The sequence below is a fragment of the Salminus brasiliensis genome, chromosome 4, assembly GCF_030463535.1.
Source record: "Salminus brasiliensis chromosome 4, fSalBra1.hap2, whole genome shotgun sequence".
NCBI classification, from domain to species: Eukaryota; Metazoa; Chordata; class Actinopteri; order Characiformes; family Bryconidae; genus Salminus; species Salminus brasiliensis.
The window spans coordinates 36,692,654-36,836,832 of record NC_132881.1 but is presented as its reverse complement, the minus strand read 5'-3'; the positions used below and the strand labels follow the sequence as shown (position 1 = coordinate 36,836,832).

At 39.7% G+C, this 144,179-nt stretch overlaps 2 protein-coding genes, 1 long non-coding RNA gene and 1 other non-coding gene across 8 annotated transcripts in view; 2 read left to right on the top strand and 2 right to left on the bottom strand.

Annotated features, from left to right (window-relative positions):
• Nucleotides 1-38,262: 38,262 nt before the first annotated feature.
• cfap46 (cilia and flagella associated protein 46) lies at nucleotides 38,263-101,688 on the top strand. Of its 5 annotated transcripts, none has more exons than XM_072678270.1 (59): nucleotides 38,263-38,567; nucleotides 38,962-39,083; nucleotides 41,133-41,264; nucleotides 41,522-41,583; nucleotides 42,565-42,729; nucleotides 43,458-43,581; nucleotides 43,714-43,802; nucleotides 44,417-44,566; nucleotides 45,519-45,618; nucleotides 45,726-45,824; nucleotides 46,080-46,270; nucleotides 47,106-47,334; nucleotides 47,479-47,599; nucleotides 48,768-48,894; nucleotides 49,334-49,449; nucleotides 50,201-50,322; nucleotides 51,290-51,402; nucleotides 52,953-53,165; nucleotides 53,258-53,489; nucleotides 54,714-54,857; nucleotides 55,239-55,349; nucleotides 56,246-56,427; nucleotides 56,876-57,007; nucleotides 57,268-57,433; nucleotides 58,379-58,451; nucleotides 59,388-59,529; nucleotides 59,673-59,856; nucleotides 60,764-60,917; nucleotides 61,228-61,409; nucleotides 62,851-62,991; nucleotides 64,016-64,156; nucleotides 64,896-65,044; nucleotides 67,939-68,037; nucleotides 68,309-68,384; nucleotides 68,525-68,695; nucleotides 68,862-69,062; nucleotides 70,119-70,225; nucleotides 70,329-70,502; nucleotides 70,755-70,890; nucleotides 73,593-73,790; nucleotides 75,070-75,258; nucleotides 75,752-75,874; nucleotides 77,171-77,350; nucleotides 78,783-78,956; nucleotides 79,410-79,507; nucleotides 79,951-80,018; nucleotides 80,325-80,488; nucleotides 80,690-80,796; nucleotides 82,306-82,391; nucleotides 84,015-84,182; nucleotides 88,836-88,915; nucleotides 89,618-89,678; nucleotides 92,380-92,415; nucleotides 95,898-96,003; nucleotides 96,112-96,224; nucleotides 99,186-99,264; nucleotides 99,478-99,614; nucleotides 100,954-101,031; nucleotides 101,183-101,688. In XM_072678270.1, exons 1-59 carry the CDS (start codon nucleotides 38,519-38,521, stop codon nucleotides 101,281-101,283), a joined length of 7,767 nt encoding a protein of 2,588 aa, XP_072534371.1. In that variant the 5' UTR covers nucleotides 38,263-38,518; the 3' UTR covers nucleotides 101,284-101,688. The 5 variants fall into 5 exon arrangements, with proteins under 5 accessions (XP_072534371.1, XP_072534370.1, XP_072534372.1 ...); XM_072678269.1 differs by having other exon boundaries at nucleotides 41,519-41,583; nucleotides 44,420-44,566; XM_072678271.1 differs by having other exon boundaries at nucleotides 41,519-41,583; nucleotides 84,018-84,182.
• On the bottom strand, nucleotides 58,676-58,746 carry trnag-gcc (transfer RNA glycine (anticodon GCC)). Its single transcript has one exon. It is a non-coding gene; the product is annotated as a tRNA-Gly (tRNA).
• A 23,558-nt stretch (nucleotides 101,689-125,246) lies between the features above and the next one.
• LOC140554180 (uncharacterized) lies at nucleotides 125,247-128,512 on the top strand. Its single transcript, XR_011979598.1, has 3 exons — nucleotides 125,247-125,343; nucleotides 127,000-127,082; nucleotides 128,384-128,512. It is a non-coding gene; the product is annotated as an uncharacterized lncRNA (long non-coding RNA).
• Nucleotides 128,513-143,899: 15,387 nt separating this feature from the next.
• Nucleotides 143,900-144,179, bottom strand: part of valopa (vertebrate ancient long opsin a) — a 14,313-nt gene continuing 14,033 nt past the window's right edge. The window contains exon 5 of the mRNA XM_072678267.1: nucleotides 143,900-144,179. This exon is cut by the window's right edge and continues 409 nt beyond it. The gene's annotated coding sequence lies outside the window, so the exon portion shown is untranslated.

Genomic DNA, 144,179 nt, shown 5'->3' with positions numbered 1-144,179 from the left:
ACAAATATAAATGTCTAATCTAAGTGTGTTTGGTTAACTAGCTAGGTTAGTTTAATAATTCAGCTGGTAGGCTAATGTTAGCCACCTATAACTTGTTACACAGTGACCCTCCATTAAGACAAACATGGAAGTGTAAACAAACATGGAAATAACCAACATTTAGCTAATCCTATCAGTTACACATGAACAACCCAGGAAAACTTGAAATAAAACAAACATTATTTGTTATTTTCACTTAGTTGGATATAATAAAGTGTATACATTTTATGGAAGTTTATTTATGGATTCCTATCAGTTGTGATTCCACACTGCTGCCTGAAGAAAAGCAGTTTAACCGACTCTGTTCTAATCAGTGTCCTAGGGTGCTGTTAATTATTCTAACTGACTTCTTCAGGTGCTGATAATTAACACAATGGCTGGGTTGTTACTTTGGCATAGTCAGTAGCCCAACTGCTGGGCTTCACAAATACTACTTAGCACTGTGGATATAACCCAACAGTCCTTGAAAAATAAAAGGTGCCAAAAATAGATCTTTGGATGCCATAAAGGAATCATTTTGGCAACCTTTATGTTTAGTGTCATTTATTATGAAATAATACTTAATATTTCAAATAATAATTATTGAAATCAGAAATAATCTATCTTGCCAAATTGGCCATTTTAGGTTATTTGCAATATGAAAGAGAGAAAGAGAGATCATATCTGATCATATCACATCAAAGTTCAAAGGGTTCCACAATGTCCTAAAAATACCAGTTTATCAGTCTCTGACTTCCTCTCAGCTCCCGGTCTCTCCTTCTCATGCTGTTTCCTCCTCCTCTTCTCTCTTCTCATTTTGTTGTTTCTTTTTTCTGTCTTCCTTTCGCTACCCTTCTCTCTCTCTTTCGCTCTCCCTCTCTCCAGACACATACGCTGCATGATCTGTTTTCCATATGGCTTCCCCAGCACCATGTCTCAGCTGTGTTTTAACACAAGACAGACTTGCTACTGCATGCCTTACATAAGCCCAGCCATTTCAAAGCTCTTTTGAGCCTCATTAGAGGGGAAACCTGGAGCATGGCTTCCACATCTTCTCTGATGTTCCATGGTAAAGGAAAGGCGCCTTCCGTCTGCTTAAACCACAAGAAAGGAGAAGTGCGGTGCTGGAGTGCCTGCTGATATAAGGCATTTTATACTGGAGACACTTGCTCATCTTGCATTGTTCAGAGATGACAACTACAGTCCGCAGTAGAGCCGAGTCTTACCATGTAGATTCCAGCAGTTCTTAATGAGTCTACTAGATTTTTTTTTTTTTTGGTGATTCTAAAAATGTTTGTCAGTGAGCCAGTTGACCTGATAGCGTCATGCAAACTGCATGCCTGATTGATCAAACCCTTACCACTGTTTATCTGTTAGGGAATCTCAAATAGACTGCTCATGTGGTTTCGGACACTGGGACATACCACAGTGTTCAAAATACAGGCTTCAGGATGGCTGCAACTAATTACTGTTTCTAGCAACGCATCATACATTGGCCAAGAAGTCCTATTAGCAGTGTCAAAAATCATATTAGCAAGTATATTTGTGTGTACTTAAAAACTTGGCATAGTCTGAGGCAACCATAGCGTACATATGATTCCTTATTTACCATTATTTATTAAATAGTTACATTAGCCTTGTAGTTCTAAACTGAAGCAAACCTGAAGAAATAAACAACAGACATTAAGCATGTTTTGTCTGATGCTAATTTGTGGGTTAAACGGTCCTTTTTATATTTCATAGATAATTACATTAGCCTTGTAGATCTAAACTGAAGCGCAAATGTAAATCTGAAGATATCAGATGCTAAACACGTCTTGGCTGATGCTAATTTTCTGTATTTGTTAGCTACATTAGCCTCGTAGCTATACAACGATGCTCTAGTGCCAACCTAAAGAAATAGACATCAGACACTACATGTCTTGGATGATTATAATCTATATTTAGTTACAATAGCCACATAGCTTTAAACTGAAGATTTAGTCAAGTCAAGTCAAGTCAGATTTATTTGTATAGCGCTTTTTACAACTGTTGTCGTCACAAAGCAGCTTTACATAATTAGTACTTAATAAAGGACAGAGACAGAGAAGAAAAAAAGAAATAACATGAAGGACCCCCCGTGAGCAAGCCAAACGGCGACAGTGGCAAGGAAAAACTCCCTCAAAGCTGGAGGAAGAAACCTTGGGAGGAACCAAGACTCACTGATCATCCTCCTCTGGTCAGAACTATTTAAACATTAATGATAAAAATGACTAAACCAGATACAACAGAAAGTTAATAGTGGTGATATTAATAGTGGCAACACGGCCACCAAACAGGCAGCAGCGGCAGGCGGGAGAGCCGCCAGTCCGCCATGGGTGGTGGCGGTGGGGGGGCCCGCTGGCCGGACTGGTAGGTGGCAGCTGGTTTGACGCAGGTAGAGGGGACCTCAGCGGGCAGTCTTCCAGCAGGTCGGGCTTGGTGGCCATTTACTCTGAGAAGGTAAAAAGAGAAAGAGAAAGTTAGTTCTGAGAGGAATTTTATGGAGGGCGGAGAATGTTGAGCATCAGCATCAGAGTATGTCTGACGACTCCGGCAGGTCTGATTATAACAGCCTAATTAAAAGGAGAGAGCCAGAAGGTAACACGGACACGGGTGCACCCTGAAAACACCAGCATCTATCTGCTCCACCGTCAAGAAACCTGAGTGATCGCGTGTAGGCAGCGAGACGACAGCTCCAGCATCTCAGTGTACTACAATTCCCTGGGTCCGCGAACCCCTGGACCTTCAACCTTTATCTAAGAAACATTAATTACCAAAAGCTAAACTAAACAGATGAGTTTTCAGCTTAGATTTAAAGATTGAGACTGTGTCTGAGTCCCAAACATTATCTGGAAGGTTATTCCAGAGTTGGGTGGCTTTATAAGAAAAGGCTCTTCCCCCTGCTGAGGTTTTCTGAATTTTGGGCACGAGTAAGAGGCCAGCACCCTGAGATCTAAGTAGTCTTGATGGTTCGTAGTATACAATAAGATCCCGCAGGTACTCAGGAGCGAGGCCATGTAGAGCCTTATAAGTTAATAGAAGAATTTTGTATTCGATGCGGAATTCAACTGGGAGCCAATGAAGTGCTGATAGAACTGGACTGATATGGTCAAATTTTCTAGTTTTAGTAAGGACCCTGGCTGCAGCATTTTGCACCAGCTGAAGTTTATTGAGGTTCCTGCTGGAACAACCTGACAGTAGTGCATTACAGTAATCTAGCCTTGAGGTAATAAAAGCGTGTACTAGCTTTTCTGCGTCTTGTAGTGATAAGGAGTTTCTTAGTTTGGAGATGTTCCTAAGCTGCATAAAGGCTGTTCTACTAATATTAGCTATATGTTGCTCAAATGATAAATCTGAATCAAATGTGACACCAAGATTTTTAGCTGCTAAACTAGGAATGATGGAAGCATCGGCCAAGTCTAACATTAAGTCGGACAGTTTATTTCTAGTGTCTTTTGGACCTAAAAGGAGAACCTCGGTTTTGTCACTGTTAAGAAGAAGGAAGTTATGTGACATCCAGAGTTTTATATCCTTTACACAGTCCTCCATGTTCTGTAGTCTAAATTTATCATCAGGTTTGGCTGAAATATAGAGCTGTGTGTCATCTGCATAATATAGAGCTGTGTGTCATCTGCATTTAGTGCAAGCTTTAGAAGTAAACATCACTAAACATGTCTTGGTTGATGATAATTTGTGGATTAAAACTATTTTTGTTAGCTACATTAGTATTGTAACTTCAATCTGAAGTTCCAGTGCAAAGTAAAGGAAGTAGCTAAACATCAGACACCAAATATTTCTGGTCTGATGCTATTTTATTCCATTGTTAGCCCTGTCTTGGCTGATCAACTATATTTACTTATAATTAAATACTCATCCTAGCCTGACATCGTCCCTGAATGTCTTCCAGAGTTTTGGTCCAGAGAGACACAATAATATTCCAAAATTGAGTGTTAGCAACTTCAGAAAAACTGTTCTGGTAAATTTGGCATCCCCAGGGTACAAATAATCTATATTCTTAAACATACAACACAGTCCTTAAAAGTAATTCCCAGAGAAAGTGTGTATTCGAACCTATTTCTATGGAGTAAACAAATGTAATTGCAAATAATGCAATAAAAAAAACAACAAAACAAACTTAAAAAAACACTTAACTGCAACAGGATATGGTACAGCTATGTTCCCGAACTGAAGATACTGAAGATTTACCCTTGAGGTTAACATCTCAGCGAAACCTTCTGTAGTTTTCTTCATTTTGACATGTTCATCATAGCACGATGTAGTATATGAACATCTTCACACATCCCAAAAAAAAGTACAACAGGGAGGTTGACAATGACAACACATTGTCATGACTTGTCATATCCATCAATATGAGTGCTGATGGGAGAGTTTTGCCTGACAGTGGGAGATCTGATTGACAATTCCTGTGACTTGTAAGCTTTGGAAACAGTTCTCCACTTACACAGAGTCTACTGGCTTACATTAGGATTGTAAGGATATAGGATACAGACCAGAGGGAGAGAAGCGGGACATTTTCTCCATCAGATTGACGCTTTTAACAATACTGGCTGGGTGCGGGAATGGAGGTGGGGGAGAGGGCCTGGGGTGGGGGGTGTACTGGCAGAGAAAGAGAGGCTTCTTTGATTTAATTATTGTGTGTCTGTCAGTTAACGAAGAAAGATCATTACTAACGTCTCTGTGTTATAATAAACTACATTACTGCATATAGTTCTCAGACATGTTTTACTGTATACAAAGACTAAACATATTTGACACTTTAATCCCATTGTACATGAGGGGTGATACTGCAGACGTATCTGTAGGAAAAACACATCACTCAACATTACATGACACACGCACTCCACAAATATAGAAATACATGTTTTAGTAATTAGATGTGTGTGTGTGTGTGTGTGTGTGTGTGTGCGCTCATGACAGACATAGTGTGCAGTTATTTGTGTTCGGTAGGAGTAATGAATACTGAATGCACTGTTCTAAATGTATTCCATAATGTATTTTATTACAATATATACAGACAAGTAACCACTTCATCATTTACATTTACAATACATGTGGAAAACATCTGGATAAGACACATGGAGAACTGTGCTGAAAACGTTTCACTTCATTTTCCACTGTTGCTGTTTCCTAAATTTTTGCTCATTATTTGAGTAGTTTTATAATAATAATAGGCAATATTGCAAAGAAATATTATACATATGTTTTAGAATATTTTGACAATTTCTCAAAACAAAATATTTCCTACAATAATTAAAGTTTCTGTGGTTTGAAAGGTTGGAACTCAAATGAATTAACTGTGTTACAAAAATACAGTTCCTTTCTTTACGTTCACTTTTTTTGAGAATCGTAATAACTGTAAAATGTAACAGTTTTTTGCAATCAATTGAAACATTCAAAGCATGTACAATCAAAGTACATTTTTTAGTGCAAAATATATTTGTTTTTAGTGCCACTGCACATCCTCAGAATGACATAGTAGTCGGTCAATGATTTTTAAGCTCTGAAACTTGTGATCTTATTTTATTATTGCTCTGGGGTGTTTTACCCCTCTAGCCCATGTCTGGCATTAGGCATGGTCCCAACAGGTTCATGTTCATGATGTGGCACAACAGATAACACCCCTACCTTCCAGTGAGCTACCGCACCATGTGGAAGACTGGGGTTCGATTCCAGGTCTGGGTGACTATGCTGCGCTACACCAATAAGAGTCCTTGGTCAAAACTCCTAACACTACATTGGCCCACCTCTGTAATACAAGTAACCTTGTAAGTCACTCTGGATAAGAGCGTATTCTACTTCTCTACAGGGACAATCTGTGTTAATGGGTGTAACTTAAAAGTACATTAAACTTAAAGTAGTGTATTCATAAGCAGGAGTCGACAAACATTTGTACATATAGCATAAATACCTAATCACTTGTAAATTCATGTGCCATACTATTAGCATTTGTCCCAAGCAGCATACAATCCCTGCAGGACGAAATTTCTGAAGCTGCGGACTAGCTGTTAGCCAGGTGTACCTCTTGTAGTTCATATAAAAAAAAGCTATGGACATAACCTTTCCCTTTTGGCTAAGATGTATGGATAAACTTGGCAGATCTGGCTTAATTATTGAGTCCGTTTTACTTTTAGTCGCCATCTGAAGTTAAAGGAGTTTGAAGCTAAAGGAGTATGTGCCTGCACAAGCCCCTTCTTCAGAATGCTAACAAAGGCCACACAATCATACATTTGATTGTAGTTCTCAGAAAGAAATTCAGTAAGTCATTCAGTAACAGAACATACAAAGTATCCTATACGAACATAATCGGCCATAGCATAAGTATCTATATTCGGTAGGTGCCCCTTGTGGCGCCATAACAGAAATGACCATTGAAACCTCTGAATACATTCTGCAGTACCTGGCACCAAGACGTTAGCAGCAGATCCTTTAAGTCCTGTAAGCTGTGAAGCGAGGACTTACCGAACATCAATGAGCCTTGGGCACCCATGATCCTTTCACCAGTTCATTGGTTCTTCTTCTTTGGAGCACTTTTTGTAGGTACTGACCATTGCAAACTGAGAACAACATACAATACTTATCTGATGTTTTGGAAATGTTTTGACTTGTCGTCTAGCCATCACAACATGCCGTCATATCAAGTGGCTCAGATTAACTTCACCGGTCAGTGCTAATGTTATGACTGATGGGTGTACATTTGTGAAATATGATTTTACATTCAGTTTTTGCAAAGCGTTCTCCACTGATGGATGATCCCAATTATATGAAAACACCGCTTTGTGTTAAGAAAAACTGTATGCGTGTGTTAGTGTGTACTTCTGGTGGAGGCTATAATCTGTTTACAGAGCGTGATTGTTCGCCATTTCCGTATGGGAAAGTAATGTCACCAGCACTCTACTGCAGAGCTATTACAGATAGTCTGTTCGTTGTCATCTCTATTCACTCTTGAATAATGGACTAGTCACCGTCTTTCCCTTCCTTATAGAAAAAAAAGCACACCATTAATGTATAATTAATACATCCACCAACATACTTTCACACTTTACTGGTATAAGCTCACTCATACCAGTTCATTTACCACTAATGACAAAGAAGCTCGGATGAATATGATTACTGGAGGTAGAACTTTGCACCAGTAGCCCGCGCAGTGAAACTGATGATATTATGCCTGTGATCTTTATCAAATGAATGAACTCTGCTTTCTCTCCTTCTATAATAATGAGCCACTTGATACGCAGAGTGACTTCAGTGTTCCTCACACGACAAATTAGATTATCTCTCCTTCACCCGGCAAACCGTGCACAGGATAGCATTGATATTCTGGACGTACTCTGGTACAGAATTTCAAACCACCTAGATTAAATCATCTGCTTTTCACATTGGGCCTCTGTCTGATTTCACTACGCTCCTGAAAACTACATTAAACAAACAATGTGAAATAAAAGTTAAATAAAAGAAAAAAATTAATTAAAATAAATAAATAAATAAATAAAGTGCACCAATTTATTTTAAAGCATAACTTTCATTTGAAAGACACAGAGCTGTATCATGCTCTCTAAGGCCTGCTTGTCCAGCTCTAGTGATCAATAAAGGTGATGAACTAACAGCAACAGCAGGCCAGTGTATTGAATTTTTGGGAGAAAATACAGTAAGACTTCCTTCCCCCTATAGCTCTCATCCATGCTCTAGGATTGTTTCTCTGGGGCTTTGACAGCCTGATCAGGTTCCTCATTTGTTCTTGGTTTGGATGTACAGAATTTTAATAAAGCATTTCCACTGTTGTACCTGGGATTCAAATAAAAAAGGTAGTGTATTATTCACAGCATGCCAAATATTTATAATTACATGGGTGTGGAAATGATCAAATTATAAAGCCTACAAACTGTTAATAAGTCTCCCTATTTGTCTTTACAGATGGAGTGTTTTATATTGTCACTTGAATTCTTAAGCTTAGCATGTTGTAAATATTTTAGCAAAATACCCACAACTTTATGAATGTGATGGTAATTAAGCAGCAAGAGAAAGAAATGTAATATCTGCTGTGGCCTAAATCAACAAAGGATCATCTCGTCACTTTCACACAAAAACTTGTATCTCTGATTTTGCTGTTTTTCACCTTTTTTCATAATTTGAATCTGGCTTCTTTACATTTTACAATTTCATAATAAATGGACTAATGCTTCAAAATGACGAACGGAATAATTTAAAATTTCATATAATTCATATAATTTATATATATACACACGTCATATTTTTAAGCTTCTCTCAATTTTGCAATTTAAAGTAGCAGAATGCATTCATAAAAAGAAGTGTCCACAAACATTTGGACAGTGCATGATATAATAAAGAATGAGAGCCACATGGTGCAATGGCTAGTTCTTATATATCTCATGTTTGAGACCATTATAAACTGCTCACTAATCATGAATTTGCAAGATTTTTCTGTACTCTTTATTAAATGAGAATAACAATGAGTTGGCATATGCTCCTTGTTGCTCTTTGAGAGAGGGAAAGAGAAATAGAGCGAGTGGGAGAGATTTTAAATAGGTCATAACTGACTGAAAATGTCATTTTATATAATGACCCGTTCTCAGTAGTTCATCAGTCATTAAGATAATTTTCAAACAAATAAGAATCACATACTGAAGATAAGGGATGTGGTATGAGTTTCCCTTCTTCAATCTGTAGTCTACTGTTTGTGTTATGTAATGATTAGATATCCCTACAAAGATAAGACCTGCCCAGGCTTTGCTTGCCTCTACTCCTTTTAAACAGCAGGTCACTCAGGAATATGTTCATTAGATGCACCCAATCTATAGCTGCGTCCCATAAGCTGTTGCACATTTCATGGACAAAAGTAAGATATAAATCAATAAAGTTTTCACACCACTGTTGACTATTTAGTCAGATGCGAGTTGACTATACCAGAGTCTTGTATGAGTTATGTTAAAAATGATGAGCCTGTTTTGCTTTCTCTGTGGGTAGGCTGGTGCCTACGGGTTGACTGCAGTTCAGAGGGAGAATAGGTTTAGAGGGAGAACAGGTTTATTTTGACTGAGACAGTTTTAATTTTCTGCTCTTCACATTATGTATGACAGAGGCCAAATTCAGATGCATTGCCCCAAAAGCTTTAGCTCAATAGCTATATTTGTAAACAACTGAGCAGCCAGCAGTCCAATTATTCATGGTCTCCTAAAATGAGAGGCTGTGTATAAAAAGGACTTTCATCCCTTTGTGATTCATCCAGCATAGTTGTAAATACCCTTAACAGAAATCTGACTTTCTGAACTTCTGAACCTCATGGATACCTGGTTCAAAGTTCTCAGCCAGCACAACAAAAACAATGGTGGGGCTATCTAGTTATTTGCAACTGCAAATATATACATGTACATAAATGCATTTATAAACATGACCTATTCGATTCTAATCTGTTTACCATCTTCATGTGTATAAAAATTGAATACATCAACAGTTATTGCCAAAAATAAGTAAACTGGACAAAATCACTATGCAAGTGTGCAATTTTTAACTGATGTTGGAAAAAAACAAAACAAAACAAAAAAACCCCAAAACCAGACATCTCCAAAATGGCAAGGCTCGCATAGTCCTCCTGGTAAGCATTAATACATAGTGGTGTGAGCAAAAAAAATCAAGCCAAGGGGTGCCAAGGATTATCGATGTGCAAGGTAATGATGTGGGCCGAAGTTACAGAAGTACCATGGCTACTGGTTATGAGAAGAATGTGTCACATTACACAGTGCAATGCACCCTGCCGTGTATGGTGTATGTGGCTGTATAGCCTCAGACAGGTCAGAGTGCCCACGCTAAACCCTGCCCTCTGTCAAAAGTGCTTACAATGGGCAGAACTGGACCTTGGAGCAATGGAAGAAAATTGTCTGGTCCAATGAGTCTTATTTTCTTTTACATCACATGGACAGCCAGGTACATGTGTGCGATGTACCTGTGGGACATGATGCAACATTTGCAGCAGCGCAATTGCTGCAAATGTCTTGGTAGCAGATACCACAAGTCACTGTCGGAGGGAGAGAATGAGACTTCGTTAGTATTTGGTGTCCTCCTCTTGCTGTAATGACAATGTGCACTCAGGCTGGCATGGACTCTCCAAGTTTGTGAAAAAGACACTGATCAGAACCTCCTATGCAGCTCCATACACAACAGGGTGGGATGTACAGTTGTTCCACGAGGGCGTAGAGGATGGTGATCTTGGTTTAGAGCTCCTTAGTGTTTTGTGTGAGTGTGGTCTCATGTGAACCAATCAAGATAACAGTCCAGAAGATTTGTTGAATATCAGGCAGTCTGTAGCAAAATGGACAAGCTGCAACTGTTAAACAGCAGAAAATACATTCTCACTGCTAACCTGTGCTTTTATAAAACTTGGCTCTGCAAGTCCATCCCAGACAGCACTCCTCTACTACCACGGCTTTAATCTCTACTGAATGAAGCGCACCGCAGAGTCGCCAGGGAAGAAGAGAGGTGGCGAAACCCGTTTATTATTAAACCAAGATTGGTGTACTGATGCCACAGTGTTACCTAAACCATGCAGTCTAAAGCCTCAAATCCCTTTCCAGAAACTGTCCTTCACCCTTCTGTTTGGAAGTTATATTCCACCTCAAGTGACAGACACTAATTGTACCCCCGAACTGACCAAATAGTTAAGTTACCTGCCTCACCAGGGAGAGCAACACACTAGAGCACTGCTACACTGTTTTACAGAATGCATGCCATTCTGTTCTTCATGCAGCCTTTGGCCTCATTGATCAACTTCTCCAACCTAAAGACAAAATCTGCTGCACCTGTGGTAAAGTACTGTAAAGAAGTGGGAAAAAATGAGGCAAAGAGCAGAAGACACTGAAATCAGCAGATCGGAGTGTGTTTGAGTGTGCAGATAACCACTAGGATGAATATATTGACACTGTGACCTCCTACTTCAGCTTCTGTAAAGACACCCTGACTCAAATTAAACAAGCCATGATTCAATGCCAAACTTGCCAAAAAGGCAAGAAACAAAACAAAACCACAAAGCAGGCAAAACAATCTGCTCCAGCAAGCCTGCAGGACAACATCAGTGAGAAGAAACCATCCCCCCAAAAATGAAGACAAGCTGAACTCTTGCTACTGCAGGTTTGAAAAGTCCAGCACCACACCACACACCTTTCCAGCTCCAATTCACACCTCATTCAAACCTATAGCACCTCTCCCTCCAACTCTGACTGCCACCCAGCCAGACATCCGGCCTGTCTTGAAGATCTGTGAACAGGATGTGAGTCGACTCTTAATTAGACAGAAAGTGGCCAGCTTGCACCGGTTTTCACACAGATCTTCAACAAACCACTGGAGCTCTGTACTCTTTAGGGATTCTTTACTACCCCAATCAGTCAAGGAACCCCACCAGAATAATTTTCCATGATTACAGCTTAGCATTTAACACAGTCATTCCAAAATTCCCACACCATAAACCCTCCCAGCTCAGCATTCCAGTGGATCACCAGCTTCCTCACAGGCGCAGAGCCACAGGTTAAGCTGGGAAAATTCTGCACAGATGCTCGAACAGTCAGTACTGGCACCCAACAAGCATGCATGTACAGACCCCTCTTGTCAAAATCCTGAAATTTGCAGATGACACTACAGTAATTGGTTTTATCCAAGACAATGACACATCAGCTTACAGATGGGTTGTTGAACAGCTGGCGCTCTGGAGCAAGCACGCTCCAAACATTGGCACTGATGGTTAAGTTCAGGAGAAGCTCCTCAACCTTTCTCTGCCCTCACCATCCCTGACAACACAGTGATGGCTGCAAAAGAAAGCTCAGGAGTGGATGTACACCCTGCCTCAGGAACTACAGTGCTACACAGCCATCAAAGAGTCAGCCATCACCACCTCCATCACATTCACAAACTGCAGCACATCCTCAGCTATGCAGAAAAGACAATCAGTGTTTACCTGCCCACCTTGCTCGACCTTCAGAGCCCAGAAGCATACTAAGAAAATGACCTACTGAACCCTGACCATAACCCCTTTCAGCTTCTCCCCTCAAGCCAGTGCTTCAGTCAAATGAGGAGCCAGAAAATCTTTCTCCACACATTCACACTTATGAACAGTTGATGCACACAAGCATTCTTATACTTAAAGGCAATGTACACGATTCTGGAGAACAATGGTGGATATTTGAACTCAACAGCAAAACAAAAACTACCCTCCTTTCAGAGTTCCTTCAGAAGCTCCACCCCTCCAATTCAAGCCCATGCATGGCCAAGGCAATGACACTGGGCCTGCGGACCAAAAGACAGTAAACACAAACACAGCAACCAAAACACAACAGAGCAAAACCTAGCCAGTATCAGCACATCAGCTGACGACCTTGTCCAACTGCAACGTTCACCTGTACTTTGCATGCCACTTACTGGTGTCAGCCAACATAGCACCAACAACATTCACATGCACCAGTCACCGCACCACTCACATGCCAGTCACTGGCTTCGTATAACATCCCTACCATGCAATTAGCATGCCAGCTAACGTCACCTTGCTAATGTTATGTAGCATAGCATTTCAGATGATTCATGAATCTACATAATCCCACTGTACTAGCAAACCTCTTTGCTGGCCATAAAACCCTTTGCAAATGTACATTATGATCAAATACCATAACAAAGCTAGAGAGCACAACAACATGGCAAGTAATTAACTTTAGCTAGATAAGCATTAGCAAACTGTTGCTACAATTGCTGCTGTTAAGCAATCCAGCTGTGATTATCACAAACATTCCCAAATGGCTCAAAAACAACACTTTGTTTAAGATTGTCTGATTGTGGTCTTAGGTTTATGGACCTCACTGTATATATCTTTTTTTTCTACTTCAATCAATACTATCAAATACTATCAATTTGGTTTGTAGTTACAGAATCTTCCTTTCAACTGTTTGTTCATTTTAATCTTTAAATATAATATGTTGTGTATATTTTTAATTCCGGTTTTATTTAAGTCACTTTAATTATTATTATTTATTAATTTCTTATTAAGTTCCATTTCATTTTAACAGATTTTTCTCTTTTAACAATTAAATCTGAAAAAAAAAACAATTTGTTTATTCATCATTTATCATCAATCTTCTATAATCTTCATAGTTTTCTTTTTAATGTTCTCAATTTGTTACATTTCCTTTTTTGATTTTAGTTTTGCTTGCTTTTTATTTTTATTTTCTTATTTATTTACTGTAAATGCTCAGCTACATTGAAAATGAGGGTCATCTCCAATGTACATCTGCTTAAAATAACATTTAAAAAAGTTGATTGATATTCCCAAAACATTACAGACAGCACCTGTTTTCATGTTAGACTCATGACACAACTGTGTATAGTAAATTACAACTTACTACCAATCAACAAAATATGGGGATTACTGATCGAGTGTAAAAAGGTGTAACAGCACTATAGTATATAATAAACAGCTAGGTGTATCTATGAACGTGACTGCTGAGTGCACTTTAGTGAAGAATACCTGCTTCGAAGCATTGCCAGGTCATATTACACAAAGCCCTGCTATGTGGATGAAACCGTGTGTGTGTGTGGAGGAGTGTCTGTTTATCTCTGAGAATAAATTCTGCTTCAGGGATCCAGCATCTGTTTTGCACTATGCCCGTGAGAGAGAGAGAGAGCGCGCAAGAGTGCAAAAGAGAGAGAAAGAGAGAGTGAGCAAGAGAGAAAGAAAGAGCATGAAAGAGAACAGAAATGAGAACGAGAAAGAAAAGACGAGTTGCCCTTTCAGCATTGTAAAAGATATCGAAAGTGGCCCATGTCCCCTGTCCCTGCAGCATGCTGAAATAGTGGAATTTGCTGAATAGGATTGCATAGCCCCTTTGTGTCGCTAATACCTCACACAGTGATGCCAAAAGGGGAAAAAAGAGCTTCACTCCCGCGCTACTCCAACTCACCTGGCCACTGTCTGCTTTTCTCTGCTCAGCCTGGTAAGATTAAGAGCCTGACTGCAGTCACAGTGTCTATGCCTCTAATGTAATATAACAGAAAGGAGATTAAAGGCATGTTCCAGAATATCTGTCTTTTCTTACTTTAAGATAAGGCATGGCCAACATCCTGTTTCTGTACTGAACCTCCTGAGAACATCATGGAGGTAGCAAACTGGCAGTAGAAAAATAAGTCCTTTGGGTTTTCTGAAATGATGGTGCTCCATCCAATGAGGTGGGGTGGAAAGACCTATTGGATTTAATGACAGCAGTATGTGTCTGTCATGCCTAACACCCTTTAATCATGAAAGAAGCATTGCAACATCTCATGGTAAATTGATTTTAAGGGGTCCGGCATGACCAAGAGGTTAGAAAAGCAAGCTTGGGACCGGAAGGTTGTCAGTTTGATCCCCAGACCGACAGGGGTTCGCTTTTATTAGCGTGTGCGTTCACTAATCACAGATAGGTTAAATGCAAAGACTGTATTTCTTACTGCTCTGGAATGGTCGTAAAGTGTGTTTCCTGTCTCTTATGAAATGGGAATCAAAAATGACAAACGAAAAAGTGCATTTCCTGAAGGAAACGCAGAATGATTGTGCAGCTAATGTGGTTCACACTGGTTGTTAAGGTATCCTGGGTGGTTGCTATGGTTATGCTAAGTACTTTCTATGGTGTCACAGGTGGTTACTATGGTGTTGCAAAGTTGTTGCTAGGTAGTTGCCATGGTATTCGAGGAGGTTTCTATGGTTTTCTTAGGTGGTTACTAAGTGGCTGCTAAGGTATATCAAGTGGCTGCTATGCTGCTGTTAATTTATTTAGGCATTAGTCAATTGCACAATCTTCTGCCAAGTACAGCATTCTGTCAACCTAAATATTCATTGTAATTACTATGCAAAATTTCACTGATATGCTTAGTTATGTGTGTTAACTATTTTACAAGAGCTTCAAACATGGTTTCACAGATTTCAGAAGCCCCCCTATCAATTTAACAAAGCTAAATTTTGTGCTAGTTGTGGTTATGTGAGTCACTATATAGGCTCAATGTATTATAGGAGAACATGGCATCATTTAAATGTATAGAGCTATTACAAGACACATGATAAAAACCCTATATACAAACTATCCTGATGCAATATCTCTTTATCACTAGGTGGGCTTTCTAGCTTGTCTCTGTGGATGGTTCAATACTCCAATAGCGACAGCAGGAGACACCATATCAGTAGCCTGTTAGAATGTCTGGCTCACTGCCAAAATAAAAGGAGAAACAGCGGTGCCCTACTAGTATGAATGATGGGGTGCTGTCTGGACGCTTTTTCAGTACCATGGACAGTATTTCAGCATACATATTGTCTCCGGAGGACAGGAAAGGTCCCTGTGGGGCATTAATCCTGTGAGTCTGGCATAAAATTAAAGAGAATGAGTGTTCACAGTCATAGTGGCTCAGGCATCATCACAGCAGCCAAGTACAATAGTCTGACCAACCCTCATCCTGGTGATCTGGTCTCGCTTAAAGATCTGTATTAACCCTTAACTGCCTCACGTGATTGGATCAGCTGAATCAACTGTGTTATATTCTCCTGCAAGAAAGTTGCACTCTCTTTCAGCAATTCCTCAGCAGGAGTCCATGATCGCAGGAATACAGTCATTAGTAAAGATAGTAGTCATTAGCCAAGTCCACAGAGGTGTTTCTTCACTACTGGTTTTACAGGGTGGACAAGTGCTCACATAACTTGCATTCACACCCATTCAAAAGACCTAGACTGGTATTTAGATTTGACTAAAAAGGCAGGGTTTCCAGATTCAGCTTCAGATTCAGATTTCCAAGCTAACTAACAAACTAAACACAAACATCAGTAGCCACAAATTGGTGGAACATAGAGTTGAATTCATTGGTTCACGTAAATGTACACCACATGGACAAAATTATTGGGACGCCTGCTCATTTATGAACCTTTCCGAAATCAAAGGTATCAATAAAGAGTTTATCCTGCTTCTGTTGGACTAACTATTTCAAATGTCCAGAGAAGGCTTTCTACAAGATTTAGGAGCATTGCTGTCAGGATTTGATTGCATTCAGCGACAAGAGTATTAGATCAACACCCCACCTGATCCCCAACTCCCCAACTAAAAAAAGTACTGGATGGAGATCTATCATTCCAGAGAGCACAGTTTCACTGCTCCTCAGCTCAATGCTGGGGGACTTTGTACTCCTCTAGCCCTTGCCTGGCATGGTGTCAATAGGTTCCTTGCTCTCAGTGTGAGGGAGTTTTTTCCAGGACACTGTTGCATTTGGCTTGCTCAAAAAGCTGCTTTGTGACACACTTTGTTGTTAAGTGCTATATAAATAAATCTGAATAAAACTGAATTGAATGTTTATCTGCCCCCGATAGCTTGATTATATTGGCAATACATCTCTACAGGGCCTAGACAAGCTCTGTGTACATTTGCATCTGTGTCAGCAACGGGTGCAACTTAGAGTAGCTGAATGCATCCATTAGAAGGGGTGTCCACAAACATTTGTGTAAACAGAACATTTAACAACATTCTTCTGGAAGGAACAGCTCAAAAAAACCCAGTTGGCTGACTACATGCCGCTCCCAGGCTGGTATCTTGTGTATAGAATGTAGAAGATCAAGTCAGCAATGGAATCACACGGAAGAAACCGGTGTGTGCTTCTGATATCTTACAATTCATACACTCATCCTTTTTAGTGTAACTACAGACACTCATGCTGAGATAAGGGAGCAGCTGGAACAGCAGTGATCTATTCCACACCACTCCAACTCTAGATGACAGAACAACCCAGTCTTCTGGATATCCTACTCTTTCATTCTTCCCTCCATACTTACAGCAGTAAAGAAACCCCCACATGCATAACTGCCTCTTTCTGTCAAACAACGTATGATGTCCCACAAGGCATATTTCTCCCACACCACAGGGCGCTGACCCTCGGAGCTTCAAAAGCCCACAAGCTGATTCCTCAAAGCTCCACCAGTGCCCTACTTCCACCCCTCATCTAATGTTCTGACTCTCAATTGCACTGCCTAAGTGGGTCAGGAAGGAGTGGTGGGGAGGAGTGGAGAAGAAAGCGCAACAGTATTGTCTCTCTGATGATTAATGGATGGCAAGAGTGAGGACGGATTGAGAAACATCAGCCCCCAACAGACAGTTCTGACACCTCTCACTAGCACTGTTTGTTCTCCTACAGCGAAACACAGTCATGTTACGATGAAGCATCAAGAGCCAATGCATCATTGAAGGTTTTTCCACTTGAGGAAAAAGGTCAAAGACCTGAAAAAGTGATACAACTACAGATACATCTTCAGTACAACTGGGGAGAGCAGTTTGCAGGGATCTCAGGCAACTTAATGACTCCCAAACCTGCCAATTACACCAATTCTACAAATTAGCCCTGAAATGGTCCTTTGCTTGATCTTGCCTCCCCTGCGCAAAAAGAACCCAGCCATACATTTCTGAAGGGCATGAAAAAAACAACATAAGTGCCTCCTTTTCATTAGCACGGATGAAGATATTAGACCATGTGCACAAACCATGTCATTAGTTGGAGACGTTCGCTCTGACTCGTCAGGTTCTTGCATCATGTAATTAAAAGAACAGGATGAACTCCCAGAATGGCCCTTATATAGATATCACAGCAGGCATGATATAAGGCACACTGGTGGTTCTGCTCTAGCTGGCTCTCAGTGGACTTATGCCAACACGAAAAGGCTGGGCAAGGAAAATATCTGCTAATTATCTGAACGCAGAAAATGTATGGCAGCAAAAGGCTGCCAGCCTTAATTACATTGGCTTCTCATTCTCTCTTACACTCAGAAAGCTGAGAGAACACTGGACTACTCATGCACATAGCAAAAGAACATGACCACATTCAAGATACCTACCTGAATGACTTGTAGCATGCTTGGAGTAATGGCCTCCATCCTCTGTGACAACTTGTTTGTACTTTATGTTATTAAGGTTTCATACATCATGTGTACCGGAGTAAAAAGGACTTCAAGGAATCTTTGGAAATTGTACATGTCAGAAGCAATGTTGTATGTTTTATGCTGAGAAACAATGACAACAAATGCAGCTGCCTTTTCTGACAACAAAGGGGGGGGGGGGATAGAGAATGCTTGCAGAAATGCCTATTAGCATAGAAGGCTGGGGCTAATCTGTGCTTAAGATCCATTATTTTCTGTAAGAGAATAGACTTAATATACAGGGTGGGGTGAATTTCACACCCCTTTAATCTTTCTAAATCACTGCGGAGAAGAATGGAAAGCTGACAGTTCTTGTCATAACACAGAAAGGTGCTGGCATAAGGCCGTGGCATACATTTCCATCATCCATTTCTACACATATCACCCCCCTCCCTCCAACACACATGCACAGACACACTGTGTTTTATTACATTTATACTTACCTGTGAATTCACTCCCATTAGCAGTATATGTCTTGTTTTAATGCACATATACATACATATTGCATCCAAGTCTCTTTCTTATTCTGGGTAGGGTATGAGCCGTCCTTTTTCATTATGGTTCCATCACATGCCTCTCTCTTGCTCGCTCTCTCTCTCTCTCTCTAGTCCATCTCTCTTACTGTTGGCTGGGAAATGGCTGTAATGACTTGGCTGCCTGTGCAGAATGGAGAATGTTGGTGCTGAGGCCGGTCTCTACTCGGACACAGCTGCATAGGAAGTGTGTTATGAGGCGAGGCGATGGGCTGGGAGACAGGAGACGGCAGCTGCTCACCCTTCATTCTCCCAGAGGAGCAGCATGCTGTGTAATACCACCCTGCATGCTAGAGAGCAAAAGCAAGCAAAGAGCACTCTAGGAAACTTCTGGTTAAACCTGGAATGCTCTTTTGATGTACAGTATGTGAGTGTTGGGGTGTCAGTCTAGTAGTCAGAATTTCATTTCTGGGGGGCAAAATGACAAACCTGGGTTTTGTAACATTTAGACTACTAATACAGAACATGTTTCTGTGTATTAGTATTACAGTAATCAAGGAATCTGATAACTCACAAATTAATTTATAAAGAAGAACTGTTTACCTACTTATTAATGCAATTAACTAATTTGCCAATCACATGGCAGCATTTCAATAAAACCACAGAGGGAAAAATGTGATAGAGTGTAGCATGCAGGCTGAGGCATGCAGATAGTAGGGTCAGAATTTAAAGTCAACAGCATGAATCCATTGACCCAACCTACCTTGTGTTGATGCAAAATGGTGGATGTTGGGCACATGGAAATTCTGCGGGAATTGCATGAAGAATGCATGGACCACATGCATGGACAACAATCACAAAGAAATGGGTCCAATTGGGGTTGTTTTGAGAGCAAATGGAAACCCTACCCAGTAATATTGTCCTTTCAAAGCTCTTTTCCACTCAGTTTGATTGATCTGCATCTAATGGGGAGTGAGGGAGAGAAAGAGAGAGACAGACAGACAGATACCTGGATGCCTTCCTAGAGCACTATAGCTTGCCACTTGTTTCTATTCTTGGAAACAAATACGGATGAAAAGTGATGAAAGTGAGAGGTGAGGGAACAGAGAGATAAGGTCTTGAGCACAGATACAGAAATGCAGTTAGAACTTGTAAAGAAATGGAAATCACAAGGAAGAAAACGAGGTAGGCCCATTACAAACAAGCTTTATCTTATCCATGTCTGAAGAATTGAAGTTGCAAGAGGTGAAAAGAATTCCTTAAATACAATTTTATGTCAGAATATGCTATATTTGCTCACAACGATGATTTAAAAAGAAAGAAAGCCAAGGGAAAATGAAGAGCTGAATGGCAGCATTGCCGACTACAACATAAATAACCAAGTTTTTTATCCTTCATTGTTTCCACACAATTGCAGGGCTGTGACCTTAGTTCAATTTTCTAGTTTCTGTTGAAAGGGTCTGTTGAGCTGGCAGCCGAGTTTCCAGCTCATTCTGTTTTGCTTTCACATGCCATTGGAGCTCCACGGCCTTGTGGAATGTGTCATACACTAAGCATCATCACAGGTGATTTCAAGAGCACTCACACAAAGTGCAGTAATCCTACTTACACAGGAAAAGCCTTTGAACCAGCCTGGTCCTTTGTGACTACAGCCAGTAATTCACTGCTTTCACTGCCATTTCCTGCTAGTGCCTCTCTAGCAGCACATGCAGGGATGTGTGTAGAAAATGCAATGCATATTGTGCTTCACAATTCAGGATAAATAAGATCATGGAATGTGGTGCAAGCATTCTTTAAAAAATATGAATTACAGATGTTTTGCAGCACTAGATAAAATTCTTTGTCAGCTTAGAGGAAAAAAGTGGTGCAGATAAATAAGCCTCCAACCCTCCAAGCCTGTAACCCCCTCAGCTCTTTAGCTTAAACACCTTGTAGCTATTCAGCTCTCCAGGTCTTATTAAATATATACAGCAAACTGACCCCAAATCTGAAATCTGTAGTCCATGGAGAACAAGAACCCTCATGGTTCATTCAGTGTCTGACATGCTGCAGTGTTCAATGAGAATTGAAGGTATTCTGGGGCACTGGACTAGCTCTCTCTATAGGGCCCAAATCACAACCCTATTGAGACAGGACGGGACAGGCGAAAGACCATTTTTACCACACATTGTGTATACTTAAGCAAAACACCAGGACAAACTAAGTGGTTGTTTCTTAAGGTACTTGTGGAGATAACTGCTGATATTACAAGGCTCCCCTTTCATGGTACGGATAGAGCTTTAGAACTGGTGAATTATTATCAAGTTCAACCAGAGACGTTATAAATGAGACTGCAGTCACTGCTGGAAATATCTCTTATCTATTTTTTTGTAAAGTGTCTTGCTATCCATTTGCTGCTGTGACCCTGAATTTCCCCACTGTGAGACTAATAAAGGATTGTCTTATCTAAATCTGAGTAATGCTCAACATGATGTCTGTGAGTCTCACCTTTCAACTGGACCTGGGGATCTGGACATGTGCAGTAGTCAGTATTGTGTGCATCATTGATCCAAAAGCTACAAACTATTCATAAGGTTTTGGTCAGATTTGAAATGAGCCAGATTTGAAATGTAATTTAAAATGTTTAAAACAGTCATTTGACCTTAAATCACTCCCCATTCAAAAAGATGGGAGTCTGGTCTTGTGTGACTGGAAAAATCTGCCCGGCAGCATTGCAAAGATGGCTGCCAAGTAAACAGACTTAACTATAAGGACTTTGGTTCAGCTCAGCTCAACTTGTTAATATGTCAGCAGATGCATACAGTTTTATGTAAAAACTGTAAAAAAACTTTACAACCATTTGAAATATGAACAAACCAAATGACTAGCATATTGCAGCAGGTCCTGATACCTGATTCTTTTCATTAACCTGTATAAAATATAACTACAGTGTTTGCCTCAGCACACTGTCAATGCGACAGGCTACAGAGGCTTATTTGATGACATATTGCCCAATGAGTCAGTGGTACTTAACATTCAACAAGCAGAGAGATTACTTTTCTATTATAATCTTTAATTGTCTGTTCGGTGTATCTAAAAACAATGCTACTTCCACCATGTTTCAAAAACGCACTAAACACAAAAAAAAGCTTTGAATTTACACAATCACGCAAACTCATAGCAACCCACTGTTCAGTGTAGTGCTATGCTTTAAATTATTAGAAACGTTCTCTTTTCCAACAACACTTAAACTTCCTGTGACTTTGGGGAGACCACTTGTACACAGAACTCTGGATCAACTTATGACTTATGCCTGAAAATCTATTTAGAACAAAATGTGTAGATATGTATTCTGAAACAGACTTGTTTGTTTAATACTAGACTGTGCAAGGCACCACAACAGCAGCAGCGGTGAGTGACAAGAGGTCGATTGCCGAACCTTGAGATGGCGACAACAGCTGCAGAAAACGCAGGAATTCATGCCAGCGATCTCCACTTGTTCTGCGACTTTGCAGCGAGGCCACAAAGCTATGCCTGACATTTGACCTTGGCGTGCTACAGTTCTGGCCATGCTACACTTCTGAATACTAATCATTTTAAAGTAGGTTACTGCTATGGCTTATAATTTGTCTGCCAATTTTTAGTGACTTTCTGGGCAAGTTCTGCTGCCAAAGTCATGTTTACTTCTGTTCACTCGATCCCTTGCCTCTCCGAGGGCTCATTTAACCACTCACCTCAGCTAATAAGTAATGATATCTGGCATGAGGGATGCCCTTCAGGGGATGTTAAGACTTCTAGTGTGTCAATAGCTATCTTTACCTCAGACAGCCAAATAAGATAGAGAAAAAAATAAGTTAGAGATATGCAAAATCCAGCTTGATAGAACATGTTGTACAGTAATGTATAAGTAACAGGGCTAATGTATTGTGTACTTGTCATAGTTGATACTACTCATGAGCATGCAAGAGTATTGTGAGGAGTACTGCGTAAGAAGTCTAAATGCATGAGATGAGGACATTAAGAGCGAGCGAGTGGAAAAAAAAATCTGAGTAAAGAATTTTGTGCATTCTGTATAACTAGTCATTAAAGCAAAATTATGTATCAACCGTACCTTCAAATAACAGTTTGGGAGGCATAAAGCGCAAATTGTATTGTGATCATTTTTTTTTTTTAATCCAAGATATCAGTGCTTAAAGGACACTGATCAACTGCATGTTACATTACAAACAATGTAGTTAGTCTGGTGTAAGTGGATGAAGTGTAGCTGATTTGAAATATAAGTCATTGTATGCTATACAGGAGAGTATCTGAACAGCAGTTTTTAAGAATCTGTCGCTATTGATGCATTTTGTGTGAGCTCACCATATCGTCCACCCCAATTTATGGCAATGGTGTAAATATGAATTATACTCAAAATTATTATACGCAAAAAAATACTCACATAATGCTTCCTAAACATTTTCTTGTTCTCTGCAAAGTCACCCACCAAAAATAATTTGTTCAATTTAACAGCTGTACAGAAACCCTAAATTGCTAACTTTCTGAGCAATGGTTCAGTTTTTTCAGCATACCAATGTCATAACAATGTCTTGTTAAAGGTGATGTTGTAACTTTACTTTTACTTAAGGTAATGTCCGAAGCTTTTCAATCTCCAATTCGTAAGAGTTGCCAACTTACCATTTCAGTGCCACATTTTTTTTTTAAGTTGATTTGCATTAAGGAGATGGTAATTTTCCCAAATGTAAGACTCTTCCACCCATAAAAAAAGAAGCAATCTTACTCCCAATCCACACACTAAACATTATTTCTGAGAACTTTAATACATACAAACCCAAGGGCATTTAGAAGAGCAGCTAGGGGAAAATATACTGAGGCCTAAGGCACTTTGAAGAGAAGCTGGGTGGAGAGAGAGACAGAAGCAGCCACAAGTGCATAGAAGACCCGAAAGCATGGGGTGCGTTAAGATTCAAGGGACCAGGGCCAAACACACAGTGCTCTGCAACCCAGCTGGAGGCAAGTAGCTGAAAGTGAGAAGTGGAGGAGGGGAAGGATAAAGCATGGGGAAGGATGAGAAAGTAGGTGAGGAAGCAGAAGAGAGAAATGGGAAGAGGAAAGAGCAGAACTCTGAAGGAGAAAAATAAAAAAACAGAGCAAATAAGAATAGAAAAGATTGTAGCACACATTGATAGGACGGTTAGATAAATGCAATATGTCTAGCAAAATATAGTAATTTGCTTGTGCTTCTGTTTCTTCTAAACACAGGGTTAGTTATTAACTAAATATCTAGTTCTTATAAAAAAAAGATAGAATAACCCATGGTTGAGAGGTTAAACAGGCTTGGTGTGAAATTGCACAGACATGTTACACAGCCATTTTATTTACTACCCAAAACACCAGTAAACCTGCACAGTTATATGCTGGCAATGTTTATATGTTTTGCACCTTTTTATGAATGTATTATCAAAAAGCTTGGAAAACCATAGGAAAAAACTATGGGAAAACCATATCTGACAGGCAGTGCATTTGTAACCACTGAATGCTGTAGCTGAGGGCCTCATTGATGCTGACTGACCTCACCACTACCAACTGAGTGCTTTCTGGAACACACATTAAGCCACTTTTAAGGACTTTTACATCAAATCTAATTTATTTGTATAGCACACTTTTTACAACTGGTGTTGTCACAAGGCAGCTTTACCCAATCGTTAATTAGTGAATACAAGAAAACAACATAAAACATGAAAACCTAAGACCCCCAGTGAGCAAGCTAAAAGGCAACAGTGGCAAGGAAAAACTCCTTCAGAGCTGGAGGAAGAAATCTTGGGAGGAACCAAGACTCATCTTCCTCTGGTCAGAACTATTATTATTATATAAATTATAACTATATATAAATTATTGATAAAAGTCACTGAACCATAAAGACTGTTAACAGCAGGCAGTCTTCCAGCAGGTCAGGCTGGATGAGTGGGCGACCACTTAATGATTTCATTTTCATATTTGAAAAAAATCAGTAAAAAAAATCGTCCCTTCTTTGCTACAGTAACAGCATCTACTTTTCTAAAGGCTTAAACAAGCTGTTGGAACATTGCTGTGAGGATTTTACAGTATTCAACCACAAGACCAAGTTGTGAGATTTGGCATGCCATTGATCTTTCCAGAGAACAGCTGTACTGCTCCATATGCCACAGCTGGAGGATTTAATCTTTCTTGTAGGCACTAGGCTCATTGTTACAACCCCACCTTTAGTCTAGGATCAATGTGTGGCAGTTTAAAGTGTTTGACTTAATAAAGACATACAATAAAACTGCTGTGTGAGCCATTACCACACCGGGAGAACCAAATTATGGGTAGTAGGATGGAAAGAACAGAACAAAACTACATTATTCAGGAGTTTAAAGGTACTTGGCTACAAATCAAACTAAACAAGCGAATCCTGACCAGCTTCCCTGGGAGGCCAAATAATCTAAAGTCAGGTGGTGCCCTGCCTCTAGCTTGCAGAACTAATCAGAACGGAATCCTACATGGTGTGTGAAATGTTTGGTGCCTGGTGCGCCTGTTACCGGCTTGAAACCCAAATGACAATCAAGCCTCATCTGTAAGTCAGAGTTGCACCACATTGCTTCGAAGTCCGTATCACAATGAAAGTCATGTGACCATCCCCAAAAAAGTTTTTTTTTGATGGAGATTAAATACTATATAAATACTAACAGACAGACTGACATATAGATACAGATATTTTGCGGCAGTAGAGAAGACCCTATCAGAAGCCAAATGGTCCATCTGTGGCCTTACATAAAGGGTTTTACTTAAGTGGGGTTTAGGAATGTGAAAAAAGTGCTGTAAACTGCTGCTCTCAGTCCAGCAGGAACAAGGGTACATGAACCATAAAACGATGGAATGTTTACTGTGTCTTTATCCTCCCACCCTCCTCATTTGTTCCCTTCATCTTTTCTACTTATAACTATGCACTCTCAATTCACTGGGAAAATGATTAAATAATTGGCCTGCCCAATTCATTTGTAATGGCAAGGCTTGTGCAGTAGAATACAAAAGAGAAGTACACAAAGAGCTTAGCATTTAAATTTCTTTCCATACATTGTTTGTAGAAAATCAACACAACTGATGAAACGAGCACTTTTTGTCGATAAGCCACTCATTTCCTATCCCTTCCAACACACAGTATAATGAAAAGAATGGTCAGTTATAGTCAATCTCTCCTTTCACTTTCGATTCCACTTGCTTTAACCTTAGAATACAAATAGGACTTTTAATACGACAAAGAAAAAGACTAAGTAAATGTGATTCATCAGTAATGAACCAATGAGAAACTGGATGTATAGTTATCAAGTTATGGGTTATTAAGTTAGTTATTAAGACAATGGGTTTATGCAACATTAATGTCTGTAGTATGTTTGTATGTGTAGTATTTTGACAGTGTTTGAACTACCAGTCTCATCAAAACATAATTAAAGCAGCATTATACAAGAACGTATATTTTCTGCCTTTAGGCTCCCTCTATCAGTCAGGAAGTGCAATTCAGACTTTGAGCCTCCACTAAAGGATATGTCCAGACCTCAAGCTGACAGATAAAACAAGTGATAAAGAATAATTGAAAATGAAAGAAGCATATGACTTTACACAAATAGGACTGAGGTTAAAGCAGCATTACGCAGTTCTAGTGAGTGTTGTACTAGCTAACATTGTGCCAAGCCCAGGGTAGCAACGATAAAGACACTATTATTCCTATTATACATCAGTGGAGCATCACAATGTTTTTGAAGCAGTTATTTTAAGGTAAAATGCTACATAACGCTGCATAACGTAATTGCATGTGAAATTAGTGTCCATAGCTGTAAGGTTTGTGTATTTTAGGCGAAATGAAAGTAGAAACATTACCAAATGCCGACTGCCAACTGACCCGAATATTTTAGAGACCTAGTCATGTGCTAGAGCATACCTAATCCAACAAAACTCCCCTTACAAGTGGTTTCCCCCAGTCAGAAAATGTGAAAAGTATTCTGTATATATACAGTATACAGTATAACTGTAGCTCTGGGACTTGCTGAATTCAGTGAGGTGTAATATTACATTATAAGCTTCTGTCTTGATACATTTATGAAGGACATATTTAATCATGTCATCGATCTCACCATAAAACATGTTTAATTTCACTTCTGATTTTCAGACTTTGGCAGTTGTTGACATAACCATTAAAAATGCAGCTTTCAGACTCATCAAAGGAAACAGAAACAAGAGAGCAGGGAAGCAGGTGAGAATTTACTTTGATAATGTGACCGTTGGGTGAACTTCTATTTCATGCCTTTTGGATGCTGTCAAGAGGGTGTGTTATTTTTCCTCCCCAATTAGTGTGGGAAGATGAAGCAGGGTTGGCCTGCCTGACATGTAGCTCTGGATAATTATGTTGGCTTGCCACACTCCTCCTACAGCTTTCAAGTCAGAACTACTACACTTGGCATGAAGCTGCAGGCCATGGTCCCCAATACATGCACCTCTCCCTTTTTTCTCTCACAGGCTTCTATTCATTTTATCTTTCAGCACCTACAAGATCTAAAGTAGCCTGCTGTAGGTTCAATATGCATATCAAATGCAAAGAAATTAAAACTGTTTTTGCAGCACAATTTCATATTACATATATCATAGATATAGAATTTCATGAGGAATGGAACCAATGGAAATACTCCAGAATTACACTGAATGTTAATTAAGAAGGTTTCTCTCTCCTGCAAAGTTGCCACTTTGGAGAAGGAGTTTTTGCGACCATGACAACATATGGACTGTATGGACATGAAAAGCCTATTTAAATGAATAAAATACTGTATAAAGGACATATGTGCAATTACTATGGCTGCGAGAGTGGAATGAATTACCTTAGAGCTTGATAACCTTAGTGACTGCCGTTGTATTATTTATATAGAGTTTGTGATCTGTGACACAGAGGGAGGAGGTATAGGAACAACAGGAGAACAGCTACAGGAGAACTCTGCAAAGGAGAAAGCAATCCTGAGAGACCATTGCTAAATTGAACAGCCAATTAAAGTGTTGCAATGCCAGTATTATAGCTCACATTCCTGACAGTGTCTTACAGTGAACAGGTCATTACTGAGAACATTCTTTCCTTAAGGTTACAAACATAGAAAGGCTGAGGGCAAATTCCATGGTAGCCTAAGGCAGATGCTGAAACTGGTAAACTAGAGATCTGCAGAGTCTAACCCAACAACATTTAAGAAATGCTGCATCTGCCTAAATACTCAGAAATAAACAGCATTAAAGCATCTCAACACAGCTGCCAAAATAAAACCTTTTCAAAAACACTGTATTTGATGATTAATTCACAGCTGCAGGTACAAACACAAATGTTTTTGACTTTATTAAATATATTTTTTTTTCCTCTCTGTCTCTGATCAGAAATCTCTACGGGAAGACCCTTTTACATTTTAAGGAGCACTGAGGTAATTAACGAATGTTTATTTTTGGCGACTTTTGGATCTTAAACTCCTCTGAGAATTAATTACTCCACAGTCTATTTGTAATACATCTTCACATTTTCAGAGATATGATTCAGACAATATCTGTTCCAAATTAAAATCTTACCAAAAGAAACCCTCACAAATTAGCACTGCGTCCTTAGACACAGTATTTTTAGCAATATGGGCCAGAAGTGAACAGGAAGACTTTTCAGCAGCATGTCTCTTTAGTCACACGTAGAACTCTTATAATACTTCAGAAAAAGACTGAGTCAGTCTGCTGAAGTCACCTTTTAAGGTGTAAGGTCATGAGTCAGTCAGCTTGAAACCAGAATTTATCTGGAGCATCTCTGCCTACATACAACATCTCCACACCATGCTACTTTTATAAGGTAAGATACTTCGGATGTGTGGTTTAAGCACAGTGGTAGAGCATCGGAAGAAGATCATTTTATAAAAGAGAAAGGAAAGGCTGAGTATGCTGGACCTTAACAGGGTAATGATATAATCAATGAAATGATTCTCATCATTGGAACAATGAGCTAATCCCATTTACCTCCCCTTGTCTAACAGCATCACAGATATGAACAAAATATGCATACTATGGAGACCGACTACCCTTAGCAAGCCCCTGCTCCTGCATCATTACAAGATATATTGAGTGATCAAGTGGTAAATTCAATAAAACAAGGCATTACAATCCAATAATGTAATATGAAGACTATAAACAAAACTAACCCTGGACTGTGGATTTTAGTTCAATCTTTTCTGACCAGTGTCCCCTTTTTGTACCAAAGGGTCTAGCTGTAAGGTCCCTGCTGTCAAGCCTTGATCACAGAAGACAATGAGAATCAGCATCTGGAAATGTAGCTGCCTGAAGACTTATTTTACGTCCTCAGTATTATTCAGTAATCGGTGTATAATTTCTTGGGCATTTTTGGGCAGGCTGAAACAAGCATGATCACATGTGATTTGAACACTGTTTCCAAACGCCTGCTTATCTTCTCTAACAAACATAACTCTAGCATTTACATTATCTAGTACATTTAGCATAGCACCCAGTATAGAATTGGGACTATAAGACTTAAACCTTCAGTTCAGGCCAAACAAAAATCCCACCTGTAATTATGCTATCTTAATTATCTTGGTCATTTTAGATTAAATATTAAAAGCTTGATTTAAAGTTGGTAACAGCCAATCCCATATATTCAATCTTGTCTGTTTTAGTACAAAGCTCCATCACAGAGAGGCAGCTGCTGCTGCTTTCCATTTCTAACAGCTTCCTGAATCCTGGTTAAATTACAGTTCATAGACTAACATGTACTTGCATAGTTTAAAAACAAGCATAATTCCATTAATAAATAAAAACAACAAAAAAATAATAAATTAGAGATTAGCATTTTTTCCTTTCTCAGAAATGATTGGGCCTTCCTCACTGGTAGTACTTTAAGCTGTGCATCTTTCCTGCACTGACTGCAGTTAAGAGTAGAACTTCTGCCTGTGTTTTAGTGGACTGCTTTAAGCAAGGCCCTTCACTGCCTCTCCCCTCAGGCTGAGCTTGTTAATATGGTTTCAATGCTTTTCACCCAAATAACAGTTCTCAATATGCAGCCAAGACCCAACAAACAAAAGACACAACATGTGAACTGCCTGGACCCTACTTCAGGGCAAAGCCTCTGGGCGAAAGCTCATACTGACATACTGAGTGGTGCATTTTTGATGTGTTCCAAATGCCCCATGTGATAAAAACGCCCCTGATGATCTACTTAACTCCAGACTTTCAATGAGCTAAGTGATTTACTGCGTAGTTAGTTAGGTTTCATGAGCTGCTCAGACTGTCATCATGTTTGATGTGCCTCTGCTGACCTAATTAACTAGTCAATCAAAACTCCAGGGAGTGTGAGATATGCTAGAATGTGATGTGGGGAGAGTTATCCCGCCTCCTCAGTGTGGTTTAATCAAGCAGGGTATATCAAAAAGTGTTCAGAATGACTAGTCCTGAGCTCACACAGCAAGTGTGAGGCAATTATTGTTTGCCTGCAACCTCAAACCACTCAGCTGGAAGCTAATGGTTTCTATCCACCTGACGTCATACAGAGCAATAATGAACAAATTTCTTGGATTTTACTTCAAACATATGTATAAAAGGGAAAGATGTCCTCTTACATCTGAGCAGCAACACAGGACTCTGCATGCGTTATTTTTTTATTATTATTATAGAAGAGCCTATTTAGGCCTTTCAAGATTACATCCCAGCGCTGCACTGATTTGGTTGTTTAGCTTGATTATTTGCTTGCTCGGTTTCTTGCAGTTATATGATTTATTCAGATTCTTTTGTTGTATGAAACTGAAGATCTGAACATGTTTGCCATGGGGTGGCTACTGTTCCAACACCAGTCAAAGGCTGCTCCAGAAAAACTGGAGGATTTTAGAGAATCTGAGGAAAATAGTGCACAGTGACCTCTGATCCAGAACCTCTGACAATTTTACGCAATATCCACTGCAACACTGGAGCATACCACTGAGTCTCAATGTGTTAACATTGACACTGAACTACACTATTCATCTTTGATCACAACCTCTGTGGGAAGCAGAGAGCGAATGAGAGACTGGGTGTGATGAAGTTGACTATTGAGTCTTATAGTGAAGAGGATGGTGGTGTTCTATTTAACTGCTACCCTTATCTTGCTGAGTAAATGAGGGAAGCCTGAAAGAGCGGATGCAATTCAATGGTGGAAGAACTAAAATGTGAATTAGGCTAGTATCAGTAGGCTAGTGTACCGCATTACTTTATGGGAAAGGGACCTAAAGAGTGGGCTATAAGAGTGCACAATGTCAATGGCCATGGTAACCTGAAAATCTGAACTCTGCTACATATTTTAAGATTTCCCATTTGAGTTGACTCTAGCTGTAGTTCCAGCTGTTAAAAACATAAGAAGCCCTGAAAAAAACTGAGATGAGCTGTTTGAGGGATAAAAGCTACTTTTAAAGAATGCTACAGGCTAGTCACCTTGTAGTGCTCTGTTGTAGCTGAATGTAGACCTAATTCTGCAGTTGGCGTCACACCCATATTAAGGACTTTTCTCTGTTGTATGAAACTGAAGATCTGAACATGTTTGCAATGGGGTGGCTACTGTTCCAACACCAGTCAGAAGCTGCTCCAGAAAAACTGGAAAATTTTAGAGAATCTGAGAAAAATAGTGAACAGTGCATAACAAGCAGGAGCTGGTTCCTAAATTCAACCATTTAAATGTTGAACAGTAAATGCAGGAGTAAAACTGCATGAGTGGTCTCCTAAGATGCTTGTAGACAAGCAGGAAAATAAATTGGAGGAGGAAAGCCTTAATTACAATGCTCTACTTTCAGCCTACTAGCTTATTTGACAGCTAATTTATTGGGACCAAGTAGAGACGTGACTTTCATAAGAGGGAAAGCTGATGGGGTACAGGAGTTTATCATGCTCATCAGAGCCCGAGAACACTCCCATCTCACCGATCATTACACTTCACATGACACGCAGACTCCTGCTGCTGCAAACATGGCCGGCACTGCAGAGGAGTGAAAAAAGAGCTATAAGAAGACAGATGGGGGGTTAACTGCAGCATACTTCAAAAATAAATGTAGAGGCTGCAAAAAAAAAAGTGCTGAACTACGCAAAGTTTTTGAGAAACGGGAGGTTTTAGACGGAAGTGCTTCATGAGCTAAACGAGCAAAGTACATTCAAGTTGTAAGAAGTGAACCAGATACTGACAGCTAAAGCTGGTTAAATGTGCTTTAAAGGAGCTTAAGAAAATGATCACTCATTCTCTTTGTTTGTAACAAGAATATGTAATGTGACACTTTTAGGGCATCAGTAAGTTGCGTGTGATGTACTAGTCATAGTCACTGACCTTTAACCTTTAAGTATGTTTTGGTCAAGTATTTTTTGATATTAGGGAGGTTCCTTAAAAAAAATAGCATTCAGCTTGCACCTATTGCTGATACAGATGTGCAAATGCACACGCACAGCTTGTCTAGTTCCTGTAGAGAAATATTTCCAATAGGGCATAAAGGAGATAAACATGAGCTAGAGGGGTACGAAGCCTCCCAGCACTGATCTGTGGAGCATTGGAACCGTGTTCTCCGGAATGATGGTGCTCCATCCCGTGGGAGAAGTTGGGGAGTTGAGCATCAGGTGGGCGTTTATGATCCAACATCCTGACTTCACTAATGCTCGTCGTTGAATGCAACCAAATCCTAAACAATGCGCCAAAATCTAGTAGAATGCCATCCCTGGACAGTAGAGACAGTTACTCCAACACAAGAATGCGAAAGTAGTTTTAACACCTTTGATTTCAGAAGAAACAATGAATGGTTTCAGGTGTCCCACACCATAGAAACAGGTGTACCATAGACGCCTTCGTAGTGGACTGTTCATTTGTCAGATCCTCCCTCTCTCTCTCAGACGGGTAAGGCTTGGGTTAGGACTGTGTGTGCGGTTTCATGTGGGGTTTCCATTTCCTCCAATCTTCTACACTGTTACTCTTCACTGCTTGGCTTAAAGAGTCTTTTTCTTGATATGATTATGGCTTTGCTATTTTTACACCAGTTTCTAAGTCACTAATATTTCCTGTATCTTCCAAATTCCTAGTCTCTTGTGACTGCATTACATTACAGATATGTAACTAATTTGGACTGTGGCTTTGAGGAAATCCTGACCCTAGAAATAAAGATGGTTCACCTTAACATCCTACTGAAAATGGCACCAATCTGTTAAACATTGTGTGTATGAGATTCTTTTAAGCATATTTAAATAGTTCATACAGCAAGGTTGTAAATAATTGATAGTTTGTCACAACTGATCAATAATTTATTTAATCTTGCACATTTAACATCTCAGGAATGAGGCAGAATTGTGTAGAGGGAATATCAGCATCAGAGAGAAGGGAGAGGGATATGTATGGGGAGGGGGGAATTAATGCAAAAGAGTATGGTGCTGTAATTGCTTTTGATCATTATGTAATGGGAGGTGATTTGTAAATATACTTCTAAGAAGCTAAAACCTTCCAATCTCTTCTGCTTAGAACTGTTCAGTAACAAATACATAAAATGGGAAAGTAGAATTATAGATTAATTACAAACAATGCCACAAATGTCATTTGGAAGACACGTGAACTGTTGGTGCCAAATTGTCATTTGCTTTATGTTTTTTTGTCCATTAATTAATTAAAATCAATTTGTGTCACAGATCCAGAACCTCTGACAATTTTACGCAATATCCACTCTAACACTGGAGCATACCACTGAGTCTCAATGTGTTAACATTATTAACCATTCCAATTAATAAGAATTCACCTTAATTTTCTGCATCATAGCAACTTCCTAATAGAGTAATTAAACTCCCTCTACAGTGTTCCTCTGAGTGCGTTACTATTAACCAAACTCCAGCTACAGTTTCCATCTAGCTTGTAGAATGGCTATTACAGTGTACTGTCACAGAGGCTAATTCGATTAGTGCTAAGACACTGAACTACACTATTCATCTTTGATCACAACCTCTGTGGGAAGCAGAGAGCGAGTGAGAGACCGGTCTTATGGACCCAGAGAGGACTATTGAGTCTTATGGTGAAGAGGATGGTGGTGTTCTGTTTATCTGCTACCCTTATCTTGCTGAGTAAATGAGGGAAGCCTGAAAGAGCTGATGCAATTCAATGGCAGAAGGCTGTTAACTAAAATGTGAAGCAGGCTAGTACACCACATTACTTTATGGGAAAGGGACCTAAAGAGTGGGCTATAACAGTACTGATTCTCAGTGCTGAGCACTGAGGGACAAAAGCTTCATTTAAAGAATGCTACAGGCTAGTCACCTTGTAGTGCTCCGTTGTAGCTGAGTGTAGACCTCTAAAGTCGTGCCATCATTCTGTAGTTGGTGTCATGCTCATATTAAGGACTCCATGTCTGGTTTTCTCTGGGGGGAAAAGGAACAGCATTTTCTAAAATTGCTGTGGTATACAAAACTGCTCCAAACTCAACAGGATTTGCTGTATTTACATGAAAAAAAAAAAAAAAGATTAAAGGACTCATGGAATGGAAGGTTTAAAACTTAATGAGAGCAGAAGTTATTCTGGTTAGTCTGACCAATGCTTTATATAGAAAAATAAACACCCACCTAGCAATGCAATGTTTAAATATGTATTCATAATCTCATCATTGGTGTCCAATTTAATTCAGATTAAGTGTAAGATTCTTTTGTGGGCTTATAAGGCACTAAATTGGCTTGCACTCATTGTTAAGCCCTGAGATCCTTTGATCAATATCATAAACACCCCCTGTTCCAAGTTAAAGCTAGAGGGCTAGTGGGTTCTCACTGATGCCTCCTAATCTTCGGAAACCGTCTCCCTGTCGAGATCTGATAGACGCCCATCTCACTGCCCTTCATGTGAAAGCTTTAAACAGATCTGTATTGTTTGTCTTTCGGAGACAGCTGAAGGCAAAGCTCCATGCTGTGCTGTGTGCTTTGCTTTCATATTACTCTGCTTCTCCTGTCCCATTTTCCCCTTTTTAGCGCTCTTCTAATATTTTGGCGATTCTTTCAGTGCAAATCGCTTTTGTAAAAACGACAGCTATTTCAATGTGCTATAGAAATAAGTATTGACTTACTTACACTTCGAATGTCAACAGATTCTCTAAACTAGGTCATAATATTGCCATGTGCAAACACTGTACACTGTATCAGGTGCTTAGTAGCATTGGCACTAGTCACCAACCATATCAGTAGCTTGTCTTATGGAAGGTAGTTGAAGTTTAGTAGACTTCTTTTCATGAGACATTATTGCAAAGTGCAGCTGGCTAACAGTTTAGCAGTAATATTTAAACTTTACTACAGTTTTCAGATGCATACAGATGGATTTCTTGCCCTGGCAGTCTAATACGCAGTGTATAAAGTGGACCAGAGATCAGTGAATGAAGTTTGAGGTTTGGATTGGTGTTGAATCTTGCTTTTGTATACATGAAGTTTAATTTTACTTTTCTCCATAAAAGTACATCTTGTGGATGAAAAGACTTTAGTGAAGCTACTGGTGGGCACAGGTGCCCATTCAAAAGGCACCAAATTTACCTCAATATCTCAACCTCCAGCTGTCACATCACTAAACACTGCAGTCACAAAACCCAGCAGAGCACAGAATTGAATGAAAAGCACTGTAAACAGAGAAAAATAGAAGCCAACGCAGCATGGCTGAGTAAACATGAAATGTGTGATGAGACGTGACAGCCTCCTGATTTCAATTCTGAGAAATGACTACACAAAGATCAGACTGATCAGAAAAGAGCACAAAACAAAGCTCTTAATGGATCTATTGATGAGCCAAGCGTGAACCTAATATTTTGTTGTTTTAATTAGGCCCGGGGATTTCAGAACACTTAAATTACATACTTTTTAATGCACAGCTGTATCCAGCCATGTTTTAGCACAAAGTGGTGCATGTTTTAGTGTCTTAATGATTTTATAAACTTGTAATAAACTTCTCAGGACCTGAAGTAACTTAATGTTCTCACCCAGACATACTCTGCCCATAACTTAATTAAAGCACAATGTGCCCAGAGTCTTTGGAGCCCAAACAATATTTAATGAGACAAGCAGAGCTACTGATATTTGCCCTTGCATGGAAACCTCATTACCATTAATAAACTACAAATACCTGGGGAAACTTGAGATTAAGAACCACGATTGTCAAGTTGTTTTCCAAAGAGTGGCAAACAGACAGCCCTTCTGATAAAGTTCTGACACATTCAGGACCACCAAAATTAGATTTTTATTAAAAAAGTTTATATAAACATCACATGCCCAATAAATAATGATCAAATTCACATATTTCAAACCCTGGATAAACAGTAAGGTCAGTCAGTTTTTGGAAAAGCTCTGTTCTGAAGTAATCACTGTAGGTTACATATTAAACTGCGACATTCGGTAAACAGGTCTATTACGCATTTTAAAGACAAAACAGTCTTTCAAAAGTCTCTTTGAATGTGTAAATCAGCCACGCAGAGCAAACATGCAAATGCACTGCTATTAACTTAATAGTGCTAGTGCTATTGTGGTTTGAACTGAATGTCTAGGGTATGTCTATTGGTAATGATTTTGAATAGATATAACTGCCATTTTAACCCATCATGCCTTAGGACTGGGAAAATCGGTTCAGCGATTCCAACCGCTTCTCCAGCAAAGGCCAACTTGGCTGTGCTTTCCACAGATACAGTTCATAGTTGATAGTAATGCTGGTTGATGCTGGCTGACTCTTCTAGGTAAGCTTAAGAACAGCTCACCACCATAAGCTATGAACTAAACACCAAGCCACAGTCCAGTTTTTAGAGCAATTGAGGACTTGCTAGGGCTGTTAAGTTCCAGAAATTTTGGGGGCAACTCCAAGTGATGGGATGTTACACTGCCACCTTCTACGTTCTAGGGAGCTGCAGGACTACCACCACTGCATTGTAAAAGTTTAAGCTAATGAAAATAGGAAAAGGAATGAGAACATTACACATTATATACATATACTTGGTCCACATTTGGACCAAACCGGAGGACACAAAATATATAGACACTTACCCACACAAAAAGCCCAATACTCTAAACTTCCCTAGCCCTTTTTTTTAAACCTGTGGGGTGTTGTCGGCCCTCCAGCTTATGGAGTCATGCATGGTGCGAAATATCCATGCATCACTTTCACTTGTATAAAATCCCAAGGCAGGACAAAATCTTAATTAACTAATTAATCAATTCATGAAATGAATCTTGATTAGCTTCATCAGTATAAAACACTTAAACAAAAAGCTCAACGCCAACACAGAGCTCCAAACACTAGTAAGACCTTTTAAAAAGAAAAAAAAAAAACAATGAGACCAGGCCACTAACATACCCAAACTGACCTCCACCCAACAACGACAATCTCCTAAAACCCACACCACAGAGGGGTCCCTGCCTTTATATATTAGGCTCCTCCCCCGGGGACTCCAGTCAGGACTCTCATTGGTCAATGGTCCTCATGTAAAGGTAAAGGTGCACGTATTTGTCACTGTACAGTGTACAGCGAAATGTCCTCCGCATTAAACCCATCTGGTAGTGAACACACACATGTGTTAGGGGCAGTGAGTACACACACCCGGAGCGGTGGGCAGCCAACTCCAGCGCCCGGGGAGCAGAGAGGGTAAAGGGCCTTGCTCAAGGGCCCAACAGTGGCAGCTTGCCAAGCCCGGGAATCGAACCCACAGCCCTGTTATCGATATCCCGGCGCTCTAACCACTGAGCCACCACTGCAGCTGGCCAAACCACTACACCTGTGGAGGGAAAATCAGAGAACGAGGGAGAGACACAGGATCTAACATTGGCTAAATACATATAAACTGAATATATACTACACTGTAATGACTTATGAGGTGAATGTTGACATATTAACTTAATGTGCTCCCACCCAATAAGATGTCAGTTTAGTTTTATGACCTGTTTAATTTTAGCGAGGCAAAAGATAGTCTAGCTCTAACGCTGGCTAAATGAACTTACCTGAACAGCCTTACCTGAGCTAGACAGTGTGAGCCGCACATCTCCAAGGCCTCGCTCAGGTCTCTGTGTGTTCTTCGTGTGGGAACTTCGTTTTCATCCCCCCAAAAAACACTACAAGTGAACTGGTCAGGCTAAATTACCCCATATGTGTGAGTGTGCGTGGCGCCCCGTCCAGAGGGTAACGTTATTAGGCTCAGGACCCAGCGCGACTCCGCCCAGGAAGACGGATGTATGTATGGATGTATGTATGGATGTATGTATGGATGTAGACAGGCTATCTGAACTGTACCCAGCTCTCCTGTCAGCTGTAGCAGGTGGGTAGCTAGCGCTAGGTGTTTACGTGTTAACGATGCTGTTAGAAATGTTTCTCCATTTTAATGTGGTAAGGAGAGACGTATTTTAACCAATGGCTATATATATATATATATATATATATATATATATATATATATATATAGCCATTGGTTAAAATACGTCTCTCTCTCTCTCTCTCTCTCTATATATATATATATATATATATATATATATATATATATATATATTTTTTTTTTTTTTTTTTTTTTTTTTACCCGGCAGAGTGTAAGAGCGCGGGTCGGGCAAACGCTTCTGTGTGGAATCGAGTCCAAAGTTTGAAGCTGACTCGTGACTCCCAAGTGTATCGGAGGAATCGGAGAGTCGACTCTTCATGGATTCGACTCCCAGCCCTACTCCCTGCCGTTGTTGTGAGTTGTCTCTTAGCAACAAGCACGCGCACGAAAAGTGGCCGGTCAGTTAAGAAACGTTTCCTGCGGTTAGTCTCATTTACAGGGTTAAACACAGACATTAGGTTAGCTAGCTAGCTGCTTCATGTCCAGGTGGAAAGCTGTAGTCATACTGTTCTGGTCAAGTGCCTTTTTAACGCCTTTTAACGCACTTGTTTGATAGAAATAGTCAGCCCTAGCTACCTGTCTAGGACGAAAAGCAGAAGGCCATACTCGCATTTATCTAGCTAAAGTAAACAAACCTGCTGTCGCACAGATTGATGGAGCTTCAGATCCGCCACTGTTTGATAAAGGCCCAGGATAAAAACGGTAATACTAGCTATTTGTCGTATTCTGTCTATCTAGGCTAATAGGTTTGACTTCATTATGATTTTGGAGATAATCGTGCTAGCTAAAGTTCACTTAGGTCAGCTGGGTAGTGTTAGCTAGCTGTCCAGGTCTCATCCTTATGAAACAAACGTTTCAGAGTAAAAAAAAAAACCTGATCTTAGATCAGCTGGGGCACAACCATTTGCTAGATAGCACTAGATAGGTAAAATATGCTCTGATCACAGGTCAGCGTTTGTAGTCTAAGTTTGGTGGAAACACGATCAACTGATAAACAGAGTGTTCATATTTATTTTAGCTACGCTACTCGTGGCATACAGTCATATTATAGTAGGATTAGCTTGTGTGTTAATGTGTTGTGTAAACTGTTGTGTAGATCCTGAAGCTCTGAAGAAAGCTTATGGCATAATTAAGGACGTTGTCTCAGGAAAGACTGGATCAGATGCCAAGTGTCTCCTTCCTGAGCTGTATGTGTTGTGTTCGGAACAAGCACTACAGGTAAGAGGTTCAAGGACTTGTTAAAGTCATGCGCTGATTAAACCTATAACATGATCGTCCATAAAGTAATCTTAAAACGAAAGCCTCAATCTATCATAGGGTTTATACTGTGTTGTAAAACTGCTTCGTCTAGCTAGATTACTCTGAGGCACTCTGTTTTGTAAGTCTTTAGTTCATATTGCACTGCCAGGATATATGGTACTTTTAGTTACTACTGACAGGCAGCTTTATATACAGCCAATGCCATATTTATTATTCATGCTGTGGCAAAATGGTTTGGACATTTTGATAGAAAAATCCATATCCTATGTCCCGTAACAGATCAGGGCTTTGGGTACACTGCCTGCTGATAAGTAGAGCCTGGATGTTTAGTTGAGCTGTCTGGCATTAGCAGCTATATCATTGCTCGGCTTGCATGACCCGGGCAAATTAGCTACACAGGTGGATGAGCGGCAAATAAGAAAGTTGCTGGGAAAACACACACACACAAATGTGTCAGAGACTTTCTCAGTTTGCTCTTTTCTTGGTTTTGTTTTTTGTCGTAAGAGAAACATTCCTTTGCATATCTCAACCTTACATAATAGTAAATCTCCTATTATCCTTTATATCTCCTATTAAATGGCTTATTTTGCATTGGAATGCTCCTTCAAAGCTTCATTGTAGACTGCAGAAGACTCACTCTGTGGGTTTATGCTGAATTCAGTGTACAGGTCAGTTGAAATTCAAAGACATGTCCAAACTAAATGAAATGGGACTATAAAGTACATCACACTAAACTGTTTGATGTAACCTTCAGATCAATATGTTTACAGGTGAAGGTAAAGACAGAATCAGAATAAAACCTATGTGTCATTTATTTTTCATGCTTACACAGAAAATAAAAATAAACACATAAACAAAATGCTAATCGGTAATCGCTCTGCATCACGCACATGTTTTTTTTTCGTGTGACATTTGAATGGAAAAGATGAGAGCTTCACACTCCCCGCTCTCTAAAGGAAGGACTTTTTTTCATAATGAAATCTTAAGAAGGCACTGTGGATAAGCATACTTTTACATGCACACTGCTGAGACATAGAATTTAGTTTTCCACGGATCTGCGAAATGCATGCAACGTCTCAGCCTGCAGTGGAGAGGGATTGAATGGCGTGGGGAGGGGGCTTAGCTTCCCTACTGCAATAATGCAGTGCTCCCCTCCCAGGCAGAATGACAGCAGGATCAGGCTGTGCTTTGGTGAGATAACACTAGCGTAGATAATTGGTCGCAGGCCTTTTTTTAGATTGCCACGTCTCTTCGACATGCTGTGATTTTACTGTACCCGTTGCTTATCTAAGTCAATGGCCAAATCTACTGTAATAACACGAAGGGCCAACACTGTTCCTCTCTGTGTGCCATAAGTGCAAATATTAATGAGAAATAGGTTGCCGTTATCATGTCTTTCTTTAGGCACTTTTAATAAAATAGCTTAATTTTATGGTGTAATTCTAATTTAATCTAGACATGTCTTTCAGTGTAGGCTTGTACATTTATTCTGATTATTGACGCTAATGAAATTCTATATGTTGACCAGACAGTTCTATAATACTATGAAGTTTAATTTTTTATATCATAAATACAAAGCTGTTAATAAATAGTGTTCTGGTGTGGATTCGTGAATTGCAGTGAATAGCGCTAAATCCAAAGCTTGGCTGCATAAGACACTTCTTCTTACTCCCTGTGAAACCATGGGTCACATTGGAAATTTATATCTGTCTGAAACTGAGAGCTATTACATAATCTATGCAGGGCTAGGCTGAGGAAGTCTGAAAGTGCTTTTAGGAGTCATGGTTTTCCCACTAGATCATAGTTTAAATGCTAAAAATATTGCCGTGCCTTCTCTGCACTAAGCAAGCCTTGTTTGATTTGAGATGCTGCACATAGAAAAATATATAAATGCACATTTACTTAGCTTCCACATACACTGCTCTCCCAACATTCAGAAAGTGCCTCAAATATTGATCATCTGGACACAGGTGTATTTTGGTGTGCTTATGTTTGCTGTGCTTTCAGCTGGGCTGTAAGGAGATCGCAGCGGATTGCCTCATGATGTATTTTGAGAGCAAACCCCAACCTAATCAGTTCCTGTGCCGTGCTTACTTCTGCCAGGCTCAGTTGAACTCGTCCCACACCATCACCACTGTGGTGAGTAGCCCTGTTTCATGGATTCATACCTTTTTTGTAATTTCTGAGAAATGTTATATAAGGTGCATGAGTCATAGAGGGATGATGGGAACACATGCAACATGCACAGATCATGAAGACATGGTTCCCTTTGGTGCATGCAGTTAGGCACTGTAAGTTGCTACGACATTTTTGTTATTCTCTGGTGTTTCGTCTGGCACTGCAGAGCCCTTGCTTGCTTCACTGCTTTCTTTGTGTCTGTCTTCTATTTTCAGCAGGAGATGAATAAGGCTGTGATGTACTATCTGAAGGCTATAGAGATTTCCAAAGACAACCCGAGGTAGGTTGTGCAGTTAGCATGGAAGTGGAGCAATCCTTTCCCCATCTCCACTCTTGACCAAAAGGAGACAAATCTTCTGGCTCAAAAGCATCACCTGAAATAGGCTAGATATACTTGTGAGAGAGCATGATCTTCAAGGCTTGGGTGAAAGAGTAGACAACTTGGTTCAAGCTCTAATGCTGAGACCAGACTACATTTATTACAAATATATGTGTTCTATTTCGATCTTACTCATCTATTGCCCAAACACTTTGTAAATGCTTTATTTCACAATGACTCGGAGTAACCTAACACTGCAAACTCTTTGAAATCAACAAGTCAAGTCAAGTCAACATGGGGTAAACAAGCTCCCAAACAATAACAAACAGCCTTGAGTAGTTCTGCAGTCCATGCGTATTAAAGTTGATAAGACCTGGTGTGAACTTTCAGTTGATCTGGGATGGATACCAAATAACTCTACATTAGGTCTGCTATGAAAGCACAGAGCCACTACCCAGCAAAAACATACTGGAAGTGGAGTATGCTAATGTGCACAAAGCTCCCTGGTGGATAAATTAGCTCTCAAATAGAGTCTTCAACCCCTTTTTTAGTTTGACGATTCCCCTTCGTATCCACATCACCCCTGTGGCTCATTTCAAGGCCATTTGCAAGGACCCAGATCCAAGGTCAGCGCAAGGCGAAAATTGAGATGTACAAAAAAATCAGTGGTTTTCTCAACAGCAGCAGCAGCACTGAATATTTAAGCTGGTTTCCCCAAAGCAGCACTGTGTAAAGATAATCTTAACTGTAAGAAAGTGTTCAAAGTGATGCTCGCTCTGGCAACGTTTTGGAAAATGAAGTCTGAATATTTTATTCCCATCCTTGTCTTGGCATTCCCTGGCTGTGCTTCACTGTCTTATTTCTGTCTGTTTCTTTCTCTCTCTATCGTCTTCCGCTCTCACTCTTCATCTGTCTTTCTCACTCTCTATCACTGCCTTGCAGATACCATTTTCTGGTCTTCAACGCATCACTCCTGTACTTCCAGACTGTGCGTGCGTTCCTGCGGCCTGGCCAGCGGCAGCACCTGGTTTTCTCTCTCACACAGGTGGTCAGTGCTCTGGAGGTGGTGCAGGAGCCTGATTATGCTTGGCGGGCTGAACTTATGCTGTAGGTTTTTGCAGATCTACACAGTTATACAGATACTGTTATACAGATAATGAGGACAATGCTGTCAGTTGCATTTAATATATGTATAAAATGTTATTGAAACTGTTAAAACTGATGAAAAGAGCTACTAGACCTGGCCATAGTTATTTGTAATGTACTACATAAAATCACCTGATTCTTAAGGTAAGTGTTACCTACAGCTCAACACCCAACCAAAAGAGGCTTCTAATAGAAAATTTGCAGTATCAAACAAATACAGTTCTATATCATTAATAACAACAAACCACAATTATTTATATTACTATGGCTGTTATTGTTATTATTATAATTATCATTATTATTATTATTGATTTAATTAATTTATTTTTGTTGTTGATTTATGTGACTATATATGCATAGATTAGTATTACACAATCACTAAGAACATCCATTAGCTAATCATATTTAAGAACTAATATAATTATATTGAGATAAGCATGTTTTTCAGGTGTGATAATAAAGACATGCAGTATATCTGACCTAGCAGAATCCCTTTACTATGCAAAGCCCTTTAGAAAACGCTTGCTGAACTGATTGATTCTTTTCTCCCATTCTTCGTTAATTTGGTCATTATTTGCTAAGATTGATCATTTTGGGGGAAACTCACCCAGTTTAGTAGTCAGTAGTCAGTCATGGTCATGGCATATGTCAAAGCTGCTACAGATTCACACTGTTTTTTTTATGTTCAGACTTCTTGTTGAGTGCCTGGTAGATGCTGGGAAACACAATGAGGCAGCTGCATTTGCCAAGGTCACATCTGATTTTATAAAACTGCATAAACCTGAGATGTACCCCCGCATTTTCTCTATTCAGGTAAATCATTCACTCCCTCTCTCTTCTCACCAGTGACAACCAACTTGGACAGCTGAGACTCCTCACACTCTCACTGTCTCTGAAGTCACAAGAAGCAGAAAGTATTTGTTGCTTGTTTCCTATGATTTCTAGGTTCGGCATGACCTTATAGATGCCTCCAAAACTCCAGGAAAGCAAAGTCTCAAACTATTTGTCATCTACAAGATGCAGAAACTTAAACAGTGAGTGGAAAGTTTACTGTGTATTCAGGGATGGCTTTGCCTGATTTTATTTGTCCTAAAGGGATTTGTGTGATATTAAAGCAGGTACTCTTCCTTTATTGTGGAGGTTTTTGGGGGAAGCCTCCACACGGATAAAGTGTCTACTTTGTATTTATTGTCTAATGTACATTTGAATATTCTACTAGCCCCAAGCTATTTGCAAGGACCTCTTTCTTTGATATTTCTTATATCATTTATTTGTCTTTCATTTAGTTTTCTCACAGCAAGTTATTGGTGATGTTTTATATTTCCTCAAGGCCTGTAAATAAATCTTTTGTTGTGCTGGCCAGAGGGTGCATGACTGTGTCCAAATATCAATGCGTTTGCCCTGTAGAACAGGATTCATTTCTTATTCTTCCTGAAACTAAAGTTTGAGGCAACTGATGATTCACCTACAAATCTTGGTGCCTATGCATTAATGCACCATCAGAGTGCCTTGTCATATACTGTACATATTTGCAGGTTTTATTTGTGCAGATATTTGTCCAGACTGTCCCATAGTCACTGCCTTATCCCAGACTCTGAGAGAATAGTAACATGCTCAAAATGTTGCTGTCTGTCTGTGCTGTCCCCAGCAGTGCTGAGGTGAGTGAAGACAGGAATGAAACTGCTGAGCTGAAGGAGATTTTTCTCCTACTGAGCGAGTCATCCCAGGCTCAATCCCCCGCCTCTCACAGTTCCAGCCCTGATATTGATGACAGCTCCCCTATCCCTCTGTCTGACAGGTAGGCCAGTTAGCCCATGGTCTGATTGTAGTGTAGACATGTATGGTCAGGTACGCACACAAGTAGACAGCCAATTATTCTCTCAGTTACAGTGTTGTGCAAAAGATTACATATCAGATAATCCACTTGTATGAAGAAAAGGAGGAGGAGGAGGAGTTTTTCAGAGTTTTTTCAGAAATATTAACAATACATAAGACTTTCATCTATGAGAGATAATCAAGCGTAACTCTTGCTTCAGAACGGGAACAAAACAAACATCTACAAGTGTTTCTCAACACTGTGAGTCTGAAATTGCTGATCAAGAAGCCCTTAGTGAGAAAAGGAAAAAAAAAAAGAACGTTTGCAAGTCAGACTAAGAAGCTGTTGTCAGAGCAATGGACTGACCGTCATAGAGTCCAGGCTTCAGCATCAGCAGTAAGAAACAGAACATACTTAAAATTCTGAACTTTGGAAAAATGTGTAAAATGTGTACAAATGAATTCTTTGCCAAACTCAAAGCAAGTCTACTGAAACAAATAATATCTGATAAAGGTGGACATGCTAAATACTGAAGCGTGTATATATATTATCTACATTTTATATTGGCATATTACTTTATTATTAAAGTAATATGCCAATTTATTATTATTATTTATTATTATTTATTTGATGAGGCTTCTCTGGAGGTTTCAGTTAAATATAAGTTTTTTTTATTAGCAACTTAATGGCAATTTTAAGCTAAAATTCCCATAAAACGATCACTTACTCTGAGTTGTATTTTCATGTCATTTAGTTTCATACACATTTAACCTACAGTTTGTTTGTATGTACAGTATGGTTACTAGCAAAGCAGGTATTATTGTGTATATATAATTAATTTTTAGAGAAGCGAAGTATCCTGTAAGTAGGTTCATCTTGACTTTCACAAATAGTAAATGTCATGACACAATGATGGATATCGGCTCTGTAATAGGATTGAGCTTCTGTTGGAGTTGGCCTTCCTTTGTATACAGCTGAAAGACCACAGGATAGCAGAGGACTGCCTTAAGGAGTTAGAAGCTACAGATGGCACCGTGAGTGGACTGGCAACTCCTTACTGTCCAGCAAGATCGTTCACATAAGCCCAGATAGATCTTCAATGCTTGTTTAACATTTACATATGTTCTGTTTTTTCATTCAGACTATTGCCCAGCGCATTATGGTGGAGTGTGTTGAGTGTGAGCTGGCTCATAAGAGACAGAGCGGACGCATCGAGGACTACACCAAAAGCTGTGTGGAGGTGCTAATTTGTGTTTGTGCTTGATATGTGAAGTCAGACGTGTATTTTTAGCAAATACACAGATCTCCAGATGGTGTTAATCCATAGTGGGTGCTTGATGCTGCCAACAGAGGGCAACATCTGTGGTGTGCCATAGGAAAACATTTAAATGCCTATACACATTTGAATGAATGTGTCATGTTAGTTAGGCTACTATCCATCAGTACACAGTATATAATGCACTGTTTTGTGTGTGACTGTGTTTTCTGCACTCAGGCCCAGCTTGCTGTAGTTGGGCAATTGGATGCTTTGCTCCAGAGGGCAGTGAGAGAGGGAGATGGTGAGGTGACGCAGTGTGTGTGTGCTGCTCAGTGGAACAGCTGTCTGCCCTTGCTTCAGCACAACCTCCGGAGGAGCATCAAAAGACCTCTGCTCGCTCTTGCACATGCACTGGAAGATATCAACAGGTGTGCATGTGTGATTATTTGTTTTATTAGATCTGAGGAATGGTTGTTTCCTTGTTCTCTTAGCTGTTGTCATTCATAGGTTTTCATCCTAGCTGTGAAGAACATGGTTTCCAGATTTGCTGCAGATTTAATTAATTAGCTCAGTAGTATATTAGGAAAGCTCATATATTTATTCATATTGATATTGGCTAGCTCACATTTAATTGTTTTTGTATTATATTGTTTGTAATTTAGTATGTTGTATGTTACGTCATCATAACAACTAACAAACAACAAACAGTCAGGCCTGATTAAGGTCCAATTAACATGTCCAATTTCTTAGATCAGCGTAACTAGACCTGCATAAATTGTAGAGAAATGGTGGTTAGAACACTCAGCCCAGTACAGTACGTATCAGACCACAGCAAACACTGCTAACGATACTCTCATTCATAGGCTCTTGCAAGTAGGACGAAGAACAGTTTGGAAGGAAGACAGTTTGTCTTTTGAATGTGGTTGATTCCAAAAAGCAAACTGCATTTCCTCTTTATAGATGATAAACAGAGTATTACAAAAGCCCTGCTTGCTGAGGCATTACCAAGTTTGCCTGGAAAGGTTAATGTGGCATCCAGCCCTTGATCAGTAGCAGCGTTGAGCCGATCATACTGAAAGACAATCTGTATCAACCCCCAAAAATGCTGGTCCATCTCATAATGGCTGGAGATGCTATATCATAGCTAGAGCTACTGTACCTTCCTCTGTATTTGAGAGGCAGCTTCTAAGATGCTGCATAGCATTCATCTGGAGACATTAGGGAGTTTGGAACTAACTTAATGTCTCTCTGGTGTGTGTACAGCATGTTATTGGACATACGATGTCAAGTCCATGCTGAGCTGGCTGCTATAGATGAGGAAGAGGACAGGCTGGAGCCTGCATTAAAACATCTCCACACAGCCCTAGGCCTGGACGTGAGAGGCGAACACCAGCAGCGCCTGTCCTCCTCCCTACGCCTCCTTCAGCTACGCACCAGCCTCTACAGCACCCCTACGCGCCCAGAGGATCAGGCTGCCATGCTTATCCAGCAGGTCAGGCCATCTGAATACCACAGTGTTTTATTTAGTCTTTCATTAGCAACATGATGTATAATCCCAAACTGTGTAATGAATCTGAGAATGAGGATAAAGAGACACTGCTGAAGTCAAAAGGGATTTTGTGTCTGTGTTTTGCAGGCGAAAGAGGGGAGTGGCTTTAAGCCAGTGAAGAAGTGGCGCCCCATGCTGGTTAGTGCTGGAATTGCTCTGGCTCCTGACACCTTCCAGATTGTACTGGATGCAGACAAGGCAGTGCAAGGTATTATTATATTAACACATGTGTCCATCATTGTCCCTTTTTGTCCCTGGCCGTAAGTGGTAGTGCACTTGACACACATATAATTACGCTCATTCTGCACTGATGCTCAAACTAAGTCCAGTCAAACTGGGACTCCAGTCCCACTGGCATCTCCTCTTTCTGCATTCCTTCTGAGTGGCAGATAGATGTCTCCGGTCTCTGTCTCGTTTGATCTCTGCCCTCATCTGCTCTCTCGCTCCCCAAGAGCACCACAGTTCTCTGAAGTTTATTAACCTCAACAAGAGCTTCATTTATTCAGTGCCTGTGTCTGACAGTGATGTGTGTGTGTGTGTGTGTGTGTGTGTGTGTGTGTGTGTGTGTGTGTGTGTGTGTGTCTGGTGAGGGTCAAAGCCTCCAGACCTCAGCTGTAACCCACTCCATTATTCAAGCTCCACAGAGACAAATGGGAAAAAAGGTGTTTGAAGCGCGAGCAGCAGTGCTGGTGTCTGGGGACAGTATGTGTGTGAAGGGAGATAAATAAATGATGAGTGGTAATGTTTAAGTTGTTACATTGTAGTGGCCTCTGCCAAGATACACGCACATACACACACACACCCCAAGACTGAGCTCTCTACTATGTTATGTTCTGCCTATGCATGAAATTGAATACGCATTGTAACATGCTGCAGCCTTTCTGTTCTCCATGCTAATTTGACCTGTCAGGTCTTATTAGATTTAGATTTGCATGCTGTGAAGATTTAAAAGTGTCAGGATTGGGTGGTGTAATTGGCATTTAAGCAACATTATGTAGCAATTTAATGGTAAAATAACAGCTTCAAAATTGTGATGCTCCGCTGACGTGTAATGTGGAAAATAGCGTCTCTGTCATTGCCACTTCAGACAGTTTCTGCACTGTAACTTTGGTTAAGTGGGTAATACAATGCTTGTGTGTCAGATTCATCTGGTAATATTACTCGACCCTGTATCTCACTTGTCCAAAAATGCATGTGTAAAATGCTCTTTCAGGGGTGGCTTGTTGTGTAAATTACACTTCTTGACTGTAGAGGGAACCTGGGAGCAAGACATAGCGTTTAATGGCATGTGTTCAGTTAGTTGACACTAAGTTATTTTGTTGCCTTCTAAGAATCAGGTGGAGCTCTTTATTGTACCATATAATGTTTTTGTTCAGTCCCAGGTAGAAGACCCCAGGTCCATTTGGACCAGCTTGCTGCCAAGGCCCATCATCACATGACCTGTATCCAAAAGGTGGAAGGACATCTGGCCAGGTTGGAGAGAGGCACAGATGACAGGGAAAGGTATGGGGATGCTGTTCTTGATATCTGTGCCCATACACATTGAAAGATATGGCATAGTGAGATCTGAATTATAGATGTTCTGTATGTTCTTCACTTGGAACCTCACAGGAATGCCACAGGTTTTCAAGAATTGTCAAGGACATATGAGGCAGTGTTGTGTAATGAAAAGAAATCCGCTAGGACCTCATTAATATAGCCAGGACCATTGAACAGTGCTGCTTAGTGAGGGAGGGAACATACCATTAAGAATAGCCATCCTCGAGGAAACATCCATTATTTATTAAAACCCAAACAAACAAAGAAGCTTACTAAAAATGTTTGTTCATAATGTGTGTTCTCCTTCTCATTCTCATTCATCACTGATGAACTGTAGAACTGTTGACGAAGAGTTTCTTCTTACTTTCATTGTACTGATCCGAGTGGTGTCCTTTTGCTGCAGGATGAAGTTATGGGCCTCTCTGGTGAAGGCTGCACGGAAGCAGGAGGTGTGGGATGTGTGCAGGGCAGCGTGTCGTTTCTGTCTGCTCTATGATGACGGTAGATGGAAAAACAAGTGTAAGTGACAATGTGATAAATGTCGAACTTTGTAAATAAAGAAACAAGGGAAACAACACCACATTTCATGGCTCCTGAGCATCTTGCAATCAGATTTCACCTTTGTAAGAACAAAACTGTTTTTTTTTTTTTCTAACTTCAGGAAAGTTAAACTATATGTCCAAATGTTTGTGGACATTCTTAGTGAGCATTACGGTGCACCCATTGCCGACACAAATGTTACACACCCCCAGGTTATTAAAATCTCCCCAGAAAAGCATTGACCAATTATACCAGGTGCGCGAAGGCCTCCATGACCGATTCCAAGTGTGGGCTAGAAGAGTCCTAAGCCCCCAACATTTGGCTGTGGAGCAGTGAAACTCGTTTCTGTAGAGTGATTGAACTCCCAATACTTTTGGGCTGAGTTGGAGTGGTATTTGTGATTCAAAACTAATGCAATATTAGTACCTGACCTCATTAATGCTCTACTAGCTGAATGCAATCAAATGAAGAATGTAGTAGAAGATCTTTCATGAGGGCTTAAAACAGTTACTGCAGAGGGGGACAAATCTCCTATTATTGCCATTGTTTTTAAGGGAACATTGGATAAGCAGGTATCTATAATCGTTTGGTCATTTATTGTAGCATTATGGAGATGTGAAATGTGGGTCTGATGGCATCTGTTTGCCTGATTACATTTTTTGCTTGATTTATTATGGTTCTCACCAGTCATTTTGAACAAGTGTATGTATCTGTGTTCTTGTAACCCCAGATGAGCTGAGTTGCAAGGAAAAGCCAGTGGGGATTGGCCAAGGTGACCATGGGGGAGTGAAGCACGGTGGGGAGAGAGATCTCTTGCGTCTGCTGGCTGAGGTCCACTTCATTAGTGCAGAGGTATAACCGAGTCAGGCCAGACAAAGACACAATCATCAATGCATGCTTTTCCCAGGATCGATAAATGTTCTACCTGATCACCACCAGTTGTAGCCTAATTTCTGCTCTGAGGACAGGCTCTATTTAGCACAGTTGGGAATTGTCAACAAAAACAGACGGCCAGTGTTCTGGTACATTAACAAATATTAAAAGAAATTAAGTTCTGAAATATGTCTTAAAGGACCTCAACTGAAGAATGGTAGCTGACACAACTTTGTGATGACATTATTAAGACTGGTTTGGACCTCCGGGTTCTGTTCTGAAATGAAGTCTTCAGAGACATTAACTTCCCTTTGAACCAAACAGAGATGTGAGAGCGAGAGAATTGAGAGGAAAAAGAAAAGCGATGACCTTGACAAAAGCAGAAACGGCTGTCTCTGCCGCTCTCCTTTGATAGCAGCCCATCTCTTTGTTCTCCACGAATATGTTTCCTTTGTTTTAGAGAGGTCGGCTCTTTCAAAAGACGTCCCTCTAATTTGATGAGGGCGCCAGGCGGGGGAAGTGCGGGGATTGTACTCCCGGCTCCCTAATCGACCTGTCTCGCTTTGATCCTCTGTCGCAGCACGTTACAACCTGGTGCTGGAGGCTCTCAACAGTTCCTTCTATGTGGCCTACGTTGACTACTACTACTCATCGCCAGATCAGTGTGAATAAGGGATCAGCAGATGCAAGAACTTTTTGGTGGCTAGAGTGTGTGAACCTTAACATGAACCTTGAGTGTTACATTGTATGAAGCAGTAAGCAGCAGTCCCTGTCTTGAAAATCTAACGTCTTGCGAAGTTTAGCTGCAGCCTGTTATCCAGATAATCAGGGTGATTGGTGCTATTATAGATAATGGCATTTATCCTTCCTGTCTACCATCTAACCATTCCTATTCTTTTATTCAGTTCCTCACACAGAGCCTTTGATTCCTGTTCTTGTCTCTTAGGCAACCATCCATAAACTTCGGTCTGAGGGCTTGGAGCTTAATGACTCACCTATTCGGCCTGTTGAGAAAGGACCGCACCAATCTGAGAATGACCCCCAGTGGACTCATTACAGGTACATGCATGATATCACATTAGAAGTACTGTTCTCAGAACAATAATTATCCTTCCCACACAAAGAAAGGCTCACACTCATTCATTTCCAAAGGTGGAATATTTAGTAACTGTTCTAAAGTGAATTGTGAACTCCTGAGCAATATGGGAAAAGCATGCCCTAAAGGATATGCCCCACTAATAAACTCTTTCAGGAAAGTAGTCCGCTTGTGACATGACTTTAGACTGTACGAGGCACTCAGATTTTGACAGAATGAATGGGGTCAACATAGTAATTTGTAGGTAGTTAGAGCCTTTTTCAGAGATCCAAAGTCTATATCCAATGCCATATTTAACATTCCAAGGAGAATAATCAGTGATCACTCTGACTGCAGAACATGATATGCACTCAGAATCTAAGTTAGCAATAGGAAATGATAACTTGATCACATAGCCACCTAAACTTCCTTGCATAAAGTGCTCTGTCTGTTATTCTTAGCTCTTCACGCTTAAATCAACCTGTAAAGGCAGGATAATAAGTGAGAGCTCCACTCTATCCCACACCACAGCATGCATTTAATGACTTTCTCAAATTATGAGCCACAGGGAACAATAGGCCATGAAAGCACTTGGTTCACAGCTTGGTAAACAAAGCTCACCAAACACCCGTTCAAAGAAGGCTGTTAATTTGCTTAGTCAACAGCATCAAGTGCCTTTTAATGTCATGTTCTGCCATTTGCTTATATATATTAAACAACACATCCTGTCTCTCTTGAGCCACGAGCTGAGCAAACTAGAGGATTACTGTCTTCAGCTTTAACCCATTTCTTACTTCTTTCTTCCTTTTTTTCTCTCTCTTTCTCTCTCTCTCTCTCTCTCTCTCTCTCTCTCTCTCTCTCTCTCTCTGTCTTGCCCCCCCCCCCCCCCCGTCTCTCTCTCTTTTTCTTTATTTTGTGCATTAATTACTAAGAATTTGTATGCAGATGTACACAGATTTGACCTCAACATTAAAATGTGATTTTTGGTTTCACATTCAGATTTTAACTTAATACATTGAAATAATTACTAATGTTTTTGAGTTATTACCATTTCATTTGCGTTATTGCCATTAATTTGACTTAATACCATTTGAGAAAAAAAAATAATAATAATTTTGACAAGATGTTTTAAGACTTTTTAATTTAACTTTTTTTTTTTTTATTAATTTACAACATCACTTTTTGGCCAGTTGCAAAGCATCAACATATTAGAAATTTCAGTTAAAAACATTATTTCCACCTAAAATAAACAAATGTGTTGAAAAAAATAGAAACAGTGTCTGCCATGTTTGGGCCAAAAACAAGTGTTTTTTTCCAGGTGCACAGTATTTATTTATCAGTCTTAGTAAATGGATTTGGTGGTTCCTTATAATGATCTACTCACAGTATTTTACATTTTGAAAGGGAAACTACTATAAATGCATAGGCAATACGAAAAAATAACTTGGGACTCTTTAATGGCAAATTCAGCACATTTCAGCGGTGCTAAATCAGCCCCTTACTGTTCTCTACTGTTACTCTTCTTTGTCCACAGTGCTTGGATCCAAGGGCTGTCAGCCTATGCTACGGGTAATTTCCTGCGAGGAGCAGAGCTGGGTGCAGAAATTCAGGAAGCGTGGGTGGTGGCTAACGCAGCAGTGTACCTGTGGAACTATAATAGCCATTTGCTGGCCAAAAAGCAGCACCTCACTCTTCTGCCCACATTCAGCCAACTAGTGGAGCTGCTCAGAGAGACAGGCCATGCAGGGTGTGGCGATTCTTTCAACCCGTGCTTTAAGCATGTGAATAAAATGTAGTGTTTTCTATTGTGCATCTCTTTAATTTCGAATGTTTCTCTAGGGAGGTAGTGCTTCTGGTCCTGTTATGTGATGCTGTGGCCCAGGGTATCATCCAAACTTGGTATGAGGCATCTGCACAAATCAAGCATGAACAAGACACTGGGAAAAGTAGAGGGCAGCAGCAGGCAGACAAGGCAAAGAAGGCTGGAGGGAAGGTCCCAGAAAAATCTGGTTCTACCCATGGCCTTCCTCTGGAGGCAGCTGCTGTGCAAGATATCAAGAAGGCTTTAGAGGTGAGAGAGGTGATTACACGTGTCAGCAAATCTGTTCTCCTCCTGCCACGCTGGTCACTGAATTGACTAGAAGTACTATGTTGATGTGACTGATATACCCTAAAATACACTATATGGACAACAATGAATGCTTCTTTGTAGACAACAACCAGCACATGTTGGACAGAGATGGCAGTTAGATTTGAAGGAGGAGAAGAGCATCTCTGTCAGGCTGGTATTACCATCCTTGACCAGTGTTCCAGCCCTATGAGCCATTTGTCATACTACCTTTGCCTTTAAACATTCACACCATGTAACATCTCAAGGCTGTTAAGACATGTCATTTGAGACATAGCTATGATGTGACTTTTGCCACTAAGCTAATTGAGAGGTGAGCTAGCAAGCAGAAGGCCATGGATTTAAATCATGGGACGTATATGATACTCCTGGTTGTGCCATTGGGCCAGTTAGTTCTGTTCTTATAGTGATAGGCCTGAAGATGATGACTAGACATACACATGCTTTTGTTTCCGGTTCCGTCTATTAATACCAGATTCGGTCAAGCAGATGCTACTGAGACCCACACAAAACTTCAAATTAATTAGAGTTCTATTAATTAGATTCTCATCAGGATGTTAATTAGCTGGACCTAATTAGATCTTAATTAACAAGATTTGTGAAGGGCTGGAGGCAGCTCTCCAGGTGGAGCGATGCCTACCTCAGCTCCCAGAAGATGCATAACAGGGAAGCTGTGCTTTCCCAATGAAATAACCCATTCCGACATCCCATGCAACTTCCCAGTGAAATTATATGCAAACAGCCCGTGCAATTTCACAATTTATGGCTTCAGCAACTACGTTGATGCATTTTCTCTTTCATTTCTGCTTTAATTAAACATAATTGTGTATAGTGTAGATCTGGAAAAACCCCTCTTTACATTTGAGATATGTCAAACTGACCTCAGCATTATTTATTGTAAAATGTGTTATTTAAGAAACGCTGGCTTAAAGGAATTAAGCCTGAGCTGAACTGCTGTGAGAATGAATACCAATGTTTCTGAAAGTAGGAAGTCTCTCAGTGGACCTGCTGATACTGCCTAACAGCCAGGTCTAACAGGAGAGATGAATTGCTGAGTAAAGTTCTGAATTGATGAATGGATAAAAATAAAGTAGTGATGGATGGAGGTATATTTGTATTTCTGAATGGATGAATGGATTGATGCTGATATGCAGTTTCATGCTTTAGCTGTGTGACTATGCTCTGCGGTTGTCCAATGGGAATGAAGAGATGGTGCCCATGATGGTCAGGAAGCAGCTCATCAGCACATGGGTGAATGCTAAATGCCTGCTACAGCAACAGATAGGACAAAAACTCGACACTGATGATGAGGTAGGAGTTTGTTTGTAGCGGTTTGTGAAAACCTATGTCATGAGGATAGGCATATGTTGGCTACAACAACTTATGCTATTATGAATAACCTCTTATTTCATGTAGTTGTTTTTTTATTTGTATTTTTTTAATGTCGAGTACAGAGTTCATATTGAACTTGTATAATAACTAGTGATCTAACCTACTTCCACCCTCCTCATAGATAATACAAAAAAATGAATTATTAAAGAGAGATTAATAATGCTCTCAGCATGTGCTTAGTTTCGTCTGCTTTGCTTACTATGGTTTGCAGTGCAAAATGAAATTTGTTTATCTTTGCCAATGTTGCTGAATATTCATCTTTCCTGTAAATGTTCAGTATGTCTGTGTAATACCCCCTAGAGTAAAAATCAGAGCGTAGCAACCATGTCCCGTGTTCTGGTGGGAGTGGAGATGCTGGTGTGCAATCATAATCTCCCACTGATGGAATTTGCTGTGCCCAGTCTTGGAACGGTGAGAACTACCGTCATATTTCCGACTGTGGATTTCCTGACTGTAGCCATTCCATTTGTAGTTGTGTATTATCTAGCATATACAACTAACTCTGGCTTATTTTTTTCCCATGTTATTGAGTTTTTGGTATTGATGATACACTATATGGACAAAAGTATTGGGACACCTACTCATTGTTTCCTCCAAAATCAAGGCTATAAAAAAAAGTTTATCCTGCATGTATTGGAATAACTGTCTTTCCTGTCCAGGGAAGGTTTTTTACTAGATTTTGAAGCATTGCTGTAATCATTTGATTGCATTCAGTGAAAAGAACATTAGTAAGACAAGGTTGTTTGATGATCACTATCCAACCTTATCCCAAACTCCTCAATGTGTCCCAAAAGTATTGGATGGAGCACCATCATTTCAGAGAATACAGTTACACTTCTCCACAGCTCAATGCTGGGAGGGCTTTTATCCTTCTAACCCACACCTAGCATTGTGCCAACAGGTTCATGTTTATCTGCTCCAGAAAGTCCTATTCCATTGCCAATGCTTCTCTGCAGGGACTAGACAAGCTGTGTGCGTGCATTTGCACATCTAGGTTAGCAGTGAGTGCAACTTAAAGTAGCTGAATGCATTCATTTGAAGGGCTGTCTACACACATTTGGACATATAGTGTATATTCAGTTCAATTCATGATATACAGTTTCTGCACTCCATCAGATTTAACCTTATTGGTAGTGGTCATGTCTCCCATAATTATCTTAATTTTTACTGTGTCCATAATCATTTCCAAAAATCCATCTCTCCCTCTCTCTCCTTCTCCTTCTCCTCTCTCTCTCTCTCTCTTTCTCTCTCTCTCTCTCTCTCTCTCTCTCTCTCTCTCTCTCTCTCTCTCTCACACTCTGTGGCAGCTGGCGCAAATGGCATCAGACTCTATGTGGTCTGATCCAGTGGTGGAATTGTATGTGTGGTGTCAGCTTGCTCACTTTGCTCACCAGAGCCCTGATCATGACCTGGTCATGACCTGCACGCAGAATGCTCTGCAACTGGAGCAGACTGCTGTTCATAAGGCGAAGGTCCCAGCGTGCAGCCTGTAAGTGTTTTTATCAGAAGACTGGAAGAAGGATATGCAGAGCATAATCATACTGTATAAAGCTCAGCAGTTGTCCAGAGGTTTAACTCAAAAGGATTACACTGAAAATCTTTTATGTAACATTCTTTAGACAGAAAAGGAACACTGTAAAATATTCTAGACCAGCATAGAAAAACTGCCACCTAGTGGCCATGGACGATTAACACAGAAAAACATTACTGCTTGGCGTAGTTCTGGATATTTGCAGTGTTTTGTGTGTTGCATAATCTGTTTATATTACATTGATATTTAATTTGCGCAGATTATCCCACTCATGGAGCGCCAAAGACTCTGAGTCACTGGTGTGGAACACCAGACTGTATTAAAATGTTTTTGGATAAATACTGATTTGTTACAAGTAACGTAATTGATTGTAAGCTGAAATTTGTGTGACCGTGTATGTGTGTAGGTACAATGTGAGAACAGTGAAAGAAATGCTGAGCAGCTCTGCTTGTTTGAGAGGACTGAGTATGCTCCAAAAGTCTGTTGGCCATCCTACCAGCTATAAAGCAGCTCTTGACATGCTCCAGTCTAGCATCAGGTCAGTCCACTAAACCCACCTCACTGACAGAACTGCCAGTTATGTCCATAGCTATGCATTACACTATTTTTTTTTTCCTGGCATTTTGTCGTACTGTATTCACATGTATGTGTACTGGCAATAAGCTTACACCGAAATCAGTTCAACTTAGGACCAGAACACTGTGCATATCAAGTCAGTCATCAAGAGCTTTTCTTCAGACCTGTCTTGTGGTTTCTGCTCTGTTTATTAACATGCAGTCATTTCCCCCATGTCTGTAGCTATGCTGAACAGGCAGGTAGCTGGGCTCTCTGTGGGCCTGCAGCCAAGCACTACTGGAACACCTGCTTGCCTCTTCTAGCTTTTCCAGAACAGAGGCAGCAGCTTCGAGAACCACTGGAGCTTATTGTGAAAGCCCTGAACAACACCTACCCTCAACCAGGCAGTGTAAGAGCTCCATCAACATATTATCTCTCTGAAATTAAAAGACTTCCACTAATAATTACATGAATTGCAATAGTTACATTGTCTATGATTAAGGGGCCCATGTCCCACATTTTAGTTCCCATTCATTAATTTATTTCTCAAGGTTCACTTTTTTGTGGGTTCATGTACTAGAAACAGGTAGTAGTGTAGTGTAGGTAGTGTGTTTTAACATGACCAGTATCAGAACTCTCTCTTTTGCTTTGTTCCTTATAACCTTAATGTGAATGTGTGGGGCTAAACTGCTGTTGGGTAAATGTGTGGATATACAGTACTATGCAGACACCTGTGAACATTAGAATTTAAAAAGCTTGTTATCTGAGGAGTAAATGTTTATTTGCTCAGTAAACATTTATATTAGAATAAATACAAAAACACTAATACAGAAGGTAGCGGTTTTACATCACTGCGTTCATTAAATCAGTTCTCTGATTTAACTGATTCAACTAGGCTGTATAAGGTAAGCATGTGATTGAAATGAACCACTTCACCCTCTGGCTGAGGGCATTCAGGAGAAATCTGAACCTGAATCTGTTTCAGCAGTGGATACAACTTAAAGTAGCTGAATGCATTCATTAGAAGGGGTGTCCACAAACATTTTGACATATATTGTATAAAATACTTTCTCTAGGTTATTGGTTTTAAATGATGTGCCTCTGTACAGTTTTTTAATGGCATCACAAAATGCATCTTTTTGCAGCACATTGTTCAAATTTAGATCATATGGATTAAAAAGGAAGATGTAACAGCTTTTATGTTCTACATCAGGCTCTTATATTTTAGGAAAACATTTTAGTTTTGCGTGATACAGGCCCTTTGCATAGAAGAGAGTACATAAGACTTTGAGTGCACTAGTATACTGCTGATATGAAAACACTGACTACACAAAAACACTAACTCTCTGCACAGGAAAGACATGAAGGGGTAAATGTTCAGAAAGAAACTCAAGCGGAGCTTGTGACCACAGCAGTGGACATCGACAGTAAGTAGAATTGCTGTCATAAACGGTCATGTGGAAAACGGGTCAAAAGCAAGTGTATTTGTGTTTTTTAGTTGTAGCTTTCTTTTGGGAAAACCACAGCTCTTAATACTGCTTGCTGTCTTCGCAATGTTTATTTTAAATTAAGTAATGGAAGCTTTAAAAGCTATTCTTTAGCCTTTGTCTTCTGTGTAACTGCACAAATGACAAAAAAGAAAAGGACTGACTGCATTGGCCGGGAATCGAACCCGGGCCTCCCGCGTGGCAGGCGAGAATTCTACCACTGAACCACCAATGCTGACATGAAAGGGAAGAAGGGCCATGTGCCTTAAACCAGGAAGTGCTAGAGCGGCAGAGAGTTGCCACATCAACAAAAGGCGGGGGAGGAGCCAAAGGGCTTAGAGAGCAGCAGCAAGCCGAGGAAACAGCCCGGCATGCTCAGAGTTGCCTCACACCAAACATTTGTGCCTTCTTTTACCAACCCCCCCCCTCGCATGTTTCTTCTCTACATAAACCCCCAACCCCCCGCTTTCCTCTGCCTGCCGTCCACGCTCGCCTGTCTGTTCATGCTTGCTGGTCGACTCTCGGTCTTGCTTTGCCTGTCTTATTCAGACGACACTTGAGATTAATAAGTGTTAATACTGACGGACATGATTGACCCCCCAGTTGAAGAGGGGTGGGTTGGGGTGGGTGGGTGCTTCCAACCATGCATGATTTCATGTGCTTTGGGCAGAAATGGGGCAGAAGTAATGAGGGCGTTTTCATTCATAACATTAGTTGTGAGTTTGTAAACTGATGTCGGTTCTTTGTTGATCATTAAATTCTTCAAACTGAAGTTGCGGCATAATGGAAACTAATGGTTAAATAAGTTTTATTTAGTTAATTTTCTGTCAGTCTGTTTCTCTCTCTCTCTCTCTCTCTCTCTTTTTTGTTCTGTAGGTAGGGCTGAAGATGACCTGGCAGTAAGAGCAGCCATGTACAATGTGCTGTTCCATATCTATGCCGACAGTGGTAACCTGAAGAGAGGCCTGCAGGTCCTGGACCAAGCCATCCGAGAGCTACCCCGAAGCTCACACAGACTGTGAGTTCATGTGGCCTCAGAGGGACATTCTTATTATGCTTTGCTCATTAGCATACACATACAGCAGGTGTATATCTAGCTTCTCTACAGAAATATATAGTTGATGTGTCCATTTCTTTCAGTTGTGGTGTGTTTTTGTGCAGACTCCTCTATAAGCAGCGGGTGCTTGTGAAGGCTCAGCTGGGGCAAAGTGTTGTGCTAGACATGCAAAGGTTTACAGAGGAGGGAGAGCTGGCCTGTGCTCTGATGTGGCATCGCGTAGCACTTTGTGCAAAAGACAAGCAACAACAGCTGGCCTGTTACCAGAATGCCATCAACACACTACAGGTACATATGAAATATCAGTTCATGTAGTGTATCAGTAGACTACATACATTGATGTCTCCCATTTCTACTCATGAACAGAACTTATCAGTGTATATGAGCATTTTCCATCTCTTTTCCATCTCCCTTAGAATGGCACTTTAAGACTGATAGGACTGATGAGATGGATGTTTTGAGTTTCTGTCCTATTATGGTGCTTTAAAAGCAGTCTGAAATGAAATATTTCTTATATATCTTAATTTGAAAGGGGGCAGCAAACTGCTGCAGACTGAATTAGCATAAATATGTGAATATGTTTTGTTAGTCTATCATAAACAACAAAAAAGGGTAGCTTATTTTCTATATATGGACCAAATGGACTAGGAAATGATCTTTTTACATATTACATCAAACTCAACTCATTTGTTTGTGGGTATTCATTTTCATGATTTGGTCTCTTTTAATATTGTAAAGTGCAAAATAGCCTGCCAGTATGTAATATCAAATGTGACTTTGGTATACGCTAACAACGCATTTCCATTTACGTTTCAACATGTGCTGTAATGTAATGACACCTGCTGGACATTTAAGCTTACTGCAAACAGTTAACTTGAGCAGCTAAACCAGAGCTGTAAACTATAGTACCCTAACATTGAGCTGGGAACCAAAAAGTTTTATCCACAGGTTCCATGTTGGCTGCACGTATGGTTGCCCAACAGGATCAGTGATGGGACCAGGCGGGTTTATACACTACACATGAGACCTAGATGTCATGTCAGATTAAGGTGGACTGTAACAATGAGGCTCACTAGGTACCAGTCATGACACATGTACAAACCTACTCAGGGCCCATGCTACCTAGCCCACGTTCCATGTTGGCTGGGAACATTGTGCTAGCATTTGATGTTTTTGTTGTGCTGTCTCTTTACAGAGTGTTGATAGTCAGTGGCAGAAGGTGGATTTTCTACTTGAATTTGGGGAGTGGCAGTACTGTAATAACTTCCCTTTGTTGGATGCACAGCTGCAAATCCAGAAGGCAATACGCATTCTTCTCCCTGACACACTCAACACGAACCAGAGCCTTGGTAACCTAGAAAGTTTAACTAGTCATTGTCTTAAGTCAGTAACCATGTAGATTTGAACATACTGTAAAAGTAAAGTACTCAAGATGTCGATGTTTTGAGTATAGCTGAGCCCAGCATGCAGAGAAAGAAACTGAAGCTTGCTGAAACTGCTATATATAGTGGTTGTATACTGCATGGATTTCTGGAATGAAATGTAAATGTTATAATCCTCCTTACAGAGCATGCTGTTTTGATAAGCCAGAAATTGATTCTCACTTTCATATCTACATGAGCCCTCTCCTGCCACTAATACCATATTTATTCCTGTTAGGGACTTCTGAGCATCTCGAAGAGGTGATTCCAGTGAGCTGTCTGTCAGACCTGAAGGAAGTGTGGCGTCTAGATGGCCTTGTGAGAGCTAACACACTGCTGGCTCTCATGGAGTCCAAATTATCTCCCCGGCACCAGCAGTACCTGTTCCTGGCGTATTCCTCTGCACTGCAGATTTGGCAGGTTAAGACACAAGACTCTGTAGAGAGTCAACATTTCACCCCCCCCAAAGCTACATGACATGCAGTCCATGTATGAGCTGACATATGAAGAATGCCTGTTTTAATTAATAGCTTTAAGTATCACATGCTATGTGCCCCCTATAGAGATCACAGATTGTTATTCAGCATCCCCCCGTTTTATCCAAAGCTGTTTAGGTTTTTTAGTAAGATTTACGAATGATTGTACTGCACTGATCTCTGAGCTTGAATGCAAATTTGTTTCCCCCCCAAAGGCGATACTGCTATCATCAAAGGCTTGTTCTCTTAAAAAAACCTTATCTGATTGTTTGCTACTCTTGCATATGGCTTGTTAGAAATTCCTCTCATTTGATCCTTCTTAGCTTGGTGCCATGACTCAGTACCTATTTTTAAATATTTAAACAAGTTCATTCATTTTCCTTAGTCTCCTCATGCATTAAACCTTGTCTATTTTAGATAAGATCAGACTTTATTAATCACAAAGGAAATTATTTTATTTTTATAATAATTATTATTATATGAGTTGTACAGAAACAATTACAACATATAGGTAATTTGACATCTAACTATCAATGTTTTGGGAGTGACAGAAAGTGATTTCTCTACATCCTAGGAAATTGCATGTTGAGTCTGCTGCTGTTGTCTCCTAAAATGCCAGGGACCGTAAGCTAGGTCTTTAACTTTGATCTAAAACCCCCCCCCAAAAAAAACATGTTACATAATGAAGACGGAAGATGCTATGTCATCTAATCTCAGAATCATTGTTTCACAACATAGTAATGGTTGCTTAATTTATCAGGTAAATTAAAAGTGAAATTATGTGTCTCTCACTCCGCATTAATCCCTATCATACATAAAACTAAAGAAATGAAGGAAGACAACAACCCCCAAAATGTTTAAAAATGGATGATGATTGGATTTAAAATGTAGTGTGTTTTTTTATCTTTATAATTACATCACTCACCAAAGACATATTTAATATCCAGTGTTTTTAGTTTCACAGTGGGACTAACAAATCATAGAAGCTTATGCCCCACCAGTTAGCAAACTGTATGCCTAAATCAACACACACGGCAGTCACAATGTGTTAAGTTGTAATGTATAATTGACTTGATTGTGAAATTTCAGACTCTTTATGACGCACTATTATTTATAACTATTGATTAACGGTATGTGCTAGATAGCTAGAAACGAAAGCAAATAGGGAACCCCATCCTCTTTGGAACAACAGCAAGGATCAACATAGAACAGACTTGTCATAATCATGTGTGTCTGTAATAATCATTAGGATGATTTATTTTAGGATGATAATGGATAGGATGATATAAATTTAAGTCAGTATTCAAAATCTGAATAAGACTCCATTTATGCCCTTCAGTTAGAGTTTGCTTTTTTTAAGTTATTTTCACATCTTATGACTTCAGGTGTCCATGGAAAGAGCACAGGAAGTCATCAAAGAAGAGCAGAAGAATCCTAGCGTTCTAGCTCCACCCCCGTCAGCAGCCAGCACCAAAAAAGACAAAGAAAGAGAGAAAGAAAAGGAGAAAGGCAAAAAGTCAAAAGAGGTTTGGAATTTCATATAAGTATCTTTTAAACCTAAGCTATATAGCCAAAAGTATTGGGACACCTGTTCATTTATTGCTTTTAATCATAGGTGTCAAGTAACAGAGTTCTTTTTTAGCCAACTGTTTACTTCTACTCCTTATATTTTAACGCAATTATCTGTACTTTCTACTGCTTACAATTACCTCGTTACTCCTATTTCATTTCGGCTTGTCATTGTAAATCGCACCATCTGGAAAGTGTGACATAGCAGGCGTATGTAGCCTTCTGTGGCAACAGAACTCGAGTGAAACGCCCCAATTAAGCACCACATTTACATTCCAATTAAGGGATAACATGCCTCTGACTTTTTGCACCATTACAATACTTATAGGCAACTACTCATCACATTTTCTGCTCCATGAAACACACGTTAATGCGTTTTAATATATAATATATGCATAACATATTTAATGTATACCTTTAATATATTTGATGTTACTAAAATGCATTAATTGTCAGTGGCCATATATGCAGCAGCAACAGGTAGCCTAGTGCATCCCAAAAAATTCAACATTAACCTTTTAATATATGATAGTCATTATGGCTTTTAGATAAATGTTTCTAAGCGTTTAGCATTTGTTTTCCTTCCATTACTTTTACTTTTATACTTGAAGTAGTGAAACCAGTACTTGTACACTTTTAATTAAGTAAAAAGCTTAAATTGATACTTCAACTTCTATAGACATCTTTTTAAACTCTAGTATCTACACTTCAACCTGAGTAATGAATGTAAATACTTTTGACACCTTTGCTTTCAATAGAGAATCTCCATTCAGAACGCTCTGTAGTCCAAGGCTAGACTCAATCCCAATCCACTATTATATAATACTATACTAATACTAAGAGTATTAATCTCCATAGAAAAGTAGAAGCATTCACGCAAGGATTATTCGACTCTACAAGCATTTAACAAATAAACATGCAAAAAGTGAAAATGTCTCATGTCTTAATTTCTTCATTTTGATGTTGGAACATCTTTTTCAGCCCAGAGGTCCAGTTTTAGATGACTCTCCACCTTCCAGCCCTGATGAGTGGGCTCAGTTTGAGTGTCCTGAGGAGGTCCGCCAAGCTTTCAGATGTGATGATGGCCTTTACTCCATCAATACCCACAGCATTAAAGTGCAGGTCAGAGGCTCTCCACCAAGAGGTGACTGACTGTCCCCACACTACCGGCCATTAGTTGGTCCCAGTCTAATATTTTGTGAGCAAGTATAATCAAAGAGCCAGCAGAGCAGAAAAGTCTTGCATCGATCCAACCTACAATCTCTTGAGTTTCAGTTCGCTTGCTTGTGGATGAAGTGGGAATATTGACCTTTAGCTCCAGTCAGTGTGAAAGTGGAGGCAGTTTTACTCTGCTGAGAGTCAAAGACATGTACATGCCCGTTCAATCCGCTGAACTGAATCTGATGAAGTTGAACTACCTCACAGGAAAAAGACTATGATCTCCAGACACATGCATCAATCAGACCTGGCCATGCTTAAGGAAGAATGCAAAAAAATACGGAAAAACACACAAACTGTTTATCTTTTCCTTTATAGAAGCATACATGTCCGTTGATTATTTTATTATAATATTTTCCTTATGCATTTTAGAAAGGTGTCTAGTTATTCTCAAACCCAATACAGTCCGCCTACAACGTGACCTTATTGTGGGTTTAAACCTGAAAAGGATTGACAGCATGTAATGTTAGTACTCAAAGACAAGTTTGTCATCTTAATTAAGTTGATTAAAATGATTTTATTCTTTTATGTAAAAGAGAATCTCAGGGCTTTACAGAGAAACAAATGTTTCTATTGCATATTTTTCTGTGTTCACATTTTGTGTTCTGTACATAAGTGTCTGTGCTGTGCTTTGTACTTTCAGAACCGAACTCTGTTCTATCTGGATGTCTTGGTAAGAGAGCTGGAGTCTGTATCTCTTACCCCGCTAACCCTGCCTCCTCTACACCTGGCTGAGGTCATTGCTCATGATCTCTCACGCAGCAGGAGTCACGCTGACCTTTATCGCCTCAGGTATCAAGCACTGAATTTGTCAGCAAGCAGTACATACAGTGGGGAAAAAAAAGTATTTAGTCAGACACCAATTGTGCAAGTTCTCCCACTTAAAAAGATGTGAGAGGCCTGTAATTGACATCATAGGTAGACCTCAACTATAAGAGACAAAATAAGAAAAACAAATCTGAAAATCACATTGTCTGATTTTTAAAGAATTTATTTGCAAAGAATGGTGGAAAATAAGTATTTGGTCAATAACAAAAGTTCAACTCAATACTTTGTTATATATCCTTTGTTGGCAATGATAGAGGTAAACCTTTTCTGTAAGTCTACACAAGGTTAGCACACACCATTGCTGGTATGTTGGCCCATTCCTCCATGCAGATCTCCTCTAGAGCAGTGATGTTTTGGGGCTGTCGGCAGGCACCACAGACTTTCAACTCCCTCCAAAGGTTTTCTATGGGGTTGAGATCTGGAGACTGGCTAGGCCACTCCAGGACCTTGAAATGCTTCTTACGAAGCCACTCCTTTGTTGCCCTGGCAGTGATGCTGCCACCCCCATGCTTCACAGTTGGTATGGTGTTCTTTGGATGCAACTCAGCATTTACTCTTCTCCAAACACAACAAGTTGTGTTTGTACCAAACAGTTCTACTTTGGTTTCATCTGACAATAAGACATTCTCCCAATACTCTTCCGGAACATCCAAATGCTCTCTAGCAAACTTCAGACGCGCCTGGATATGTACTGGCTTAAGCAGGGGAACACGTAGTGTGTTACTGACGGTAGCCTTTGTAACGTTGGTCCCAGCTTTCTGCAGGTCATTCACTAGGTCCCCCCGTGTGGTTCTGGGATTTTTGCTCACCGTTCTTGTGATCATTTTGACCCCACGGGCTGAGATCTTGCATGGAGCCCCTGATCGAGGGAGTTTAGCAGTGGTCTTGTAGGTCTCTTATTTTCTGATTATTGCTCCCACAGTAGATTTCTTCACACCAAGCTGCTTGCCTATTGCAGATTCAGTCTTCCCAGCCTGGTGCAGGTCTACAATTTTGTTTCTGGTGTCCTTCGACAGCTCTTTGGTCTTCACCATAGTTGAGTTTGGAGTGTGACTGTTTGAGGTTGTGGGCAGGTGTCTTTTATACTGTTAACGAGTTCAAACAGGTGCCATTAATACAGGTAATGAGTGGAGGACAGAGAAGCCTCTTAAAGAAGTTACAGGTCTGTGACAGCCAGAAATCTTGCTTGTTTGTAGGTAACCTAATACTTATTTTCCACCATTATTTGCAAATAAATTCTTTAAAAATCAGACAATTTTTTCTCATTTTGTCTCTCATAATTAAGGCCTACCTATGATGTCAATTACAGGCCTCGCTCATTTTTTTAAGTGGGAGAACCTGCACAATTGGTGACTGACTAAATACTTTTCCCCCCCACTGTATTATGTTGCTGTGTTCTCCAAATAATATTGTCATTATCCATGGCCATTCTAATCTAGATTGCACATTTATGTCACTTATGCTTAGACATTTGTCTTGTAGTTGCATGTGAAATCTTTGTCCTTTCAGTATATGGTAAAAAGTGGTTTGTCCTTTAACCCTGGGCAAAAATCACTTTCCCAAAAATTACATATTAGCTAGGCTGTACTAGGTTCTCTTATATGTGTGTTTCTGACATAACAGTTGGCTACTGTCATTCAGCTACTGTCATTCATAGTCAAGTCATTTTTGTTTCATATCTTATTTTAATACAAAAAGCCAAAGTCATTTTACTAGTGGTATATAAGTAACATAGAGCATTATGGATCTACATATAAAGTTGCAATCAAAACTATTCATCCCCCATTGTAAATTAGGTTTATTAGCAAAACTTACAAACTTTCATCTGTTTACAATAAACCAATCAAACACAAACTATTTAAATAGCTCAAATAGCACAACTCCTATAACAAGTGCTTTCTCCACATTCAACACAAAAGGCCACTTTTAATCATGATGCATAGTCAGACATCAGCTTCTGGCAACGTTTCTCAGGAACGTGGCCTCCAGTGCACTAATATACTTGAGTTTGTGTGCTGCAAACCGCCTTCTTTAAACTGTTCAAAACTCCCACCAAAGATTTTCTGCGGGGTTTAGGGCAGGCAACTGCGACAACCACTCCAGAATCTTCCAGTGCTTCTTTTGAAACCACGCCTTGGTAGACTGTGAGATATGCTTGGGACCGTTGGCCTGTTGGACATCCAGTAATGTTGACATCCAAGCTTCAGCTTCCTCATAGAAGGCATAGAATTTCTTCTAGGATTTCCTGATGCTTGATTGAAGCCATCAGGTTTCTGCAGCTTTCCAGTGCTAGAGGAAGCAAATCAGAGGATCACCGGGCCACAGTCAAGATGCGTGTTTGCAGGACGTTCTTCCTCATCCAGACATACCACTGATCCATAGAATCAAAAAGTTCCAGTTGTTTAACGTCTTCACAGAACAGATTGCCAAAATGTCTTTGGCTAATTATGATTTTGAGCAGATTGGAGCCGACTTTTTTGGAGCCGATTCTTGTGATTTTAGGTCAGTAGAGGTGTACGGTGTCTTGGAGTTTGGCCATGGAGACCTTTCACATGTTAGTATGTGCCTTACTGTGCAAACTGAAGTCTCAGTGCCTGCTGCCACTAAATCATGCTGCAGGCCTTTTGCAGTCCACCCTCCTCCTCAGTAATCTAATGAAACCTCTTTCTGAAACGTGTGTTTCTTTAATTTTGAACTTAAGCACAGATATTAAGCACATCTGATTCAACTAATGAACAGCTTGATTTGTAAGCTGATTTGCAAATGTGTGCTCTTATGAGGGATTCTATTCACTGGGCTGAGCAATTCTGTGACTGTAGTCAAGGTATTACCTGAGATTTTTGTTTCTTGATTTTCAGGATATTACAGACCTGTTATGACCTGAGGCTTGAGTTGTCCTCACCATACAGCGAAACATTGCTGAGCCTGGCTCGTATTCCTGACAACGAACAGATGGCGTAAGCAACGTTTTTTTGTTTTGTTTTTGTTTTTGACATAACATAAAATAATATTATTAAATTATCTGAGATTATAAAATGATTCAGAATGTTGAATTATGTCAAACTAAACCTTTTTATTCCGCTACTTTGCTGGGCACTTTTAATGAGCATGCTGGTTTTATACAAAAGGGCTTAGCCTGACTTTGAAAATTGCATTATTTAATACATTACTGTGTTTTATATTACAGATGAATACATTTAAATGCAGAATACCTTTATTTTCTTATAGGTGTCGAAAGGAAATTGCTCTCCAGAGAGAAAGAAGTGGATATCAAACAAAGAGTAAAATCAACAATCTAGACCAGGTTAGTTTGTTTCAAGCAGCACTACTGTAAAGGCCAGATGTGAAAAAGGAAACGTCTACATCTTCAGCAGTCTCCTACTCTCTGAAACTTTCCTGTATAAATTAAAGCAATGCAGTAACTAAAACATCTCCACTCTTCAGCCTGTGCCTCCTTGCAGTTTAAAGGCTGCAGCTGTAGGTGGTGTATCCAGAAGGAGATTAGATAGATTCACTGAGCAGGAGCTGTGGCTGGACAAGGCTGCTGTGTGTCTCCGTTTGGGTCTGTACCAGCCTGCTAGAAGCCTGCTGGCTGAGGCTCACCTGGTGGCCAAGGTGAGAGCAGACATGCACAACTAACTATTCATAAAGAGTTCTGTTGGCTGGTCAGAGGTAGATTTAAAGCATTAGGAAAGACAGTGGTGTGCACACTTGTGCTGAATTTTATCCAGAAGCAGTTTTGTTTATGCCATACACTTGAAAATGCATTGTGTATGTCCAGGAACTTGGAGACCAAGCTTCATTGGCTAAAAGCTATCATCTGTTGGCTGTTCTGGCCAGTCAGGAGCAGCAGCACGGTCAGGCACTTGCTTTATTGGAGCAGGCTCATGAGATTGGCGGGGATGAAGATTTCTGGTATAACTTCTTTCAGAGCCTCTTAAACACAACAGCAGAGCTTGGGGGAGAAGACATGTACACACAGGTTTGCTCTGTTTATTCATTCATGATTATGCATTTTTTAAATGACAAATTTAGACCAAGTATTATTTAGTTTGCTTTCCATTGCTGGAATTCTTATGAACTTGGTGCTATAGCACCATCTGCTGGAACATAAGATGACTTGACCATAGATGCAATGCTGGAGGTCAGCCACCTTGAAATGTGCATGTGTTGTTTTTTTTAAGCAGATCATTTCACAATACTCTCAGCTATACAATTGTTCTGATCATGCACAGAAACATAATAAGGAAGTTAATTATAATAAGTTATAATTATATGTAAGTTAATATCATAATGATCGTTAATTTAAAAAGTATTTTTTGGGGAATATGACTTTTATATAGCATTCCTTTCATTTCCATGATTTACAGAGCAAGATCATTGCAGTGATTGCAATATTAATAATAATTAATAATATAATATCTAAGTGTTCCTGCTAAGGAATGCTGGGTTTGAGGTGATTCAATTCAACATAAGTTTCAGGAATGAAAACAAAGCTATGCACCTTTCCACCTGTACAACTTTCTCTTGATTGGTACCAATGTTACTATTAATGTTTATGAAGGGAGAAGCTGACATTCCAGTAACCCACGATGCATTGTTTATAATATTAGTTTGAGTGCAACACAGGGGCAAATAAAATGTAGGTGGTACAGTACACAAGTTGTATATTTATGCAATTTCACATTCCAAAACCATGAACTTAATATCTTCATGCCTTTTCTCAAAAACTTCTTACTAGATATGGCTTCCATTCAGCCAAAACAACGTTTGTTACCAAATCCCCCAATTTCAGTAAGCGTTCTAACAAGCCCTTAGCTACTTGGACAAGTGTAACCTGTCTGTTACTTTTCTGTTAGCTGTAGTGAAGTTGATTCATATGAGGTTGGGGACAAGTGAACACAAGCGTTGACTTCAGAAGTAAAGCCTAGAAGAAAAAGCCTAGAAATAATTGCAATCTGATGCATTTCCCCTTTCAAGAAGAAGATTTCATGTAAAACAAAAAGACTGTACACTGTAGATAGTTTCTTCCCCACAGGTGTGTCAGATAACAGACAGAGCCACCAGACTCTTCAGGTCAGCTCTAGAGCAGAGTCCAAGTCGAGCTCCTGTTCTCCATTTCTACATCGCGTTGCTGGATGCCAGGTGTGTATCAGTGTGTATTTTTGCATGTTTTGTTGTATATTAATCCAATGTGTTTCAGATATGGAGAGCTTGCACTATGCTGTAAGCGTGTTTTGTCTTGTAGAGGTGCAGTTCTTCATCGATCTGCTCTGAGGACTGCTTGTGTTGGCCAGGCTGAGAAAGTGGAGAGACTCAAGTCTGTCTCTGAGACGCTGAAACTCAGTGTTTCAGTTCTACTTGAGCATGGCTACAAACGGCATGCTGCAGAGATGACTTTAGAGCAGGCAAACTCTCTGAGGTACAGGTATTTGGTTGTTTAATTGTGTTTGTTGTGTGCTCTAAATACAAACTGCACTGTAATTGAGCTTATTCAGGCATGCAGTGTGAATACAGAGTAAGCTGAATGCAACATTTATTCCTCATGCTAGATCATTAGGTTCGCATTTTGATGCTTTTTGGTAGAGTTCTCTACTGTTTAATACACAGGTATACATACTTCAGAAGAGGTTCGCCTTGCTTGACCACTCTTTCTTAATGTCTTGAAATACAGAATGCTGGCCACACTCACTTCTATCAAAGAAGAGAAACAGAGGCACCTGCTCGATGCCCTCTCACTTATGCAGCAGGCTGTGTCTTTGCAGGAAGAAGTGCTTTCCAGCTGTCTGAAGCTTCTCCCGTCTCATGAGGTATCCTGTCCGTGATCTGAGCACACAGACACACTGTAGGTTAAGTATTGTCACACTTGCTGTGCACTGGAAGTCTGGAAGTAATTTTTGTTTTCCCCGTTCCCTGAGAGAATTACAGGCCCAATGGTGGTCTGATCTTTTTGGCCCCATGCAGATACATATCTCATTTCATTTGAAGCCTCAAATTGAAAATGAAAGTCTTTTGACCTTTTGCTTTTACTTGCTATATTAAGTCTGGGTAGTAGAACTTAGTTTTTCATCCATACACTTGAAGAGCACTTGGAGGAGCAAGAAAATTCAGACAGTCAAAGAAAATTTGCAATTAGAATTAGAAATGCACTTTATAACCATTGCACAGCAGTACAACAAAAGTGAGAATACTGGAAACAGCCAATCAGTATTCATGGAGCTGTTGGGGGTTCAGTGCCTGGGGGTTCAGTGAGCCAGGGATTACTTTTTCTTCACAGTATGTCTGCTTTTATAAAAATACAGCAAAACAATATAGCTGCAAACTACGATTATGGGAATTTTCGTATTGTCCAATTGTTGGAGTTTTACCACAGTTGCATCACACCCATCTCCCTATTGCAATAGGGGTTGAATGGGATGTTGACTATACTTTTTGTGCAAATTCTAAAAAACAAAAACTGCAATGGATTCTAAGGATTCTAAACTTAGTTACATAACGATTGAGTGCCTTTCTTTTCAATATGAGTGGAGGATCACTATCCGATATGGAAGGCACCCAGTGCTGGGATGTTGAATAACAGATTCACAATCACAGCACGGCACGGCAGCAGGGTGTGATGGTCAGTGTGCCATTTACGATTCTCCATTATAAAATCCCAGCTTCACATTCTGGCCCTCATTAGTTAAACTGGATGCTTGCCTGCTGACCAGATAAGCACGAATTATTCCCTTGTTGCAGAGCACATGTTTATTTTTCATCATGTCCTTACAGGTTTTTGGGACAAACTGCTGTTAGAAGGGCGAAATGTGATTTGGCTCTAAATTGAGCATGAACCGCCCCCTACTTTTTCTGTCCTCCCTTCTGAACAAGCCCACCACAGTAATAAACCAACTCCACTAAACAAGTCTAGTAAATCATTTTGCCTCATGTTGCTCTCCATAGTTTCATTTTTCCAACCAGATTAGTTCATTATGGAGCACACTGGGTGCCCATGTTTTCATAATGAGGAAATACATACTCAAGCTGTTTTGGGGAAGTCTGGATGGCTAAAGCAGTTACACACCTGCTCTGTTCACACACAATTTTATTTCATTTGGAACAAAAACTGTGGATGAAGTAAAAGACAAAACACACATCCAGCAGGTCTATGACAATGTTAGACAAACTAATCCAAATTTAGAACGTTAGTCAGATGTATTGGTCTTGTACTACATATCTTGCTAGTGAACTAAATTGAATAGAAGCATTACTGCTGTCCCACTATGCTGTTTTAGATGAGCTATAGGTCTGTCTCTACAGCAGATGGTGCTGCTTTCCCAGCAAATGTAATAAATGTGGACCCCACTACAGATTCCAGACTGGAATTACATGAGTTTACTATCTGCAGGAGTGGGCATGTATTTTACACATAAAAGGCAGATAACTTCAGACATAACCTGCACTGTACCGGCACTGCACTGTGTGTGAAATGTGTCTTTGATCAGTGTAGACCTGTCATTTACCCTGCTTCTGAGCGCAGTGAAAGACAAACTGGGGGGAAAAAGTGAATGTTAAAACTGTAAAAGTGCTTTTCAGTGGACCGCAGGGGGCTCTTTTCAAGGTTTGTGCTGATGGCCCAAATGTGAGATTCCCTGAAGATTGCCTTCATTTGTTCATTGGATCTTTCTTTTCTATCCTACCTTCCTGTTCTGTTGAATCATTCATGACTTGCAGGTATTGTTGTAACCCACTTTTCTGGCAAGGATTTCTTCCTCTTCCTTTCGTTCGCGCTGTCTCACATATTCATTCATTCATTCATATGCTCTCCCTCTCCCCCCCCCCCCCACTCTCTTTCTCTTCCTCTCTCTCTCTCTCTCTCTCTCTCTCTCTCTCTCTCTCTCTCTCTCTCTCTCGTTCGACATAGTGGTGTGTTGGTGATGCTGTGTGTACTGTGGTTGATGATGAGTTGGCTGTTTGTGTGTGAAGTTTGCTGGGTTGTGAAATTGTATTTTCAGGGGGGGATTTGGGGGTTCACTCTTATTATTTTTTTTATTATTATTATTCTCCTTCTCCATCTCTCACTTTTGTGCTCTCTTTTGCCCTCTCTCTCTTGCACTTTTCTGTCTTGCTCTGTCTGCCACACACACACACACACTCACTCTCTTACTTTACTTACTTATCTTTTGCTCTGTCTCTGTCTTGCTCTCTTGCACTCTCTCTCTCAGTCTCTAAATCTCAACATGCATACATATATACATACATATAGAAAAAAAAAAAAAACTCATCACACTCTTTGGCCTTACCTGTTTACTCACTCTGATCATTTTGTCATCATTTATCCCACAAGTATCCCAGAAGTTATCTTCTTCTATCTTGAACTTATGTTCTTTTAAGGACTGGGTGCTGTTGGTAATGTTTTGTGTGTCTCTCTCTCTGTGTGTGTGTGTGTGTGTGTGTGTGTGTGTGTGTGTGTGTGTGTGTGTGTGTGTGTGTGTGTGTGTGTGTGTGCACGCGCATCTGTCTGTCTGTCCAGTGTGGGCAGTATAGCCTGCCCGCAATGCGTGCGTGTGTGGACTTCAGGCTGACTCTGGTAGACCTGACTCTGCTGATGCTGGAGATGCAGTGTGAAGAGGAGAAGCTCCAAGCCAGAGTGCGAAGCAAGAAGAGCTCCATTGAGAGAGCTGTGGAGGACTATTTCTGGAGCAACGCAGACCTGAATGCTCTAGAGCAGGTGAGAGTACACACTTAACTTGAGGGAAGTGATAATATCATGCAGAACATTTCCATTGGTGAAAGAGAGAACATTGACAATGCCATGTCTGACCAACAAACAGGAGCATGAACAGGACTGCTGAAGTTTCAGCATAACATTAACTTAACCTCAAGTCATCGTACATATGACAATACGCTCTTCAGAGCCAATAAAATAGCTCCTGGCAAAGTACACCTTCATAAAGGCGACACACATTGTGACAACAACCTTCACCAAAGACATTTGTAAAGATCCCTTAGACTTGTACTAGCACAGTACAATCACATGATGAAATATGAAATCAAGCCATGGTTCAGCGCTCTAAGACTGCTTAATCCTTCCTGTTCTAAAGACAAGTATGTAGAACCTAATGCTTCTACAGTCAGCATGTGATCCTTGTTATTGTAGTGTGTTTTTTCTTTCAAGATGTTCAGACCCAGATCTCTGACATGCTTATATATGCTTGTATGCATGCTCATACTGTGTGTGTGTGTGTGTGTGTGTGTGTGTGTGTGTGTGTGTGTTACACTCCTCTTAGCAGCTGTAACTGCAGCCAGACTCTTTGTGTACTTAAATAGTGTTAAATAGTGTCTCACAATGACACATTTTTGGCCTACTCCTCCTTGCAGAACTGATTTAGCTCAGTAGGCCTTTAAGCAGAATCTGCATGATTTTAGGCCGTTTCAGGTTTTGGTTTAAGGTGTATTGTCTTTCAGTAATGTTCTTTTTACTGTGCACAAATTCAGGATTTCAGAGGTGGCAAAAATGCGCACACACACATTATGTAATGTAAAGGTAAAAAAAGGATAAAGGTGCACGTATTCGTCACTGTACAGTGTGGACTGTACAGCGAAATGTGTCCTCCGCATTTAACCCATCTGGTAGTGAACACACACTCACACACACACACGTGTTAGGGGCAGTGAGTACACACACACACCCAGAGCGGTGGGCAGCCAACTCCAGCGCCCGGGGAGCAGAGAGGGTAAAGGGCCTTGCTCAAGGGCCCAACAGTGGCAGCTTGCCGAGCCCGGGAATCGAACCCACAACCCTGTTATCGATATCCCGGCGCTCTAACTGCTGAGCCACCACTGCCCCACATGTAAAGCATGTACAGAAATCAGTGACATATTAAGAACTCTTGATAGCTCTTATCCCACCTAATGCCACAGGGCAATACACAGTGAGATACAGGAATGCGTTGCATTCATTATGCAGCATTCTACACATTTGCCTAACTTCTTAATTAATCTTATAGGAGTGGTTGACTATGACTCAGTCTTTGGGACAGATGGCTTTGACCCAGCTGTCTGTGGTCAATTCTCTCTCACTGGACTGCATAGAAACCAAAGCACGCTCTCTTGGCATGCTTGGAAAGTGTCTGAGGCTGATGGTGCTGCAGAGGGACCCACTCCACACCATTCCTTTGTGGGAAGGACCTGGCAAGGTACAGTATCCACATCTGCAGTGTACAACTTTGAGAGTACAAAGGCAAATTGACAACAGCATAGTATATGTTTTCGTGAATATTTAGCTTGAGAAAGGTCTGTGAGATATTTGTCGTCAGCTGGAAATACCTTTCCATTTTCTTTTAATTTATGAAAAAAAAACAAAAACGTAAAATTAGGGAAAGTGTGAGCTTTGTATGTTAACAGTATATTTATCCATTATGTCTTGCTGATCAAAGAATTTTGAATAAATGCAAACTGAATAACCCAGGCCTTAGTTTGAGCACAAAATTGCTTCAATTAAAAAATGAATTGTCAGTAATTGATGGCTGTAATCCTAATTTCAGACTGATGATAAACGTTCTCCATTTATTGGGGTGTAACACATCAGTTAGTGATACTGTATGTCATGCACCCCTACTATTAACCTAACACAAACTGAAAGGTGTGTCATTATTGGAGAGAGTCATTAATGTCCCTGTGCTGCATCAGGGGGAGATCAGAGGAGAGGAGAAGGCAAAGGATGATGAAAACGAGGAAGAAGCAAGCAGAGGAGAAGTGGATGAGAGCACAATGCAGAGTAGAGTGAACACTGCTGAAAGTGCTGAACTGCAGGTAGCCCCAATACACATTCCCACACATGCACATACACACACACACACACTCTCTGTGCAAGGTTTGAAAAAAATGATTACATCATCAAGGTTCCTGTATGTCCTAGAAGACCTGGAAAGAGGCATATTTTCAACTTGACACATATTGCAACTTGACTTCCTGTTTAGGTGGCCAATATTACACACACTATACTGTCCATTTCCAAGAGCAGTTCTGCGACCAAAGAACCTCACACTCGCATAGTACACTATGTAAACAAAAGTGTTGGCATATGTAGGCATTACACCTACAGGAACTTTTATGACCTTTATAAATCCATAGGCATCCATATGGAGCCCCCTCCCCCTTTCAGCTATAGCTGCCCTTATTGCCCATAGCATTATCCCTCCTCCACCAAACTTTACAGCTGGTACAGTGCAGTCAGGCAGGTAGTGTTCTCCTGGCATCCACCTAACCCAGAATCATCAATCAGACTGCGAGATAGAGAAGCGTGAATTGTCGCTCCACAAAACATGATTCCACTGCTCCAGAGTCCAGTGGCGGTGTGCTTTACACCACTCCACACAACACTTGTCATTGTGTTTGGTATTGTGAGGCTCACATGCAGCTGCTTGCCATGGACACCCATGCCATGAAGCTCCCCACAGTTTTTGTGCTGATATCATTGCCAGAGGAGAACTTTACAGTTACTAAGTCTGCAGAGTTTCAGAGATTATGCTTCTCAGCACTCTGCGACTCTACTTTGTAAGTTTACATGGTCTGCCACTTCAGTGCTATGGTTCCAAAACGCTTCCACTTTTCAATAATACCACTCACAGTGGATTGTGAGAATGTTGAATGGAACTGGCACAAAAAGTGGCATCCTATTACAGTACCATTAACAGGTGTGTACCAATGCTTTTGTCCACATAGTGTATGTATGTTGCTATATATGACAGTCATGGAAGATGTCCTGGGAAATGTAAAATGTTTTCCTGCAATCTGTAGTCTTTTTAATATGGATGCTTCTTTGGCATTCTGTTATCTGTGAACAGAAAGCTGTGAGTACACTTATTTTAAGCACAGTCAGACCTGCAGCTTCTCCAGTAGTTTTGCTCTCAACAGGACAAAGAGGTAATTGCTTAAAAAGTATACAATTATTCTGCTTGCACACAGCACATCAGCAGGTGATCACTGATCTTCATATCTTCAGATCATCACACTTTTATACAAATGCTTATGCACACTGATACGCACCTCCCTATAGGCAGTTATCATTACATGCAGTTTTATAAGTAGTTATGTACTTGTCTACAGAGCAGAAGGAAAACAGTGGAGCAGAAGTTGACCCAGGCCAGCAAAACTTTAGCTCAGGCTCTGAGCTTGGCTCTGCAGCACAACCTTCCTCAGGTGCTCTCTCAGGTCTGCATGGAGCTGGTGGAGTGCTACGGCCAAAGTGACCCAGCCTTTTCTGGCCAGTATCTGGCCTTGCTACAGGTGAGAGTGTGTACTGTGGTTCAGAAATGCAAATAACCACATACATCACCATAGGCACCAACTAAATGGGGGCAATGCCCTTTAATCCTAGTGTCGAGCATGATTTTGAAACAGTACAGTCTAAAATCAGGAATATCTGTTTTCCTGATTCTTTTCCTGGTGGGGTGTCCAGATTTTTAGTTTTCCCACCAAATTGAGGTCGTTTGAAAATGCGGTTGCAGGAGGAGATGAAAAGTTAGTGGGGTGATTTATTTTAAGGTATTTTCTAAATGTTCCTTGGTGGCACAAAAGGTTTAATACCTTGATTTTTAGGTTGTAGAAAATGGATTGTCTTATGAGTGTACATTCATTATGAGGTATAGCTGGCAACCTATGGCAAGTTTGATGACACATTAATGTCATTTATGATTCTAATAATTGTTTAATAATCTTAAATGCTCTTGAAATACTGTTTTCACGAAGTCTGTGAGTTTTCATGAGAAAAGCTGATCGTATATGATCTAAAATTTGGTGGATGTATTATCCAGAGAGATTATTATAGAGAGATTTTATAAAATAAAATTTAGAATGGTATTTCTGCTTATTCAGTTGTGGGCTTGGATGTGGGCAAGTCAGCACACATGTACGTAACCTGATACAGTGTTGTGTAATGACTTAAGCCATCAAGAATTTGCCTGTGATGCCTTTTTTTTTTGCAATGTTGATGACTCAAGCCATTAGATTGCATCACAGAGTATGGATATTTTTACACTACTATCATAATTCAAAGGCTTTTTAACTGCAGCCCCCATTTAGTCTCTTGCACAGATATTTATATTAGTGACAGATTTCTCATGATGTCATTCTGTACATAGCAGTCTGAGGTTACTTGACCATCATACTGATACCCTCTCTCTGCACTGTACAAAAGTGAATGTCTGAGTGTAATGTAAGATTTAGTTAAATGCAGATATAAGCAAACATGTCTATCTATCTTGCATTGTCTAGTAACAATACCTAATTTAAAGGGTTCAGTGATGATCACCTTAAAAGACAAATATAACCTATCTGAAGCATAGTTTAATAATGAATTTAGGCCCAATTTAACATTATCCACAACACTGATATTCTCACAATTTTTTGAAATATTATGAGCAATCTGTGTTAAAAATGATTTTAATAATTAATGATGTTGAGTACATTTCTAAATAATTGTGTTTTGTATTGTATTGAATATGTATTCAAACTATGACAAAGTAAAGGTGACCATATATTAGGCACCTAACATTAGACTGGGTTTTCTATTTTAGTTGTTACATTAAAATGCATGATCTTATATCTATGGTCTTTAAACAGTGATTTGCAGCAGGGCAGTTTATACTGCACGCATGTGTGTATGTGTAATAATTTGAGCTGTTCAGTACTAAACATTCCCTATATCTGTTCATCTCAGAGCTGTATGTGCTGCGCTGAGATGTCCAGCGTGTTGCGTGCGTCGTGTTCGGACCCTGGGCAGTCTCAGTTAGCTGCCCTGCTAGGCCTGCAGAAGACCCTGCGGTCCTCTCCCCAACACAAAAGCAGCAGCCTCCTCTCAGCTGTTGATCACTCACTCCACACACACTCCAAGGTGCTGCTCTCTGCATTCTCACACTGCACAAATGAGCCTTCATGCAGAACTTTAATCATTTTAACTGCCATGGATGCTTAGTCTAATACATAGTTTCTCAGGCTACCAGAAGGTCCACTTTGTGGCTACCAGAAGGCTACCAGAAGGTCCACTTTGTGCTCCACTCCTGTTCTTCTTTTAATGGCGTGAGATATATATATTTTTAAAGCTACAGCTAAAACACTGACCCTCTGGTGGACCCCGAGGACTGGATAGAAAGATGTTGATTTAATAAGGGGCAGCTTGTCCCAGATCTACACAAGAGTACCATTTTTTTATCCTGTTCCAAGCATCCAGACTAGATTGCTCCTCTGTGTTTTTAAATTCCTCTTATAGCCATCAGGATGAGCTCTGTAGAGGGGCAGCATTCATGTTCACACCTGGTCATACTGTACTTATGCTTTACATTTCCAGGCTTACCAGCACTTGACTATAAAACCTAACCACCTGAGCTTTCTTGGAGAAATGCCTCCCAATCTCAAAATCCTGCTGCTGCAACACTCTGAAGATGGGTAAGATAATTTTGGATGGTATCTGTGAAGAAACAAACTGTTCTATGCACACCGATGATTTTGATTAGGTATCTGAAGCCGAAGGTGTATTGCTTCATTGGTAATTTTAGGAAGGCCTAATCAAACATTTATTCATTGAGAGCCCTGTACATCCTTTGCAGTTTCTGTGCAGGTGGTGTTATCAGGGGCGAAAGGGTTATAAAGATTCACAAATTGCACAGTCCAGCCTCTCATTTATCTAATTTTCACTGATCTTTATGCAGAACACTTTTATGTATGCACATGTGAATAAACACATTCATCCATCACACTCCCCCGATTCACTAGAGTGTCATGACTTCTGCCTTTTTTCCCCCTAGCAGTGAATGATGAGTGCTCTTCTACTAAGCTAGCATGTTGTGCCCCCAGGAAATCATCAATATTGTGTTTTCTTCTTTTTGCAGTTCAGTACTTTATGGGGCTTTCTATGAGAAGACAAAAGCCACAGAGAGTCAAAAAGGGAAGCATGCAGGTAAAGAGCCTTCACTTGTATATTTCCACCGTCCTGCTCATGCATATGTATGTGTACAACTGTGTTTGTTTATTAAAACCAAGTGCCCATGCTCTTGATTTTCAATTTTTACAAAAAATAAAAATACCTCCATTATAGCGTTGTAAAGCACAGCCCAAGGTTTTGCTGGGGATGCTGAATGTAGGCTCAATGCCTGCAAGGAAAAAACCTCCTGTTTCATCCACAGCAGAGGCTCACTGGGACCTATTACTGCTCTGAGCTGCCTGGGCTGATCTGTGTTTTCAATGTGTTTGTGTGCTGCTACAGGTGGGTTAGCATGCTCCAGAGTGGCCAAAGCTCTCGTCCAGCCTTCTGTCCTGCTTCAGCTCCAAGACCAAGCCAGAGCCTTTGGACGCCTCACTGCGCAAACTCTGCTTAAAACGTCCCGCTACCACAAAAACGGAGTGCAGGGCGAGCATTTCACGCAGCTGGTACACGTGCACACACATACACATGACTGCACTATGTGTACCATTACTGTTGTGCCATTATTATGATTATAATGATAGGAACACTCATAATAAGTAATTTCTCTCAGTGTGCAACCCTAATTTCCACATTCACAATCTCTGTCTTTGTCCCCATCTCTAGCTGCATAATCCCCTTACCTCTTTCTCTTGCTGTTTGTATAGGAAGACAGATCAGACAGAGAATTAGGGGTACATTTGAAAGCCATAGTCAAGGAAATGGAGGACTACCTGCATCCTGTCCTCTCTCAGTTTGACTTCTCATGCTTCAGGTATTGACACACACACATGCATGCATGCACATGCAGACACACACACACACATGTATATATGTATTTATATAAGGTTCAGCTTGTACCTATTGAGGTAGTCCTGTGTGGATTGTGAGGTGTGTTTATGATCATTATCCTGCTGTAGAAGTCATCCCATTTTCATCTGTCTCTAAAAACCGTCAGGCTTTTTTAGATGTTCCTTTGCAGAAAAGTATTTTTTTTCTTGGTGACTTTTATAGAGGTTAGATTTTTGCATGTATTGCGGCACAGTAGAATAGTGCACCACCACTCCAGTCTATACCAAATCTTCCTGAAGGTTCTTTTCACAGTCACAGGCCTCTACTTCACCTCCAACATTGCTGTTTACTGTCATTTATTCATTTCATTATGAACTGAGGAAACAGCTATTTGAAAACTCTTCTTGTATCTTACTGCTTTGTGGGAAACAGTTATTTTAATTTTACAGCTGCTTCGAGAAGCCTGGTTGCTGATTGTTAGGACATGGTTTAAAGAGTGACTGTATTTATAAAGCTATAAATTTGCATCACCTAGCCTTTCCTAACAATATTTGTTGCCCACCTTGGTGAAAGGTTATGAGCGCTCAAATCTCAAGGGTGCCCAAACTTTTGCAAAGCTTAAACAAAACAAAAATAATCATTGGTCTTTTAAACAAATTTGAACTTTATGCCTTTTGGAGATTAGGTCATCTTCTACTAGTCACAATAACAGAATGCATGCAACATTTGCATGTCACTGTTTACTAATAATCTGTACTCGTCCTCAATCTATTTCGAATGAAGCCATCAAAATGTGATTTTACTGCAGTGTGCAAACTGATATTTATACAGGTGATTTTTTTAAGTTGAAGAAGGGATCGGATGTTCTCCAGGGATGTTAGCTAGCACAGTTAGCCATTTCCTGTAAAACTTGCAGTGTCAAAACAAACACCAACCCTGACACTTTTCATGTTTAGGTTTTTTGAGACATTTTATATTACTGCCCTGACAGAGGGATGTGTGTAAAGCTAGAACTTAGTATTAGTCAGTCAGTCAGTCAGTCAGTCAGTGGCCCAGTTGTCATTTGTCAGTCACTGTTACACTTGTACAAGCTGTGCTGATTATATTTAATTCTCTATTAAGAACCTAAGAACTTGATTATTTTATTTAAATCATATTTTTTTGTTGCCTTTTACCTCAAATGAATTTGCCCCCCTGCTTTAGATGGTGAGTGTGTGTCAGTTTATTTGGGTTTGATTTTTTTTTTTCAGGCAACCATTGAGTGTGGGGTCTTTGCATTGATCCACAGCCTTCTGTAAATATCAGCTGCTGGAGAATAAACAGATTGTTGCATGTGTGCACTTGTGTATGTGTGCTGTTTGACCTGAGCGAATTCTCACGTTCCCCAAAGATGCCTCTCCTCGCTCCTCTCACTCATTTCATTTCCTCTTGTCTGTGGAATATTCCTCCTTTTTCCTCACTGACCCTCCCCTCTCTTATCGCTCTCTTTCAGCCAGCACACTCCATTGATATCCATCGGCGACGCAGCCCAGCCCAAAGACAAGGAGGAGAGAGGGGCTGCAGATAAAGCTCTGCCTGGTAGTCACTGCACTGGCTATAAAAGACCCATTGAACGCATGCGTAAAGAAGATGCAGTCACAGCACAGTTTGGTTCAGACTCTATATAGTCAAGCATTGAAACTGAAGTGTCTTTTAACCACACATATAAACACTGTGTATTGTTGCTGCCATGCAAAAACCTTGCATTAACAAAATGGCAACTTTACAAGTACTTTTGGAGCATTTATCTATTGGCCCTTTTATCATAAAATTTGCAATGTAAAGAACGACATTCAAATTATACCAAAAAGCGAAAACAAGGAAATACAAAAGACACAAAACTGTAAAAGATAAAAAATTATATGGAATATATATAAAGTAGGGATAACCACCCTTTGCTTGGATGGTGAGGAATGTGTTCACTATAGAGGTGAACTGGTTTCCGAGGTGCTACCACACTCTCCCACTGTCAAAGCCATATTAGAATATTATGACTACTCCCATTTTGGATTGAATTCGGCGCGGGACAGCACAGATGCCACATAACAGCGTTTGCTGCATGTATAAATAAGCAAGCACACCAGTCAGTTGTAGTGGAGTGCAAAGCAATCATCATAGGCAAAGGGCCCGATCTGACTGATGTCCAAAAGGGCACCATTCACCCGGTACCCCATTATCTGGCGAAGGGTACCCTATATCGGAAACCGTTTATTTTGTGGGATGTTCTGGAGCCGCAGTAGTGAAGGAGTACCTGTAGTGAATGGACTTTCCAACAGCATAACAGTTTTCCCCATGGGCCATTGATACCAGAATGGAACAACGACTGTGTTACAGAGCAATCAATGCGCCACTGTGGACCAGTTAACCTCTGTTATGAACACCTTAAGTCACCTAACACAGTTCATGCTATGATGTCCCACAAGTGTTATTCCAACCAAGACTTTGTTTATAATATAGATGTATATAAGATGATTTTATGACTTAGGGTGTTTTCTTCTGGATTTTAAGAGTTTATGCACATAATACTCAGAATGGTGATGTAATGGAAAAGATTGATTTTCTTTATACTAAGTCATAGTGTGCTCATATCCCTTGCACTGAGCCCTAAAAATGGCAGCACTATGAGGACACAGTAATCATGCACATTTAGCAGGTATCAAGTGTATATTGCTGTATACACTATTTCTAGTGTATGCTACAAAAAAATCATTCATTTTTTCTCTGCAAGTCACTTACACCTGAATTTGTGCAACAGCAGTGGGAGCTTTTTGCTCCTGCTTGTCTGGGTTTAGCAGAACATAAGGTCCCAGGGGAAGCCTCATGTCGATTTAATAAATGTGCAGAAAAAGAGTTTTGTTGACAAGTCAAGACGTCTGTGTCAGTGAGACTTAAAATATGGAATTGTTCAACAAGTAGTTCAGTTCTGAGTTTGTCTCAGGACAAGCCTTCACTGGGTAAACATGTTACAGTTTGTCTGATGGACTTAAACTAAGTATATGAATGCAACTCAGATTCTCAAATGTCAGTCTTTCTCTGTTGAATTAATGAACTAGCTGTGTCTCTGTGCAGTCTGCCTGCTGCTTTGCACGAATGCCTGTATATATGCATGCACTTGTGGGGCTTTGTAGCTCATGCTGTTTGTATATGCATGTGTGTGTTCAGCAGGATCACCTGCAGAGCAGGGGGAGTGTGTGGTGGTATTGGCTGACAGGATGTTGTTGGAGATGCCGTTAGAAGCTCTGGCTGTTTTGCAAGGCGATGGAATCAATTCCGTGTCCCGGGATTTCTCTCTGCAAGTCTTCTACACACGCCTCCAGAGAGAGCAGCCAGGTAAGACCATGCCTAGGCTCTCCTGTCTGAAGGCTTGCTAAAGCACTCCTTTGCTTTAGTGTTCTGCATTGGGCGCACCATGTGTCTTGTGCTCTAAACTTGACCAGGATGATGTAATCACAGATTTTGGATTTAGGTTTGCAGTATCTCATAAGGGGCTCTTACATACATTAAACAGTTGCCCATATGACTTGGCTTCACAGACTCTTAACCTTGTTCCAGAGAGAAGTGCCCAACTACACCTTCGGCCATAATGGCCATTAATTATCCAGTACGCATGAAAAGTGTTGAGATTTGTTTTATTATTACATGACAGTCTGTCTTGCCTTGTGATCGGAATCACTTAATCTACAATAGAAGTAAAGCTTCCCAGGAACAAATTTCTGAAAGGTCGTAAAGAGTGACCTCCCCCTTATTTGAGCGAAGCTACAGGAGAACCATTTTTGGTTCCATAAAGTTATTAGGTTTATTATTATTAAAATAGACAGGAACCTTTATATTCCACTTTTTTAAACCTCTAAACAGGTTTTTATCCCCATGTGTGTTTTTATTTATGGTATCTTCCATGCCACTTTCATTTTTAAGAGTGATCATCTGATATTGTCTGATACAGCATCCTTATTTAACTGGCTAGTAGTTTCATAATATCTTTATAAGACAATTAGCTATGCAAATGACATAAATACTAAGGTATGACATCTGGTATCTCAAGTAGTAGAAGAAACCTACAGTCCACCAAAACAGAGGGGTCAGTGTATCCTATGTCTTGGATAATGTCATATGCCCTCAAACTTCGCAAACAGTGGCAGATAAAGACAAACATCTGTCATACAGATTCCAGTTTATTTGCAGAAACTCTGTTTACTTTTCTGTATGAATGACCGACCCAACTAAATAACTTAGTGGAACATGTAAAAGCACACCCTACATCATGGCTGTGGGCGGCAAAAGTCAGGAGGTATTTTAGGAAAGTCTAAATGCATCCTGAGGTTTTTCCGTCTAAAGCCTGTTAATCTCTTTTTACCCCATCCACCTCATTCACAAAGCCCCCTAATAAAAAACCCATGCTAATGGGAGTCCTCTAATAGGAACTGCACAGTCAGGATTTACATCCTCATAATCTCTTTTAAAATTCAAATGTGCCGCTGTGTATATGGGACTGGAGGACTGGTTTTAAAATTTATTTGTGTAATTAATTTATTCCTTTCCAACTCATGTGACCCCTGTTTGTGTAAATTGTCAAATTAAAAACTAAGTGCCCTCACTTGCATTTACTCACGAAGTGGAAGCTATGATGCATTAAAGGCTGAGAAATAGAAGCAAACATATGTGTCCCATTTATGGGCCATATTTATTAAGTAAGTATGTTTGTGGGTTTTTTGTTTGTTTGTAAATCACATTTTAAAAATATTCATTTAACATTTTTAAAAAAACTACACGGGTATGTTTGGACGTTTCCATACACCCATCATGGACATTAGTGTCAAGGCAATATCATGCGTTTAATGATTTTTTTGAGCTGTTCATTTTCTGTGGCCTTAATACATTTGGTGCAAAAGCTTTAGCCATAACTAATGGTTTAACGGATCACCGAACAAAAAAAGTGATGGATCGGAACAGTTTTTAAATCAGCCAAAAATCGGAAACAAATGTGACAGTAATTTTAACTTTCATTTCTAAAAGCATTTTGTGTTACTGCTTTGTTTGTATTAGTGACTTTTATTTTGATGCGGTCTGTGTGTAATATATATATATATATATATATATATATATATATATATATATATATATTTTTTTTTTTTTTTTTTTTTTTTTTTTTCTACACATTTTAAGTTAGTGGTCAAGTGCATCATTTTGAGGTTGACTTACTTGAAGGCTTATTCATTTCACACTCTGCTTGTCTCCATATGAGACTCCCAAACCTCACACTAATTTAATCCTGTTCTCCACTCACACATTGGAGTGATGTCTCTTCAAATGTGTGGCTGTGCTCGATGTGTTGCCTCTTGTGGCACAATATTGACAAACCACACCGGTTTTATCCACACGCTCCGTTCACGTGACAGACAGTTGCTCAGTGTGTGTGTTATCGCTGTAGCTCTGTGTCCAGGGAATAATTACTGTAAAAAGCAACAGCGGCAGTAAAACTGTTATGATTAAACCCAAAGAAGGGGGGCATGATCCGTAGGAATCATAGATTATTTGTGATCTGTTACACCACTGGCCGTCACCCTCAAGCTTCTGGTGTTGGGGGAGGTCACTCTTCTGATGGAGCTCTGGTTGGATATTGGACCACTCTTCTTGACAGAATTTCAATAGAGTTTAATTAAATTTGTTGGTTTCCCGCCCAACTACAACTGTAACTTAATCTGAAAGAAAGGAAGAGTGGGTAAAGTTAACTGGGCCATTAAAGTATGTCTGGGACCCAAGCCGTGCTGTACTACACAACTTCAGACGATGTGTGAACTCGCTGTGATTAGTATGCTGTGGACTGAAAAAGCTTAGGGGAGACGTTTATCTTCTTCAGCTCTGTCTGACAGGATGACGCAGTATTCAGGTCATCATGAGCCCTGCTCTAACTTGTCGCTCCAACTTGCATGAAGCATGTAAAGTCTGTTTATGGAGTGCATAACTTGAAGTAAAGTAAGGTTTGGTCATTCTATGATGAAGCACTGTAGTAATGTAGCAGTGCTTGGAAGCAGTGCATGCCAATCACACAAATTATAAGCACCACACCTACAGCACCACTTTCTCAGACTGGCAGAGGAAAACATGTTTCATTGGCTTTTTGACCTGACCCTACCCAAGTCATCACCCTGTCAACGTTGCTGAGAAATAGCCCCCCAAAAAAACAAAGTGCCAGTGTCCAAAATCAGGGCTGTGTAAGTAACAGCTCATTCTGGTCAGGAATGCTCATTTGAATATGAAAGTATATAAGAATATAAGGGAAAAAATGACTGTACATATTGTCAGGGGAGGGTTTAGGTGTAAAATATGGGGCTTGTTGTTTTCTTGTGGAAGCATTTACAGTCTTGTAAAATAGCCATAGTTTTAATGTTACAACTAAGATCCTCTAAAGGTTGGCTAACAAATGATGCTAATGATTCTAAAATGTAACCCGTCTATCAACACCAGTGGCAACATGAACTGGCATCAGGGTGTTGCCCTTAGTGGTGCACCCAGGCTATTGCAATAGACTTTTTATCGCAGTCACTACATCATCACATCTGGCTCTGAATAGTAGCGTTATGGAATTTCCCATCTGTACCGCTTAACCGAGCGCTCCAAAAATCTTATTTGGGCTTTAGCACAGCCAGCAGGAGGGTGGTTAACGCATGGAAGTCCGTCTAACGTGGAAGAAGGGTTCATTAGTTTGGCTTAATCGTGTCATGCAAAAGTTCAAAGCATGTCTGCCACAGCGCTTTGTTTACCACTGCATGGAGCGCTGAGGTGAACAGGCATTAGGCTAATGCATTAATAAATGCGTAAGTATGATAATGGTATGTTGCCTTGATAACACTTCTTATTATTTACAGTATGATGTAACTGGAAGCGAAATGCTTAGAAGTCAGTTTTCTCTAATAACAGCATGATTAATAGTACTGACACTGCAGGAGATCATTTGTACAGAATTGTAGGACAAGATTTCTACAGGAACACCTTAGATTCGCAACAAATATAAAGAGAAGTGACTAATAGTCAGTTTCCGCACTCCAGCTTCTTTGAAAGTTCTAGTAGATGATATATGCAAATTGGTGTTATTTGTCCATTTATTAAATTATTTAAAGGTGATGCTGGCTTTTCAAAAGGTTGGGTCATTTAGTTAACCTACCACTTCACCACCACACCACCACTGAGCACAGAGATTAGATTCAAATGAATGTTAAAAAGCCAAGCACCCACTGCAGCAGCAGATCGGGTTGATATGCAACACTGAAAATGAGGTGTTGGAGAATGTGTGTGTGCGTGAGTGTGTACATGTTCATTTTTGTGGAGCTTGTATATTTATAAACATACGTACATACATTTACATTCATATGTTTTGTTTTAGTTCAGCAGCCTGTGTGAATACCTCCAGGAAGATGTGAGGATAAAATCATTACATTGGATCTGCATTATCATAATTGTGACTTCTGTAGTTTACCATTTTGTCAGGAAGACATAGGGCCCAGAGCTGCTCACCAAGGGGACTATTTGTTATTCGATTCAGTATTTTGCTTGAAAATTGCTGGATGAATTACAGTGTGGGAAAAAAAAGCTTATTTTAGCAGTTAAATGGTATTCTGTTGACATAGTGTATTTTCCAAGTGCTATTTCAAAGTGCTGTGAATATTTGAAGTTCTCTTTCTTTTCCTCCTTTTTTCACAGTCCATAACACATGAATTTCGGACTCACTGATGTGTGAATATTCTCCGCTCGTTTTTGAGTTTTGCAGATGAATGCTGTGGCTGGCATTAGACACGCTCAGCAGCAGGACTTTAACAAACTTTTTCTCAGCCACTGATACTAAATGTCACTTGGCTGTTTGAGAGGTAGAGTTAGACTCCGAGTTGGTGGTTGTTGTCAGTTTCAGACAGGGCTAATGCTATGTCATTTAAACTCCCCAGTCAGACGGTCATTTCCTGTTCTAACACTACTTCCTGTTGATGACAGTTGAAAGTGACAATAAAAAGGAGACCAAAGGTGGAAAGCCAGCCAAGGGGAAAGGAGATCAAAGCAAAGCCATCAAAGTGGTGAGTCAACTAAATTAATCTGGCAGCAGCTGATATAGCAGGAGAATATTACTTTTACCTGTCCTCACAGCAGTCAATTATTTAACTGACCCTTCCTCTGCTTTTAACTTAGCCTCTCTCGATCAATTACATAATGTGTTTTTCCTAATGTGTGTTTGGATGCCCAGTCATTTTTTTTTCTCCATCATGAAAAGATGCCTGTCGCTTTGCTTTGCCTATGTCTGTTGTCTGCACCTTCTTGCTGGATGCCCTTTTCATTTTTCACACTCTGTCTCGTTCTTTTTGCTTTCTCCTAAATGCTGATCAGTCTATCTAATTCTGTTATGGGGTGTCTGCTAGGCTTAGACAATAACATAGATTTACAAGGCATATTGCCTCTTACCTGCATCAGCCAGCTGTTCTGTTGCATCTCTGTTGTAGAGAGATGGGGAAATAAGATTTCCCATGCTGGGAAAAAATGTGCACTGCCATAAGTTTATTAAAAAAAAACTCCAAACACTACTTGCCTACTATTAATAAGCACTATAAATACCAGCATCTGCTTAAAACATCAGTGGTAATGGCGATCATCGCCTTTAAATTACGCTAACCCTTTACATCGCCTTATCGGCCAGGCCTAGTGTCTACAGTCTGAGGGGAAAGTGTGTGCATGTCTGTAGTGTGAGAAAAGTGCCATTAATGTCTCTGTTTCCTTTCATGCAGGCACCAGTCAAGCGTGTTTTACCACCACACTCGCTTCCAGTGGATACACACAACTTCAAATGTATCCCTACTCTATAAACTGACTAAGAACTTCTGTAATTTTGAATGATGTCGTATTATCCAGCGCTGTAAAATGTGTTGCACTTAAAGGTGCTGTATCCATTTCTGGAGAATGACTGTTGACATTTAAAATTCCCTTCCTTTAGTACTCCTTCAAAAGCTTCGTCCCCCAAATTTAGGCACCTGCATTGACAATGTAATAACACTCGTCTCTATCAAGCACTGCTAAGACCATTCCCTCAGCTCTCAGGTATGCTGCTTTATCCTCTAAACCTGTAATTTGAGGAACATGGACTTTGCTGTTGTGCTTAACGTGCTAGTAAACTAATCTAAATTTACAGTGGCAAGGAAAAGTATGTGAACCCTTGTATGGTTTTCTGCATTAATTTGTCAAAAAGTGTGATCTGATCCTTATCCAAGTCAAGCATATTGACAAATATAATGTGCCTAAAATAATAATAACCCTGATAAAGTCTGATCATTCATGTCTTAATTGAGAACAACCATATAAAAAAAAACTCATAGTGCTAGTGGATAAAGTATGTGAACCCTTGAGTTAATGATCTCAAAAAAGGTAATTGGAGATGTCTTCTTATGAAACTAAGTTGGGAGGTGTGCACTAGAGCTACTTTGACTGATCGAAACCACTAAAACACGCATATGTGAGCCATACCTCGCCAAAAAGAGCTTTCAGAGAAAAAAAATGGTGCATTTACATGAAGCTGGAAAGGGTTACAAAGTGATCTCAAAGATTTGATTCTCACCATTCTACAGTGAGGCAAACAATCTACAAATGGAGACAATTTGGGAGTGTGACTACTCTGCCAAAACATGGGCACCCAGTCAAAATTACCCCAAGAGCACAACAGAGTATCATCAATGAGGTAAAGAAACAACCTTTTATGACCGTTAAAGATTTGAAGGTGTCGTTGGTACAGGCTAGCATCTGTGTTCATGAGTCTACAGGACGTAAAACTTTGAACAAGCAGGGTGTCTGTGGCAGGACACCACGAAGGAAGCCACTGCACATTGACACTCCACAACGGTACTGGCTAAATGTGTTTTGTGGACAGATAAAACTAAGATTGAACTATTGGGAAAGAACACGCAGTGCTACATCTGGCGTAAAAAAGGCACATCACCATAAAAATATCATCCCAACCGTAAAGTATGGTGGAGGGAACCTCATAATTTGGGCCTGCTTTGCTGCATCAGGGCCTGGTCAGCTTAAAATCATTGAGGTTAAAATCGATTCCCAAGTGTATCAAAAACATCTGTAGGATAATGTGAGGGTGTCTGTACGTCAGCTGAAACTCTGTGGAAGTTGGGTGATGCAACAGGACAATGATCCAAAACACTGGAGCAAGTCCACAACAGTCTACAGTCCACAACCATCTATTAATTACAAGGGTTCACTTTTTCCACTACCACTTAATAAACTCAATAAAAATATTTTTTGTGTTATTATTTTAGGCACATTATATTTGTCAATGTGCTTGACTTTGATGAGGATCAGATCAAATTTCATGACAAATTAATGCAGAAAACCATAAAATTCCAAAGGGTTCACATATGTTTTTCTTGCCACTGTAGCTAGACAGTGCTAGTTGATCAAACGTCAATTTTCAATTTGCCTTTCTGTTACTTTACACCAGTTGCTCCACTTCTCTCTCTCAGACACAAGTTTTTTAATTCTCAACACTTGTATCGGCAGTGCAGCAGTTAGCCAACAGCACCTTTATTGAGCTGACTGCTACTAGTTGGAGCTGTAGCTGAGCTAGATCAGCAAAGGCTAAATTTGCGAGTGGGCTACAGATCCAAAACCATGGAGAGAAAAAATAATTAATTTCAGTTTTCTGATGTTTCAACAGCAGCTGCTCGATCCAAGTCATTCATAGGTATACTTTCTCTCAGCCAGACTTAAATTTGTTCTGTAGTGAGCAACTAATGCTAGCCAGCTTCTCTCTCCTGGTTCAGAAATTTGCAGTTGTTGTCAGACTGACGATTTAACACTTATTGGATGACAAATATAAGATTGCCCTTGTCCACTTACTTTTTCACCCTGTAAGCAAACTGAACTTTGAATATGATCATTTTTCAGTTTTAAAGTAACACAGGTTGAGGCGCTACAGAAGCCACATAAATGTAGAACCATTTGCACTACTTGTGCAACTTACAGCCCCTGACCCCAATTTCCCGTCCCTGATAATACCAAATATTACAGTGATACTTTGAGATGGTTTTAAAAAATATGGATATTTTTGGATATAATGGATATGGATATTTTTATGGAAACCCTAAACCTTTTACACCTTGCGTACAGAGCAGACATTCAAACATTTATTGCAGACAAGCAAAAAACTTCATAATATTCAAAACATAATATCCTTGTTCCTGATTTCTGCCACAACATAGTCCACTGTTAAAAAGAGAACAGGTAGTAGCAGTATTCATGCTTTTTGCAACAAATGTGTGAAAACAGAGGAAGGAGGAGTCAAATACTTTTTCATGTTATTACACTTCAGCTAACACTTTTACTCCAGATGCACATTTTTCTGTGGTACCTATGTTGCCTATCCAGGCTTACATTTTCAATTTGCCATCTCAGGTCTGATCTTTGAAGAATTGATATGTGACTTCAGTTTGGTCATGGAGGTAAATTCCATTTCATCCAGCAGTAATTCTTTAACACACGTGTTCAGATATTGTCGATCCACACAATGATGGGGGAGATTGTGGTAAGTACAGTCAGATGTTGTTGCTGTAGTTAGGCTGGGAAGAGCTAATAGGCTCTAAATAGGACCTAACATTATGTAACTCCTCTCAGTCACCCCTGGGCTGTCCAGCTTGTCTGCCAGGACAGCCTTTTATCATTAGTGAGAACTTTCATGAAATGTAAAATTCATGAGATTCCTTTAAACTACTTCAGAGCTGTGAGCCAAAGAGATTCACAAGAAAGGGGTCTGAGATTTATGTTTTAGATTAATTAATAAATGTTCTTAGTTATCCCAGCTCTTCTTTCAGTTTATCATAACATTACAGTGACTTATGAGAATAATAAACTACGTCAGGCTGTGATTTGACTATTCCTCAGTGGTCATTACATTTTATTTATTACATTTTTTTTTTATGTGGGTGAATTCCCCCTGAAGATATTCTAGTATTAGAGCAACACTGTTAGCAGAAACCGTGCTTTAAGGTCCAAAGTGTGCAGGGTAATCGTTGTTTGGAACCACTGTATCAGACGGTAAGTTAACAGTTTGTTTTCGTAGTCAGTGTGTTGTGTTTGGGAGAAACGGCTAGGTGACTCAGACTTTGCAGTGGTCAATACCTATAGACAGCAGCAGTTTGAGCAGGGACAAACCACGAGCCAGCACCAGTGTATTGAATATTGAGGTCCAATGAATCCCATTTTCTTTTACATTACGTGTATGGCAGAGTATGCGTGTGCCATTTATCTGGGGAAGTGATGGCACTAAAATGTACTTTGGGAAGTGGAGGGAGTGCAATGCTCTGGGCAGTATTTTGCTGAAAACCTGGATCTGAACTTTCATGTGATCATCAGTTTGACAGGTGCCACCTACCTAAACATCATTTCAAACCATGGACAGCCTTTTATGGCAGTGGCTTGTTTCAACAGAAAAATGCACCCTGCCACACTACATTGCACACACATTTGTGGGATGTGCTAGGCAAACATGTTGAAATCCATTGGGTCTCCACCTTGTAACGGACAAGACAGCACATAACACGTTACAGAAGTGGCCTGAGAGTTGACTAAGTGAATGAAGCAATTTCCAACAAACAGTACATCGGGATGGCACGACACCTGAACATTTGGTAGTAGTGTTCTCACAGCAAGGGCGCCAGATACATGAACTGCATCGGCAGATTTACTGTGACATTGAGCGGGAGTGCTCATTGATAAACAACGAATTACAGGCACCTTTACTGGAGGTTTTATACACCATCACACAAAAAAACTGATTGTAGTTCAGGTTTACCGTTGTAGTTTTCACTTTTTTACATAATTTAAATCCGGCAGTTGGACCAGTAGAAATTGGAAGAAAATCTTTTTACTTTGACTTTTATTGAAAGTTAAGAAGGGTTTTACTTGTCCTGTGAAGTTGCCATTTTGAAGATACTTATGCTCTGTTATTTTTTTAAAGAATTCATCATAAACTCAGCAAATATGCAGTTAGTGTTGAGCGTTGAAATGGCTTGTTTATCTGGACATGTTTTGTTGTCCACTTTTTCATCTCGTCAAAGTGGATGGAAGTTGATATTACATTTAATCCCATTCTGTTGTTGTTGTTTACCCTTCCTATTTGTCCTATTTCTCTCCTTTTTTACTGCACTAAATAATACTGCTGCTTTTATTAATATCTTTGGCTACGATTCTAAAACCTTTAGTCCATTTTGATGCTCTGACACTGAGATTTGGTCATTAATATGCATTAGCTCATTGGCATGATTGGCTCGATTTGGATTAGCTGTTACTGAGGTCAGGTTACATAAAAAAGACTGTTTCTGCTTAGTTTTATGATCTGTTCCCAAATGTTTTAGATATATGGTGGAACACAATTCTTATGAGATCTTATGATGATGATGATGATTTGATTTATATTATTCAGAAAGGCTGAACCAGCTTCCCCCAATCATGACCGGCAATTTCAGTGGGCACAGGGGACCTCTTTGAGTTTCAATTAATGAGAAATTCCCATGAAGCCCCTGCAATTTGTGCAACCCACAAGCTGGATCGTTAATCCAAGTCCTCAGGGACTTTTAGTTCTTGCAGACCTTGATCGAACACAGCCCTGTGAACGGACTGAAATATATACTGAGACCTGGCCACTGTGAATAAATGAAGCACTTTTACAAATCCTTGTGCTATCTCATTCGTTCCCGACCACTTCATCAGATAGCGCTGCCCATAAAGAACACGGCTACTGAACTTTAAGTTGGGCTCATGTTTATGTTGATTGACCTCATCTTGCCCTTGCTGTGATTGAAAATGTCGTAGCACAGTGGTAGTTCAGCGTTTACATGGATTTATAGTACCATGTCTACAGCACTTTTATGTGAGATGTCTGCAGTGGTGCAGTGGCTTTACTGCAGAAAGCTGCCTGAGCCTGGAGACCTCTCCTTATGATTAATGCTCTGTTTGCTAAAACTCAGCAGAGTGGTGGTGCCTGGCCACAACACACCACCCTCTCTACCTTTGCCTCCCTATCATGCACTTGGGCTTAAGCTATCGTCTACACTAGGGAGAGTTTTACCCATAAAAACTTTTTTTATTAAAGCCTTTTGTGCTTACCTTGCTTTTTGGGATGAGCATCAAGCTGCAGTGATGGCGTAGCACAGTAAATTATATGGATTAAAATATGTATCAGTTTTTGATAATGTAATGGATTTTTGTAAAATTAAAATATGGTCCAACTTCCATTTAAAATTAAAATCTGATAGTGTGATTAGAGGTACAAAACCAAAATGTTTATTTAATGGAAACAGACAGTTTGCTTCATCTAGTGCCATATAGTCCCTCATTAGGTCGCAAATACAGCCTGTATTTAAATAAACAATAATGTGTCAACGTTAGTGTGTAAAGCTGGATGTGTTTAAACACACACACAATCAAACAACTGTCCAACACAGACACACCAATCCGATCTACCATCATTTCATGAGCTGAAAAAAGTTCATTTAAGTTATAAAAGAGCAAAATATCCTTGTTTATTTTATTGTTTTTATTTTCACTTTGAAACAGTGAGAGATGGAAAAATACAGAGAGTAAATACAGACTATGTAAACCTCCACATGCGAGGAGGGAGCGGAGCAGGAGGGGCAGGTATTGGGGAAAGCAGTTCCCACAATACTATGCAAATCCAACGGTTTGCACATGTGCTTGTGATCTTACTTATTTACCCTATAAGCACATACCACGTATTCTCAGTGTGATTGTGTGTACTCAATTGTTACCCCCTAATAGCAATGCATACTGGTGATCATATAGTTCAGTTTCTGATGTTATGGGCAAGATTTCACTAGTATTTTCTTTTCCTCTGTTCATTCCTGTCAGATTCCATTCAATAGATGTTTTAACAGATTCAGCCATTCTTTCCTTTCATGTGTTATTGTTATAGGTATATATTCGGATATATGACAGGCATGCATGGAATTTAATTCTGTTTTTCATGGGTTTCATGGGTTTTCCATTCAGCAGAATCAAGCAGCCCAGCACAGAGAATGAGGAAGACTCTAGAGATGTACTCCCAGCAGTTCACACCTCTCTGGGAAGGGGTCATTGGCAGCGAGTGTACCCGCAGGTGAGTGCTCACCTCTGGGAAACACTTATTCAGTACTGCTTATCAGGATTTCCCACACCTTTCAGGAACTCTCTGTAGTATTTTAATAGTGCTGGTGATTTCTCTCAGTCCTGCAGAACTGGAGCGTCTGCTGGTAAACTGCAGTTCTTTCATCTTCTACGGAACGGGGCACTTTCTTGCTTGCATTCCACCTGCCAGGCTTGCCACCCTGAACCTGACTGGTATGCCCTTTAAAAATCATCCATCTCTGTTTTTCTCTTCGTCGTCAAAGACTGTAATAAGGTGTTTGTGCCAGTCACCAATATTACCAATATTTCTAAACTCATAAGTTATTTTAATAAACCTTATGATTTATTTTATTTTCATAAATCAAGTTAATGACTGAATTGAGCGTTCCAGCAGAGTATAAATTAAGCTAAGCCATGTTTTCATATTCCTGTCAACTGTTTGATACCACACATATTCTTGATGTGTGTTAAGAGAAAGGATAGAAGCCAAGTATGAAGCCAAATGTTCTACAGGTGCATGATACAGGAACATTAGAATTCCTCCGCAGGACCTCTCCTTTTTAAAAATAACACACATAGGAGAATATGACCATCTATTCTGTCAGAATGCAGTTCATTTGAGTTTACCAGAAATACAAGTTTTCAACATAAGTTCAATTTGAAGGTGGTTATGGCACCTTGCTTTTTTGGTGCGTTCACTAAAACCTATAAGAAATTGATTAGAAATGGATATATTATCAAAATAAAGTTTGTTCAAACTTTTGTCTTCTCAGAAAAATTGAACGGCAACTTAAAAAAAAAATAAACAGAGGTTCTCACCAATAGAAATTGTGTTTACCAGTGAACAAAAGTGTACTTGAGAAACAATCAAGCAGAGATTGAGTTACGTTTCAGTTGTTTTACAACTTGCAAAATAAACTATAACAAAGAAAGAGAAAGTTATATGACATAACTAGCACAACTTTAAAAGTGCAGTAATGCATATATTTGCTATCTGCAAACTCAGTGAGCTCAGTGAGTTTGCAGTGACCAAAGTGCAGTCATCATTGGGAAATCTGTCTGTAATAAAAAAAAATGGTTTGTTTACTCTCAAAGAATAATAAAATAGTGGTTCTGGGTAAAAGCGTGATCTGAGAAATTATTGCATCCTGTCAGTGAAAATTATTATTATCATTAAACTGGGAGATAAAACAAGCACTTAGAGTACTGTGAACCAGTGTGTTAGGTAATGTAATGGTTTTCTCGCAATGGAATGATTTATTGATCTCAAAGATTGCTTTCATAGCATCAAAAGGAAAAAAAGTTTTTTCTGTTTAAAGCTGAAAGAGAACTGCCAGACGAATGCAAGCATAAAAGTGGACGCATAGCCCTTAAGCTATTCAAGTACATCAGTCATTCACATCCCTTCAAATTGCATATGTAGACCCTCTCGAGTTGTGTTAGAATCATCAAGACTTTATTATAGGGATATTCCATCACTTTTCCACTGGAACACGGAAGACCATCTGTTGAAGCAGATTACTTTTCACATAAAGAAGTGAACATGCAAGAGATGCTTTTAAATTGTTTACTTTTTCCCTATTTGAAAAATCTAAAGAGAAACATAGCAATGTCATCTCATCTGACTGTTTGCTTTTGTGAGCATTTTTTAATATGCTGTTTTTTAACCATTTAAAACATGGTCAGGTGTATAAATAATTCCTTGGATTATTAGACTTTTTTACCAGGTATTTTACTAGTTATTTGCTACATAAAATATCCCAAATTCCGGAAAATTTAGTTTAGTGAATTATTGTGGCATAGTCGCACATACATTCAAAACTGTGAAATCCCAAGGAACAGAATACTTACAGAAAAAAGGATGGTCCACTGTTGGTGCCTCATAAATGCTCACCTGACACCTGAATGCCTATTAAGTTGAATGTAATTTATTATAATTATAATTACATTGCGAATTGAGCCTGTGTTAAGTGAGGCTATGTCTTGCCCCTTTTCTTTTCCCAAGTGGTCATGTTTGCCACCTGCTCTAGTGCACATTTTTGGGGGGCTTTTCTCCGTCTTTGCCCTGCCTGTTCGTTATTGTTTCCTACTGTGTCTCTGTTATGTAACCCTGTTCTCATCATAGCTCTAGGTGTTCCTTGTTTTTTCTAGGTGTATGTAAACCCATCTGTTCCCTGTTTTTCTGTTGTTTAACCTCTTGTAGTTTTATTCATTTGCAGTCTATAGTCTCTGTTTTTTTCATGATTTCAGTTTGTTAGTCCTGTCTTTGCTTAGCTTGCCTTCACTTCTTGAACTTGGTATTTGATGGTATTGAACTTGGACTTGGTATATTGTTTGTTTCACTGTTTCATTTCAAAATGTTTACATTTTCTTTATGGGTTCAAAAAAAAACCCAACTTGGCCTTGCATGCTGCCTAGCTTAATTCAGGTTTTGGGGCATTGAGCAATGAACACTCTGGCTCAAAGTAAAGTAAATATTGCTTTTGAGTGCCATTTTTTTCTACTTTTGAGATATTTTCAAAGCTCTTTTGTATTTTCAAAGCTCTCATAACACTGCAGACTTTTCTCCTTGACCCTTTGTAATATTCTCTTGTGATGACTATGCTGGAATCAAGAAAGCCTATTGTGTATCTTAAGCACTGTCACTCACATCACAGGCTATGATGCAGCTTGTGGCCCTATTACTTTAATGGCCATCATGTGGGGGGGCATCTACTGTGAAGACTCACCAAGGAACAGAGCAGATTTGCTCTCTTAAGCAGTTTTATTAGCTCTCTATACAGAATATAAAAACCTTGATACACTGTGGGTGGCAAACTGTCGACAGGCAATTTTGTCTCTAGATATCGCCAGTTGCATTTTTCTCCACACATTAGTTCTTTATTAGCAACTAAGCTTCCCACAGGGGAATTCCCATGTAGCCCACCAGCCTGCAGGCAATACTGTCTATTTACATGGCTTCACAAAGTTTTGAGTATGTCAAAGCATGTCAAATATGAAAAAGTGGTGTTGTTGGTTGAAATTTGTACTGATATTTAATTGGCTATTACTTTTATCCTTTGGTGAAATGGACTGTCAATCAACTATACAATCAACTATACAATTTAACCAAGCTTACAGTCTCACCTGCACTGTACCACCCTGTTATTTAGTATATACACCACTTCTCTGCAGAATGCCAGATGGCCATCCTCTTTGACCTGGTTCAGAACAGCACTTCGCTTTGTCAGTCTCAACAGGATGTCCAGAAAAGGTGAGAACACACACGCCATCTGTGGTATATGTGATATATATACTTCACATACCGTGTCAATGATTTCTGCAGGCTTATAGGGCATATATGTTCCCTTATGTTTAGTTGGTGTACAGTTTAGGGTGACTTCATGAAATTATATGATATAATGGAACATACCCCCTGCTGACCTGACAGCGTATTTCTCCCTCTGTTCATTTGTGTGTTTTGCAGTAAGACCCACTTACCTCTGGAGGCACCATTACAGTGTGTGTATCTGCTTACTCTCTGTGGAGCTCGCTCTGTAATGCTCAACCAGTGGTCCAGCAGTGCCAGCACTAATGCTCAAAATATGGAAACCATCATGGAGAGTAGGTCTTTCGCATGTTTGGATATATGAACATGACAACACATGCATATGGACAAACACAGAGACATTTTTACATGCTTACAGACATATACACACACACTTGCATACCTACACAAAAGAGCTTGATATAGCATGGTGTAGGGTTCTAGTTCTGGAGGGCTAGTATCCTTTTTTGCTGCTGGGGTTCAGTTCCCCTCCTAGGCAAGAACACCTTAATTCCAATGCACCAGTCTTCTATTTCTGTAATGTGATTTAAACCAAGTACCCAAATAGCAAACGAATGATGGCCCAATTCTGGTGCACACACAAGTCATTTTGCCCAAATCAAAGAGACCATTATTGGCCCAGTTCTGGCCCAAATACCACTGTGGAATGACTGTAAAGGACTTAATGCCTGAATTTGAAAGCCGGAATGCTGCCACAGCTGGCTACAGTTTTGGGCCAAACTAAAGGGTAACCATTTTGCTATTAGGCCACATGATAGTATCTGGATATACCTTGACCGGATTCTGTTAACACTTGCGTGACCAGATGAGAACCGTTTTTACTTTTCCGTGTAAAAAGTCATCAAGTACATCATTTCCATTTTAATACCTGTAAACAACGGTTTCTCATTAAAATTGTTCAGCTTCAAGATACTGAACAGTTTAGAGCAATGGTGGGGGTTCTACAATACAATGGAACAATAATTGGATCTCGTATTTCTGTAATGGCTCTAATAGAAAATACCATGGACTAATATTGCTTTGATCTACCGGTCAATGAGCACGAACGCACAAGAACATACAAACACACACACACACACATACACATACACATACACACAAACACAAACACAAACACACACATACACACACACACACACACACACAGAAGATCCACACTAATCATTATTCGGATCAACATTTTCTTCGACAGACGTGTTTCCGCATGCTCGACTGAATCTGATCACAGAAAACACTTTCCGTTTACACTTGTATTAAATATTAATGAGATCTGTCTCTGACCAAAGTGGTTTAAGTGATCTGTTTGCAATGCGTCTTGGGGGTTTTTATACCTGGCTTTTCACCAAAAGTGCATGTTAATGTCAGGTGTAAACAGGCTCTTATATGCACTTGCCATTGCCACCAACAGGTTGCACCTTATAGCACCTTATCTATGTTATATTTGGCCCTGAATTGTCTGTCTAGAGGCTAAGTCACTATAGATAAGAGAATCTACCAAATCTAAATAAATAATATGTAAATAATCTGTAACCTTAAATTAATATTAAGGCATATAGACATATTTCTACAGTTTTCTAATGGTAATGTGTGTTTGTGTGTGTCACTGTTCTGTAGATCTCCTGAAAAAAGGACTGACTTCAGGACAGTCTGTCCACACTTTGCGGATGAATGCAACACAGATCACTGAAAGAGGTGGGAAAGCTTTAAGCCAGAGTGTTGATGGGTTTGAGGGAACATGTGCTTGAGCATTTAGCTCAGGGGTGCCTCTTGTTAGCTGACTTTTAGGATTGTTGTTAATTTACTGTTTAAAGTGCTTATGTATCTTTTCTTCTCTTCTCCCCAGAGGCTGCCTATGCTCCAGATGTGGATTCTATGCAATGTGGGGGTTCACTCTCTGCTTTCAACTTCATCATCTATGGACTACCTAATTTAGTTGTTACTTGAACCTCTGGGGATGTTCTGAATTCAACTCAGGGGACACAGATTACTGCAAAGAATGTTCAAAATAGTCAAGTAATGCTTTTGCCCCTGGCGCAAAATACTGACACAAACAAACAAATACCCTATAAGAGCCGCCATTATTTTCCCATAGTTGTTACCATATTCAGCCTTTTCTCTGCCTTAATATGATCTACCTGTTTTATTGTTCTCAATAAAAAGTAATCTTTCAGCTGACCTTGGCCATGGTGCTTCAGAGCATCTGAAGGAGATGAAAACAGCTCATTTGGTCACCCATGTCCTGCCCAAAATGTATCTGGGAGGGGGTTGAGCTTATGGGACATTGAAGAAATAATTTAATAAATTAGAGTATAAAGCCATGACCATGTCAAAAGCTCCCTTGTATTTAGATTGAGCCCTGTTCTATTAAACAGAATCTCAAGTGTGTTTGCTTGAGCTTATAGTAGTGCCTTGGGGGCATATGGGCTATCGTGTTACATGTCCTCCTAATAGTCTCATAACATGTTGAATGTTTATATGTGTCAGTATGCGGTTTTACGAGCTCTTGATCTCTCTTTATACCATACAGGCTCTATGTATAATAGGTACTACCACTATATCAGTAATTCTTATCAGTTTATACTTTGGTATGCGTGGGTGTGAAACAAAGACGTGCTGGTAGTCGTTTTATGGGCCTTTTTCTGCATTTCGGCACAGGTTTGTTGTCCCTGTGCTTGGTCCTTATCTTGTATCCATGGGTCACCTTGTCTCGTCTCTGTAACGCCATATGGTTGCATAGAGACCCGCTGTAGAGACTGTTCTCTTATCACAGAAGAATGCAAAGATCAAGAGGCATCTCTCACAAAGAAACACGCAAGCACAGAGTGCAGAACTGAGACAGAGTCATGAATAAGCCTAAAAACCTAACAAAACATACTTCATCAGGTAAGGACTGCTGCATTTCACTAAGTTCTGTTTAGCTGCAGTGTGCAAGTGTTCAAGTGATCAAAGCCTGTCAGGTTTTCTAATTTGAAATGACAATATGGGTTGTTATGGGCGCTCCACAGAAATCAGTGACTCATTCAATTAAACGGAGGCTGGTTAGGGTTGATGATTAATGCTAATTTAGATGGATGTGTTTATCAGAATATGCAGCGCAATAAGAATATTACCTATAATCCCATAATCCGCTGGTTCTCAGCAAATTCAGCTCACTTTTTTAATCAAAAGACCTCTAATTGGGGCGCATTTCTATCCACAAAATCCTCTGGGTTGTGGTGGGGCGGATAATGTTTCCTCTTTAAGAGGGCATCGACCTCCGGCTTTTAAAGACTGTGTGGAATTCATTAATATCTAAAGGAAGAGCTCCAAGCTAAGCAGTGCCAGTTTGAAGTATGGAAGTGTTTGATATGTTTTTAAGGGGCTCCCACAAAGAGCAGTCATGCAAAGGGCAGGAGTCTCAAGAAGGAGACCCACAACATCAGTGAAGGTAACCTGCAGTACAGTGTTCTCTAGTTCTCATAACACAAGCACTACTTCATCTGGTTTTGTCTGTTATGCCAGCCAAAGTGTGTGGATCAACCTAGTAGACTAGGGCTGCAACAAACGACTATTCTAATGAGTCGAGTAATGTGTCGATTATTGAAACAAATAAACCTACCTAATAAATCTTATGTAGCTTTCAGCTTTTACATTTAGCCTTAGGTTGTTTTATGCATTTTTGTAATTAACAATGAAGTAAAGTTAACAAACTTTCCTGATAAAGATAAATAAAATAGATAAATTATTTTTCCTGTCAAAAATTAAAACTAAGGATGTGCACAGTAGCAGCAATAAAATATAACAGAAGTAAATCAGTTGTACTGTAATATTTTGGCAAAAAAGAAAAAGGGAAACAAATGTTAGACAGCAATTTTTATTATTTTGTGTTACTGATTGTTTGTATTAGTGACTTTTATTTTGATGTGGTCTGCAGAATTGTTCAACCTTAGACTCTGTGTATTTCCAGAATCATTCCTAGTGATATCATCACCAAGCAGTTGGCTTTTAAATTAATTGCCAATTCATCTGGTCGTCGATTTCAGTCAACTAAGTCGATAAATTGTTGCACCCCTATCCAAGACATGCATACTATACAACAAGCATACAGCCATGCAATCTCTATAGACAAACTTTAGCAGAGTATGTGAAACTAAAGAGCTCAGTGACTTTTACTGTGCCACTGTCATATGCCAGCTTTCTGACAAGTCGGTTTATTTTTAATATTTATTTATCAGTTGTCTTCTCTATTATAACTGTCCTAAACAACTAGTGCTGTAATTGAGAATGGTCAAGGAGTAGCAATAGCTCAGCTGTCCAAAGTGAGGCTCATAAAGAAATAGTTTGCTGGTTTTAGTGTGAAAGAACTTGACTGACCTGAGGGCCATGACCTCAACCCTATTCAGCACCTTTGGGATGAAGAATTAGAGAGCCAACTGCAAGCCAGGCCTCATCACCGAGCATCAGTGCCTGACCGTACTAATACTCTTGTGGCTGAATGGAAGTGAATCCCTGCAGCTGTTTTCCAAATCTAGTGAAAAGCCTTTCCAGAAGAGTGAAGGCTGTTTTAGCAGCAAAGAGGAAATCATATTATATGCTCAAGTGTTTTGGAATGAGATGTTCAACAAGAGCTTGTGGAAGTGATGTTCAAATGTCCACATCCACATAAATGTCCATACATGTAATCATTAAAAAATATGCACTATTACAAACTATACCAGTGGTGGAAACTAAACAATTAAAATAAATCATTCATTTGATCATCATTATTCTCCTTGTGGACAGTGTACAACATATTGCAATGTAGGGCTAAACAATTAAAAAAGTGCAGGAGGAGTAGGGTTTTTGTATAGATGCACCAGAGTGGTTGGTTTCTGTTACACAGTACATAATGTCAGAGAGACTGTATGACATGTGGCATGGGAATGTTGCAACTCTCATACCAGGTCTACCATGACATTTTAAATCACATGTCAGAATCACGTTCACATATTCTGACACATATTCAATGCAGTAATCTCATTACATACTTCACTGAAATTGAATGTATGTCGGGGGGCAGGAGCTCCAGAGAGCAGAAATTGCATACTGTACTGTGTTGAAATAATGGAGGGACCTGAAAAAGAGTACAATGGGTAGTATGAAACGGGTAGACTGGAAAATGAGATGATCTCTTACAATCTAGTGAACAGGGCTGCCTGAGCTTTTTCTTGTGGCTTACTGCATTACAGAAAAAATGAAATCTTCATGCCTCTGAATGGCAGACAATAAATGAAAATCCAGTGTGGGAAAGAGCTAGACCTCTCATGAAGAAACATGAGATCCCAAAGGAGCATTGTGCCATGTATAAGGTTATATTCATGAAATACAAAGCTTTTAGTCATATGTTGATGCTATTAAAGTTTTTGTTTTTGGGATTTCTGTGTCCCTTCAAAAGTTTTGGAGGCTGTTTTAACAATGATAGGTGTGAGAATACAGTCACCACATATTTAGTCAACTCGGTGAAACTGATGATGGATACTGAGAAAGTAAAAAAAAATAAAGTGTGAACAGGATTTGTCCCAATTACTTTCAGTCTTTTATTGGGTGTACAGTATCTGCTTGTAGAACTTCCTGCAAGCACCCCAATGAAACCCTAACTGCACCCCTGTTCACAGTCTGCATCCTATAAAAAAGCTATCACCACCAAACATCACCTTTTTGTGATCTTGCAGCCCCCGACCATTCATGGCAGACTGTTGTAGCAACAGGCCTGGATACATTGAAAAACACTGTAGCGGAGTAAAGGAGTCAATGCCAAAATGAATCATTCCACCCTATTAGGTCACTTCTACAGTGTTAATCCACAGTCTATTCTGTGTTAATTTAGATGTTAAAGAGTAAATCAATGCCACCGCTCCACATGGGAAGAAAACAATTATGGGCAAAGGGCCATCTGTGAAATCTAGACTCTACAGTGAAGTGTTGTTAGGCTGCACGTGCTCACCAAAAAAATTAACCAACTGCTGTTACACTAAACTATGAGCAAATTTAATCTGCATCAGAGACACGTTAATCACAAGTTTAATTACAGAGACAGTGTATATATAGCCTGGATTCACTGAAGCTCAACCTAGTTTAATTTATTGCTATTATTTTTAAAGCCACTTTTATATCACATCATGTTACCCAGCTACCAATTTTCAACTGATAAAATGTTTGAGATGCTTTCTTTAGGTTAATTAAAAGTCAAATACTGTGCATGCTCGAGTGAGTAAATGAAGATTTACTCTATGCTGATGATCATAATAATGAGCAATTGTTCTGTTTTGACCTTTTAGAACTGCAATTTTGAGCCAGTCTCCCTAAAGATGACTTCTTGATTTGTTGATCCTATTGTAAACTGATATTGATTTCTGGCTTTGTGTGTGATGAAGATATTGTTTGCTCAGATCTCTTAAGCTCTTTTAACATCTCTTGAGTTGCCCCTCAGAAATGTGATGTATGTACCTGTATTGCTTTAGATGAAAGGGAGCTCCAGGCTCTGCAACAGGCTTTCCATCAGCTGACCAAGACTAGAAGGGCCCAGGAGATAAAGACACAGGAGACACTTCGCAAGCAAAGGTTGTTCACCTACATAAACCGTCCTACAGGTTGAAAGGTTTTATGTAAGGCTTACGTTTGTAAGTGATAAGAAAAGTGCAAGTTAGAAAACCTTGGAAGCTGCATTTTACCAGGTCAGAGGGGTCAACACCTGCCCTTACTCAGAGCCAGAGAGCCCATAGCTCCAGCGTTGTGACCTTTTTGTATTTGGAATTTTAGCATAGAAGACATATTTCTGAGCAGTGCTGTCCCACTGATGTTTCATGGAAACCAGTTGTTTGTCGGTAAGTTGGTCAAGCAGAGCTGAGCTGAAAAGGTACTCAGTATCTCAGTACAGGCTTCTTAGAAAAGACACAGTGCACAGGATCAGTTCTTCTGAGTGGACATGAGTATAAGCTAGGCATACATGTGTTTTTGATTTTTTGGGTAAAAGCAATGGCACAGTAAGTGCTTTATGATTATTTTTTCTAAATACTGTTTATTTTATATATTTATATTTGATACTTGATATTTCTGAAACAAGGTGTAAGAATTGAGCTGCATACTTGGCCTAATCCCATTTTAATGGAATATTGATCTGGTATGTTTAGTGTGGTCTGGCACTGTTTTGCATGTTTGCAAAATGGGCCACGCTTGAACTCTTACAGAAAGGACTGGAAGGCAATCACAAAGTGCACAAAACTGCATGCGTAAAATTTGGGTCACATGTTTAAGCCATACCTGTCAACCCTCCTGTTTTTTTTCTGGGATTCTCTCATATTTTACCCCTCTCTCCTGCTGGCCTCCCGTTTAAATATTTTCCTGTAAATCTCCCAAATTTGATATATATTTTCATTAAAACATAAATAAAAAAAAAAGAAGTGATAAAATTTGGTGGTGACTCTAATGGTAGACATGGCCACAATGCCTATTTGAGGTGTTTGCCAAGCAGGTGGCAGTATGTAGAACATCCGCTGTAGCATCTAATAAGAAGTCATTCAATCAAACAGCTCCCTTCAATAAAACCTGTAGAGTTTCAGTGCATCACAAGGAGGGAAAAGCAATGTAAGCCAGCATGTCAAACATGCCAAGCATAAGCGCACCACAGAGTCACAACATTATGTATTTAAATGTAGTGAAGATATTTAACATTCAACATTTGAAAACCCAAGAATGATATGATTTTAATAAGCTTGATCTTAAAGCTATTTAGGGGGTATTTTCCAAGCTGTCCCCTGTAGTCACTTATCTAGAACTAGTGATTTTCATAAAAACAAATATATATATTCTATGTGTTTAAGTGTACGGGACATGTGAATGGTGGTAGTGGGGTGGGATTGCAGAGGGCAAATTCCCCTTATTTTTAAATCCCAGTGTTGACCGGTATGGTTTCAGCAGTGGTACATTAGCGCACAAAGCTAGATGCTGTGCGGAGGACTCTATCAAGTATCCTTCCTTCTCCAGGCATTTTGAAAATGTTCATTTACCTGCTTTTTTTTATTTTTATTTTAGTTTATTTAATCCAGTCAAAATGTCTTGTGTCTGTGTACAGCCAGCTCATTGGTTCTCTTAAGGCAGAGAGGCAGAGCCTACAGGAAGAGCTGGAGGGAGCGGGCCACGCATTAAGGACGAAGAAGCTTTTAAGCCAGTGCATTAATGCTCTACATCATCACAGCGACCTCATAGACAAAAGCATCTGTCAAGAAAAACAGACCATTACTGGACTACAGAAAGAGGTTTGTTGTCCTGCATGTAATAAGAGTAAGTTGCTTTGTTTTCCCATTTGTGTCTTTCCTTGGCCTAAAGAAAGAGAAGTAACATGCAGAGAAAATGCCAGAAGCTACAGTCTCTTCAACATAAGCAAGAAGTTGATCTGCTGATCGGCTTTACACCCACAAATAATGCAATCAAATAAAACATGTTTTCTTTGTGAGAGTGGGCAGCTAATTTGCTGTTCAGCAATTTCAAACAGGATAGTAGAGCAGATAAAACAGTTCCCAATTTCTGAGTAGGTTATATCTGTCAGATTTAATCATTATAATGTTGTGTTCTGATTCCATTTTAAATGCAACTGATACTGTATTAAGAATCAGGGTGCAGAATGAAGACTGCTGAACAGTAGATGACTTCCTGACCGAATCATTTGAGCTAATGCAGCAGCTTCTTACATCTTCGATTAATTACCATCACTGAGAACAATATACACATTTAAAAACGAGTTATATATGACTCACGTCTACATTTTAACATGTGTATATGTTCAGCAAGGTTATTATAAAAATTAATATAAATATATTACAAATATTATATAAAGATCTTTATTTATAAAGATTTATTTCTGGCTTGGCACCTAAAGCCTTTTTGCTTTTTAGGTCTTAGGCAGTGGATAATATAATTTATGGGCTGCAGTAACATCAGACAGTAATCGTGTGTTGCACATGTTGTTTAAAGATCAGCATAAATCATGTCATTTCAATCAACTGAAATGCACATCATTAAGCAATGTTCCCCATAGCTCATTGAATTGTTTTAATATTAGAAATGATAAAAAAAATTGGCACATCTTCCAAATTCATGCATTTTTATGTTTGTAACATATCTACGCACAGGATTGGGATGTGACGGATTATATGTATAAACCGATAAACTGAGCTCTGCATATTGATATGTGAATGAAATCTGTATTCTCTGTATTCTCAAAAGTTACATTTTGATAAGGCTAGAATAGAATAATTGAGAATAGTACTTTTTCTGTATTTGTTCTAAATATTTTACCACTAAATAATAATAAAAAAACTTTTTTTTTTGGGGGGGGGGGGGTTATCAGGTAATTCAAGTGATTCATAGTTGGATTCTTAGGAGAAACTCAACTACCAGCTTTTTCACCAAGACTAAAGTTTCTGCTAAAGCATGAATAGACTGATACATTACTGTAATAATCAATTATTCATATGACTATTATTGATCCCTGCTAAAGCCTGAGCAGATAAATTGTTGTTCTGATTGGATATTTATCTCAGACTTACTGAGCTCTGCTAAAGCATGGGTAGACTGATAAATCACTGTGCTGATCAGTTGTTTATCTTGGTGTTACTGAACTCTACTAAGGCCTGAGTAGACTGATAAATCACAGTACTGATCAGTAATTTTTCGGAGGACCACTTTTACAGAGTTTAGAGGGAAAATGGCAGTTGTAATGTTGCTTCTGTTCACTGCTACCACCACAGTACCAACATTGTATTACAGGGGCTACTGAGTGGTGCAACTTTGGTCTTGGTCTTGGTGGGTAGGTTGTCTCTCCATTTTCCTCCATCACTTGATCACTAGCATGTAATAACTAGCACAAGTCTAGCCAGCAGATGTCTGTTAGAGTATGCCACCAGAAATGGCAGTTGTTGAGCTGAAAAGATGCGGAGGGTGGCTTTATGTGCCTTTAGCCTTTTAGGTTAGTAGTAAGTGTGACAGGATGAGACATAACCAGTGGGTAGGATTGGACACAGTAATTGATGCTTAAAAAAAGATGTTTGTAAATGTTTATTTTTAAATGTTTTAATTTATTATAACAGAATATGTTGATACATTCAGGACAGTGTTCTCTGTAATCAGTCCCACTGCTTTTTCAGTATTTTGTATTCTGACCCACTCTGCATATGCTTAAAGCTAGAACATTGAGAATTTCCCCACTGCGGGACTAATAAAGGACTATCTTATCTTAACATTCACTTGCAATGAGTTTAGGTAGTTATTCCAACAACAGTGGCAGATCAGCAAAGCAAACAGCCCATTAGTCTCATAATTTAACACATCAGAAATCCACTTAGTTAGGAACAGCACACCGACTTGAATTCTTGTTGTCAAAATGAGTGAGTAAGTAAATCTGACTATTTGATAGAAAATATGAATGTTGCAAAACAGTGTCTGGAAAATGGGTTGCTCTACATCCAGATTCTATGTGGTAAAGAGACATTAGTATTCCAGAGGAGCTAGGGGGATTTGGAATGTGTAATCTGTGTAAAGACCAGGCTACAAAAGCATCCAACACTGCTGTTTACAAATTCTAATTGAAATTTTCAAGGTAATAAATAGTTTTTCCATTTCATCTCACACTGAGCTCTGAAGTAGAATGAAATCTGAAAAGCCTCCCTTTTACTTTTTATTGATTCTCCTTGGTAGTTGCAGTTCTGAAGAAAGTAGTCTTGGGTAGAAAAAATATGATCCAGCTTGTCATACACTGATTAGCCATAACATTAAAACCATGTGCCTAATACTGTGCCACCAAAACGCCTGTTTATGCATCCAAAAAATATTTAGTCAGTCACCAATTGTGCAAGTTGTGCAAGATGTGAGAGGCCTGTAATTGACATTATAGGTAAACCTCAACTATGAGAGACAAAATTCTCCCAATACTCTTCCGGAACATCCAAATGCTCTCTAGCAAACTTCAGCCGCGCCTGGATATGTACTGGCTTAAGCAGGGGAACACGTCTGGCACTGCAAGATCTGAGTCTCTGGCGGCGGCGTAGTGTGTTACTGACAGAAATTTTGCTTGTTTGTAGGTGACCAAATACTTATTTTCCACCATTATATTGCAAGATCTGAGTCCCTGGCAGCGTAGTGTGTTACTGACAGAAATTTTGCTTGTTTGTAGGTGACCAAATACTTATTTTCCACCTTATTTGCAAATAAATTCTTTAAAAATCAGACTGTGATTTTTTTTTTTCTCGTTTTGTCTCTTATAATTGAGGTCTACATATGATGTCAATTACAGGCCTCTCTCATTTTTTAAGTGGGAGAACTTGCACAATTGGTGACTGACTAAATACTTTTTTTCCCCACTGTATGTTGTATCTGGCATTAAATCATTAGCAGCAGATCCTTTAAGTTCTGTCTAGATGGGCTGTTCTCCATGCTTTTTAATGAGCCCTGGGTCTGCCATGACCCTGTTGTCAGTTCACTAGTTGTCCTTTTTTGGACCACTTTTGGTGGGTACTAACCTCTGCAAAACCTGCCTGGTGTTTTGGAATTGTTCGGACCCAGTGGTCTAGCCATCACAAATTTGTCCTTGTCAGAGTGGCTCAGACCTTACTTTACCCATTTTTTCTGCTCCCAACACTTCAACCTCAACTGCCTGTTCACTTGCTGCCTAATATATCCACCCCTGTTGCCATTGAGAGTTGAGAGTTGTCATTGTACTGAGAAAATGTTCCTCACTTCATCTGTTTTCAGTCATCAAATGCCGACTAAAGACCCATCTCTTTCAAGAGTTCTTGGCAAAGTGTAGTGTATTTTGAGTCTTGTGTGTTTAGGTACTTATCCTGACTTTTGTATTGGACAGCATCTAGCTTGAGGTATCTTTTGGAATCTAGACTATATAAACTAGCTAAGGATATTTCCTGAGTAAACAGTGAAGCACTTTTGTAAGTCACTCTGGGTAAGAGTGTATGCTAAATGCCTTAAATGAAAATGTAATCATTTTAAATTGTGAAAAATATTCTCAGTTGATTAAAATTGCAGTGTTGCATCTAATCACTCAGACAGCCATGTATTAGGTATTAATGTACTGCACCATTATTGACATATTTGCAGAACTGTAGCCTATTTTGAATGATCTTATCTTTTCAAGTGATATTGTTTCATACTAAATGTCACATTAACATGTGTTTTGTTTGGTCGGAGCAGATACATGAAATGCACAGGAAGATTGATAAAGAAAGGAAAGCTGCAGCTGTGGATGTAGACCCAACCAGTAAAGTACAACGACTTACAGGACAACTTGCACAGGTGTTTTACAAATATCTGCCCTCATTATACACCATATTCTGGTGCTCTCTCACACTTATTACTCTACTTGCCAACCTTCTCCCTTCTCCTTTCTCCTTTTTTTCCTAATTTCTTTTCCTTTTGTCAACTGCATTTCTGTTCCTCAATTCAGTAAAATGAAATTTATTTTTTGCTAAATAAATGACTCAAAGCAGGTTTACAGAGCCTCTTTTAAGCAAGCCAAATTTCAACAGTGGGAAGCAAACAATCTCTTTCATATAAAGAAGAAGAAACCTTAGGGAACCAAGACTCAAAAGTGGAACCATATCCTACCGGACAGCGCAACAGAAAACAAAATAGCAGTAGAATAAATGCTCAGATGAAAAAAAAAAAGGGTTAAGAGGGTCAGTTGTGGCAAACACCGGTGAAAAAAACTGGCTCAGAGAGCAGGCAGGCAGCAGGACTAACGCACCGACTCACTGCAGCATTGAGCAGACAGCAGGAGGCAGCTCAGAACATGGGAGAGAAGGAAAGTAAAAATGGAGGGGTTTAAGAAAATTTACAGTCTGGTGGAAGGCCTCTAATAGAAGTAATTAAAACCCACTAGAACAATAATAAACAAACAGTAACTTGTAACGGATGGTTAACTGAAAGCTTGTGTACAGAGGCAAGTTTGCAATCTAGATTAAAATCTTCTTGTATAATGGAATTCTTGTACCACCAAGGATTTTGGAAAATCTCATATATTCTCTCTCTCACACACATACACACACTCATTTTCACTTCCCTCCCCTTCCCTCTCTAAATCCTTATTGTCCATGGCTCAAACAAGAATAAGTTAATTGACTTTGCCATCATTAATTAGATTGCTCTTAACAACCTATCACAGTCCATTTGTTGTGAGCCGTTGCTGCTTCTGTAGCTGCAGGGCTGGCTGCTCTCTCAGGCCTTTATTGATTACAGATAAACACAGCTCTTTGCTTTCCCTCCACACTGTTCACTCCCTCATTACTATGTGTGATGCTGTTGATAGCAGCAAATGAGGTTTTTCATCTTGTTTTCATATTGCCTGATCACTATGATTAGAACTCATTGTATTTGAATTGTTTTGATTGTCCTTTGCAACCGTAGATTGTGCTGCAGCAGCACATTCTTACTCTCCCCTTTCTTTAGCTCAGGCATGACTATGACAATACCATGCGGATAGTATTCCATAATTCTGCTTTTAGTCAGTATCTTTGCAAGCTTGCAATGAAATGAATGTGGATATTTAACTTTGCTGTCTTTGGGTCTGATTTGTCCCTGTTCTGATACTGTACTGCAGTGCATTCAGTAATTAAGGGAATTCTAAATACTAGTTATTTTTTTCAGTTACTAAATTACTAGTAATATAGTATTAAGCTGTTGTTTTTGTTTTTATTGTTTGATCATTACTTATAAATGACATTTTGTTGCTGTAACACAAAACTCATATTGCCCAATAATGTGGAAAAATATATTGTTAAATACAAGTATTTAGAATCATGTTTGTTTGATCATTGTTCATTAACCTTCTACTGCTAGATTGCTAGATTGCTAGATCAACTGCTAGATTCTGCTAAACTGGGGTTTCAAGATTTTTGCCTAACAGTGACAATTTGCATGGTTGCTGAAGTAAGTGTATATTATAATTCACTATATTCAAAGGGGCTTATTTGTGATGAAAAGGGTGATGAAAACTGTGGCCATTGTCCGGGAGTCCTATAGAACCAAAAACTGCTAGGAAATCTGAATGACTGCTAGAAGATCTGAATGACGAGTGGTCTAGCAGATCTCTGGTGCAAATCCCTGGTCATGCTGCCTGCCATCAGTAGCAGGAACCCAAGACAGCACAATTGGCCTTTCTCTCCTTGGGTGGATAGATGTCTCTCTCTCTCCACCCACATCAGTTAATTTTTTAGTGTGTCTGCTATCCGGTGCATCACAACTTGGGATCCCAAGGTTTCCTCTGAGCGCACTGGTAGCCCAGTGACGTAGCATCAGCAGCAGTTTGAAAAGAGACTGTGGCTAGTTGGGCACGTGTCAGAGGTGGCATGTGTCAGGACCCCCCTTCCAGTTTCAGGAATGTTACATGTGTTGGGGGAGAGTACTAACAAGTAAGTTGGTAATAGTCATCAATATTCAGGCAAAACAGTCTTCAGTATTCAAAATAAGCTGTGTTCTTCACATCCTCCTATAACAAACTAGGCAGAGTGTGAACCTGTGCATTGCAGTGCAGAGGCTGATCTGCTGATAGCCTTCTTTGGTTCCTCAGGTCCTTTTGGGGGGTGGCGATAGAGAGGAAAAGGATAATCCCTAGCTCTCTTATCGAGTACTGGAGTAGGCACAACACAAACACAACATTAATTCTGCGTTAAACCAAGGGAGGTGAAAACACAGTTTCACAGTTGAATACCCAGTGAAAGCTCAGGGACTTGTATGTGTATGTTCATCATTAATGTTGTCCTGATCTTGTAGGTTAATAAAAGGTTCAGCACCATTGTTTCAACCAATTCGCAGCTTCGACAGGACATAGAAACCATGAGAGGAGAAAAAGTGAAGTTCCTGCAGGTGCGCAGCAAACTGGAGAAGGTGAGAGGAACAGAAAATAAATTTTGGAATTAGATTAAAATACAATGGTCTGGTTTTCCAGACAAAGATGAACCCGGTTTCATTTCAATGGAAAATGGCTATTTAAATGCTGTGTAGTACAAGAGGCCTAGGCCTAATCCCTGTTTGGGAATCTGGCCTTACATGTCTTAGGATTTGTGGACACCTGCTTATTGTACGTATTCTTCTGAAATCAAGGGCATTAATAGGGTATTAATAGAGTTTGCCCCACTTTGCTGCAGTAACAGCCTTTGCTCGTCTGAGAAAGCTTTAAACTTTAACATTACTGTGAGCGGTTGACCGCAATCAGCCACAAGAGCATTAGTGAGGTCAGGTACGGATGTTATATGATTAGTTTTGGATCAAAAATGGCACTTCATACTCCATCACTATTCAAGATGTGGTGAATTCATAATCCACACATTTATTGAAGTAGGTCATTTCTAATCTTCAGGCACTGCAGGAGACCCATCTGCAGAAAGACAGAGTACTGCAGCAGGTCAGCGAGAGCGTTCTAATCAGGTATTGAACAGCGTCCTCATTCTTTTCCCATGTGATTCCCTCCTCATTTTTCTCAGGCCTTTTCTCTGCTAATTGACATAGTCTGTTTGCACAGACTGCCATTTCCAAAGCCAGCTGTCAAAGGGGAAAGTAGCTTGGAGGAAAGCTAAAATAGGGAATCAGAGAAAGGGCTGTTCTGTGCGTCATGTAGGGAAACCCCATCTAGTGAAGGTGTTTCTGCTTAGGCTATGTGACAGTGAAGTGAAGGCAGCTTTATTTTCTCTTCCGGTCTTCCATCCAGAGACAGACATGGAGAGGGCAAGTTCCTCCTTAATTAGTCAGTCTTCACTAAGATTTGCTCACTGCAATTAGGGTTCTCACAATTTCTGGGTTACGTCTAATTACTTGATGAAATTAATTAAATGTTCCTTCTCTCTCTCTTACTCTATGTTTGTCCATCTCTTTACCTAACTCTGACTTTAACTCAAAAATGAATCCTAAACCTTACTCTCACTTTTGCTCTGCTGAAAATCGCTTCATCTTCACTTTTGTGGGTTTCTCCACCATTGGAACCTTGTAACTGCTTTATACACTGTGTAAATAATGCTGGAAGAATAGACCAATAGAAATACTCTAAGTTACCTGTAAAAACTCCATTCGAAGTTAAGATCATTTTTGCCTTCTGCTGTAAAGTCACCATTTTGGAGATGCACGTTTTTCACTGAACAGTGAACTATATGAACGTCACCAGATCAGTAATAATTGAGCTAAATAAAAAGTAAAGAAAGGGATAAAATAGCTAAAACAACAGATGGACAATTCACATGATTTGTTTACTGTTGTTTACATATCCACATTGTTTGTTTTTTTTAACTCGAATTGCACAATTACTAATATTATTAATATTGACAAGACCAAGAGCTTTGCAAGAGTCAGTTTAGGCCTTGTTTGATGAAGCAAGAACTTACTAGTTTTCAAAAAGAGGTAAGCAAGAGTAATCCTAGAATTCCTTTCTTTTACTTGTCCCTCTGACTGTGTGTGTGTGTGTGTGTGTGTGTGTGTGTGTGCGTGTGTGTGTGTGTGTGTGTGTATTAGAGAGGACACTAGAGCAAGGACGCTCCGAGTAATAGAGCAGACTTGCCCAGAAGAGGACACTCATGCAAGGGAAGTGCAGGATCTGCAGAGACAAATGGGCCTTGTGGAGAAATCGGAGCACTTTCTGCAGAAAAAAAATAAAGCCAGACACACAGACCTGGATTACTGCCCTGCAGCTGAGAGAAAAGGTGCCTACACACATTCACATACTGCACACTCATTGGCAGGCTACACATACTATACCTACACCACACACTCACACTCGACATACATACTGAATTGGTTTTTTTTATCCTTTTTATCCAGCCTTTACTAGTCTGGCAGGAGGTTTTCTTTAAATGAATTTGGGAAGAGGGGAGTGGGGTGCTATTGTATTGTAGCAGATTGAACAGCTACAGAACTCACTCTCTAATTCAGCTACACACCTGTAACACACCCAGCAAGCACTAATCCCTACAGATAACATATACAGGACACCACTCTGTACCTCCGGAAAAAATATTGTATTTATAAGCGTGAAGCAATATGTGAGACAATTCTAAACTTTCAGTGTTCTGAAACTGGAACTTAGAGGGACAAATGTTCTGCACTGAGTATGCTATACATGATATGGTGGAAGAGCACATATAGATGTATCTGAGAGATTTGTTCTTCTATGAGGAATCTCTGTAGATTCCTGGAGTGTCCTTGGTCTTCACTTGTTGAATCTCCTCTTGGGGCTTAGATGAAGGATATATGATTCTGTGGTCAATGAACCATTTTTAAGAGTATTTGAATATATACTTCGAAATCTGTGGCCTTGGACTAGGCAAAATATGCTCTAAAACTATATATATATATATATATATATATATATATATATATATATGATAGATAGAGAGATAGATGTATAGATAGATAGATAGTTAGATAGTTTATAGTTATACTTTTATAAAGAGCACCCCTCTTGTTATGCCAAATTCATCTCTAGCATTTGTGTTTCTTGTCAAAAGCCTATGCTTGATTTGACCACAAAATCCACTTTTTCCAGCTGTGCTTAGCAAACCCCAGATGCTTCTGCGAGTGGTTTGACAACATCTGAAGCTGTCCTCTGGCAAGCCCTCAAAATAGTTCATCAATTAGGGCTCCCAAGTGGCACAGTTGTCCAGTCTTCCATAATTGGGAGATCGCCCGTTTAATCCCTGGTGATGCCACAGCTATCCGCAACTAGGAGTCCTAGAGAGGTGTGTAGGATGGCCCTGTAATCAGCAAAGAAGAAGAGTGTGTACACTCATTCTGCAAATTGGCTGACAAATGACTGGAATGACTCAAAAGTAATTGGACGATTAACAGATAAATTGTTTCTTGGCCAGGTGTGTCCTGTTTCCTCATTATTTAATGCCAAATGAAAGTGATAAAAGGGTTGTTGTAGATTCCTGCTGTTGAATTTGCATTTGGCCGATGTAAGACTAGAGAAAAAAATCATCAAAGACAGGCAGAAATGTTAGCATTTAAAAGAAGGAATGCTCAGCAACAGAACATTTCTTAAAGAGCCTGGAAGCCACTTGAAGTAGATGGCTTATAATTCTTTCCTTGGTGCAAAAATAAATAAATAAATAAATCCCTTCACAACATCTCAAGAACAAGTCAAGAACACTTTTGAGGGAGGTAGTCTACACTCTAGAGACACCTTCATAAATGTAAATATAACAGATGAAACCAAGATTCTTTGGACAGATGAAACCAAGATTAATGTGAGTATGGAGATGGAACGGAAAGGATCTGAAGCAGTGCCACATCATCTGTTAAATATGGTGGAGGCACTGTTAGGGCATGAGTATGTATGGTTCTGTGGTAATTAATTAATGCTGTGTGTAGAGCTGTACTTTCTGCTCAGATTCTGTAACATGCTGCAAAACTGATAGGAATTGTGCTTCCCTGTACAGATGGATAATAACCCAGAAATCTTTATTTTAACTTTCATTGAGTTGAGCTCTCATGGTATCTAGACTCCCTCAGGAATGTCTAGCCTCAATCTTTCCTCCTCCACCCCTCCCCCCCAATCTCTCCCTGAAAGAGTTTTAGCCATAATATTGTATCATCCACCACTTGTTTAGCAAGTGCCCTCAATGGAGGTTTTCAGACCCTGGCTGTGGGGTATTCTGGGTAGTGGTTAAGAGGGGTTTATGGTAAATTTTGTGTGTTTAGCTGCACTTTGGTTCTAGAAATGTGTGTTTTTATGTTTATTGATCCTTTAGGGGAAAGTACAAGTATTTGGTCAGTTACCATTTATAGGAAATCTATACCAGTCTATGGTCAGTATATGAGTAACCTTGAGAGAGCATTACTTGACTTTAGTACCTTTGATTGATCTGTGTCTGTCAATCATAAAGACAGGTTTAGCCTCTATCCAAAGATCTCTAGTGACATCCGTGTTCGCATATGTATGTGTAGATTAGAAGCTAAGCTTAGTGAAAGACTGTTTAATGAATCATTTGCTCCTTAATTCAAGGGTTGAGCCACGTGAGGTGTTCTGCCTGGTTTCACAATGAGAGATATCCCTGTTTCCAAACCTAGCATGCTCCCTGCTTCTTATTCTATGTTGACGCCACAGTATGCTGTTGGTGGTGTGAGATGAAAGATTGGTGGATCAGTCTTGGTCTGGTACAGCTGTAGATTTCTACCTAACTGGTTTCGCTGCGTCTCGTTATGGAACAGCCTGCTCTCGCTGGACTTCTCCTGGGCACACGGCCATTCACCTCTTGCCTGCCAAGAACACAGAGAGAAGGGGATAGAGAGTGAGGGGAATCAACTGTTCTTTTGTTCTGGGTCAACAGGCCACTTACAAAAAGAAAGTGTGAGAGTGAAAGAGGGAGAGGTGGACTGAGCAAGAGAGGCAGAAGTTATGATTGCAAAGGTGAAAAAAAGTGTGTGTCAGTGGCATAGCCAGAGGTAATTTTTTTTGAAGGACTGCTGACCCAAGGAATGAACTAGCTTGGAAGCTTACGTCCTAGAGGTATCATCACAGTACATCTAACAGCTCCCATCTAAACGATTTAATAGACCCAAAGCTTCCATAACCAGAGAAGGGAAAAGAAGAATAATCTACATGTCACACAAGTCTGGCATTTATTGTTTATCTTTTACATCTGAAGATGACCGAGGGATGACCCGGCGTATGAGCAGGTGTATTGAGATCAAAGGTGGCTGGCACAGCCTATCTTAAAGCATTTAGCTTCTGCTTGGGTCTTGTTACTAGAAACCTCTTAGACCCCTCAGGTTTACACTGCCAATCTTCAGAAACAGTTGAGCAAGGTTGTGGGGTCTTTACATGTTGCCATTGCAGAATTATTATAAAACAGAGATGATATGTTGTATGTAGTTGGTAGTTGTTTAACCTTTAAAATGAAGATGAAGATTTTCTGAAGTGGAGAAAAGACACAAGGATGCAAGAACACAAACATTTGGGTTCATCAAGTATTAAGAGAGCTTTTTTGGGCCCTTTTTGAGCATATATTTGGTTTCCAAGGTTTCTGAGGTCTAGGGCCCATAAGATACTCCATAGCTAGGTAGTAGCATAGATATATGTGCATGTGTGTGTTCAATTGTGTTTGTTTGTGTGTGTGTTTTGTGTGTTTTAGAGACATACAAGCAAGAGCTCCAGGTGGACCATCAAGAGAAGCTAAAAAAGTATGAGGCTGCAATGGAGAAGATCAGCGACATCATTCAGGGACAGGACAGACAAAGTAAAAGTCTGAGAAGGGGGACCAGCTCTGAACGTTCACCTAACCCTGTCATGGAGCCCTCTCAGAGTACATCTTGGGAATCAGGTGCATGCACACAAAAACATACTTACACACTGTACATACAGCAGCATGCAGACGCTACAGAGTCAATACCCACCTTTTTCATCCTGCTCTGATGAAACACTTTCTTTTGCTGCCTCTAAAAACATTTAGCTCAAGTTTGTGTGTATTAAAACACTCTAAAGGTAATGAGAACCTGTAGTCTCTGTGAACTGTCTGATTTCAAACTTGTCACTGTCAACGGCCTGTCAAGCTCATTTCTAAATCTCATAGTACATCCGTCCTGCTAATTCTAGCTTTTAGCCACTTGTAAAAACAATGGCACATTAGCCATGAAAGTTCCCATCCACAAAAAACATCTCTGTTCCCCAAATGAATGTGTTGGGCCCTAATCTTGGCTCTAATTAGGGCTATTTTACTAATGATGTGCATGTTTTTGTCATTTCACTTGCTAAATTATAGTTTTTGCCAAACACAGTCCTCTGACAATCGCACGTCTATTTATGATATTTTCATCCCATTTCCTACTCTTGAAACACGTTTTTGTCTTTCACTGTGTGAGTCTTTAAAATGCCATTTGCAATTGCTCCTGTGTGAATACACAATCAAGCCGTCCTTCAAAAGAGCAAGCAGACAAAAAAGTCAAGCCCACCTCACTTTTTTCATCCTATGAAAGGAGGAAGGCACACAGTCATAGGGAATAAAGCCTGTCTGAGGCAGGTATGTGAGTATGTGTCTGGTGGTGAAAATGCTGAGGAGGTTGCGCTGACTGCAGTCTTCTATTCACACCACACTGGAGCTCAGTACAAAGAGTCCCTCCGCAGAGCCCAATGTCTTCACACTGTCAAAACCTCATACTTGACTAGAACTGGTTGAAAGTGAAAGGGAATGCTCAATACATGTCTTAGTGTTTTGTGAATTGCTGATCGTCTCCACCGAGGCTGGAGATTTTGCTGTTTTCTGTCCAATTAAACTTTGTCAAGCTAGTATTGTTCACACTCGGCATATTCTCTGTCTGCTACAATAGCTGTGAGAACAGTAAACACTTTGACAAACATATTGCAACTGTCAAACTAGCAAAGTCCTTTTTTATGCCACACTTGTAATGACAGTTTAAAGCAGTATTATGCGAGAATTGGTATTTTTCCTGGGCTCCCCCTGCAGTCAGGAAGTGCAATTAACATTTCGAGCCACCATTAAAGAACGTGCTTTACACATGCATTTCTGGACAAGCTGAAAGATACAGAGCCGTCACAGGAAGTGAAAGAAGCATGTGGACTGAGGTGGTAGAGAAATATTCAGGATTTTAAACAAATATGACTCTTTACACTGTTCTTGTGAGTGTTGTTCTGAATGCTTTACCAAAGTTACATAGGGCAGTTACAGGGATATCAAACCCTGGCCTGGCAATGATAGGGAGCATCACAATCACATGATTTTGAAGCTGGTATTTTATGGTAAAAATGCCACAATGTTGCTTTAACCCTAAAGTTTACTTTTTTACCTACTATTTCTGTAAAGGTAATGTTCCAAAAACTTAAAATATCTGGGCCTTAGGACTTCAAAATCTCCATCTCAGAATTAGCTCCTGAGCTGTCTATCGACCAACCGGTGCTAAAACCTGTGTAGAAACACTGCACCACTTTGCAGGTCATGTGTTGGTTTGCAATTCAAGCTATTGACCTTGAGTGTCACTTCAGAGGATCTGAAGATCACACCATAATGAAGCCCCTTTCATGAAGTGCATAGGAGACTGATCGCCACGCTAACTTCTGCATCAATAGCACTGCAGCCTTGAGAGTGCTGGCTAGGGCGTCTGGTTGAGATGTGGATTCAGAGGCAGTAAGAAGGGCACTGGAGGCTGAGCAGAAGAGCTCTATGTGCCAATCTGCTGGGTGTCAGTCAAGGAGATTCAAGGTGATGGTGTGGGTGTGCAGCGGTGACGGATCAGTTCTGACACATTGAGGACGCAGAGCTGCCTAGCAGGCAGGTAATTGTACCAGAGGCAAGTCCCATAGGACTCCATCTCCATTTCTCTCTCTTTCCCTCTCTTGCTTGCTCTTTAGACCAGGAACCGGGACCTTTTCTTTCCCCTTGTGGCAAGTATTGCAGGCTGCCTCTGTGTAGTAAAACTTCTCCACAAGGACACAACAACCACAGAGAACAGGACACTTACTCAGCGGTGAGAGGAGGCATGATGAGCTGAAGTTGGTGAAGGACATGCAGCAGTGGAGGCCAGCTCTAGTGAGAGGGTCAGTGTCCAGACATGGCTCAGTGGGACCTTAGAATGTTGACGGAATATAAAAGCTCAGTTCATGCTCAGATGATGACATAAAAAATAGTTTTAAAATGCAGACTGATGATTTAACGAAACACTGACAAAAGAACTTAATTGTCAATCTAAATAAAAGGGGGTGGAGCATAGATGCCAGTCGCTTTTGTAATTCCATAACTATTTTAGTTTTAGTGCTATGTTCATAAAATGATAGATGATTTTCATATAACTGGAGAACAGACTCCCCTCTTCATGCCACTTCATCAGATGCATTGTAAGCTTAATATGACTTGATTGGTCAAACAAAGAAATAATGCAGGTATTTAAAGATGTGTTTTAAAACTGAACTTGTCTTTAAAAAAAAACTCCCAACCACCCAGAAAAAAGATAGTTCAGATAGTGTTTAAGCGATGCCATAGAAGAACCACTTTTGGTTCCATAAAGAACCATGTTTGTAATAGAGATGTATGAGTGAAGGATGAAGATGCTGAAGACCTTCTAATGGTCTAAGGAACCATTTGGAAGGAACCAACACACATTATCTATTTCAGGGATGTCAAACTCTTTTTAGGTGATAGGCCCCATTATTCGCAGTCCAACATCAAGGGGGATGGACATGTTTTTATTGAAAAACTCAACACTGTGTGCACTTCTTTTGAAAAGAAGCCTGAAGTTCTTTGTTTGCTAATGGAGAATTAAATACCATTAGCATATTTTGGCTAAGTGTGCTGCAGGTGGAACTCTCTCTGACTTATAAAAGACAACCAGAACCCTGACTGACTAACACTAACTATAAAATCTGTATCCAGCCCCTATCCAAGCTAAATTATACTTTTAAAAAAAAATAACATGTACCTAATAAAGCTTCTAATAAACATCCTAATAAACAGAATCAGTGTTTAGTGTTTGTTTTGAACCTGCAGAATTTATACAGTGCTCTAACGGAGCTAACATTACTGGAAGTATCAGGTGAGGTAGCAGAAAAAAAAACTTTGCCTGACATTTAGGTGATTCCACACAGTGTGGAACACAACTGTGACCAAATGTATTAATATAATTTTGTACATTGCAGTAAAAACATTTGCGGGATTAATGAGCTGTAGCTATTATCTTCTACTGAACTCTGATGTCATTGAATAAATTTTTGTTAAGACTGCACATGATCTAAAATCAAAATGAGTTTACATCATTTAAACTGCCTTTATAACACTCTTAAATCATTATATCACATGAGTGTGAACTTGGCTCTTTTCACTTGAATTTAAATTTGTTTACATTGCGCTTTTCACAACATGGCATTGTCATAACACACCTTTACAGAAATCCGGGTTCGTGCCAAAAATGACAGTGGCAAGAAAAAACTCCCTCATGCTGAAAGAAAGACATCTTGAGAGGAACCAAGATTCAAAAGGGGAATCCATACTCCTATGGTTGACACAAGATAAAACAACAAAACACAGAACAATAATAACTGGACAGTAAGAGTGAGATAAAGAAGAGCTATGTGCTGGTAATGTTAGAGCAGGTTGTTACATCGAGTTACGACACTGTAAGTGAGTGTCGGACAGCAGTCACATGCACAGCTATGCAGTCTCTAGTATCTGGTCTAAATGAATTAATCAAGTGGGAGAGCCTGGTCCAGGGGGTAGACAGGAAGCAGCACACAAATACAAGCAGTCTCTCACCAGCATCAAGCAGACAGTAGGGCTTCTTTTTAGCTCCCTAGTGCAACATTTTTTATTTACTGGCTCAACAACAGCCAGGAATCATGCGTCTGGGATAATGCCTGTACTGGAAATATAGGAAGAAACATTTATGAAGCGAAAATAAATTCACATTGCTGATCATTTCTATGGAGCTTATAGAGTTCCTGAAGGCAAGTGATTTGTTAAGGTTGCAGCCGAAGTAAAGCTTTAACACCAGACCTTATCTTATTAAATGTATTGCCCAAAGAAAATTGCCCTTGCTTATTATTTCAGTTAGTTTCTTGATTGTTTGCATGGTGTACAATTGTATGTATCTTTTTACATCAGACCTGTATTTTTATATCTATGTCTGAGCTGAGCTTTTATGCTTGCTTTACATTACATAATGTAAGCGAGGCATTTCTGCATGGCTATCTCAGTGCCTTAAAGATCACAGGCTGTTCCTTTTGGAAGGTGAAGAAGGACCACTCAGAGCAGTGTATCTTCTGAAGGCCTGTGTTTGATAAGTGTGCTCTTATCCCCAAAGCAGTTCTGCATTTTTATTTTATCTCTTAGCCTCTAAACTGAAATATGGATCCTGCTGACAGTGTCTCCTCTCTCTCGCTGGCTTCAAATGAATTCATAATAACCAGCTTGAGTCCTGAAAAAGTTTGCTGAGTTCATACTTAATAGAGACCTTCAGTGGTTTCTGTCAGTGACAGTCCAGCAGACCAAGCATAGTGATCGTGAGGAAAAACAGCACTGATACAGGGAGAGAAGAACACATGTACTCAGATGCAGATGGATTGAGTCAGTCTTTAAAGGACCATGTGCTACATTTTTCTAATATTTCAGTTTCAGTTATGATATTTATATCTTTTTATCCTAATTCATTTTACATTGCCATTTCCAAATGTTTTTAGAGTGTTTTGAAATTGTTTTGTGACTTTTAAGATACATAGATGGAAAAGACTTCTGTTTTGATTTGAAGACCAGTCTGAGCTAAAACATTCCTCCCTTGTATGTAAATAGGAAATCTGAATGATTATAAACTGAATATGTATATGTGTGTAAATGCATTGTTTTTTTTTTATTAAAAATAGGCTGTTTTGCAGCTTAATCTCCACACAAAAGTTAGATAAATAACCTGACCCTAACCGTCCCATGCCCGATTTGTGCCAAGCATACATACAAAGGGACAGCCAAGGGACGTGGACTGAGTAGCAAATGCCGAAGTGTCCCGAAATCCTAGTGGTTGTGTTGCCATCTTTACTTACTACATCAAAAAAAATCTGCTTCAGTTGTATGTTACTTCAAGCTCATGTGAGCTAAAGTCCATCAAGCACCTTCCCATTCAGACTGTACCGTTCCTCACCATATTAAGAATTTTGTAGCACCTATTATGTAGCATTAAATTCAACATTCTCTCTGTTTGACTGCCCAGCTTCCCTCCTCTTTGTTTTAACTGTTTTTCCTTGGTTTCCAGCCAACAGGAGACGTTCTACGCTGGTGGGCCCAATGTTCCGGGAGGCTGCAGCTGGGTTGTGGAGTGAGGCTGAAGGGGTCAGGAGGGGTAGGAGGCTAACAGAGTACAGGAGACGTTCCACACTTTTGCAGGGTCTGAGACCAGAAGAGCAGGAGAGACTGAGGCAGCTGTCCTCCACTGTCCTGCAGCAGAACTCCCAGCAACCAGCAGCTGGCCCTGACCCACAGCTTCTCTATAACTCCTATATGAAGGGTAACTGTCAAAATCACACTGCTGTGATGTAATTATGTGGCAATTAACAACACTTTTTGTGTGTTGTTAATTAACGTGTTGTTGTCCTACAGTCTTTCATTACATTAAACAAAAACATCAGTATGGTTTGAGTCACCTTACATTAACACCCACTTTGGCAGAAGTTGCAGCTTGCAAGTGATCCCTTATAGCTTGGATGTCCAGGTCTTATCTTGACCTCCACAGTTCCCCTGAACTGCCATAACAATCTGCACTGTGGAAATCACTATATCTTCATATAGCCTTCCCCTATATTGTGGATATCAGTTACTTTCGTTTATAGATTTTAGGGCAGTTGTTTAGAGGAGCCCATGTTTGCTAAGTGTTAGTACAAGGTTTGATATTAGACCTGATCATGTTTTGCATCAGGCCACAAAAAACACACATTTGAGACACATTATAACAAGTGTAAACACATCCGTCTCTCCTAAAGATGCATTTGACAACCCACACCTCTCCCAGTACAGTACAGAGTGTGAATGCATGTGGCTAAAATCAGGATACAGTCCAGATACTGATCAAATTTAGTAACCAGGTGTAAACCAGTGTAAAGAAATGTGCTTAAAGGAATGATGTTTTGTGAATATAGCTTTCTTTTACCTGTAGCTGTCAGCGGTAATCAAAACCATTACTTGAACAAATGAGTGTGATTAAGTTCTGTAGCTCTTAATGCTGAAAGTGGGGCTGAAGTGCCACAAGGTCATTGGTGTATTGGATTTTCATCAGGAGCTGGTTTCAGGACACAGAGCCCAGAACATTAATAACATAAAGATTGCTTATCTTCAGACAGTGGCTTCTCTGTCACACACGCACACAGACTTATACAATCATTCATTCACACAGTTAGCTTCAGCATCTTACTCTTACAGGAAACAATCACAATTATTCATGTTAAATATCAATTCGATCGATGTCTGGTTGCAGAGAAACACAACGACACCTGTGATCAATCCCTCAAGGGTATACACATAGACATATACTCTCATACGAGCAGATAAAGTGGAAAGTAGTTTAAATGTGTGTGAGTGAGAGGATAATGTGAACTGAAGCACACTTACCCTTGAAGGGACAGCTTCATCACACACCATTAAACCAATCCCTCACTCTTTGTCTGCTTGCTTGGTTTAATTTACATTAACTAGAAAATTCCAGTTAATGCAGGGCACTTTTTGGGGGCCTGTTTGACGTGTCATATGCGTCATTAATTTTAATACTTCACAGGAGCACACCGGGGCCAGGAGGATAAATGTCATTTATTAAGGCGATTTCAGGCACAATCACTCGCAGCATGGTCATTATATCAATGAATGTCTCCTTAAGTTAAAGTTGCACTGAAATTATTTCCTTTAATCCAGCAATCAGATTCAGGTTTTAGTGATTAGCTTGTTTCAGTTGGGTAATTAAAGACAGACCTGCATGACACAGCTTTGGCCTTCACTGATGCAGTGCTGACGTGTGGTCTGCTACAGTCAGCAGCTGGTTACAGTTTAACTGGCATAACAAAAAGCCTATATATATATATACAATATGAATTCAGGAACTTGTCAGATGACAGACAACTTTATTTTCAGTTGTTTTCTGAACTGCTTCTGCTCCTCTATCTTTGTTGCCCTGCAGGAGAGGACCTGATCTTCAGCCTCTTCAGCTACTTATCAGAACAGAACAAACAGATAGACGAGATGACTAGAGATATGGAGGAGGTACATTGTGTTATTTACAAATGTTTGTGCTTTAGTAAAAGAAATAAACTATTAAAATACTCAGACAAAGTTACTTAAAATATTCCAGAGCTGTGATTATTGAGAGCTGTTTTTATGTTTATATGTATAATAATATTTGACAAAAAATCAAATTAACACTGACTTGAAATTCTCATGATGTTGAATGCTATAAATGCTGTTATTGCTGTTGTGGCATGAGGCATAACCAAACCTAATGTCTCCAAAAGGATATATTAAAGTTTTCAACTTTTTTCTTCTTTAAAAAAAGATGAAGGTAACTTAACAAAGTGTTGTATTTCACAAATTTATAATCAGGATTTCTAGTTATAGATCATTTCTGTTATCTTTAAAAAATCTTTATCTTCTTTTTTGCCGTTTTTCACTTCATTTAACTCTGGCAGTTGTTCTTTTGATTGTCTTAAAATTCATAATGAGTGGACCAGTGTGCTCTGAAAATGCTCTGAAATTATTTGGAATGTTTTTTATAGTGTTCAAACGATTGTCTTATGGTGCTTCATCCAATACTTTTGAAATGAGTTGGGGATGAATTGGGGTGGTGATCATCCAACACCCTAACTTCACTAAGGCTCTTGTTGCTGAATGCAATCAAATCCTCACTGTAATGCTCCAAAATCTAGTAGAAAGCCTTCCCTGGACAGTAGAGACTGTTACTTTAACAAAAGCAGGATAAATGTATTTTTTAATACCCTTGAAAATCTGTCTATATAGTGAACTAGTGTTGCAATAGTAATTGATAGTAATTAGTACTTGATCGGCAGACATTTTTAAATAGTGTCAATTTTAAAAAAGAACTTACAAGGTTGTTGAATGACAGCAGTGATATATCTGCGTACATGTGTGCCTGTTTGTGTCAATATTGGATAGGTTTTTGAGTGCACTGATTAAAAGTCATGGATGTGTGTGTCAGTCTCAACTGCCCTAAGCTGTAAAATGTGTGTTTATGAGCTAAGACAAGGATTGAGCACAAGCGTTTATCCCCCATTGCCAAGAGCCAGTGTTGCATTTCTGCACTCGGATGGTGTGGCTATAGGCACAGTGGGACAGACTAATGCTGTTACACAGCTGGCTGCACAGGGTCGATATGGAGCTGGGTGCTGAAGAAGTGAAGAATTACTCTTTGAGGAGAGGGGAGGGACATGACTGATCACTCTAGTGTCTCGTGTGTACCTCAGAGGTAATTAAAGAGCAGAGGTGTGTGTGTGTGTGTGTGTGTGTGTGTGTTTCTGTCTCGGTTTCTGTGTGTATGTTCTCTTTCTCAGCTGAGGATGAAGATGGAAGAGGAGCAGAAGAGAGAGAAAGCAGAGCAGCATCGCTTGCAGGGCAGAGTGAAAGAACTGCGATTGAGCTGCCAGCAAGTCGCTCAAACTGCTGGAACAATCCAAAAGGAAGTGGGAGAAAAAGAAGGCATGCTGAGTCTGCTTAGAGAAGGTACACCGAGGAAAATTTAAACAGATAAACAGTTTGTAAAGCTTTGACGTTTTGTAAATTTAATGAAACATTTTAAGATTAAATTAATTACTTAAACATCAGGGGGCTTTCAGTCACTTACATCCTGCCGTCCACATAACCTCGTAATTTGCCCTCAGAAGAATTCTTCACATTATCTTCAGGGCTGTTCAGTTACTTTACTAGCTAAAGTAAAATTAGTCATATGAAAAAACTTACTGACGCATTTCCCTTCCCTCTAAAAACTGGCGGACAAAACTGTCTGTAAGCCGTAGCAGCAAATTAATTTAAATTGCTTCATATTTAAAAACTGTGGTGTAACAGATCACAAACCTCATGGTTCAGATGGGATCATGGCCCAAAGGGATCAAGCAAAAAAGAAAAAAGATTAAACAAATGTGAAACATCTGAAAGTTTTCAGTCTGAAAGTAATTTGTGTTGCTGCTTTGTTTGATCAGTGACTTTTATTTTGATGCAGTATGTTTGTTTGTTTGTATTAGTGCCGTATTTTGACGCGGTCTGTTTCTGTAGAATGGACTCCCACATCTCACACAAACACACAGTCACATTAGTATATTAGTACTTAGGTTAACTGGTCTGTAGTGGCATGTCGATTGCTCTGTACCACTCACCGGAGTCGTCGTTCCCCTCTGGCATCAATAGCCCGCGGGATGTCACAGTTATGCTGTTGGGAGGCACTCAATGTGCAAGACGTTCATTTTCGTTACATCTTCACTACAGAAGCTCTGGAACATTTCACACATTTCCGGGATTCTACAACCCTTCACTTGGGACGCTATTATCATGCTATTATGGACATGCCATTTTGTTTATTAGAAATGATACATTTGTAATATTGTTTTGCTGTGAATGTTAAGCATTGTGAGTGCATATTGTGGCTTTATTTACAACTTTTGACCATTCATAAGCCTTCTAAGTTAAAAAGAAGAATTTTCCTGATTCCTTCTATCAATATGCCATTACAACCCCTCCCTGCATCTCTCTGTCTCTCTCCCTCTCTGTCTCATTCTCTTTCTACTTCTCTGTGGAGTAATACAGTGTTATACAATAAGGTTTCCCAAGGAACATTAGGCAGAGAGAGAGAGAGAGAGAGTTGGAAAGAAAGATTAGGAGAAGGAGAAGATGGGACAGGAGAGGAGAAATACACCTCCATATCCATTAACTGATTATCTTATTATTATTAGCTAATTTAGGCTAATAATAGGGCCTTGACTGTATTTAAAAGTTGAACAAAGGTTCAGCGGTAGTTATTTTAAGTAGAGTTTTCACCAGACACACCAGGCTATCAAATAATGCAATGTATTAAATTTCTAAGTGTTCTGTGTGCTCCAATACCTTGTTAGCCCTATTATATTGTGTTCATTTTCCAAATGAGCACACTGCATCTGCCTCAGTAGCTCAATAATACATCTAGATATTGGACTTGCTGTTGAAGATAATGAGAGCAAGGCTATGGTTGGTGGAGGCAGCATGTGGTAATGCTCCTTGTTTACTGCTTTCTTCCCCTCTCTTTTATCCCTCCGTCCTCACAGACTGTATTAGTGTTTGAGTGGGACATCATAAGATATTGGAGCTTGTACCAATGCCCTTGCCTCAAACACTTGCATTTTCTGACAGTTTTAAAAGGCAGAGCCATGGCCCTTAAGGCTATCAGTTACATCTCTCCATCCTCCAGAGTAGCCTAGCTGGGCCTCAAGCTCTTAAACGGAAATCAAACCCTCTTTCAGTGGCTCTTGGCCATTTCAGTTTAAAAATAGACACATCCAGCTGTTGTTAAAAAGCATTTAACCATGTAAAGACCATTTCGATATCCTTATATTGGAGGTTAATCCATTTTTTCTGTTTTCTACTAAATTAGGACATTTAGTCCTGAAAACTGTATGAAAACCGCATCTACATTCAAGTGATTCCCTAAAAGCTGCCTGGCTGATTTCAGGTTGAAGCCCTTCATGGACAAAGCGCGATGCCATAGTGCTTTGGGGAAGCCATTACTTACACACACCTGTTTCCCAAAGTGAGGACATGGCAACTTAAACCCCCCCCCCCAAACATACAGACACAAGAAGAAGCGAAGGAAGGGTGTAATGGATGGAAAAGAATGAGGAAGGGAGAAAGAGACAAGACAATGGAAAAGAAAGAGAGAGATGAGAGGGGTATGAATAGAAAAGTCAGAGCCGGAGGGCGTTACAGATGGAGAGACAGAGAGAAGTTAAGATAGGGATAGAAAAAGCAACAGATCAGTAGAGTGTGTAGGCTTTCAGGTGGGGTCATCAAGGACTACCACTGTAACATACCTGCCTCATTAAGTGTAGTGCTTCAGAAGAGAGGGGTGATTTTTCTTGCTCTCTCTCTCTGTCTTTTTTTAATCTGTGCCTCATGTCTTTCCACTGTTTTCTTTGCAGTGCAAATGTGAACATTTATAGCCAGAACTAGACAGAGACAACCAATTAGAGTCTCCGTTTAAGTTGCTTAATAAGAACAGCCTTTTTTCCCTAAATGGAGTACTCTAGCCACTCAACACTTTTATGTCTTATGTCTTAATGTCAAAAATCATGCATAGTGTTTTTATTAACTGATTGTGACCTTGGTGTCGACTTGCGTTTTCTGGGTACAGGTGTAAAGAGTTTGGCTTCTCAAGCTGGAGTGGACACTTCTGTGTTTGACCTGAGCAGCTCCTGGACCAAGGACAGTGGAACTAGGGTCATACTCCCTCTGCTTGGACAGATAGAGCACAAGATCAATCAGCTATTGACCATTTACTCTTACACACAGCACCAGGTGAGTGCTCTCAACCCACCCGGCGGGTTCCTTACACCCACCCATTATCTGCACAAAGCTAGTGTAGAACCAACCTTACATTTGAAAATTCCTAAACATAACACAGAAAAAAAGATGTTTAAATGTTTGGAATATTTGAGCTGGATGGACTTACAAGAAGTATCCCAAATGGACAACAAATCTAAGAGGGTCTTCCATTGTAACAAGACATAACACACTTCACAGACAGGCAGTGTTAAATCACAGATTTGTCTAGATCCAAATCTGCTAGTTAGCCAGTTTTGTATTTTTCTTATGATCTTTTGTTAGTGCTATTGTTGTACAACAGTAGTCCAAAATAATCAGCTTTCAGGTCTTCAAAAACATTAGTACTGAGTCCTTTTGGCCCATTTATACCAGTCGTCCTCTGAAGTGTCTACTAGGTCAAGTGTAGAATGCCCTGATGGTCCTTGACCAAAGGTCTGAGCTGTTTAAAATCAGCCTCTCTGAGGTTTTCATGATGCATGAAGTGAGTGCAAAGGGTCCATAGTCCTTCAGGAGACTGGAGCATTCTGTCTTTGGGACTGGGCCCATGCAGGAACTCTGTTTACCTGTAAAGCAAGGAAAAGAGAAAAAACAATAAAAAAGTACTATAGCACCCCACAGAGCTGGCTAGTGCATTTTTCAAAGAAATCTTCTGGTCTTCTACTAATAGTCTTCATGTAATTTTCAGCGGTTAATGATGAATACGCACATGTTAGAATTTGTTCCACATGTACAGTAATTCAGTCTTTTGGAAAAAGTTTTTTTTGCCACTGAGAATTACTGTTTCCATTCAGAGTAGAGTGGGTATAAAAGCTAACAGTTTAATATGTCTGTGATTGGGCAGATCAGGCAGAAAAGATACAATGAGCCTGCAGCTGTTACAATGGTGGATGAGCGTATTGAGGGAGGAAGTGTTTGTATATTGCCCTGAAATTAGTTATTAATAACTTAATTAGTTAATTAGTAACTGTGATCTTCCATACTGATTTCTAATTAGCCTGTTTTTAATTATCAACAGCATCGCAAAGGCAGCCAAATGGATTTCACATCAGCTGTTTCAGAGATACCTGACTCAAGAAAGCTTCCTGATATTGATGTTCAGCCTCCTGCAACCAGGTGAAGTTTTCAGTAGTGGGTATATTATTGATTTTTATGTTGCAGGTTCATGGAGGCAAACTTTGGTGGGTATCAGTGTGTGAAATATGGAATGGTATGATGAATGCTTATCATACCACGAAGCAAATGCAAATTCACTATGCAATTCCAGTTTCATATACAGTCACTGTTGCACAAACCAGAAAAGGTCCAAAATGGTCCTTTTACATTGCCTTCCATAGAAAGTTATGAAGGTTATTTCTTCCTCCTGTAAAGTTGCTATGTCTTGCGTTATAGCCCTGCAGATAATTATTGCTTCTGAGCTGCTGTTGCCGAACTGTAAATCATTAGTAATGAACAAGACAAGATTTTGTGAAGGGGATCCATAGAGACATTACTATGGACATATTGTACTCCTCTCTGAGTCTCTCTTGGGAGAATGTGGGGAAAACATTTTCTCACAGCACTTCCACAGAGGCCTCTGTTCCATGCTCCTTTTCTCACTCTTTTTTAGCTTCTTGCCTGAGAGTGAGGAAGAGTTATGTGAAGAGGAACTGAAGCCGCTGTCCAGAGAAGAGCTCCAAAAGAGAGTTTTGGAGATGGCAGTGTCTCACCACGATATAGATATGCTTCTGTAAAATCAGTACTGATTTTTAATACATATTTGTATGGATTTAGAATCTATAAGTACTGGATACTAAATTCTACAACAAAACTGGGTAACACAAATACATGCTGAGATTAATAGCTTCCTAAATATGTATTAATTGTTACACTGTGATAGAACAGGTCCTGATGTAGGTTTTGCAGGTTTCCCCCCTCTGATTATGTATGTTTGCCTTTTCACTGTTTGCATCAGTGTAAGCGTGCTTGTTGTTGTTGTGTGTGTGTGTGTGTGTGTGTGTGTGTGTGTGTGTGTGTGATCAGTATTATGCATGTATCTCTGGTTCAGTAGGTTTATTCAAGAATCACCACTGAGACCCCACTTCAGTTGTTTTCACATATCTATTTTTCATCTTACCCACATCAATGGCCTTGAGACGTAATTCACAGTAGTGCACATCAACTCATGATCACCACTATGCACTTGCAGAGAAGCCATTTGTCAGATAAATCAGCTGAATCCAGAATAGAGGGAAAAAATAGGTATACAGTGCAGTGTCCCTGAAGAGCCGGTCTTGGACACTTTAAGCCTACCTACACTTAGCTGCTTCATACATCTTGGGTTGATCAGGCTGCTACCTGTTCGGATTACTATCTGCTCATCCCCTCTGCTTCAGGAAGTCATTTAGATGCAGGTTGGCCAAGTGTTAAAGCAACTCTTTTATCAAAGTCCTCCCAAATCGAAGTGTCATTAGTGAAAATGAATCACGGACTGCTAAACAAAGACTACAAACAACAGGTCCTGCTGCCTTTAAACTGCATAGAATAGCATGATCTTCTGGAACTCTGGAAGTCAATACCTTGCATTTATCTCTGATTCAAACTGGATTTCTGACTGTATTTACACCTTTTTTGTGGCTGTGGACTGTTGGTTATTCCTGATTCAGGGTCACTAAAGACTGTTGACCTCGGAATTTACAGGAGAACATCCCCTTCAAACTTTTCTAAGCCAATTACAGATATTTGGAGGTCATGGTCTGAAGAGCATGGCTCTACAGGGAATGATTGTGGTCATGACTTCAACTTCATGTTTTCTTGAGAACTCTATAAAACAGACCCACAAAATAAACATAAGTTTTCTTATTTTACTTACTGCAGCCTCATTTCTGACTTGAAAGAGCTTGTCTTGTCTTTAATGGTTCCTGCTGAGATGACACAGTGTCCATGATAGTAATTTCCGAATAACTAGCAGATAGTGCTATTTCCAATTTAAACAGAAAAGAAGGAAGATGTCTTCCTGCTGTAGCTGTTACTCAGTTTGTAATTTGCTCTGCATGTAGACTTTTTAACAACTGACAACATCACCATGGGCAGTGATAACAGGTTTGATAAAAATGTCACTTCTGAAGGCATAATGATTCTCTTCAAATGCAGAAAAAGAAGAGTCTAGCATTACAGCAGACAGGAGTGAAGGACCATTCAGATCACCTGTTAATGGTGTGAGAAATCTTCCCAAGTCTCACAAAGTGCTTTTCAACAGCTCATCCGTGGAAATGACGGGCAAGCCTTGTTTGTAATTTTGTTGTTCATTCATTTGGATTCTTTTGAATTCCTTCTTATTTTTATTTTTCTTCTTCTGATTCTTCTTCTTCTTTTTTTCTTCTGCTGCTTCATCTTACATTTGAAATGTTTCTCACACTACATCTTAAAAGCTACCAAGGTCAGTGATAATTCAATGAACTGCACACTGCTTTACTAACTTAATCCAGAATTCAGTTTAAGTGTGTGTACAAAGTTTTAAACACAGCTCAGACACTCACATGTTTGTTTATGGGACTGGTGCTGACGCACGTTAATAATGAGGAAGAGCCCATATTCATTTGAGGTTTTTAGCGCTACTCCATAAACAAAATAATCCTTATATGGTGCAATACTAATGAGGAAATAGGGATCAGGGGGGATTTATATAGGGATTTCAGCCACGGCCCCTCTGATCAATCTACTTGTTAATGCCTAACTGGCTCAATAACACACCAGGTGACCATTTCCAGCTCAGGCAGCAAATGAAAGGGACACTGATGTGTGTTCTCATGTGCCGCCAACTCTGTTGAAGAGTGTTTTCCGATAAAACATGAGTCAACAAGAAAAATAGTGTATCAGAAATGAGAAATGGGATGAAAAAATCAAAGGTGCAAAGTCTACAAGTTCATCACACTGCTCCGGGCTCCTGAGCTGGTCAAGCCACTCCCAGAGAGTGAACAGGTGAAACTGAACACATATTCTGAGAGTCTAGTTACAGCCAATTACACATTAGCAAGACAACACGATGCATTTTAAAGCTGCTGTGATGATGAATAGTCAAACATGATTCTCTTATACCTTCAGCTGTGGTTAAAGATTTTAGGAAAGATTGAATAGAACTTATTTGGTCTGCTCTGACATGCAGCACCGGGGTCTGTGTAACCTAAGCTGCTATGATTTATGGCTGCATGCCTAGTGTAAGACCATGGTGATCAGTTCTACTGCTGATGTTTGTGTGCTGTTAAGCCTCAGATCTGGCCATTACATTGTGTGTTATGGTTATCACAATCTATCACAGTGCATTATTCACATGCTGCCATCTCCCTGTTGTTTGTATAATTAGGATTAATGTCCAGGCATGAGACAAATGGCTTGCTGCTGTAAGAGTTCTGACAGCTCCCAAGTTTTCTAAAATTCCAAGCTCCCAGCTTTGAAAAGTGACCTGCAAGCTTTCAGTGTATTTATTCTCATCTTATTAATGACAACACTGTGTGATATTGGATGAAAGTAAATATGTTGATCATAATAGAGCAGTGCAATTAATTAACACATTACCTACACATGTATCTGGCTTTACTGCTAAGATCGATGTGGATGATTTCAAGGTAATTTATAATTTTGCCAATAATAGGTGCTGACATATCTTTTTGATAGCTGTTAGTATGCCCATTATACATACATCTGATGTGTTCTTCGGGTTAATGTCATTTTTTTGTGTTTTGCCTGCCGACAAGGCAGTATTCCATATTTTTAGAAGATTGCGTATTGGGAAACCAATTGGGAAACACCCTTTTTTACCATTATCAAATCGATACGAATTAGCAAAGAAGGCAAAAAAAGTCACTATTAAAAAAAAGAAAAATACAGCTAATTACATAGCCAGCGTTCAGTAGTTCAATACCTTAGCTGCGTGTTTGCTAATACTATACCTAATGTTTTTAACAATGTATTTCAATTAAGTAGTTTTTATTACTCTGACAAGACAAAAGTACATTCCTCTTCTAAAAGAAGTTTGAAAATGCCTTTAGTTGTAAAATCTAAGAATGTCAATAACTTGTTCGCTCTTATTTGCTTCTTTAGGACTAGTTAGGAACTGTTTGCTGATCACAATTATAGATAGTAAAAGCAGAGGAAGAGCATTCAAATATTACATTTTCATTGTCCAAAATGTCATTAGAAAATGTCAGATACTAAAAGATCCTATTAAGACAAGAAACCCAAAGAAAGCTCATATTCTGAACTAAAAGACACATGAAACCCTCACATTGCCAAATTGATTAACCAAATTGAACTCTCTGGCCACAATCATCACAAGGTCTGGTTAAAGGAAAAAAGGAGGAGCATTTAATGAAAAGAAGCAATTGCCAACTGTTAAGCATGGGAGTGGATCTGTTATATTTTGGGGTTGTATAGGAGTCAGTGTTACAGGAAACATTGCACAGGTAGATGGAAGAATGGATTTCACTAAATGTCACCAAATTCTGAAAGAAACTGTCACACAGTCAGAAAACTGAAGCTGGAAACAGGGCAGTGATCCAGAACATAAATTCAAGAAATACAAGCTGAAGTCTTTAAAATTGGTTTACTTTAAACTTTAAAATTGAAACTCATTTTTTTATTTTTCCATTTTGTTGAACTTGCTGAACAAGCTTCTGAGACTGTCCTAGCTTTTTTGGGCTCTGGACCTAGCTCTTTAAAATTCAACAGATTTCATCAAAATGCTGTCAAATGCTCTCCCTCTGTTGCCTGCTAGTGCTCCCGCAATGCATGATCAATCACAAAGTTGGTATACTGGCAGGTGCTTGATGTAACTTTGTTGAGAGAGAAAAAAAAGATGCTTGATTTAAGATGCACTATGCCTAGGGGTACAGGTGACAGCATGCACACACAATTCTTCTCACCTTTTACAAGCTCCAGGGACAGTTTAAGGTAACTGTAGCTGTTTCTGGGATATTTTGTGTCGTTTTAAGCCCTTAAAAACTCTATGGCTCGCCGTTGGGCCGAAAGTGTTATTACAAACTTCTATTACCAAAGAATAGCCCCGCCAGTCTGTACAGAAGTCCCTGTAGTTACTGAATAATACACTTTAGAGTGTAATAAGCCTTTCTGTGTTAAGGGGTTAATACAGTGGATTCCTGTTTTTCACCAGGGAAATCTTAGCACTAAGATCTGTGCCAGATAAGATGGTTATGTGAGATTTGCTTTGCATGCATTGTAATAATTAGGATTCTTTTGGGGAAGCAAATTTCTAATCGATCCGATCTGCTTCCTGACTTGAACTGTTGAAGTACTGAAATGGCATTGGCTGCTTTTCATGGTGGATAACCCTGTTTGAGTGAATTCTTACAGCTTAACGGCCCCATAACTAACTTTCTTTTAGTTTGTTTGTGAAGGTTTTTACTCTTGCCTTGCTTCATTTTCACAAGCAGACATGCAGTAAAGCATAATAGACATAAAACTGATGAAAAGGTCGAACTGTGTTCACTGAACAGACTTCAGTGGGATGAAGTAAACAATATTTTGCTATCGCTTCCTCCCTTCTACTATGGTTTGTTAGTCTCCCCCCCCACTTGTCTGACCCCTCTTGCTTGTGCGGAGGAGTTTGGTGATGAACTGCCGCTGTCAGCATTGTGACTAAATGTCTCACTGTCATCAAACAAGATTTATGTGTCAGTCAATACAAAGCCTTACGATGAATTATTTAAAAAACACACAAACACAGTACGGCATGAAAAAAGCTGTCTGTTCTTTTATTTTTTTTGCCACATCACTGTTTGTAGAGTCTACTCTGCAGTGCTACAAACTGATCCTGATAACCTCCTTAGTGTTCACCCACTAGGCCAATCTGTCTGTCTGGCCAGATGCCACTCTGTGTCATCGCTCATGTTGCATCAGTGTGCCGTCCACGTTTCTGCAGAGAGATTACTGCAGATTGGAGAGATGACCCAATTAAACACTGTGGTCATTTTTACATTTCTACTGTTTGAGGACAAGCTCATAAAAAAACACTGATACAATCACTGATCATGTGGAGGCTTGACATTTTGACCTTGTTTCATTGAAGTGGAACGTTTCATGTAATGGTTTGCCCTCTGACCCTTACAGATCCATTCAGTGAATAAGATGTGAATGTGAAGTATAGAAAAGCAGACCACTACCTATTTTTTTTTTTCAACACTTGCTGTTTGTGAAGAATTCAAATAAAAAAGCAGTGAGTGTGCATACACTCACTGCTTTTTGGTGGAGGTGGAGTTGGCGGTGTCATTTAAGCCATCTCATTCTTCTTAAACCAATTCAGCTCGGCCACAGCCACACATAAAGAGAGAATGGGACTTTATGAGAGCATTTCAAATGTTTACCTTAGTAATTACTGGAAAATGAACTTCAGACCTGATGCAGCTATTGGATGGGGAAAGCACAACAGCACATACGGCATGTTGCTTAATCAGAATCCTGAGTAAATCTGTTAGGATTGAGAGTTCCAAAGTAATGCTAAAAATCACTTTACTGAAACACAGACATGCTTGCATTGATGTAGATTATGTAGTTCAACCTTAAGGCATGTGATGATAGTCTTTAACACAGTACATAGGCAACGCCTCCGAAAGCTAAACCTACTTCTGAGCATGCGCATGAGAATCGCTGCATTTTCTGAAACCTGACCACAATGCGTAGTAGGGCGTAATGCTGTTGTTCTAGTTGATAACTGACTAATGAGTACTGACAATTGATTTGCATAAGGTGCTAATAGTTTAACAGAGCTCACACACTGTTTTCAGGGGGGTTGAGAAGTGTGTGTTGCTACACGCCAGGTTGTAGCATCAGAATGTAATTAAGAGCCATTCAATGCTATCTTGGTCCCATCCACACAGTTTGGTTTCAGATCAGCATCCTCTGGTGAACTATGGGACTAGTTATAACACTATTGCATAAACATTCACCCCCTTTAAAGTGGCTGACCTAATTCAACAGAGATCCAAGCAATTGGTGCTAGTAGTCTCGCAGTTAGTGAAAAGGAAGATCAGCCAAGTGCAGTAAATGTGTCTTAGTTGAATTGTAGTATAAAGACACCTGTCTAGAAGGTCCAATTGCTGGTTAATCAGTATTCCTGGCTACACCATACACCATAAGGACAAAAGAACACTGCATTCAACCCCACAAGAAAGGGTTATTAAAGAGTCACGGGTTGGGTACACTGAAGTTCCCTGGAGTTCAGTTAAATCTGTCATTAAGAAATGGATGGAATATGGTACATGTGTAAATCTGCCCAGAGCAGGCCGTCTTCACAAACTGAGTGACTGTGTGAAGAAGGAGGTTAGTGAGGGAGGCCACCAACGTTTACGTTTACGGCATCTAGCTGAAGCTCTTATCCAGAGCAACTTACAAAAGTGCTTTGATGTCCATTATAGGAATGATCATAGCCAGAAGAAAATAGGTTAAAGTCCAAACTACCCAGAAACAAAAGCCAGTGCTGCTACCTAGAAAGAAAGATACACACATCATGTATCATGTGCAACACTCTGTTTAATAAATATCTCAGCGCTCGTTTAAGTGCAATATAGCCAGGACAGAGAAAAGGCTGGGACCAAGTCACCTATGACTGCTCTGAAGGAGTTAAATTGAACACAGTGTCTGGTCTGATGACCAAAAAGCTCTGTTTTCATCTCATCAGACCAAAGAACCTTTTCCAGTTGACCTTGGAGTCTTTGGGTAAACATTCTGCCTTTGGGTAAACTGTAGTTGAGATACAGTTCTTGCTACTTTCCTATAAAGCTTTGACTTGTAGAACCTGTTGAGTCTCTCCCATATCAGCTGCTGAAGCTTTTAACTCCTCTATAGTAGTCGTTGGTGTCTTGGTGGCCTTGGAGGTCACCTATATTTATATTGAATTGACATTATTTTGTAGTAATATGGACCATGATTCCATTAATAAAGGCAAAAAAGGGGGTGAAAATATCCAAGGGGGTGAATACTTTTTATAGGCACTGTATCTAAATACCACATAAAAACCCACTACGTTTGCACAAGAGCAGTTCTAAAATACTCTGTGGCAGTGTTTATGTGGATTGCACATTCACAGGCACAGGAAAATGTCCAAGGCTTCAGCTTTTCTTTATAAAACACACAGAGATTATAACAGTGTGGTTCAAAAACAGTTAAAACACATGCATGGTATGTACATCTGACCATTCCGAAGACAATACAGTGGTGCTGTAGTTGATTCATGCCTTGGGATCCTTATTAATGGACTTTTCTAAAGGGCTGCTCAGCATTTGTATATACCATAGGTTATTCATATACTTTTTGACAGATATTACCACAAAGGAAAGTTTGGCTCCCCAGTGCATGTACATGTGTACTTCCTGTGCCCTCTCTCTTTCTGGTTTAACTGACTCTGCAAGTCCAGCTCAGACAGGACTGTGGGAAGTTCCAGTCAGTCAGCAAGTCCCATCCAAACATAGATTAATAAACATGCACCGGTGTGTGTGAGAGAGAGATAGAAAGAGAGAGCGAAAAAAAGAGAGTTCTTTCAATTGTTCAAAGAGGAAGTGAGATAAAAGAGGTTTGAGTTTTTGTGCTCTGAAAAGTTGACCCTTCTACAACCACAGGTGGAATAGCTGAGTATTCAACTGTCAGCAGTAAACCCTCTTTTAACCGTGGCTTTGGAGGGCATTGTAGAATCATCTTCATGTGGAGCAAATCGCGTCCCATTTGAAGATTTTCTTTTTCCTGCGAGTGTTTTTGTGCTCATATAGGCCGGAGAGTGCTGGAGACTGGAAAGGTAAACTGGTATACACATTCAAGAGTCGTATCTAAGCTAGCAAAAGCTTACTAATAAGCTAATAAAGCTTACAAATAGCTTACTAATAAGCTTTGCTTATTATTCACACTACTGATACAGGACTGGTCACGTTATTCAGTGTGACAGGATGCATGCATGTGTCAATATAAGCTACCAAACAAATTTACCTCATGGATAAATTCAGTCTCTCATTGCACTGTAAAAAAAGTCAGACCACTGATTAATGAGTATTTTTAGTTAAGTTAACCCAGCTGAATCAGACATTCTCCTAATTCAGATTTTTATGTTCTGCATGTCAGCCAACAATACATATTGAGTTGAGCCAGTTCAAAAACCTTAGTAAATGTGCTGTAGCTGAAAAGTTTTCAGTCTGTGTCCTCGTCCTCACTTTGTTTGCTGCTTATTTACATCTTCCCTTATTACATGACATGTCCCCAGACTGGGAGGCCTCTGAACGTAATGAGAAGGCAGTTAGTGCACTGTGCTACTCTAGATCTGTGAAATTACACTACATAAAAACATTTTTATGTACACGGTTTAACAGGTATATAGTGGCCCAGCTGTCTAACTGCATTCTTATCAAAATACAGGAGACCATAAGTTAAAATCCCATTGACACCACATGGGTATGAGTCCTCCATCTGCATGAGTCTGAGTGTAGGAAGGCCTCTCGCAAGTGATAGGGAGATGGAAGTAAGAAAATTCAAGAGAGGTGAGACAGTCTAAAACTCGCCCGAACTATCTATTAATCTGTAGCTCATTTACTAATGTTTTGAGTAAACTTACAATATACCAAACTGAGATGCATAACTAAGTGAGTTGGCCTGACTTTTTACAGTGTGACAACACTGTACCCAACGGGGAGCAACTTCAAATACAGCCAAAATACATTCAGAGTTATAAGTGCATGAAAACATACATGTCTTTTACTGCAGTTTTTCATAAAAGATTTGATGCACACAAAGCTGGTTTCATGGTGTTAATTTGTTAAGGGACTTACAGAAGTTTAGCTTGGAGTCATTGCTTTGCATTGCATGTCTCATGTAACAGTCCTATGTGGCTTTAGACTGAATTTTTTAATTCAGTGGAGTTATGTATGGCTATTGTTCTTTGACAATATGTATTAAAACACACATTTAATAAACACAATATCATATGCTAGACACATATCGTAGACCCTGTGTGGTACATCACTGTTCAATAAAAGTAAAATGTCACCACTGCACCTTATGTATTCTGCTGTCATTAAAGGAAGTATCCAATCACATTTAAAATATAATCCATATATCAAATCACTACATCATTACCTGGTTAATGATGTGCTGTTTTATAAACTAGATGATGGATTCTCCTGGGTTTTCAGTAAGAACGTACTGTCTCCAAAAAGCTCTTGTTTGAGTCCTGATTCTTGTAATGCATATAGGATGTTTAGTATGCCGCCTGTTGGTCATTGTTACCGGACAAAAAATAAATGAGTTTTCGTCTTTTATGATTATTTTTTATTCATAACTCTGTGACACATTACTTTAAGTGATCCTTTTTAGATTGAATAAACTCTTGTCAGACTCTCAGGAACATATCAACAACATAGCAGAGATGTAGCAGCAGAATACATTCAGTAGATTAAAAAAGGAGACTTTTAATGAACTTGAAATTAAATTGAAATGGAAATGAGTTTGTAATCTTCTGATATTTTGACTTCGGAGAGTTTAAATTCAGATCTGTAAATTTTTACCTGAGAAAGCACCGATCATCTAACAGGTCTAACACAGATCATCTCTACATCCTCAACCAGCTGTTATAGACTTGCTGCTGACATCAGTCTGGAACTGGAGTTTAACTGGATTAGGCTGATACTGAGGGACCAGGATGAGGGTTAGGATTAGGTGTTGGGTTCAGGTTAAGATTATGGCCAGGAAGATGGTTGGGATCAGGTTTTGGATTGAGGTTAAGGTTAGGATTAGGGCCAGGGTAAGGGTTATGTTTAGGGTTGAGTTTAAGGTTAGGATTAGGGCCAGGATGAGGTTTAGGATCAGGTTTTGGGTTTATGTAGGGTTAGGATTAGGCCTATAGTGATTAGGATTAGGTTTTGGGTTGGGGTTATGGTTAGAATTAGGGGTAGGATAATGGTAAGAATCAGGTTTTGGGTTGAGGCTAAAGTGAGGGTTAGGGCCAAGACGATGGTTAGGATCAGGTTTTGAGTTGAGATTAAGGTAAGGGTTAAAATTATGATGAGGGTTAGGATTAGAGTTTGGGTTGATGTAGGATAAGGATTAGGGCCAGGATGTATGTTATGATTAGGTTTGGGGTTGAGGTTATGGTTAGAATTAGGGCCAGGGTTTAGGTTAGGTTCTGGGTTGAGCTCAAGTTTATAATTAGAGCCAGAGTCAAGGTTAGGTTTAAAAGAGAGTGACATATTAAGTCTACTTGCTGTAACGGATCAACAATAAATCTACTTAATGTCAGTAATGCATTAACAGAACATCTTCAGGATATTTACCTCAGTGTTTTCAGATGCTTCTCTGCTGCTACTGCACTAATATGCTGTATATGTGTTACTGAGTTTATTAATTATCTAAAAAGAACAACTCAAAATAGTGTCTTACCCATAACTCTTTGGAGGAATGAGTGGACATCTTCTTTCATCTGTCTTAAATCATTTATGTTAGCAATTCATCACATTTCACCACAAGTCCTGCACCAGTTTTAGCTGAGATCATGAAGACCAGTAAACATGCAATTCACAAACTTGTGTACAATCCAAAATCAGCCATATGGGGGGAAAAATAACAATAGATGTAATTCTTGTTGAGCTATCTGAAGTGTGTTGGTCTTGCCTTTTGTAGTGCAAAAAGAGGAATACAAAAAGAGATAAATGAACTGAATTTGTTCTTGTCCTTCAGTGTTGTGCACCTGATAATAGAAATGGAAAGTTTAGGGGTGCGCATCATTTTAATGGCAAAATCAACTTATTGCTTCATAAA

Coding starts and splice junctions, on each gene's coding strand:
- cfap46 (XM_072678268.1), top strand. CDS start 38,519: ATGGAGCTTCAGATCCGCCACTGTTTGATAAAGGCCCAGGATAAAAAC. Junction 59,857..60,763: donor ATGCCATCAACACACTACAG/GTACATATGAAA, acceptor GTCTCTTTACAG/AGTGTTGATAGTCAGTGGCA. Junction 79,508..79,950: donor CTGCAACACTCTGAAGATGG/GTAAGATAATTT, acceptor TTCTTTTTGCAG/TTCAGTACTTTATGGGGCTT.